We start from the raw sequence: 144179 nt of genomic DNA on the forward strand, positions 1-144179 counted from the left end.
TGAAGGTTCAGTGGTGACTGCCCATGGGTGGGGATCTCAGTCCCACTGTTACCATCTGTGGGCTCATGGGCTTGCAATTTCCAAACATCCATCCCCATCAATTGTGTTCTCCCACCCCATGTGTCATACTCTGCCCCTGTATGTGTCTTGTTTGTCTTGTCTGTTTACCTCCACAACCTACCTCCCCAAATATACCTACGTCCCCAACCTCACTTTCCACTCTCACCTGAAAAAAAAAGGGCAATCTGTACCCACAAAAAATTACGCCCCTTACATAGCTGCCCATCTCGCACACATGTCCACTGGACATGTAAACTGATAATTACAATTGGCAGTACAACACACTTTGTTGTTGCCACCCCACTCCCAGGGGTGGAAGTATCCAAAATTTAGTCAAAATGCATAACATATGCACAGCTGTTGCTGTTAAAGAAATGGGCAGCTATGGACCTTCCCTACACCCATCCTGCACATCCCTAGCTTGTTTTCCTACTGTCTTTCCCTCTTTGTGCCCCCTTTTTCACCACTTTCCTATATCCCCATTTTCTTTTCTTTCAAAGAAATTAGCGCGGGGGTTAGCGGGAGTAAGCACTTTTAAGCAGTAGTAAGTGGGTTTAAGTGAGTGTGCGCATGTGTGCGCAAAGCTTAGCATTGCTAAGCATCACACAAACCCGCACAAACCTGCTTACAACTGCTTAAAAGTGCCTTAGTCACTCTAGGCCAGGGCCCTTGTTCTGCTCAGCAGCAAAATAAAAAACCTTTGTCAGTCTCGAACTCCAGACCTTGGACACATAAGACTGCATGAAGTACCACTAAGCCACAACAAATATGCAATAACTTGGTGCTGTAAAAAAATATATCATGCGTTACAATGAGTGAATGTAAAGGAAAAATAGTAAGGCCATAATACAAAGCCTGTTCTGTGGCTCTGTACCAGCAATTGTTGTGGGATTGCATTACATGAGTGTGATGTGAGAAGCAGCCAATCAAGCAGAAAATATTGTTGCAGAGGCACTTTACAACACCCACACAGTATCAGACCAGGATAGACACTGGCCACAGGAATACAGTGCAATAACCACATTTGTATGGAAGTTAATTGTGTAAGTGAGAAAAATGCACATACTCCCATGTATCCTGTGTTAGCATTTGGAGGTGTGCATACATGTCTATACTGAGCTGTGTGTACTGGAAGCAGCAACATGCAGGTATGAGTATAACATGCACATAACTGGCTACAACTCTAGCAACAGATAAGAGACATATACCAACCTTCAGACTGACACAACGGTGTCCAGAGCAAACAATAATGGGCCCCACCTTTGAAATCTGAAAGTGCTACGCCTACCTAACCTAGCATTATATAGCAGTGTGTTGCAATCACAGTGAGTAATGCAATCACCAAACAGCAGGCTGCATGCAATTACAGAATGGTGGGCAGCAATTGGTGCAGAGGCTGTCACATGCACAAGTGCAGATACCTAGAAAAGCAGGCCGTACCTGCAGTCCACACATGCAATCATATCATTGCAGGTGTCGTGAGACAGAGAGTGAGAGAGAGAGAGAGAGACAGAAACAGAGACAGCAGCTGAAATTGAGGGCATAAACCCAAATAAAACCAGCAAGAAAAAAACAAACCGAAGGTGAAATAGAGGGCAAATACCCAAATCAAACCAGCCAAAAAAGAAAGAAGACCGAAGGTGAAATAGAGGGGAAATAACCAAAACAAACCAGACAAAAAATAATTCAAAACCATAACACACGGAGCAGGTAAATACAAATGTAAGGTATGTAACTCAAATGTATGTGTTGGCATGTCGTAGATGTTCCCGAAGAGTACTCCACACACTGCTAATCATCCATGTGTGGCAGCAGTATGTATCTATCTGTATCCGCACATGTGCATAGGGCAAGGGACATACTGCAACTGTTAGTGAAGGGTAGACAGATATCTGTCAGTGACTGTTGATATGTGCATATATCCATGTAGGTTGTGGTTTGTGGCCTAGAAGACAGCATGCAGTGCGGTGGCCTTAGGCCAACTGGTGCCCTAGGCAAAAGGGCCCCACAATGCCTTTCACCACACTTCCTGGTGCCCCCATCCTTGTGTCCACATAAATAGTGTAAAAGCACCCCTGCTAGAGCTGCGCCCTAGATGGCCGCACAGTCGGCCTATGCCTCAGGCCAGCTATGGTAGTGTTGATATATGCCATGTGGTGGTTAAATGCTGTGGGACAGATTCATCAGATCTGATGTGTTACAGACAGTGAGGCCTGATAATGCTACAAGGGCTGAGGACACCCACTTGCATTATGCGCAACACTGTGCAATGAAATCACATACCTGTACATCCCACAACTGTCGCATAAGTGAGATACCCACCATGAAAGGTGGATTGTACATGTGCCTATATGTACATCCATGTGTACAGCAATGGATGTGTACATGTATGTGTATAGATAGGCATAGATATAATATATATATATATATATATATATATATATATATATATATGTGTGTGTGTGTGTATATAGATATACAGATATATATATATATATATATGTATATATGTATATATATATATATATATATATATATATATATAGAGAGAGAGAGAGAGAGGGACAGAGACACGGGGTCATATGTACCGCAACAGGTGTGGAACAAGCCATCGACTGTAGACAAGTGTTGCTTCTGCAGTGCCATTCCACCTTCCCAAAACAGTGTGCACATCAACTAACACATAGGCAGAGATTTACCAAACAGTGAAGGTGTGATAAGGGAACATGAGACACAGGTGGACAGTAGCCTCCACTGTGATGAAGACAGTGCCACACTACACCTGTAATCTGTCTGTGTGGTATGTGTCATGACAATAGGTGTGTCATCTATGTAAGTATAGGGTACGGTTCCCCTCTACTCATCACAATGCCCTGTGTGGTATGTACCTCATATCACAACTACACCAGGTGAACAGGCCACAGACAGATCTCCCAAAGGGTAATACTGTCCACAAACAGATGCCCTATGCAGACTGACTCACAAAACCACAACTACACTGTATTGCATACTGGCTACACAGAGGTGACCTCTGCTGGACATACAGAGATATGTCACACCCATAGCTGTGTGACAACCACCATTGCAACATATCACAACCCCTTGGGGTTACACGCTTTAGGGCCCTAAACCTTGTCAGCTCACTAAACAGCACATGCTGGAGGGATAGGTTCCCATCCAGACATATGCCATACACCGGAATAGACCACGTAGCAATAGCAAACAAGGCTCCTCCTTAGCAGTTGTTATAAATACCCTGAATATTGTGTGGGAGATTGTTTATACACCCCAGGAAACACATCTGTGGTTCAGGTTGGCAGGGGCAAATGAAATCAAAGTACATGTGTGTCAAAGGCCAGGGTAGCATATGGCTAGGCTGCCGTAGGCCCTAGGGCCAATAGCATATCACCTACCTATGACACTATGCACTCACACATGTACTTAATGCAATAGCTGCTATGTGAGGTTGAATGAGTGTAAAGCTGAATGTGTGCAAGGTGTGTAAATGCGTGATAGCTTAGTGTGATGTTGTATCTGACATGGTAGTACCTAACCTAGCTGTGAGGACAGCAACTGATGTGTAATGTATTGTTAGGCAGACATAGTAGTATGGCATATGATGTGACGTAGTTCTCCGTTGATGAATGTGGTGTCTCATTGTAGGCTAAAGCAATACATGTATGCTTAGTGACTGGTACTGCAGGTGAATCCATCACCAATATGAACTGTAGTACTACCTGAAGCTGTAGAACTGAACAGCACAGTATGGTGTGCGTTCACATTGCTTGGAAACACTGTCATGTGTGTTTCCTGTAGTCTGCACAGAGGACAGACTGCAAGCATAAGGGTGTGTAAGTAGTGGTACACAGCACCGTATGGTACACAGGTAATGCTCATCTGTGTTGGCAAACAGTGATGCATTGTCTGTTTGCTTGATGTGTGTGTGATTATGCCTGTACAATGGCTGCAATCATATGTGTGTTACAGGGTTGATGACTGTATCCAGCACCATCTATAGTCTGTTACAGCAGTATGCCACATACAGTAACAACTGGACACATCTGTTAGGCAGGGCTATGGCATCAATGAATAGGGTATTTGAGTGGTACTACTGTACCTGTACCTCACATCCATTGCAATGGATGACATCTCTGTTCGTGCATTGGTGTGATATATACCCCTGTCTTGAGGTTGTGCAATGTGTCACAAACAGTGTGTCGGGTACTGTTGTATAGTGGTGTGATATATAGAGTCTGCCAGGCAGTGTAAGTTAGTTGTGGCCTGAGAACCAATAAGTGGTAGTAAATGTGTGTAACCACTGACAGACAATAGGATGGTATATATATCAGTAAAGTGATATATGTGGGTAAAGGTGTAAAGTGTGCCACAGGACACTCTCACACAAATTGTTCATATTTTTTTCAGCCAGATGGCCCACCAACGTAATCCAGCTTACACTACAGAAGAGGAAGAGGTGATAGTCAACAGTCTTTTGCAGCAGTACACCATGCTGTTCACCAGAACCAGCCAGCACCAGCAAGAGCGGACTTCACTGTGGCAGGAGCTTGTTAGTTGGGTAAATGACATAGGCATGCATAACCGGACATATGAGCAGGTACGCCATCACTGCAGTGATGTAAGTAGACAAGTCCTGCAGCGTGCGTCTGATATCCAAAGACAGCAGCTTGCCACAGGTGGTGGAGTGGCCATACATCCCCCCCTCACCAGAGCGGAGAAGCTGCTCTTAAGCATGGTGGCTCCTGGACAACAGCTGCGGCAACCTCTGACATGTGTTGTAATGTAGGCCGGAGCCACCCAGCACATCCACCTGGAGCAAGCAGGTAATATGCCCTATCTGTACACTACAGTTAACTGTATTGTTAGAATATGTGTACGTGACATGTGTACTGTGTGTATAGCAGTTCCGCTGCCTACTGTTGTGCAATACGGATAGTTTGTTTAATATCCCTACACCTGTGACTGTTGACTGTTGTTGTTCTGCAATTTAGCATACCTACTGTAGCAATGCCACAGTTGTGGCCACGGATTAAACCTCTCATATCCTCATAGGTCCCTCTGGTGTGATGACAGGGCAGCCAATCCATGCTGGTGAGTGTGTTATACCTGCAATGTTGGTAATGAAATATGCATGTCATAGGTGAGGTGTAGGCCATGTACACGTAACATACCTAACGCATAATGCATGCCATGCATGTTTGCTGTGAGACGTTGCACATCTCAGTAATGTCAGTAGCTTCCTCAATGACATGCAATACACAGACCATGACACACAGTTGTGGCAATCTCGTACTGCACATTGGATAGGCATAGTTGCAACACCTGTACTCAACAGAAGACATTTATCACATGCAGTACACAAAGTCATGCTATATATGGCATCACCACACACCCGCTGTAAGGTCACACATCAGTATCCCACATGTCATCCACACACACATGATGTACCTCAGGGGTAGAGGCCTATCATGGGGCTGTACAACAGTCTCCAACACATAACACAGTCATGTTAGGCAATGCTCCCTACTGGGCACCTCATACACCCATGTACAAAGTGGCTGTGTAATAGTGAATGTATCCATGGCACTGCAGTTCAGGTACAACATGCTAGGCGGTGGTCTGTCACACAGTAGTAGCTGTGAGTGACTGCAAGATGCATGATGATGATGATGGCACATGGTACTACACCCCATCCATTTACAGTGACCACAGTACTACACATAGCAGTCATTGCTGTGCACCTCATTGTTCTGTGTGTGCAAACATATGCACCTATACACACCATGCATAGCATGTTGTGTGTGTGCTTACATATGGCAGTATACACATTTTGCACAACAGACGTCATCTGTACAAAGTCTCACAAATATGTCCTATAATGCCATTGGGTATATAGGTCACATGACACACATTGGGTATGCGTGGTGTTAAATGTTAAAGTTGTGTAACATGCCATGTCATGGCTGGCAACAACATATCTGCAAGATGTCCCACATGCACCATAACCACTGTGCAATGTCCATGTCGGGCATTGGGATTCCTTCACGTCTACATGCACCACTCATCCCATGTCTGTACATTGCATGCATTTGCTACACCTGTGCACACTATTATGTGATGTGGACACAGACACTGTCATTATACATGTCAATATATGTGTCACACAGATGACACATGCAGCCATGGTATGTATACCATTGAGTGATGGTGCACATGGCATTGCAGAGTGTATAATACTTGCACAGCAATGTAGTGTCCATGTACACATTGTGTTCCAGGGTGTAGCCATTCACTGCACAACTACACACATGCATCAAAGCCATGTATAATGTCATTAGAAAGGGCTGTCTACACTTGCACTGCATGGTGTTGAGCAACACATGGTCTGCTTGCTGACACATGTGTGGTGACTGTTTGCCTTGAGATACTGTCACCCACCATCAACCACTATTGTGTATGTGTTGGATTGCTGGTGTGTGTGTGTGTATGTGCTGTGGTGAGCAGTGTATTTCTGTGCATGTGTGCATGTGTTCATGTGTTCATGTGTTCATGTGTGCATGTGTGCTAACATCATGTACAGATTGTAAAGTGCATTTCCTGTCTTTCTTCCACAGGTGCTGTGTTAGGCGTGGCTGAGTGTAGCAGGCAACCAGATGTCACCGCCACTAATAGTGGAGATGATGAGACATGTATTGTGGCACAGGAGGGTCTGACAGAGTCTGTCGTTGGTCCATTAATCGACAGCACACAGCGGTCAACCCCATCTATGCACACACTCATACTGCCAATACATCCCCTGTCACCAATGGCCATAGCTGAGGGACAGCATACAGTTGGTATTGACCAGGAGAGTGTGGTACCTATGGCACGTGCATCCCCTCACAGCAGCCATTGCCGGATTACCAGAATGGTACCACATAGGCAGATGTCCAGGGGTTCTCGGGGGAACACCACTGGTCGTACTGCCCCTGGCAGACATACCCCCAGAGGTATTACAACCTCAAGTATGTTCCGGGCTCTAATGCAGGCACAGGCACATATGGAATGGTACACCCGACAGGGAGTAAGGGCGCAGAGGGCCCATTACACTACTATCAATGACAGCATCCGTGACCTTGCCGGTGCCATCCGGAATTACACCGAGGTCATTGATAGCCGTTGGAGGGAGACATTAGATGTCCTCCACAATGTGTTAGCCATGAGCCAGGACTGTGTGGGAAGGATGACAGGCCAACGCAGATGCATGCCAGCAACAGCATCAGCTGCCATTTGTCGCAGACAGACCCCAGATCACAGACACTCCCGTAGTGGCAATACCAGCACCAGCAATGCTGGGGCTGGCCTGTCCATTGACTGTCCTACTGGACCACATGCACGTGGTGCTGGCCAGTCCCAGCAGGGACATGGGTCCAGACATCATACCTCTGCCTCTGATGATAGCACCCAGTCAGGGTTGGTACCCGATACTGCCCATAGCTCCCCTGCTAGGCACAGTTACGGTGTCCGTGGCCAGAGACAGTGATCTGTACAGCCTAGCAGGTACAGTCTGTGGCTGTCCCACAACCGCCCATATATGGCAGCCACATGGTGGAGTTGTGTGCATGCAGACACACCCACATTTACCAGACAACTAAGGCTCACACATACACACACACATTACATCAACATTGGGCCATGTAGTACTGTTGTCCCTCACACACACACACACACACACACACACACACACACACACACACACACACACACACACACACATGCCGATTGGATGGGTCATTGTTGGGCTCTGGCAAACCTACAACACACCCTGTGCATATGATGACACCTGTGCCACCTCCTGTCATCTGTCACATTGATGCAGGAATAGGCTAACATGGTTCTGATGCACAGGGTGACATAATAGCAGTGTAGCAATAGTAGCAGGTTGCCAACAGGAAGGTGTACTGATATCCTTGTAGGTATGTCTGAGCAGCTGTTATGCATCACAGCTCTGATAGTCATTGTAGCATTGTTTACACCAGTGTTAGGTCTGAGTATGTATTTCCACCCATGTGCCACTTGGATGAAGTGTACAGTATTGACAGCATGTGTTAGTGAGTGGACAGTACATGTGTGATGTGTGCATTACAAATTATCAGGTGTACATCTGTGAACATGGTGTGTGCGCACTGTCTGCATGTACATGCATAGTGGACACGTGGGATGTGCAACATACCCTGTTCTACACATTAACCTCTCATGGTATCTTTCGATGGCCAGTATGCATTCTACTACAGATATGTACTAACATGGGTACACATGTGTGTATAACATGGGTTGGCACTATGCTGTGGGAGATACTGTTGATATCTGTCAATGATCTGCAGTCTGGTAGTATACACCACCTCAACAGCATGACTATGACCAATCATTGCATGATGTTCTGACAAATGACTCACAGTTGTAGGGAACTCAGTAACAGTTGGATCCTTCCAGTGCTATACTATGACAGTAACCAGTGATATTGTCCGCCACACATTCCTAGGGCCACACCTGTGTGGCATAAAGCCCTGTTCAGTACATGCAAACATACTAGGGATATGCCCATCCATATCTGGTAATGCATGCATTGGCCTACACTGCATTCCCCGGATGGGACACATATCCTACACAAGGGTATCATACAGACAGATACCTGTTGTCCAATACATGCTGTATAGCAGTACGCTGTCTATGGCATGGTCATCCACATTTATTATACATACTATCCCGACAGTACCACATAGGTGGTAGCCCTGAACGTGTATGTTGGGTACCAATGTGTACAGGCAGACACATGTTGTGTAATCTGTCCCTTGGTATCCACATATCCATAGGTATTGTGGGGTCCCTCAGTGTTTCACATAACACATTAGGGGCCTGCATGCATATCCACAGGGCTGTGCACACCTATCATGACTGTCCATTATTGCCAGTTGTTGTTGTGTATGAACATGTCTAACATATACCCCAGCAATTACCCTCACTCACAGTACTCTACAGTATGTGTCATGGATGTGTGTGGCAGGGTTGTCCATGGCCACGGGTCACTACATTGGCTGGTCTTGATGCAGACATACATATGTGGCCTATGATTTGTGAAGCAGCGGCACAATCTGTCAAATGTTACAAATGTATTCATGTAGTATGTAGGCTTCACACCTATGTACTGATTGAGGTCACATGTACACAAATCTATTTGACACGCAGATACCCGATGTGTGCAATGCACATATTGTTTGAAACATGTGTCATACCATAGTAAAAGCAAAACCCAAGCTGCATTGACCACCTGTGGCACACACAGCATTGTCAGGATTCAAACCCCTACCTAACTATGTCATGCTATTGGAGAGATACACATTAACATGGCACGCTATATGCATTACTGTGTGGTTTCTGTTCTCCTTGACTATTGGTAGGATGCTGACATCATCAGACTTTCCAAAGAGGGATGTACCTCTTTTAAAATGTGTTTCCAGAGTCTCCAAAAAGGCCACTCCTCTCAAGGGAAATAGCACACATACACCCCCACACTTGGCATTTGCAGGACTCAAACCACTATCTGACTGTGTTATGACACTAGCGAAATACACATTAACACGACACACTATTTGTTTGACTATGAGCTTTCTTTTCCAAAGCTCTATTTGTAGGATGCTGACATAATCACACTTGGCAAAGAGGGATTCACCACTCCTAATGTATTTCCACAGTCTCCAAAAATGCCACTACTCGCAAAGGCAGTCTTTCACACACACACATTCACAGGATTCAAACCCCTACTTACCTATGTTATGCTATTGGAGAGATATGCATTAACATGGCACGCTATATGCATTACTAAGTGGTTTCTGTTCTCCTTGACTATTTGTAGGATGCTGACATCATCAGACTATCCAAAGAGGGATGTACCTCTTTTAAAATGTGTTTCCACAGTCCCCAAAAAAGCCTCTCCTCTCAAAGGAAATTACACGCATCCACTTGGCGTTTGCAGGACTCAAATCCCTACCTAGCTATGTTATGACACTAGTGAAATACACATTAACATGACACACTATTTGCTTTACTGGGTGCATTCATTTCAATAGCTCTATTTGTAGGATGCTGACATTATCACACTTGGCAAAGAGGGATTCACCACTCCTAATGTATTTCCACAGTCTCCATAAAAGCCACTCCTCTCAAAGGAAATAACACACATACACACATCCACCACACACTTGGTATTCGCTGGACTCAAGCCCCTACCTGACTATGTTATGACACTAGTGAGATATGCATTAAGACGACGCGCTGTTTGCTTTACTGTGTGCATTCATTTCAAAAGCTCTGTTTGTAGGATGCTGACATCATCACACTTGGTAAAGAGGGATTCACCACTCCTAATGTATTCCCACAGTCTCCATAAAAGCCACTCTTCTCAAAGGAAATCACACACACACACACTTGGTGTTTGCAGGACTCAAACCCCTATCTGACTATGCTAAAGTACTAGTGAGATACGCATTAACATGACACACTATTTGCTTTCTTGGGTGCATTCATTTCAAAAGCTCTATTTGTAGGATGCTGACATATCACACTTGGCAAAGAGGGATTCACCACTCCTAATGCATTTCCACAGTCTCCATAAAAAACACTCCTCTCAAAGGAAACCACACACATACACACACACTTGGCGTTTGCAGGACTCAAACCCCTATCTGATTATGTCATGACACTAGTGAGATACGCATTAACATGGCACACTATTTGCTTTACTGCATAGTCTTTATTCACATGCTATATTTGTAGGTTGCTGACATCAGACTGGACATGGTTATGTGTGTGCATGTATTGCTATGCAATCCGACAAATGAACCTTGTGGGTCAGCAGGTGTGAACATCTTGAACAGGAATACACAATTCATACCTGTTGTGATCTATCTGTGGACATATTACCATTCCTTCATATAGGTTCATAGGTTCATACTAGGCTATCTGCCCTAGGGCATTTATAAGCCTAGCCAGAGTGTGTTTGGCTTTCGCCACCCATTTTAAATTAATTTTGCTATGCCTTTTTTTGAGGTTAGTATACTGTGCCTCTGTCTAACAGTGACACAGAAGTGATAGCCAGGGTAAACCTATGATCTCCCATCCACTCATCAAGATTCCTCTTGAAGAGAGTCAATGTGGGACTCTGCCTAACCTGGACTGGAATTTTATTCCAGAGTGAAGGGAGCCTCTGGGTTATGAATCTGTCCCTCCAGCATGTCCTATTTATTTCAGTGCTGAGGTTCAAGTCTCTCGAGCCAGAGCTTGATGGGATTTGGATTTTCTGAGGTGCAGCATGTCCATTAATTCCGGGTTGGACATGGATTTATACGTCAGGCACAGATCGCCTCTGAGCAGGCGGTATGCCACTGAGTAGAGCTGGAGTTTCTTTAACCGGGCAGCATATGGCATCTGTTTGAGCCCTTTGATCCTCTTGGTGAGGTACTTTTGGGGTCTTCCCAGTTGCTGCAGGTGTCTGGTAAGGTACACCCCAAAAGGGGCATTGTACTCAATTATGGGCCTGATGAGGGATGAGTAAAGAGGTACGATGACCTCCCCTGATCTAGATGTGAATCCTTTCATGATTAGGTGGGCTATATAAAATGTTTTTCTAACCACTTTGGCCACGTGGTTGTCAAATGAGAGATTGCTATCAACTTGGGTCCCCAGGTCCCTAATGACTTCTTCTGTACTTAATGGATTACCACCTATGTGGTAATTTGTGGGCACTTTGTTTTGCCAAAGGGGATGACTATACACTTTTGGCATTTAGCTTGAGGCCATGGCTCTGGCACCAGTTGTCTGTTTCTATGAGGCCCTTTGGAGGATGCTTGTGTCAGCTGGAGAGTTGATTATGGCAGTTTGCAGTCATCTGCGAACTTGGTCAGCCACAGTCCTGCCGTGTTGGCCTGTACCGCCGAGAAATATACACAACAAGAGCGGTCCCAGGACTGAGCCTTGTGGGACGCCACTTGTAACTGGTTTGGAGTCTGACATGGCTCCAGCAATTCTAACCATGTGGGTTCTGTCCTTGAGCCAGTTTGCAACCCATCTAGTGACATAGGGGTTTATATTTAAGCTGGTGAGCTTATCTATAATGCCCGAGTGGGGTATTGTATCGAAGGCTTTGCGAGGTCCAGGTAGGCTGTGTGGACCACCTTCCCCGTCAATGGCCTTGGTGACTGTTTCAAAGAAATTGACTAGGTTTAAGAGGCAGGATCTGCCCTTAACAAAGCCAAACTGGGTAGGATCCAGTGTCTGTAGGTCCCCAATATCTTTATTTATGAGGTCCATGATGATCCTTTCCATAGCTTTGCAGACCAAGCTAGTCAGGCTTATGGGGCGATAGTTTCCAGGATCCATTGAGGCACCACCTTTGTGGAGAGGGGCCACTGTTGCTGTACGCCACTCTTTGGGTACATATCCTGTAGTAAGGCTAAGATTGAACAGTAGTTTTATGTTTGGGTTTAGCTCTTCTTGGAGTTCATGTAGGATGCAGCCAGACACCGTCTGGTCCCATTGATGCTGTGTTTTTGCTTTGGAGAGGCGGCTCTTACCTGAGCATCTGAGATGTCAGGGGGCAGCACTCTGTTGGGATAGATATTTGCCCTTTGGTGGGAGGGGAGAAGTTTGCACTGAACCTGTCAGCTAGGATGTTGGCAATGTCTTTGGGCTCGGTGTATTTTTGTCATTTTGGACTAATCCTGAGCATATCTGGGAATTCCCACCCAGGTTCCTAACATAACTAAAGAAAGCCTTGTGATTATCCTTAGTGTCCTGTGCAATTTTTCTCTCGAAGCTGGCCTTAGACGATTTTATGAGTACCCGTAGTTTTTTGCTAATACTGATCAGAGATGCCTTCCCTTTTTGGGATTTTGCTCTATCATGTAGTAGCTTCCTCCTTCTATTGTATAGTTTGTTTATGGCTGGGGTCCACCAGACAGGATGTCTGCCTTTGGAGGATTGGGTCTTGGTTTTATTTGGGATTGCATGATCCATGCATTCCTAAAGGTGTTCATAGAATGCGTTTATAAAGGATTCTGCGGTCTGGGCCGTATTTTCCACAGGCCCAGAGGCTTTGAAGGATTTCACCTCGGTTTTGAGGTGTGTGAAATTTGCTTTAGAGAAGTTTTTCACTGTGGTTTTCTGGGCAGGGGGTGGGGTCGGGATGTGAATATCCAGTGAGATTAGTTTATGGTCTGATCTTACCAGTGAGGGATACACTTCTGGTCTGGAGCATAGTGTCCCCATGTTGGTGATGATCAGGTCCAGTATGTTTTCCCCTCTTGTGGGAGTGGTAACAAGTTGTTCCATAGCATTTGAGTTTATAAATTCTAGGAACCTTTGGGCTAGGGTGTTGGAGCTATAGTAATGCTCCCAGTCTATGTTTGGGTAGTTGAAGTCGCCCAATATAATGGTGTTTGGGAGACCTTCATATTTTCCAGTATTCTCAGGAAGGCCAAGTGGGGTTCCTGTGTTTGGGAGGGTGGTCTGTAGCAGGCTATAAACTGGAAGGCAGTTTTACCCACAGTTAGTTGCACATGGATAGTCTCTGATGCTTCGTGCTGTGCCACCAACCTGGAGGTGTGGGTATCTTTGACGAATATTGATACTCCCCCTCCTTTTGTGGTTCGGTCCAAGTTTTGGGGCCGAAAAGCACGGTATGAGGTATAACCTGGTAGTGCTGGGGTGCTCGGGAGCCTTGAACCAGGTTTCTGTTACTGCACAGATATCGATGTTCTCCATGCTAAGGAGAGTTTCGAGTGCATGCATCTTGAGGTTTAGACTTCTGGCATTGAGTAGCATTACTCTTAGTTTCTTATCCCTTGTGATACCTATGGAGGTGGGTTTGTCTTTTGAGCCTTGCCTAAAAAGGCACTATGTGGCTAGGAAGAGCCTTTGCCAGTATCCGAAGCCCAGGGGTGACAGGTGCAAGCCGTCCCTAGCGAAGCATCGTGGCTTGTCGAGCATGTCATCCCATGCTGACAGGCATTGGATCCCCTTTGAATGACACCAACACTTAAGCCAATTGTTGAAATTGATCATCTTGTCTTCATATTGTGGCATCATTCTTGGTGAGGGTAAGATGCTACTCAAGGTCAGGGTCATACCGGCCTGGGCTACATGCTCAGAGAGCTCCACTATGTCTCTTTTCATGTAGTCCAGGGAGGTACGTCTCAGGTCATTCACACCAGCATGGACAATGACTGAGTCATATTTGTACTTGCCTTGGAGTGACCTGAGTGCTTGTGTTATGTGGCGGATCCTAGCACCCGACAGGCAGCTCACTGTGACCTTCTCCTTGTTCAGCCTGGTGAGCAGGACGTCAGTGTGCCTGATGATAGAGTCACCTATTACAAGTGTATCAGGTGTGTTGTTTAGCCTTAAGGGCTGTGACTGTTCGGCACACTGGCTTTGTGAGCTATGTGTTGTACGTGTTTTGTTTTGGGGTAGCGGTTGCTTGGGTGTCTGCTTTGGAGGTCTCTGCTGCTTAGGCAGATTTTTATTTAGAGCCTCCAAGTATGTTTTTGTGTGTTTATGTGTTTGGTTTGTTGTCGTGGTAGGTCTATATGAGACTGGAATTGTAGTGAGTGTGGTTTCCTTCTCCTCCTGACTGGTTATGCCAGTACTGAGTTGAGAGAGAGCTTAGCCTCCAGTTTGGCTATATGGTTGCATCTCTCACATGTGTTGGAATTTGTTGGGAGGAGGAGAGGGTTGTCTGTGTACATGAGGCAGTTGTAACATTGCCTCAAGATTCCCAGATTCACCAGCTGGACCGGAGAGGAGATTGACAACTGACCTTTGGACATGCTAGAATAGTATTGGGAATTCCTTTATAATTGAAAAAAGGGCCAATGGGGAACAAGGTACTCAAGGGGAGTTTGTGAGGGTGTAGTGCTTTTAATTTTTTAGAGCTGACTTATATAATTGCTTTAGGTCGCAAGTGCCAGGTAACTTAAATGCAATGTGTTACAGGTAACTTAAATGCAAAAACGACAATTTTGACAATATGACAATACATATTTATGCATGGATTGTAGGTTTTGTGGATACCACATGTGTCTGTGATGTTGGTACAGGGCTATTCAAGCTCTATGTGGGACCTGTGTTGCTCCTGTCAGTGATATTTGTCCTGGGTGGCTACCTTGCAAGATATCTAGCAGGTTGGGGGAACATGATGTGCTCATGAACATACCACAGACGTTTGTGTTGTGTGTTTGTCGGTTTACAATATCTCTGTTCCTGACTGCAATCATGATGGACTCCATGGACTACCATTTTGGACTTCGTAGGCTTATAGGGATATAGTTCCCATGGTGTGTTGTGCACCAACACCTGTGGGGTGTGCCACATGTTGCTGTAACACATTCAACAGTGTAAGATCCTGTAGAGAGTGTGAGGCTCAACAGACTGTTCAGGTGCAGTGTCTGTTTGTCCTGTCATTCACTTATGACACATATGGGGAAACATTGTTATCCACGTGATGGGATTCATTTGGCATTGTGGGGACCAGTTTACACATTCTACATGTGATATCTCCTGGTATGATGTTAGGACCGTTTGTCACTGGGAGGTGGGTATGTATGTATGGGCCTGTCTGACAGGATGTTGACATTGTCAGTCAGGTACAGTTGAACCTGACTCAGGACATATATGACTGTACATCGATATTTCTCACCTAGCTAAAGGATGTGTAATGTTTCTGTCTGTACTCCTTTGGAGATTATCTTTCCACAGCAACAAAAAACCTGAACACTAAAACCCTGTTATACTCTTTTACACACTTGACACACTACTGATTCTTTGTGATCAGTCGACAGTGTATGTCATCATCATATCCTGGCATGTCCAAAGGTCGGTTTTGTGTGTACGCTCTAGTCCAGCTGGTGCATATTGGTATTCTGACGCATTGTTACAACTGCCTTATGTACACAGGTGACACTGTCCTCCTACCAACTAACCCAGATATCTGTGAGAGGTGCAACTGTATAGACGGACAGGAGGCTGAGCTCTCCCTAGCCATGACTGGCACAGTCTATCGGGTGGTGAAGGTAACCACACACACAACAAATACAGTCACACATGCACCTATGACAACAGCAAACCGTATACATTGACACACAATTACATACTTGGAGCATCTAAATGTACTCTGCCTAAGCAGACGAGACATCCAAGGCAGACACACAAACAACTGCTAACGCACAACCATAGACACATATCATCACATAGTTCACAAAGTCATTGTGCCACACAGTCACTGCCCTTAGGCCTACACAACACACCTCATACAACTGTATTAGGTGAGTGTAATTGTCAGTCACACTGACATCCCACTCACCAGGCTGAACAAAGTGAAGGTCACTTTGTGATGTGTGTCAGGTGCCAGGATATACCACATGACACATGCACTGTTGTCAGTCCACTGCAAGTACAACTATGGCTCCATCATTGTGCATTCTGGTGTGTAGACCCTCAGACATTCCTCCCTGGACTACATGACAAGAGACATAGAGGGGCTCTCTGACCATGTAGGCCAGGACATTTTGACCCTGACCTTGTGTAGCATCTTACCCTCAACAAGTACTATGTCACAGTATACAGGTGACATGATCAGTTTTAACAGTTGCCTAACATATTGTTGTCATTCACAAGGGATCCAGTGTCTGTCAGCCTGGGATTACATGCTCAACATGCCATGTACATTCGCTATGGATGCCATGCAGCTGTCACTCCTAGGCTTTCACAGACTGCCTTAGGCTCTTGACACACACATAGTGGCTGTTTGAAGCAAGGGTGGGATGACATAACCACAGCCATAGACATTACAGGGTACAGGAAATGGAGAGTGATGTTGCTCAACAACTGATGTCTAACCCTCAGAATGCATGCACTCAGGACTCACATCAGTATGGAATCTGTTGATATATGTGCAGTAACAAACACCTGGTTCAGGCTCACAAAAGCACAGCAGCACTAACATGTTTTATGTCATAACATGGTTTTCGGACACAGGACTTGGTCTGGACAACAACAATAGGGGGGATTCCATATACATCATTCATACACACACCTCCAGGTTGGTAGCAGTACACAAAGCATTGGGGAATGTACATGTGCAACTGAGAGTGGTCAAAACTGCATTTCAGTTTGTAGACTGTTACAGACCACACTCCCAAGCATGGGCACAACAGTCATTATTCCTGGGAACAATGGTGAATGTGAAGGTCTCACCAAACACCATTATATTGTGTGACTTCAAATACACACACATTAACTGGGTATACTACTCAGGCAGTGACACCCTCGCACAACAGTTGCTAAGATTGTTACACTCAAATGGTAGGGCAGACCTGGTCACCACACCCACGAGGGTTATACATGTGGTACATGATCATCACACACATGGGGACTCTATGTTCCACAACAGAGGTATACCTGTAATTGTTAAGGTCAGAACATACATTCATCTCACTAGACATACATATCCCATACACACACACACATCCTATGTGATCTCAGTGACATACTTCTCATGGGCAAACATCACACTTGTACAAACTGTGGTGGTATCCCTCAATGACCCTGGGACAGTGTTAATTACGGCTCAGACAACTACATACTTTACAAGCACATTATATGGACAACTACTGGAATTCATGGATCATGCTATCACAGATAACTACAAGACTCACTCCTACAAAGGCAGGGGACCTGTCTACTGGACCACAGCCATTACTGAGCTGTACATGGACAGAAGGAGGCCACTACATTATGGAGCACAATCACAATCTGGAAGGCATCTCTGATCAGTACTATGGTATAGCTACGATCAGTTGTTGATTCATCTAATCCCACTTCTAACAGACACTTGCAACAGACACTGTGGACAATCATAAGGCCTTATTTAGTTATGTCAGGGACCTGTGTGGGTACTCACATATATGCTGTGAGTTACTGCATTATTACAAATGATACAGTGAACCCACTGATATTGCGAACATCCTGGACAACAGGTTGAGTGGGAATGTTTCCCCACCATCCTCCCTGCAGTGCACATGTCCATCACAACAGGGTGTAGCCTCCCTGACATCACAGATGAACATATGTGTGCTGCCCTCTCCATAGCAGATGACACAGCATCAGTGGGACCAGATAGTATCCCAGACTGTGGCATACACGAGATTCATGACATACTTCACACTCACATTATGTCACTGTTGAATATCACAGTTACTACAGGATGTGTACCCATGGAATGGCATACAGCTACAGTGTACCCGCTCAACAGTGCTGGTGCCACAAGGGACCCTGGACATTATCACAATATATGCCTAACTATCCTGGTCTGCTATGCTATGGAGTGTATCATCATGGGACACATACACATACACATTGTGAACCTCCAGACACTGGATGCTACACCATTTGGTGTTGTTGTGGGCATATCTTGCCTCTTGCAGATGTTTGATGTCTTTAAACAGTTCACAGGTCCATAGACATACACAGGGTTGTCCACAGAGCCTACCTGGAGCTCACACACCACTTCTACACAATACCCCACTTGGCCTTTACACATTAGATCACCGGATTCAATATCTACACATATTTCACAATCTGGATTGCTACCTGGATCATGGATAGCTCACACATGGTCAGTATTGCAGGTGCCATGTCTGACTATACACCAGTTACATGTGGCATCCCACAGGCCTCAGTCCTGGGACCTCTCTTGTTCTGTATATATTTCTGATACATACTGGCTAACACAGGGGGAATATGGATGACCATGTTTGCAGATGGCTGCAAACTGTGTGCCATATTCGACTACACAGCTGGCACAGGCATCCTCAGAAAGGGTCTCACAGAGATGGCTGACTGGTGCCAGAGCCATGGCATACAACTACCTTACTTTAGATGCATAGTCATCACCTTTGGTAGTAACATCGTGCACACACATTACCACATAGGTGATGATACATCACGTACAGTGTGTGTGGTTTGTGATTTGTGGACATGAATACTTAGTACTCTTGACTTTGACATTCACGTTGCCAATGTTGTTGGACACACCTTCTATTTAGGCAACCTTATCCCATACAGTTTTACATCCAGATCAGGTGGGGTCATTGTGACCCTGTAGTTATCTGGCACATGCTTGGATACAATGGCCCATTTCGGATGTACCTTACCCAACACCTGCAGCAACTGGAATGTACACTGATTTACATACAAAGTGGATCTGGGGACTCACACAGATGGTATGCACAGTTTGGCTATGGTGACCCCAGCTATCCTCAGTTGCTTACTGCCTACTTGAATGCAGTCTGTGCCTTTTCTTTGATGCCATGTCCAGCACAGAATTGATGGACAGGCTCCACGTGAGGATATCACAGTCCCTTACAGCTACATGCTCCAGGGACAGGTACATGAGCAATGATGTTACTAGGACATGTTGGAGGGGCATATTACCATCGCAGAGGCTCCACTCACTCGGGAATTTGATCACAGTACCACATATGCACAGACCCACGTGGAACACCTACAGGTGACATCTTCACAGGTGGACGGGTGATTGTATGTTTAGGCCTGGGATACATTATGGGTCCTTGCTAGACAGAGGCAGAATGACATGAACATATGTGAGATATCTTGTGTGACCTACTATTGACAGGCACAGTCTACTGATCTAGCGTGATTGCAGACTACGAACACACTGTGGCTAGGCTTCTACATACCCTAGGGCAGATAGCCTAGTGTTAACCTCTGAACCTATGCTAATGTTCATGATGCACATTGTTCAGTGATGATACTGATTGCAGGTTTTGTTTCTTCTTTGCTTTACCACTTCCTATGAACAACCTAAGTTTCTGCATTACATATTTGATTGTGACAGTATTTCACTATTTTATATTGTGTCTGTTGTCATATCACTGTGTGCACATGGTGGATTGGTGAATAGTGCGAGGTTCCTGGGTTAACAGTTGCAACTGGGGGATATGTGTGGCCCACTGCTGTACTCAAACTTTACCTAAGTGTGTGAGCATGCCAGTTCAGACTTTTAGTGTTTTGTTGCCTGACATTTGTCTCATAGTTTCAAGTGTGTGAGCATGCCCAGTGTGACCTTGCAGTATGTTGCTGTCTGTGGTCCACTACGTTTGTTGATGTGTGTGAACATTACCAATATTAACATTTATACTATATGTGTGTTGAATATCAGGTTCTATTATTACTGCAGGCCTCACCTTTGTGTCTTGACTCAACAGGGATTATGCTATGCATGCAAGGGATTATGCTATGCATGCAAGGTTTCCATTAGACACTTAACATTGACTTATCAACTGTTTTTCATGCAAGCTGACCATTGACATAGTTTAGTGGTGCTGTTCTCTGACTATAGTGCACTGTATCCTGGGGTCGAGGACTGTCACTGCTTCATATTTTCATACATGGCAGAACTGACTGCTTCAAGAATAGTGAAGCAAATATGAACTTGTTAACCTACTTTTGATGAACTATACCCACATTTGACTAGATTTGCACAACATTGCTCAATGTTGCCCAACATTGCTGGACAGTGCACAATATTGCTGAACATTGCCTGTAGTTGTGCTACTTAGTGTGTGCAATTTTGTTCACATATACTAAATAGTGGTGAGAGCTGTTTAGCAGTGCTTTATATTGCTTAACACATAGCAATCATGCCTCAGGTGGTGTTGCAAGGCTGCCTATGTTGGATGCACATTTTACACTCCCTATACATGTTTGTTAACAGGTAGTGTCAAGTTAGGCATCGCTTTTACTGTATGTGTGAGTCAGAGAGAGGTATCATTTCCAGGGTTCCTACTGAGCCAGTGTATATGCTATGAGTTGCCTCTTTACCAAGGCCAAAGCATACTGGGCATGCCTCCTTCTGTCTACTGGGGCAGGCTCAGGTTGTTCCTCCTCCAAGTCATGCTCTGCCTGTGATAGCCTTGGCAATGGTGTGGGGCTGTTGTGCCCGGCCCTATGCTACTCCTGCTGCAGTTGTTTTCGCAGGATCATATTGTGTAGTATAGCACATACCATGACTATTTGGGTACATGTAGTTGGTGAGTACTGCAAGGCTCCACCAGATGTGTCCAGGCACCGGAACCGTGACTTGAGCAGCGCAAACACATGCTCGATTACATTTTGTGTTTGTGCGTGTGCCTCATTATGGCGTTCCTGTTTAGGTGTGTGTGCATTTCTGATGGGTGTCATCAGCCATGGCTTGAGTGCATATCCAGCATCCCCCACTAGGTGACCATGAGGGATTGGCAAATGTCTGGTCCAGCTGTGTCAGATGCCAGATATGGGAGTCATGGTAGCTTTCAGGGCAGCCAGCACACACATTCATTATTATGCCCTGGGCATCACACATGACCTGGCAGTTGATGGAGGGTTAACCCTTGCGGTTATAGTAGACTCTACCCCGCTCACCAGCTGGTGCTTTGATGAGAATGTGCGTGCAATCTATTGCATCCACTACCTCAGGGTATTTCGCTATTTGCTGGAAGAGACGCAGATTGCTGGCCAATACCTCATGGGAATTGGGGAAATATACATGATCACCGACATGTGCTGCCATGGCATTCAGGACCTGGTGCAGTACCCTAGATGCTGATGCCTGTGAAATCCCCATCATATCACCAGTTGGTCTCTGGAAGGTACCTGTTGCTAATATTCTTAGGCCAACACATACCTTGGTTTCCACTGGGATGGATTCCCCTCTGTTGGTTCTGTGTGTGAGGCGTGGCCTGCACAGCTCAACAATTTGCTGCAGGAGCTCTCTGTCCACTCTATAGCGCTCCACTATCTCCAGCTCATGTAGCCCCTGGTAGGTTACCCTGGGTCTGTGCACTCTTCTCCGTCTCCTCACTGTGGGTTGCTCAGCAGCATTCGCATTGTCACCACCCTCAGCATGTTGCATATGTCTCCTTATGACAGCAATGGCAGCCCCTAACATTTCTTTGTCTCAGTAAAGCTTTTTCAGTTTTCACTTCTATTAGCTTACTGCAGTGTTGCAGTGTGTCTGAGAAAAACATACTGGAATGTTTTTTGCTGAGTTTTAAGTGATGGCCTAGGCTGAGCTAGTGTAATGCTTGTGTAATTGGCTGATTCTGATTGTTTTCACCTGCTAGCTCTGCTAGTACTCCCTGGTTGACTTCCTACTATTTGTTGTGCTTCCTTTTCTCTTTCTGTTTCCTCAGGGGGCAGCGCCGCGCAAACACGTGCACACCAGCTCACACGCATGCCCACTTGCTTACACGGACTAAAACTTGCTTATTCCTGTTAAAACGCACGCACACCGGAGCAAACACGCTTACAACTGTTTACACAACCTTACATATGGTTACTCAGGCCTACACGCACGAACACATGCTTAGACGCGCGCACACTGTCTTACTCGGGTTTACTGGTGCTCACATGCGTGCATGCACGCTCAGCAGGAAACTTTGGTGTTATCCACAGCATACACCTTCGGTTTCTTGACTTTACCTGGCCTACCTGTTGACACACCTCTTTCACTATTATGTAAATGTAAGCTGCCACATGTCACTCTGCTCCAATGAGATGCACTCCTTTCATACACCCCCCCCCGGTGATGTCACCTATCTTCTACTCTGTTACTCCCCTTATCCTACTCCTACACTCCACTGACTGTGCTCATTTGCTATGTGAACTTGCGATTCACTATCATAACTCTCATTTGCATGGGATTGCCTACTAATGCTTAGTTACATCTCTTAGACTGAGATTCCTCCCTTAGCAAACTCTACTTGGTGGCCATGTTGTCTTCAGCCTGCCATTCACTTGTATTGTAAATTCATTTTAGCTATGAAATCCACATTTGTGGATCTTAAGGATTCATTTTCTGCTTTTTAGGTTGCAGCGCGTTTGCGCGGCGCTGCACTACGGTTAAACCCCGGAGATCGGGATTAAAAAAAAATATATATTTTTTTTTATTTTGCATCACTTCCCATTGGCAATGGACGTATTTTGTCCATTGGCTTGCTTCCTCCTGTGAATGTATGCTTTTTTTACTGCTGACATGGCTCCGTTTTGCTATTTCCAGAACCTTACTCAGTTATCAACTGAGTACATTTCTGCAGATAACACTACTCCTACTCGGACAGGTTCAGGTTTCCTGGATCACAAATTTACCTCATTTGCATGGCTTTCACCTGCAATTGAGGTAATTTGCATATCCCAGCCCTGTCCGTGTAGGACTAGTTTAGGGAGCTCAGTTGCACGCACCAGCCAGCTGTTCCTGGATCGCTTGGCGTACATGTTGGCTTGCTGGAGTCTTAGACTACTCTTAGACTTCGTGCAAGCCTTCGTGAATCCGGCCCTGTATATAAGCTTTTTAAGTATATCTGTTTTGGAAATAATGATATAACCTACAACCCCTTTAAAATAAGAAAAAAAAAAAGAATTTTAATCTGTACAGTGCATTTAAAGCTAATTAATTCAGAGGTCAGCATGTACACACCTAGTGGAACCTCCTGCAAACTCCTATAACAACAACAATCTATTTTTATCGTGCTCTAACAGATACCTGTCTTCTAATACCCATAGCCCCCTAAATAAATATCTGAAATTCGCTAAAAACAGCGTTAAAATTCAATGTACTAACCAGGGCATAAGTTTCAGTCCATACCTACTTTTCTTATATTCATTTCAAGCCAAATTCACTGCAATATTGCCTGCTGCAGTTAATTTAATTGTATCTTAACAATAATCTAGCAGCTTGTGTTACAATTAAATTGCAATGGTGTTAGTGTCTCTGTTAATGCTTCATTGTATTTATTGTGCACAGTATTTTAATTTGTATTTGTTTTGTATATAATTATCTACATCATAATGATGATGCATTTTATTTACATGCAACTCCTAGCTGATGTTTATGTCTTCAGTATTTTACTTGTACTATTTTATTGCATTTCTCTGTATAACTGTGTATTGTTGTTTTATACCATTTCTTTGTGTAACTGTGAATTGTTTTTGTATGGAGCTTTTCTCCCCTGGTCTCCACTGAAAATGGGCTTCCAGCCAAGCCAGACACTCACCCAGTAATCAAACATAAAATAAATAAATAAAATAAAATAAAAATAAATTATTGTTAGCATTAGAGCTTTTCTCTCTGGACCTCCCCTGAAAATGGGCTCCTGGCCCAGTTGGACATTACCTGGTTAACAGATGTAAAAAAATAAATAAACAAACAAACAAACAAACAAACAAACAAACAAATAAATAAATAAATAAAGTTGTCAGGACTTGTCTTACCTCCTGTCTTGCTGCAATTTTGCAAATTGTTTTCCTGGCACTTACTCCACCGTGGGCTAAGCCAGTCCATTCAGCCCTTGTTACACTTGGGCTTCACTCCACTTCTCCTACCCCACCCCCAGTTCTCACCCAAACTCACTACATCTAAACATATACGTCTATTAACTCCAACTCCTGTAATCATCCTCCTATCCTGCGCCTAACTGCACTATCCAAGCACAAACTGTTCTCATTATATCATCGCCACCCAATTCTGTTTTGAATACTTTCCCAAATCTCGCTCTCCTCCCACCCCATCAAAACCTATGCATTCTCCACACTATTATAACTGCTTATTAACTTACCTCACCATACCACAAGATGTTTATAATACCAAACACACAGTTCACTTCTTGTATCACCTTATTCATCCTCCTCCTCTCATTCCTAACATCTCTACCAGTAGTAATAATAAATAAGCACACCTCAACCATTACTTAATCCTCACCTATCGATCATCTTACCTCTAGCTACTCAAAAATCCCATTAAGCTTATTTACCATAACTCCATTCTACTGCTGTAACCCAAAAATACAAAATAAAATGCTAGTCCTCATGTGAAGGTAATATTTCTAACCATCTCTACTAAAAATGCAATAATAAACAATCCATCTTATTCTACCATCTATCAATGCAATGACATCCACCCCAACCCGGGAACAAATCAAACCCCAAACCAAAGAATACACCATGCACATTTACAAATAGTCACTGTATACCTTAGAAGCATATGCAATAAAATCACAGATTTTCACGCATGCATTACTCAACACAACTCAGATATCCTCGTTACAACAGAGATATAGCCAAATCCTGAAATAAAATAATGATGACATACTACCGCCTGGTTATAATATTATTGGACTGAATAGAACACATGAAAATAGGTTGAATAGCTATAATCTTTCCAAATATACACACGGTAACTCCCTAAACATACACAGTCCCAAACACCTTAACTCACCACCAAGAAATCGCTCAACTAGTTGTCATTTCCATTGAAACCTATCTTGCAAAAGCCCTCCTCTTTACCTAAAAAAACTACACTCCTAACAAAGCATCTTTCAAAACCTTTTCAGCAAATGTCACTGAAATTGAATTAGTTCACTATACCAAACTATTAGGGGTCATAATAGATAGTAATCTTAAATTTGACCTCCACATCCAAAGCAATATCAACACTCCCAGCAAAAACTAGATATGTTATACAGCCTCAAAAATTACTCAGACAAAACCCATCTTCTTCCCTTCCTACTCTATGGAGACCCAATTCTAACCAATGTATAATTATTTGTGAAAATAAACTTGAAAGCTGCTACAATAAAATTGTCAAGTTTTTTACCAATTCAACCTCCTTTACTCACTGTAAAGCTCTGCATACCCTTAGCTGGCTGGAACACGCCCCTCCACCTCTTCTACATTCAGTTATAACAATACATAAATTTATACACAAACTGTTAGTTTGTCCATCTCTTACACCGTTAATGAAAATGTGCCTCTTCTCTTAATTAGTTTAACATAAGTAAGCAACAACTCCTAATAAGTTTCAAATTCTACTTTTCCTTAAGTCTCAAATTCTACTTTCCTTTCAAGATACATCATATTGCAATTGTTATTGCCATTTGCTATGCTATACTTTACATATAAAATGTAACCAGAATACTAGAATTTTACTACTTATAACTTAGACCCTTCTCTATGAAACCATCCCCTTTTTGATTTAGACCCACATTTGACTACTCCTATCAACCACTGTTATTGCCTTATTACCACTGTTGTTGATAACTGCTTTTACTATGATCTGTTTAATATGATTGTAAGTGTTAAAGTGTGAACCTCAATTACTTGTAATTCCTTGTACTTTGTTTTGGAGCTTTTCTCCCCAGGACTCAATTGAAAACGGGTACTTCGGGCCCAATGGACTATCCTGGTAAATCAACTACAAATAAAATAAAATAAAATAAAATAAAAATGTATTTCCCCAAAAGGACTCTTAGATCAGAAGACAAACAACTTCTCACCATCTTCTTCTGGGTTGTCCTGGTTATGGGGCGCCACAGCGGATCACCTGTCCGCTCATGATTGGCAGTGGAGTTTTACGGTGTCGAGTTGCCAGCCCAGCACTCAACCTTCTACAGAAGGCACACACATGCACACACTCACACCTAGGGCCAATTTATAGTGTCCAATCCATCTACAGCATGTCTTTGGGATGTGGGAGGAAACCGGAGCACCCGGAAGAAACCCAAATGACCACAGGGAGGACATGCAAACTCTGCACAGAAAGCACCTCTGCTGAGAATCTCTTGCTGTGAGGTGGCAACGCTAACCTCTGCACCACTGCAGCCACCCCACAAACAACTTCTCACCATAAATAAAGCAAATAAATTGCCTATTCTCATACTCAGTAGCACAAAAAAATGGAACTCCCTACCTTTAACCATCAGAACTATTTATAATCTTCTATGCTCCATAAAAGAATGCTTTACACAATTATGGACCTGCTCTTGCACCAATCCTGGCTGAACCTACTCACGATACTTCACTCACCCCTTTCAACCTAAGTCACAGCTCACAACCCTCCCCAACCTCCTACTGCACTCCTTTGTTTTGTTTTTCTCACTACCTTACCATATCCACTTTCTGTATGCAGACTTTCCTCTACTTCATTCTCTTTCCTCCCTTCACCTACCGGAAGACACCCTGCCCTGCACTCTTCTTCTAATTTCCTTTTCTCTCCATCCTTACTTCCTCCTATAACCCTATATGAACCCCCTCTCCAGTATTAAGACATCACTCAATTTCCCCTTACTATCTCTAATCATGTAATCTTTAATGTCTCTATTAAATATCTTATTAAAATTGTCTCAGGTCTCATTTGTTGCACACTAAACTAAGAACAAATAGTATGACTAATGAGATTTTCCTCACATATTTTCTCAGATTCATGTTATTGTTTTTCATCACACTCTAATGTAAAATATATGCCCTGTATTTTTCTCATTGCATTTTTCACTCCTATGCTTTTGAAGTGTTAGAAGTACTTTTTGATTTAAAATATCTGTAAAATATTTCCAACAGGTTGTAAATGCAAAGCTTTTAACCCTAAACATCCTCCGAAAATTGACACTTTTTGACCCAGTCTGACTCTCCAGGTAAACATATGTCAAATAAATAAATAAATAACTAAATAATAAATAACTAAATTTGTGTTAATGTAGTAAAGGCATTCATTCATACTTTTTCCAGTAGCCAACTTAATCCATTTCAGGGTTACAGACATGCTTCATTTTTTGTTGGCTTGAATTATATTATTTTACTTCATTTCATTTTATTTTACTTTGATGATTAAGTAGGTGGACTGATTTGTTTCTTCACGTTATACAGTATAATAAAGAATCACAATAGTCTACAGAGCCAGCATTGATAAACATATAGCAATGAATAGTCACATAACTATTTACATATTTAAAAAAGAAAATTTCCTCCTTGGAGGGGTATCAGTTGAAGGAACTGAATTGACATTTATCAGAGGTGTTAAAACAGACATTCATGTTTAAAAATAGGTTAAACATTAAGAGTATCTTGCAAAAAATCTTAGATGCCATGTACGATTGGCTTTTATAAGTCTTTGAAATGTGGCCACTGAGATCAATGCTCTTTCATTGGCATGCATTTGGGGGGAGGGGATAGCCTGCTGGAGAAGATTCAAAAATGGATGGTTGGTGGCAGATTTAATTGTTTTTTTGGAAAAGGTGGTATATTTGGCTAGCTGCTCTTGTTCTGCATTCTATATTGGAAAGACTAATAAAACACTAAACAAAAGGATTTACCAGCATACCTACAGCATTATTAAAATGGATCATAAAACTGCACTTGCCAGGCATGCTTTGAATTGTGCTAATTTTAGCAAATTTAAATTTAGTGTGCAAGAACAGGTCGATTCATCCCTGTGCACCGGGAACTGGCAGAACCAGCTTTTACTCTATGAACTTATTTGGCAGCTTCGTCTTGATGCTACCAATCATTCCAGTCTTAATGATGCCATTTCAATTTCTAGTGAGCTTAAACTCAGAGCATTTAGGCTATAATCATGTATTTTATTTATGAGTGCATCCACTTTTATTTGAATGTGGTTTTCATGTATTTTTAGAGGTTCCTTATGATTTGCCATTCATTTGTTTCTTTAAGTACGTTGGCAAGTTTTGTACTATTCAGCCTGTGATTAGTCATTTTTTGGGGGGGTGTGTTTATGAATTGTGCTTAGAAAACATTTTGTAGTGGGTGTGTATTTCATTCATTTATGGTCCCGAAGATGTCTACATTAGACGAAAGCACTTAACCATTTTTATTTTATTCACATTAAAGTGTTGTTGAGTCTCAAGTTACTTGGTCATTTTGTTTTTTTATCCTTGTGTTTATACGCACTAGTTGGAGTGTTCTGCTCATTTGTGGTTGTGTTAAAAGAGAGTGCTAGACAAGCAATAAAGTGGGTAGAGATTAGTTCTCATAAAAAAAAACATGAAGAACTGCATGTTGTTTTAGGATGTTCTATTAGTTTTTTTGCTGACAAGGGAATATTTTGTAATCTGTGTCAGTTCTCTCGTAAGGTGGTTCCAGTCAGCAGAGATAATTTTGAGGAAGTCTTTTTCATCCTCAGGATATTATTTCAAAAGTGGATCTGATTAGTGTTAATGCATTATTATTGCAACTTCTGAGAGCATATAAAAAGGATTTAATCCATAGTTTCCTTCTTAGGGATGGACAGATGTTATTATTTCAGATTTTAAACACAATATATATAAAGAAAAAATGATGGATATATTGAATAATGAGGAAAGGTACCAAAGGGCTTCCATAAATGAAATTAATACAGGGAATAAAAAAGTGTATTCAGTGCTTAATGATTTAGTATTAGAAGGGTCAATTGACATTACTACTTTTCAGTATTTATATGTTGACCAACCAAAGGTACCAACGTTGTTTGGGGTACCGAAGGTACATAAGCATATTGAGTGTCCACCTATGCGACCTATAGTGGCTTCAGAAAACTCAGTTACTGCTCCATTAGCTAAATGGTTGGACACAAAATTAAAGGTAGTTTCCAATTTTGGGAATGGTGTTCTAAAAGATTCATGGGAAATGTTAGAATTATTAACTCCGGATGTCTTTGATAAAGACTTGATATTTTATACAATAGATATTGTCGATTTGTTTTCATCAATACCCCATGAAGAAGGTATGAAGTTTTTTGAGGAAGCTTTAGTTGATTATGGGAAGTTCAGTAATAATGAGTTTTATCTAATATTAACTTTGAAGGATGTGGTACTTAATAACAATTTCATCCACTTTGAAGGGGAATTTTATAAGCAAGTTCAAGGGGTAGCGATGGGGGCAAGGTGTGCCCCGACATATGCTAATATTATTCTGTCAGTGTGGGAAAGTAAGTTTATAATTAATTCTAAGTTTAAGCAATGCTGGAAATTATATAAGCGTTTTTTAGATGACATGTGTTTTCTGTGGGTAAGCACGGAGGTTGAATTCCAAGCATTTTTTGAATATATTTCACAATCAACCAATTTTTTGAAATTTACATTCCAATGTGATAGGAATGAGTTGAGGTTTCTGGATATAAATATTGGTAAAAGTGAGAATGGTTTCTTCTCAAAGCTTTATAGAAAGACAACTTTCTCTAATTCATACTTAGCGTTTGCAAGCGCACATCCTTTCCATCAAAAGAAAGGAATTGTGAAGGGACAGTATGTTAGAGCATGTCGGATGACTTCAAAGGAAACAGATTTTGATGAAGAATGTGACATTCTGTATAAAATGTTTTTGGAAAGAGGGTACCCACCAAGTTTGGTTAAAGAAATAGAAAAGGAAGTCAGGGAAGGTAGGTTTGGGAGATTCGAGCCCATTTTGGGTAGAGGCAAATCAGAGGCCCCATTAATTCTAACAATTGATCAAAATGTGAAGGAAAATGCTTTTGTTATTGATTATTGTGGGCAAGCTAATATGATCATTAAAACTTTGGATGAAGAATGGATGAAGTTTAGTGAGTTATCAGAACTAAATTACCTCTTTACAGAACCACTAAAGTGTACTTTCCGGAAAGGTAGAAATTTAAAAACCATTCTTGAAGGGAATAAAGGAATGAATAAGTATAGAAGAACTAAAGTGGGTACTTTCAAATGTGGCAAATGCTCACAATGCCCGCATATTTGTGCAAACGAATCAATTTTTATAAAGAGTAGAGACATGCTGGTAGAGAGTAAATTTTTCTCAAACTGCGATACGTTTGGTATAGTTTATATTGCTCTTTGCAAAGCATGTGATTCATTTTATGTTGGGAAATCCGAACGTAAGTTAAAAAATAGGATTTATGAACATCTCTATGAAATAAGAACAAATAATTCAAAGAATGCTTTGTGTAGACATAAGATGGATTGTCCCTTGGCCACATATAATTTTTTTGTTTTAGAAGTAGTAGAGAAAGACATTAGGGGGGGCTACTGGGGGACACTCATTGAGTATAAGGAGCTACTATGGCAATTGCAGTTGGAGGCCAATAAACCCCCTGGCCTTAATGATTTACTTTCAATAACTCCAGTACTTAAGATGAGGGCAGCTAAACTTTGAAGTACCTACATAAGGCTTAGTTATAATCATTTTAATAAAATTATTTTTAATAGAATTATTTTTAATAGAATTGTTTTTAATTTATTGTTATATTATATATTTATTTATTTATTTATTCATTGTAATGAATGAAAATTGATGAATTATTTATTATATTTAAAGTTAGGGTTGTTCTATAAGATCTGTATTAGTAATTTATCCATATTTATTATTAGGTAGTGGGATGGATAGAATGTATTGTGTATCACCTTATTTCTTTGAATGATATTGTATTTTAATGATGGTTTCTTCCACTAGATGGCACCAAATCATTATCAAATTCATGTGAATTTCAAAAGTTTTTATGCTTAACTGTTTGTATTAGAGAAATTGCTATTTATTTGATAGGTAATGGAGGTAGTGCAATATATAGTTTTATTTTAATGAAGCTTATAAAGCTTTGTTAATTTTAAAAGGAGAAAATGTTTGCCCTTTATGTTGTAAGTACAGACAAATTGAATCCTGCAGTCAGTTTTTGGTGAATGTTTGTTTTAATAGAGCAATTAAGAGGATGCAATATTGGCTTAATTGGTGTTTATCCAATTAAAAAGTTTGTATTTAAGGTGCATGTATTGGGAGTGTAAAATTGTCTGATTAAGTTGTGTCAAACGAAAACGCAGTGTGGAGTGTCTTTAGCGTTTATGCTACTGTTTTACCTCAATAAACTATCAGAATTTTCGCCTGGAGCCTGATTTCCTTCAAGTGCATTTGGATTTGTCTTTGGTTTTGCGAGCACTTGTTCCAATTCGTTTTGTCTATTTTTAGAGGTTCCTTATGATTTGCCATTCATTTGTTTCTTTAAGTACGTTGGCAAGTTTTGTACTATTCAGCCTGGGATTAGTCATTTTTTGGGGGGGTGTGTTTATGAATTGTGCTTAGAAAACATTTTGTAGTGGGTGTGTATTTCATTCATTTATGGTCCCGAAGATGTCTACATTAGACGAAAGCACTTAACCATTTTTATTTTATTCACATTAAAGTGTTGTTGAGTCTCAAGTTACTTGGTCATTTTGTTTTTTTATCCTTGTGTTTATACGCACTAGTTGGAGTGTTCTGCTCATTTGTGGTTGTGTTAAAAGAGAGTGCTAGACAAGCAATAAAGTGGGTAGAGATTAGTTCTCATAAAAAAAAACATGAAGAACTGCATGTTGTTTTAGGATGTTCTATTAGTTTTTTTGCTGACAAGGGAATATTTTGTAATCTGTGTCAGTTCTCTCGTAAGGTGGTTCCAGTCAGCAGAGATAATTTTGAGGAAGTCTTTTTCATCCTCAGGATATTATTTCAAAAGTGGATCTGATTAGTGTTAATGCATTATTATTGCAACTTCTGAGAGCATATAAAAAGGATTTAATCCATAGTTTCCTTCTTAGGGATGGACAGATGTTATTATTTCAGATTTTAAACACAAGGGAAAGACATGCATCTGGAGCATTTCTCCCCGGGCGTCCGCTGAAAATTGGCTTTGTTCCAAGTCGGACTTTCCCAGTAAACAAATGTTAAATAAATAACTAAATAAATAAATTAATAACTGAATAAATAAATAAGGGAAGACAGACAACAAAATAAGTGTGGATTGTGCTGTAACTGGGAGTCAGTTTTACAAAGGAGCGAGGTCTAATTAATTAATTGACATTTGTTTACTAGGGTACAACACTGATCAAACAATGACCAATTACAGGCTCAGGCAGGATTACATCATAATGTAAGAAAACAACATACATTATACAAATAACCGTGTTTTACATTTATGTGTAAGTATAGAAAATCTGACAGACAGTATATACATCGAAGATATAACAAGCCAAATATATTTGCAGATAGCTAAGCAGAATAGAAAAGGGAAAATATAGTTATAGTAGGAGGAGTAAAAGTGGTGGAGATATTGGCAGTAGTGGGTAGGTGAGGAAAGCTAATAGAGATTAGTAAGATGAAAGTGGGGACTAGATTACCCATAGCCATGTTAGAGCAATAGCAGTGATAACAGGTCAATCACAGTTTAAGATGAGTGAGTTACTCAAGCAGATCAGGTATGTGGGAAGTAAATGCACTATGTCTCACCAGGCTAAACAAGGAGAAAGTTACTGTCAGCTGCCTGTTGGGTGCTGGGATCCGCCACATAACACACACACTCAGGTCACTCCACAACAAGTACAAATATGACTCTGTCATTGTCCATGTTGGTGTGAATGACCTGAGACATACCTCCCTGGACTACATGAAAAGAGACATGGAGGAGTTCTCCGATCTTGTAGCCCAAACAGGTATGACCCTAGCCCTGAGTAGCATCCTGCCATCACCCAGAATGATACCACAGTACAAGGACAAAATGATGGACTTCAACAATTGGCTAAGCTTCTGGTGTCATTCTAAGGAGATCCAGTATCTGTCTGCCTGGGAAGACATGATCGACAAACCACGATGCTTTGCCAGAGATGGCCTGCACCTGTCTCCCTTGGGATTCCGGATACTGGCTAAGGCTCTTGCCACCCCTATAGTGCCTTTTTTAATCAAGGTTAAAATGACAAATTCACCAAGGTAACAGGTACTACCAAGCAAAATCTGAGGGTAATGCTACTCAATGCTAGAAGTCTAAACCTCAAAATGCATTCACTCGAGGCACTCCTTAAAATGGAGAACATCGACATCTATGCAGTGACAGAGACCTTGTTCAAGGCTGCAGAGAGCACCCCTGCATTACCAGGCTATAATTCATACCACACCTTTTGGCCACCTAACCTGGTCCGAACCACTAAAGGTGGAGGCGTGTCCATAGTCATTAAGGATATCCACACCTCCAGGCTAGTTGATCAGCATAATGCATCCGAGATTATCCAAGTGCAACTAACTCTGGGCCAGACCGCAATTCAAATTGCAACTTGCTACAGATCCCCCACCATGCCCCAGGATTCCCACTCCTCATTTCTTGATACACTGGAAAATATTAGGGTACAACCCAACACCCTAATAATGGGCAATTTCAACTACCCCATCATTAACTGGGAAAACTACTCATGTGCCAACTCTTTTGCTCAACATTTTTTGGAATTCATAAATTCCAGCACCTTGGATCACCTTATCCACATCCCCACCAGGGGCAGCAATATACTAAACCTGTTCATTACCAACATGGGCAACCGGTGTTCCATACCAGAGGTCAATTCCTGGTTGGTCAGATCCGACCACAAGCTAATCTGCCTAGACATCCACATCACACTCACCCCCATTAAGGAAACCACCTTAAAGATTTCTCCAAAGCCAACTTCACGCTTCTTAAGACAGAAGTGGCAAACTTCACGACACATATGCAGCTGGACAATAGAGGTACAACTGCTGAATCCTACACAAATGCAGTTTATAACCACTTACTCGAGTGCATGGATTGTGCTATCCTTAACAGAACCAAGATGCTATCCTCCAAAAAAAGGAAGCCAATCTGGTGGTCTCCTGCCATAAACAAACTCTACAACAGAAGAAAGAAACTGTTGCAAAAAAGAGTAAAATCCCATGACTGGAAAAACTCTCTGGTCAGCTGCAGTAAGAAGCTGAGATCCCTCATAAAATCCTCCAAAGCTAGTTATGAAAACAAAATCGCCACTGATTCTAAATGCAACCACAAAGCATTCTATAGCTACATCACAAATCTCAATGGCAACACTCAGATCTGCTCTGAGTTACTGCACAATGGCACTAAATATACAAAACCAACTGATTTATTACTTATTATTTATTTATTTTACATTTGTTAACCGGGGGTGTCTGATTGAGCCAAAAATACCCTTTTTTAGCAGAGGTCCGGGGAGAAAAGCTCCACATATAAAAATTACAGATACATTTAGTTATTTAGACATGATCAGTATACACACAAATTGCAAAAGACATGTTTTTACAGTGGTATGCAGCACATCAGCAGCTACAGTGGAGAGAACAAACAACAAAATATAAATTTAAAAATAAAGTTAATTAATAGATTTGTGGTGTACAGCTGAAATTTGGAACAATGGTAGAATACATACATAGTACACAGGTACAATACATACATTGTAGATTATGGCAACTGATATTGCCTACATCCTGGCAGATAGGTTACTTGCTAACTTTACCCCCCCTCACCCCCTAAAGGCCCCATCTCTATACTGGGAGAATGCAAAGTTCCTGTAATCATGGCTGCACAGGTAAAAACCACACTCTCCAAAGCCAAGAACACAGCATCCATGGGACCTGACAACATCCCAGGCTACGTTCTACATGAACTACAGAATGAACTGGCACTCCACCTAAGCACCATGTTCAGTCATAGCCTCACTTCAGGCTTTGTGCCCACTGAATGGCGCACAGTGACGGTTACCCCACTCCACAAAGGGTGAGCCACCACGGACCCCAGAAACTACTGCCCCATTAGCCTAACTAGTCTGGTCTGAAAGGCCATGGAGTGTATCATCAGGAAACTTATAAACAAAGACATTGGTAATCCCCAAACTCTGGACCCCACCCAATTCAGGTTTGTAAAAGGCATATTATGTCTCCTAAACCTGATTGACTTCTTTGAAGCAGTCACCAAAGCTGAAGACGTGTGTAAGGTGATTCACACAGCCTATCTAGATCTCGCCAAGGCTTTTGACACCATCCCCCACTCTAGAATTATTGATAAACTCACTAAACATGTTGAAAGGCCAGATTTATAGAGTCTTAAGATTACACAATGATGATTCAGATGCATAAGATGCACTTAATATTACCAAGCAAGAATTCATGGAGAGGGCTATTGTGAAAAAGACATTGATAATACTATACATGAGGCTTGGACACACAGAAATGATAAATGTCAACCACGCTTTAGAAAAGTAACATCTACTGAATCTCAGAATAAATCTGAGAATATTCATAACAAAAACTTCAGAATAGTGTTGCAATACTCAAGTGACATTAATGATTATTGCAACATTCTAAAAAAGAACTGGAATATTTTGGGAGTTATTCCAGAACTTCAGAATATTATAACTGACACACCCACATTTACATCTAGGAATAACAAATCCTTGAGACAACATCTGTGCAACAAACCCAAGGTGAATAGAATTTATGAATCAGCAAGAGCAGGAACTTTCTCAAGCAGACATTGTTCTGCTTGTCAGTATATCTACTCTAACGCAACATGCACACATCCATTTAAACACTTTAGCATTAGTCTGAACTACTATGCTGATTGTAGAACCATGCATTTAGTTTACTTTGCCTTCTGCACAAAATGCCATGTTTTTTATGTAGGTAAAACAAACAGGCCTTTTAAAGACAGAATTTTAGAACACATCAGGGACATTAAAAATAAAAAGGATACAAGTGCACTAGCAAATCATGTGAAACATAAGGATTCTTCACACAATTTTAAGTTTTTTGTCATTCAAGCACTAAATGTGAATCCTAGAGGGAGAGATATAGATAACATAACTGAGGCAGCAGAGCAAAAATGGATACTGTTACTAAATGCAGATAGATACCCAGGTCTGAATGGTGCCTGTTCTATTAAACCTTTCCTAAAAGCCAGGAGACTTCAACATTAATTTTACCTGTATTTTAATTATGTAGACACACTGTATTGTTTTCTTAGATTCTATAAACTATAGTATGCATTTTAAAGATGTACCAGAATTAATTAGATGACATTATGCTGTTAATTACTAAGCAATTAATTAATTGTGCAAAGGTGTGAATACACCTATATATACTGCAATGCATTGTTACTCTGTTTGATGAAGCGACAGTGTGTGGTCGCGAAAGCACTTACCTTTTAACTTTTTAACTTTTTAAAATTAAATTTGGAGTTATTGATGTGTTGTTGAGTGTTCTTACTATTAGTTCATGTTCCATTTTTTATTACACTCAACTTTATCCTCGAACTGCATTTGTTCTCAAACTAGGTATAAATCCCTATATCACAAAATGGGTTGCCAACTGGCTCACTGACAGAACCCACACTGTGAAAGTAGCAGACTCCAAATCCGACGTCAGACCAGTGACAAGTGGAGTACCACAGGGTTCAGTCCTAGGTCCTCTCCTGTTTGGTATATACTTCTATGAAGTACAGGCTAACACAGAAGGTCTTGTGCTAATGACGTTTGCAGATGACTGCAAACTAGGAGTCATAACTGAAACTTCTAACAATGTGGACATCCTACAAAATGGCGTCACTGAGACATATGCCTGGTGTCAAAGCCATGGCCTCAAGCTCAATGCCAAAAAGTACATTGTCTTCCCCTTTGGTAAAAACTCTGTACCCATGATCTACCACATAGATGGTAGTCTACTTAACACCAAACGTGTGATAAGAGACCTTGGGACACAGGTGGACAGTAGTCTCTCCTTTAATAATCACATTGCCACAGTTGTCAGGAAATCCTTCTATGTGTCACACCTCATAACAAAAGGTTTCTCATCCAGAAAAAAAGAGGTCATTGTTCCCCTCTACTCGTCACTCATTAGACCATTATAGAGTACAATGCTCCTTTTGGTATGTACCTCACAAGACATCTACAACAACTGGAAAGGCCACAGAAATACCTCACAAAGAGGATTACTGGCCTCAAACAGATGCCCTACACAGACTGTCTCAAAAAACTCCAGCTTTACTCCATCACATATCGCCTACTCAGAGGCAATCTCTGCCTAACACACAAAGCTATGTCAAACCCAGACCTGTTGGACATGCTCCACTTAAAGAAATCCCAATCCCTCTGAGCTACACGCTCTAGGGACCTAAACCTTGTCACCACAATAAACAAAACATGCTGGAGGGATAGATTCCTGTCTTAGAGACTTCCCACACTCTGGAACAAACTATCTATCTATATCAAACAAAGCTCCTCATTATCACTCTTCAAGAAAAAATCTTGATGATTGGATGGGAAACAGGAAATTCACCCTGGGGATCACCTCTGTGACTCTGCTCAACAGGGACACAGGAAAATAATTTTCTTGAGTGGCGAAAGCCAGGGTACCTTTTTGGCTAGGCTACTAGCCTAGTACCTACCTATGAACATATGAACCTATGTAGTTGAAGGTATTGGTGTATGTAACATGTCATTTAGATGGACATTTGCATTTAAATTGTATTAGTAAATATTGTTTAAACTGTGGTCTGAACAAGGAGGAGTTTGTGTAATCAGTTAAATCAGGAGGAAGTGACTACTATAGTCTTGGGGGCCAGTACTGAGAAGCAAAGGCTAATAAAGTGCAGTCTGAGATAAGAGGTTTATAGATAAGGGCCAGTTCTGTCTTGGCTTCTTAGGTTACAGCTTTGAGTGGCAGTAAAAAGTTTAGAAGTTGGAGGGTGTCCAGTCTGACTATTTTGAAGAGTAAAAAAACAAGAAAATTTAACCTGGCCTGTATTATAAACCACCTAGACTTCGAAAAATAAGAGAGCTGTATTCATTGCATGGTGACTTAGCTATAACTCAACACATTTTATTGCAGAGGATCTGAAAGGTGGCAATGTTTTTGACATATGTAGATGTAAACAAGGCAAGGCCATACTCAAGTTCAGCAATAAGCAGGGGGATGCCTTTTAGCTATAGCAGGTCTTTCTGTGTGTGAAAAGAACTGAGATATTTTTTTTTAGTCCAGAAGCGTAGACTGTTGATTTTGGCTCTCAGCTTTTCTGTGTGCTAATGGAAATTTAGCAACTGGTCTAGCCAGATCCCTAAAATGTTTAAAGGATGCCCAAATGTTTATGGGATTGTTAAGACAGTCAAGGATATGAAAGGGTTGAGTGGATTTGGATGATTTTTATGGGTGCCAAATAACATGGACTGACATTTTTAGCATTGAACAATAGTTTCTTGGAGTTTAGCCAGTGTTGTAGTTGATGAACATCCTTTTGAAGTTAAGTTTCAGTTGTATGATGCAAGGGATTAGACTCATAGATGATTATGCCTGTCAGCAGAAGAGGTGCTAAAATGGAGTCTTGTGGGACTCCAGATTGAATGAAAACCATTGGAAAAGACAGGTCCTACCTTTGCTTGCAGTGAACATTTGGATAGAAAGTCTTTGACCCATGAGTGGCATCAAGGCTGAACCCAATGTCTTTCAGATGGAAAAGTGCAATTGGGTGGTTGAACATGTTAAAGACACTCATTAAGCCAATGAGCAGAGGTCAAGTAAAATTTCCTTTACCCATATAAGTTAATATAGTATCAGACATAGAGCAGTCATTGTACTCTTATCAGCCCAGAATCCATGCTGTTTGATGAAGAACATGTGGTTCTTTACAAGGTAAGTATTATGTTACTTATTTCTTTTGCATTTGTGTTTGTTTGCTTGTTTGTTTTGATGTATTCACAGGTGTAGCATTGTCTGGCATCAGCATGGTGGACCTCTACATGTATGACAGAGGAACTTCATCTTCTGAAGATGATGGCACTGATGAGCAGGCATAGTCGGGGTTACAGGGGGTATGCTGGGCACATATACGTACATATACCTGTACATACAAATATAATAAATAACAGTTAGAAATAAATCTCCAGATTTATGCCGACTTGAATTTTACTGCTATCATGGGTCAAATGGAAGGAGATGGTGGGGAGTATATCTTCTAACCTGGGCACTGAAACATTTTAACAAGTACCTGTCTGGCTGAGCTGAAGTAGCTTTAAGCTGAGTGGAAACTCCAGCAGCTGCAGCCTCAGTGTGCTTTTTAAATGACAGTGACTGATCTAAAATAAAGTCAAGGATGTCATTCTGCTTTACTACTGAAATGTTCTCCCTGTTTGGAGTTTTTATTTGTAGTTAGGGCACATAGATACTTGGCATGCAGTCCAGGACACCATTAAGGAGTCTATCATAAATTCTCAATTACCCCAAAAGCAGGATCTGGTCAAGTGTCTTGTTCAAGGTTACAAACTGGGCAGCTGTAGGCTTGTTGGAATCAATAAGTCACATGAAGCAACTTATAACTAGTTCATAGCCTTCGTCTTCTGGTCTGTCAGCCAGAATAGAGTGTGTGCCAAGTACCAGAAAAACATGGCAGCTGTCTTTCAAACATTCAGAGTTAATTTATTGCTTACTAGCCAACTGCACAGGGAAGAGAACCGTGCTTGTTGTGAAGTTTAGGTTTATTTGAGGGAGGGTCCCTTTCTATGAAGGTTGATATTATCAGCATACTAGGTTGTGATAGCAGAGTGGAAGGTTTGGGTTATATTAATAAGAAAAAGTGAAAATAATATGGGGCCTAGGTTGGATCCCTGAGTGACTTTGGCTGAGAATACACCTGGGTCTATATTTGAGTTACTTGGTTGAACTAGAAAGATTATACCTTTTTTGATCCAGATGGTATCATCAGATCCAGGCTCTGTGGATGTCTATGAGAAGTGCTCCAGTCTACCAGCTCTTTTCAATGGAAGAGAATATTTTCAGTCACAGTAAAGATAGCTATAAGGGTGTTGGGTTACTTCTAACTCCATGTTGTGAGACTATTAGAAGATCATATTAGGTTAGGTGCTGAAAGTACCGATCATAAATAAGTTTCTGGAATAGCTTTGTGTTTGACCAGAGGATGGATATTGGGAAAGTATCCTGCATGGATGTGGCTGATGAGGTCTTTGGAACAGGAATTATGGAGTGGGTGGATTATTCTTGAGCTTGTACAGAGCTGAAGATATGTTCAAAGGATTAGATAGTAGTTTGGAGGTACGCTGTTTGCATTTGGATTCATACCTCTCAATCTCATAGCACAAGAAATCTAGACAAAGACAACAATAATGGTGGGAGCAATGACTCAAAATGAAAGAGGGGAGGCAACCAGCAGAGACAGAGAAAGGGGTGCTTCCTGTTATTGTTATTGTTGTAACATTCTGCGTTCTTAATTACCCTCCATAATTGTTTGGTCTGCACTAATGTGGAACTAATTGGGTGTGTAAATATGCCAAGCTGATGGTTTTAATTTGTAGTTTGCAGTTATGCCATAGGATTAGAAATGACCGGTAATCTTGATTATTTTATGTGGTTTTCCAAAGTGGCCAAGCTAGGCCCATATCTTTCATGAGTTGTTTTATGGAAGTGCCAATCCAGAGGCAGTTCTGCCCGTTAAAACATCTAAAGTGCATATTGTTCTCATACAGCTTCTTATACAGGTAAGATATAAAGTAATCAAAACTTCAGCTAGATCTCCTGTTAGAGATTAATCTAAATGAAATGAAGAGCTGCATAAATTAAGTTGCAGCTAATACCACAAGAAAATGGCAGCCACCTTCTCTTCAAACTGAGTGGTAACTTCTTACAGAAATTTTATTATGAAACAACTTTTCTTCCTTACATTACGAACATAAGGTCCAAATTCAACAAAAATGTAAACCTAGCAATTCCCTATAAAAAGCAGAATATAGTATTAAAAATGTTTTTCTTGTGGTGGAATACAGTATTAAAAATGTTGTTTTTCTTGTGGTGGTGGTGGTGGATAAATTCCATCATTCCCCTGAGGTGTGGCATGTACTCCTACACAATTGTGTCTATATATTACCAATGTAGTTGCACAAACTCAGAGAAAGCAAACATTTCTTAAAAACAAGAAACTCACCTTTTCACTCTGTGAGCTGCTTGAACTCAAACTCAGGACATCACTTGCAGCAAAACAAAGTCCGAAGTACAAAGATGTCGACAGCATGCAAAACAATATATGTGATGTTCTGACATACAGTTTAAGAGCACACAGTGAACACTAGTGTTCACCAAATACGAGATCTTTCAGCACTTAAAACATTAATAGATTTCTAATAGGTAGCAAGTAGGAGACCAGTGATAAACCACACGAAATAGCAAAACACCAAATTGAAAAAAATTTGTGTGGAAACAAGCCAAAGGAGACCAACCATTCAATATCGGGATAACACAGCTTTAATGTAGGATGTAAGCAATTTTACAATGATAACATTGCTTCTTCAGACAACCATACCCTTTAACAACTCATCTTATATACCATTCAAAATGAATTACTTAATTGAAACAATGGTTACACCCCTCAGTTCCTTAAAGTTAAGATGCTGGTAATATGAAAAACATGTTATGCAACAAATACAATATATATATATATATATATATATATATATATATATACATAAAAACATACAATAACAATAAAAGCATATAAAAAACTGTTGCTTTATTATAAAATACACAGGAAACAACAAACAAATCACTTTTTCCTAAGTTTACATGATTTCAAAATAGGTTTCAGGGACACAGATGCACCCAGCCTGAAGAGTGTCTATGTTATCTGATCAAACATTTAGGTTAGCGAATACCTAAATGTCGATCTTGTAATATTGAAAAATTAAAACAGCGAATGGCTGACTTAATGTAGGGAATGAATTCCCTCAGCCACAAAAAAAAAAAAAAAAATTTAAACCAAAATGATGTGGGGGGGGATTCACCCCCCCATACCCCTCAACCCCCATAACTAAATATACCAACTCTGAGATTGTTCTACAGTGGGGAAAGGGGCAAAATCTGCATAACGGCCAAGGGAATTCTTTCCCTGTGTTAAATCGTCCGTTCGCGTTTTTTTGCTTTCGCTATTACCAGATCGACGTTTAGGTATTCACTAACCTAAATGTTCGATCAAGTAATAGGAACCCCCTCAAGATCCAGTTAAGCTCAACCTTCTCAGTGTCATTAACTATGTTACCCAACCTAATACTATCCTGCACAACCTGAAGAACTTAAAAAAGAAAAACATGTGTGGGTCCTAAGCATTTAGAGTGCTTAGCAAGAGCACTATATTCCGCCCTCTCTGAGTGCAGTAAATATGATCCCTAATATACCTTTCAATTGTTGATTCATTTTCCCACTATAAAATCTAAAACATGCCACACAATGAGCAATATTGACTAAATTCTTGGTATTACAGTCTGCAGTTGTTCTAAGTTGCCAAATACGTCCAGTGTCAGGATGCTTAAAAGATGTGGTCTCATCAACATATTAACAAAAGCTGCAGCTCGCACACTTCTTGGTACCAAACCTTCTCACATCCATAGGGATACTATCTGTGGGATACCATAGTCTCTGCTTAAGTGTTCATTTGTTCTTATAAACAAACCTAGGTCTAGTACCCACTACTTCACCTAATTTCTCATCCACCTGTAAAATGTGCCAATTATGTCGCATAATCTCCCTAATGCCCCCAACATCCTTGATAAATGATAGAACTACAGGTAAACTATCATCCCTCCTCCTCTGAAGATGTTTAGCACAGGGAGATCTAGAGAAATACAGTTTGGCCCTTGTAGACCTATCATTCAATGCTACCGTAAAGGCTTTTGATACCTCAGTTTGAGTGTACACCCCCCCCCCCACAAACACCTACCTTAACATAGCCAGACTATTAATAGGATCTCTCTCTTCACAGGACAGACATGCAATCCACAAAGTCTGGCCTTTAACCACACTAGAGAAAACATACTGTGGATGCATGCTACCCCTATGCCGAAATGAGGGGCGAAAACACTCCTTCCTATGCATCCTTGTAGATGTGACACCCATTGGATCAAGTAGAATTTCAACATCAAGAAAGTCAATTTTGCTAGATGAATATTTGCACGTAAATCTCAAAAACTCACAAGTACTGTTGAGCTTACCCAGAAACTGAATTAAATCATTTTCATCTTTATTCCATAAAATAAATGATCATCGACGAAATGTCGGTAAAAGCTCACTGCATTCATTCCTACAATCACAATATTCCAATACTCCCACTCTGCCATGACTAAGTTCACATAACTATTGGCACAGCTGGTGCCCCATAGCCACACCAGCTGTCTGCCAATAGTATGCTCCCTCAGATACAAAAACGTTGCGTTCAATTTCCAATTCCAACAGAAAACAATATGTTGGGCACTGATCCGACTATTTCTTACTAAATAAGATCTAACCATATCAATTCCTGCTTGATTAGGAATGGACATAAATACAACTTCCACTTCCATCATAACCAGAAGTAATTCACCACAGGTACGACCTCCTACTGCTTTCAACAAATCTCCCAAAAAATGTTCAGTGTCTCTCAAAACAGTTGGACATTTCTCTAGCACTCCTTTAAGTTGTTTGTCCACGTATATCAATACTGGTTCAGTTAAACATCCTGAACCAGACACAATTGGTCTAAAACTAGGATGAGTGGGATTTTTATATATTTTGGGGAGTCCATGTAGCTTTGGTACAAGGGGACATTCAACTGTAAAGTACTCAAATATATCTTTTGTTAAAATACCTAAAAACACACATTCATAAAGGCTAGAAATCACCTCATTTTTCATTGCTTCAATAAAACCTACATCAATACATCTATAAACATTTTCATCCTGAAGCATAATTTTAAATTGCTTTACATAAAAGTTGAAATCCAAAATGACAACAGGTCTCCCCTTATCAGCAGGTTAGATCTTATTTAATAAGACATAGTCAGTTCAGTGCCCAACATATTGACTTGTTATGTTTTCTGTTGGAATTGGTACTTGAACACAACATTTTTGTTTTTGAGAGAGCGGCTTGCATGTCTATCTTGTGAAGAGAGAGATCTTATTAATAGGCTGGATACGTTAAGGCAAGAGTTTTTGGGGAGGGGGTACACTCAAACTGAGGTATCAAAATACTCTCTGGTAACATTGAATGATAGGTCTACAAGGACCAAACCATATTTCTCTAGATCTCCCTGTGCTAAACGTCCTCAGAGGAGGGATGATAGTTTACCTGTGATTCTATCATTTACCAAGTATATTTGGGGCATTAGGGAGATTATGCGATGTAACTGGAACATTTTACAGGTGGATGAGAAATTAGGTGGAGTAGTGGGTACTTGACCTAGGTTTGTTTATAAGAACAAATGAACACTTAAGCAGAGACTATGTTATCCTACAGATAGTATCCCTATGGATGTGAGAGGGTTTGGCATCAAGAAGTGTGCAAGCTGCAACTTTTGTCAATATGTTGATGAGAACACATCTTTTAAGCATCCTGATACTGGACGTATTTGGCAACTTAGAACAACTGCGGACTGTAATACCAAGAATTCAGTCTATATTGCTCATAGTGTGGGATGTTTTAGATTTTATATTGGGAAAACAAATCGACGATTGAGACAGTGTATTAGGGATCATGTGTACTGCACTCAGAGGGGGCTGGAATATAGTGCTCTTGCTAAGCACTCTAAATGCTTAGGACCCACACGCATTTTTCTTTTTCAAGTTCTTCAGGTTGTGCAGGATAGTATTAGGTTGGGTGACATGGTTAATGACCCTGAGAATGTTGAGCTTAACTGGATCTTGAGGCTGGGTGCACATTTAGGCTCTGGCCTCAATAAATCTGTGTCCCTGAAACCTATTTTAAAATCACGTAAACTTATGAAAAAGTGATTTTGTTTGTTGTTTCCTGTGTATTTTATAATAAAGCAACAGTTTTTATATATTTTTTATTGTTATTGTATGTTTTTATGTACATATATTTTTATATATATATTTTGTATTTGTTGCATAACATGTTTTTCATATTGACAGCGTTTTAGCTTTAAGGAAGTGAGGGGTGTAACCATTGTTTCAATTAAGTAATTAATTTTGAATGGTATATAAGATTTCTAATATGTTTAAGAGCTGTGATAATCAGTGATATTGCAGTGTAGTTCCAAAGTGTTTGTTATTAATGTTGAGTTGTGATCTCTCATAGTATAAATTGGGAGGCAGCTATTTTTTTCTCATAATCACTTTGTGCATTTTTCTTTATTCAGTAGTGCAAAAAAAATGTTTTCTGTAATCATTAAAATAGTGCTACTTACTTCTCTGTCACTATAAACTGCAAAGCAAAATTCCATACTAGACAGCAATGCCATCTCCATAATGGGTATCTCAGAACAGGGGTTGTGGGTTTACAACAGTATCATTTTTTTGTAACATTTTCTCTCCCACTGCTTATGAACCATCATTCTCCTTCTGAGCAAGTGCCTTTTCATCTTCTTTTCACTGGGGATGGATGGGGTGAGAGCTAATTGAGAGAGGCTGTCATGTAGGTAGCCGTCAGAGGTTTTATTATTCCTATTTCTAATCCCATGGTGCATGCAAAGAAATTTGCTTCAGATTTTGGTATGTAATGGGTGTCAGCAAGGTCATGTCATTCACTTCTGCAGATGAAATAACACCTCAAGTCTGCCGTACTCCCTCGGGAGCCAGCAATCTTATATGGCCTTCAATCTCCTATGAGGACTATATGTTGGGAGTGTGTGCGCCAGGCATGGAGGCCTACTTTGCCCTTTGAAGAGAAGGGAGTTAGCAATATTGAATCATTCCTCCCTTCTTTTTTATTGGTAAATCAGGTGTCTTGGTTACTAACTGGAATCAAGCCATCTAGGTCATAGTCAGACCTTCATCTCTCCATGCTAATGCAGCTGTCCACAATAACACTATATTATTACCAGTGTGTGTCCCATGTATATAGTATCAAATGTTATTTCTCCACAGGGATTGTAAAATGCTGCATTTTACTTTATGAACATAATAACATACAAAGAGAAACATCACATCCACATGGAAAAGTTATTACTTTTCAGTATGGTTGGTTTTATATGTACAATAAATAAAGCAAAATGGTAGTGATACGTTTAAATTCTAAGACTCTTAAATAGAAACCCTGGAATAACAAGAGTGAATTAGTGAAAATGGGGACATTGATATACTATGTCTGTGATCACTGTGCCTAGGAGAACGGTGATCTTGCTTTTAGTATACACACAGATGGATATTTATATATATATCTATAGCCATATAGATATATGGATATAAATAGCATGGGGTGTGGGAGTTGCAGGAAGGGGTGGCTTGACTCCCTCTAAAGTATCACTTTAAAGTAAAGTAATGATTGCCAAACCTTGCTGTCCTCTTTAGTTTTGCTATACTTATTTAGTAATTCCAGGATTCACAGTCATTTGTCACAAAATTACAATGGAGTATTATTGAATACCAGTATATGCTTCTTGTCATCATTGTTACACAAAGCTGTGGAACTGCCATTGTCTATATCACAAACAGAATGAAGAAGTTAAACGTTGTACCAGTTTTATAATAACACGAGTTTAAGTACAGGCTGTACATAATGCTTCAGATTTTGTCATTACACAAATGGGTTGTGATGCTGGCAAGCAATGTCATTTTTAAATTCAGCAGTCGGTGCAACTGTTACTTCTCTACTGCAATAAAGTGCAATGCAAATGCAAAATATTACAATTCCATTTGGACCTCAGCATCAGTTATGTAAGAATAGGCCACCTTGCAATTGTGTCATGCTGCTAACAATGTGTGCCCCTCTTTAATTCAGCAGTATAGTGTGAAATGTTATTTCTGCATACATTTTTAAACATTCTCTACTTTGCATCTTTATCATAACTTGCAGAGCATGATTTCACAACTCTGCTTAGAAAAGTATGCTTCCCCTGTGATGCGCTTATGCTTCCCCCTGTGATGTGCTTGAATATGCGCTGCATAAAGCAGTGCTGCTTTTACTGCATATTGAGCAAAACAACATCACTGAGCAGTACTATATTCCTTAAAATCCCTGTTTTGCAGAGCAGTGTTGTTAATACTGTCTACTGCATAAGCAGAGTAAGGCTTTATAGTAGCACAGTTAAGTTTAGTATAGCACAGCTAATGCACATCGCTTTAAGGTTATGACTGCACAGGAATGTTATATTGCTGACAATATGGCTAGTATTCATAGATAAAGCATTGCTCTCCACAAAATAGTACAGAAAGTGGCAGTTTGCAATCAGGCTATGATTCATCAATACTAGCAGAGCAGTCATGTTAGGTGCAAATTGTGCAGTGTACAGAGTATGCAGATGTCCTAATAATGATATGAAAATTAGTTTCCTGATGCAAGTGAGATTCAGGGATTATGAAAATGACACTATAAAACATGGAAGAGAGATTCAGAAATGTATAAAGTGGTGCACCATCCCATGGGATACATTTGTTCCGAATGCCAGAAATTGCCAGTGTAAAGGCTGTTAGAATGTTTGTGAAGAGCTTGTATGGTTTCTGGAGACTTTTGTGAAAAGAACCAGCACTATGCAGTCATTTTACCCATTGCTAATTTCTATGATGTCCTGGGAACTATTGGTTATCCACATAATGCCATCAGTCCCTACCTGGTGCATAGGGTTTCAGATACATCAACAAACTGGACATCTTCTTCTTCAACTGCTAGGTGGTTTGCAATGGTCAGGATATCAGCTATATATATATTTTTTTCATGAGTACCACTCTGTTCCCATGATTTTTAAATCTGTTACATGCCTGATCAATGTTTTCATTAAATGTTTCATATGGGATGGCTTCTTCAGGGCCATTCACTTAGAAGGGATACATGTTGGCATGTATACAGGACAGCATATACGGTTGCCACATAATCAAGACACATATAGTGGTGTCATTACTGTGTAATGCAAAGGATGCACACTTCTCAACTGTCCAGATTTTTGCAGAACGAAACATTTTTTACTCATATTTTGGTCTATTTCTTGTGGTTTTCTTGTAAACCCTTAAGGACTGAAATCTCTAAATCTTTCTTTCGGCTTTTTCCCGGTTATGGGTCGCCACAGCGGAACTCCGGTCCACTAATGATTGGCAGTTGATTTTTATGTACTGGCTTGTCAGACCTGATGCACAACCTTCAACGAAGGTATGCCCATTCACGTTTTCTCCATGCAGAAGACACTCTAGCTGAGAATCGAACCAGACAGCGTCTTACTGTGAGGCGACAACACTACCGCAGCACCACCACCACGGGTAAGGACTGAAATCTCTAAATAATGACAGATATTTAAGTTTCAGACTGCATATTCTTCAGAAAATGCATGCTGACAGAAAACCTGCTATTCTAGCAACTTTCTAAGCTTAAAAAAATATTTAAAATTTGAAACTATTTTTAGATAATTGTCTCCCCATTATTTTTGACTTTGCCCAGATTTCTTGTATTAAGAGGTGGAGAACTATAAGAAAATGAAGAATATGCACTGAAACATTGGTTGATGACCCCAACTACAATCTCCAGACCATGGTCCAGATTGCACATACAAAAACAGAATGTGGCAGAATGTGCTTTTTGCAGCTTAAGGGAGGCTTCTTCTGCCTGGATGCGTCAGGTGGGGCACTTCACTGTCTATATGAACCATAAAGCAAGTGATCTGTATGTACCAGGCTCAAAATTTGATTGTTCAGAAACAGCTTCAGCAGTAAAACATCGCAGAATGGCCCGACATTTCTGTTGGAGCAATGGATGAAGAGGAAAGTTATGCAATCTCAGGAGGCACAGGCAGGCAGTCTGAGGAGGAGCAGGCAGGCATACTGAAGTGGAACAGGCATGCAGTCATTCTCAGGGGAAGAAAGCATCAGCAAGGCATCGCACAAGGTAGCAGTGACAAAAATGCAGCATCTTGCCCACAATATTACAGACAATATAGACTAAAATGGTGAATTCATTATCAAACTTATTCTATGCAAGACAGTGTGTGGATGGGGCCTGTTATCTCCTAGCCATTATTTTTCTTGCACAGGTTAAGGGTGGGCAGGGCATATTCATCATCATTTGCACAGATGGGTGGACCCAGAGACAGGTGGCTGCAAGGTTATTAAAGGAGCCAGGGTCATGGAAGGTGAATATAGTAGCCAAGCAGTCTGGTGTCAGACTGTGGGGTGTCAGGCATCACATCTTCCATTGGCAAGGTGGAACTGCCATGTCAAAAACATTTGGTGATATGCAGTGTATGACCTGCAGTCTTCAGGTTAATGCAGTCCATGTCACTGGTCCACAACCTGAATGATGGTTATGTGTACGCATCATGCTCTGTCTGCCCACAGGGGGTATTGATGGTTTAGAACTACAAGACTGAAAGCTTGTAGCCTGGCAAGATGTCACAGCAACTAAGTTGCGCCTGTGACAATGTATGTGAAACTGACCATGGGCAGTTGTGTGGGCATGTGTGGTCAAAGCAAAGAGTGATGCTGTGTCAGGAATGGTCTTTGTCATTTGAACAAGTTGGGCCTGTGAGACGCTACCTCTCATCAGGAACCTTTCATGGCCAAGAACAGCTTGATTTGCAGAGTTAGACCAGAGTACAGTGACCATCTGCCTCTTAGATGAACTGATGGATGCAGTTTTTGCCACCACTGACATAAACAGCACTGTCTGTTCCTTATCCCTGCATACCATACCACTGTACAAGTTCTGGATGTCATCACACAGGCCATGCTGGTATTATACATCATGGCACAGACCACATATTTTGCATGATTGTTTCAGGGGATGCAACAGAAAGAAAAGTAGAGTACTGCTGCTGGAACTGAAATCATCCTCGAGTCTTGGTTAGTACAGTCACATAGTAGACCCTGTTTTCACAAAATCTCACCAGGACAACACTGATATATAGGCTGTGTTATGTATAGCATATTTCATGGACAGAGGTAGGTTACAAAATGGACTGTGGGGTGCACAAGTCCAAGGATAAGAAAGTCCCTGGGTATATCCACTCGTGCCTGAAGTGGAAAAAATGACAGTGTAAAATCCTCAAGGCATGGAAACATTACTCCAGGCTCAGGGGGAGGATGCTTCCCCATTGTAGAAGGAAGTAGTCATCCACAAAAACACAAAAAATGACAGGTCAAAAAGAGCCATAAAGATGATATACCAGACTATTGAGGATACGGAAGAAATTATGTATTGTTATTCTTATGCAAGAAGCCCAGAATTTCCACATAGAAGATAGTCAAAAAGATTGAGAGAAATTAGATGAAACAAAAACACTTGCACAAGGAAAACTGTCAAAATCCTTCAAATGTAAATTTGTGTTCATTAATACAACACATCCATGAAAAGCATTATATAGACCAAGAAACATTAGGCTATATGGAAAAAGAAGAAACAGTACAAGTAGGAAAATACAAAGAACAAAAACCTAGAGATTTTTGAAAAGTTTAAAAAAGAAAGATGGACATTGTAAAGAAAAAGACATCTGATGTAGTGCAAGATTTATTTAAAGGAGAAAGCTAAATTAATCAACACAAAAAAGCAGCTTCAAAAATATTTGAAGAGAAATGCAGGTAAAGGCACCTGGATATGAAAAATTTCACAATACAAAATGTAAGATTACAAAAGGGGACTACAGAACAGAAGATTGGTAAAATAGCAGTTAAACAAATAGAAGCTGAAGTTATAGTGAAGTGAAGGATTCAGTGCAGAAAATCCAGTTCTGGTAAAATCACAGCATGCTGGAACAATGAGCCCCCAAATTAAGGTGGAATAGGTGGGACAGGAAGCATCTGATCACTTGCTAAGTGAAGACACTTAGGAGCCTTCAGTAGGAAACCAGTACAAAAAGTTCAGTTGGAGCTGCACAGCAGGGGAAGGAGCAGGAGGCAACGGCAACTCTGATGCAATCATTTTCACTAAGACTTAGCTCTGAGTAAGAAATACTTATGTGTCCATCCCGAACTGAAACCAATCTCTTCCTTGAGTGAACCTGCAAGCTATCCTAAAAAATTGATGACCAATAACTTGCCTTTCAATGATGTATAAACTATATTTTCAAATTGATGCTGACAGAGTTTATAGTCATTTAAAAGAAAACTTAATCAGGGCAATAGAACAAAAGGGTAACAAAAGAAAGTCATATGGAACAAACAGTATTCCATTGTTAAAAACAGTTATAATGGAGAATTGTAAAAAGTGGAAGAATCTGAATATTCTGTTGTTAAATTAAGTCATAATGGAGAATTGTAAAATGTAGAAGAATCTAAGTATGGCATTGATAGATTACAAAAAAAAAAAACATCAGGCAGCATCCCACATTCATGGATAAAGTAGTACTTACAGATGTGTAAGATACACTCAACACCGATCAAATTACATTACAAAGACTATGAAACAGTGGCAAATCACTTTGCATCTAAGTGATGATAAAGGACAACTTATTATTCCAAGGATAAAAATTCAAAGGGGGATATTGCAGTATGACTCTTTGTCACTGCTTTTCTTTTGTCTTGCCCTTAACCTGTTAAGCTGTCTGCTTAACAGATTAAGTCATGGTATTCTCATGTTCATTTTGTGGATGATAAAAACTGCATAGTCCATCAGATGAGGAACTGAAAGCACAACTGCAAGTGGTTAGCGCTTTCTCTGATGATATAAGAATGCCATTTGGTCTTAATAAATGTGCAAAAGTAACATTTAAAGCAGGAAAGCTGCAGCACAAGAAAATATCCGTTTGCGACAGGAATGTGATTTAAAGGAACTTGAGCAGGAGGGAGTATATAAATATTTGGGAATTGATGAAAAATCAACAATAAAACATGAACAAATGTGAACAAAACTCAGTAAGAAAGATTTTAGAACACTAAAATTAATACTGAAAACAGCCCTGACATCTATGAACAAAGTCTAAACTACAAATCAGTTTGCTCTTCCTGTTCTAACTTGCAGTTTTGAGGTGACTGACAGGCCCGAAAAGGTATTACATTAGATGGACAAGAAAAAAAAATGCTTCATGCTTGTCAAATAATATATAAAAATCAGGGCATACTATGATTATATATTCCTCATTCTGAAGGATGCATGGACCTCCTCGAAAATGAATACATGTATGGATCTGCAATCACAGGACTGCATACGTACCTGCTGAATTCACCAGATCCAAACATAGTGAAAGTTTTAAAACATAAGGAGAATAAGTCTAAGATGACTTCCCTGCTTAGTTTAGCAGAAGCATATCGGTGTCAAGTGGGAATATAAATCAAAGCAGAAGTAGACAAAAATCAGGCAGCAACTGAATATGCCAAAAAACAAAAGAATATGAGAAGTATCAGCTGTGAAGGCAAGGAATGTGGAAAAGGCATAAATGTAGTTGCAAGTAGAGAACTGATCTGATTCAGGAATGGTTAAAGAGAGGTGGATTTAAACCAAAAGGTGAAAGGTTAATATTGGCAGCCCAGGATAGGAGATTATATACACATTGGCTTAAACAGTACATTGAATATGTGGGAGAAGCAGACAAATGCAGGTTTTGTAAAACAGAATTGGAAACAGTCACACATCTTGTTGCTGGTTGTGATATACTAATAGCAGAGGGCCTATATACTGAAAGGCATAATAATGTGGCAAGACTGTTGCATTAGGGATTGTGCAAACCTTACAATGCTGAAGTAGCTGACAAGCACTGGAAACATGAGCCACGAAGCGTTATAGAGAATGATGAAGTTTATATCACATGAGATCATCCATTACCAACAGTTGAAATGCAGATGTAAGAAAACCAGATATCGTAGTCCATGAAAAGGAGACAAACGTAGCATTGATCATTACTAAAAAGCCAAAAGGCTTGGAGGAATGTAAATTTATTCATCATCTTTAGAATGGTGTCACAGCAGCTGTTTGTGCTTAGATCACTGATTTACATATCTACTAATTAGTCTCAAGTGTTATATCTACACGAGGGGCAAATTTGGAGATATGCCAATGTCAAAAATCACCACATCTCTTCCCTGTGGAGTGTGGATGTATATCACAAACAGAGTGGCTCACAGATCCTGTTTTGTCTATAGACTTATGAGTAGCCTGGATGGGCTAAAAGTTACAGAATGTCCACCACACATCAACAAGACTGGTCTTTCAACATGTCCCTGCATAATCTGCTTATGCATGGTGGACATGTGTGAGCCCTGCAATGTTGATGCTACAGTGCCACAATGTCATTAAACTGTGCTAAATGCACACTACCATCCTTGTCAACCGGAAGTGATATTGTGACATCAGACATGTGCCTGTAGTTATCTGTGTACTAGACCTTCTACCAGTAGAATTAGTGAAAACATAAAAACAACATCCTGTGACAGCACTGAAATAAATGTCTAAGTTTCCCTGTAGTGGGCACACTAGCAGATGACAGAATCTCTGAACCATGTGGACATCTCTATATACTGTTGTGCAGGGTGTTGCAGCTGATACCAGAAGCTGGTGCATCCATAGAGATGATAATGCAGTCAGAACTAGCCAGCTCTCACATCCAGTCCACAACTGAATATGACCATCCTCTCCCTATGCCCAATTAGGTACACCAGGAAATCTTCCACCAGAGTGAGGTGCTGCTGCACTAAGTAGTGTTCTTATGTTCTTGTCAATGTCTTATGCCTTGTTTATGGCATGCAATGTCATAATAGTTACCCTTCATCAAACCTGATGCATATTCCCCATATCACCACCCAAAGTGCTGATGTCCTGCACCGCTCTTTGGCACACTTGCTCTTGAAAAGCCTTGTTTGCATTACCTTTGGCTGGAATGTACATGTCATATATGCAGAGGGCCTGGGTAGTCAACTTTTTAAGTCACTATCTTTACTGGGCACATTTTTTTTCTAAAATGCTTCAGATCTTATAACAAGTTAGTCAACAGAAACAGTTAAATACTTTTGAAACAAAAGGGATAAGCCTTTCTTATACTTATGACCTGTGAGCTAGTCTTTTGTTAGATAATGCAATTGTATAAGGAATATTCAATTTTTCATTGCTATACTTATTATTAATTTTAATATATTTAGATTTTTTTCCTTCTTAGGCCAAAAATTAATATTACTAATCAAAGTGGCTGTTCCTTCTATTTTTTAAACTGCAGTCATTGAAACTCGTCTGACACTACACATTGAATTCTAAATCTGCGTGTCATGAACTGTCAAACAGATTTCTTTTCAGAAAATAATTATACTTTTACGTAGTTAACTGTTTTTATGATCGTTATACAAAACGGTTTAATCTTTCAGAATTTTTGCAATGCATTTTTAATTTATCCTGATAGTGCAACTGCAGGTGTTCTTGGTTATGTTTAGTTTTAGATCAGAAAACAAGCTTATATCATAATATGTACTACAAATATGGAACTTAATATCCCTGATGTGGGTTGTCCTACTGTATGGAGGATGAATTAGTAATTAATTTGTCACTACAGTGCAAATGTATGAAAATAATACAATATCAATTAACATATAGGCATGGTAAAATTTGTCAATATGATAGATCAGCGATAAGTTTTATGCCTCAAAGTGTTGTGGTTCAATACTAGTATACTAAAAGTTTAAACTAGTTTTGTTTTGTGATATCAGACAAAGGTGACCAGAGCAATTTAACATTCTTGTATAAAAACGCATTTTACTACTTTTTTTTTTTTTTACTTTAGGCACTATTGTTTATTAACAAGAACATGTTAAATTGTATTAAACATGGTCATGCTATTCTAAGTTCTTTTGCACTGTGCTTGTCTACTTTGCCCATAAGAGCAAGAGTGTTAATTTTAGTATTATGTATGCCTTGTTCTATGCAAATGCTTCAGTGTGAATGTTTGTGGATACATAGTAGCTAATTTATTCAACAGAAGTTGTTCAATCTTATAACACATTAACAATTTGTGTTGGACTTGGTTATCATTTTTTGGGGATGGATGCGTCACAAGCTGTGTTTATGGAAGCTCATATATAGTTTAAGGTAAAATGATTAGTTAAACTTTTAATAAGAGTTTTTTGTCTTTATTTTTGTATTATGCAATAATATTTCAATGTCTTCAGTTTCTACTCTACAAATATTATTTTTATTACTTAGCTTAATTAGTATCAAACACGCGCTAGTCTAGTGAAGGCTGTGCTATCAAATGGTCTGAATGATTTTAGTATGTCTTGCTTTTTCTCATATTATCATGTTTTTTGCAGTTCATATTATGTTGTTGTTAGACTCCTCCACTAAAACTATATTACCTTTTTGTCTTTTTAACTTTATATAATTATTCAAGTACTTGGGTTACAAATGTTTACGTTTTCTTTTTTTAAGAAATTTACAAATATACTTTGTTAAATGTTTATTATACATAAAGTATTATAGTGGATTCAATTTATGCTGAACTTACATTACATAGTGATATAATTGTCTTAATATATGTACTGTTTCTTAGCTTGGGCTTTTGATGCATAGTAAGCATAGGTAGAGGGAATGCTTGGATGGTATTTCTATGGGGTTTTATACCTCACTGTGTCGGGTGTTGAGTTGATTTGATCAGTACTAGATTTTTGTTTTCAAGTTACTATTGTTTGGTGTCTGCCATGATTATTTATATTACTGTATCACATATATATCTATCATTCTCTTTAAACTCATAAATGATTTTCCACAACTATGAATATTTAAGGCTACTCATATTCCATAGCATAATATGAATATGAAGTGTTTATCTATTAACATTAATGGATTAAACAATAATGTTAAAAGGAGAAGTTTATTTAAATATCCTAACTTACATAAACCTCAACTAGTTTTTCTTCAAGAAACTTGATTTTGAAAGAAGATATAAATAGGTTAAACTTTCCTAATTACCCAGTATTAGTAAGTAAAGGGCATGCCTTCATTGAAGGTTGAACGTCGAGCTGGCACCTCGGCGTTCGTCAAAATCTACTGCCAATCATTAGCAGACCGGAGTTCCGCTGTGGCGACCCCTAACCGGGAAAAGCCGAAAGACAACACACCCAGAATTTTTAATACATATTCTGATTCATCTGGTATGTTCTGTTTAGTGTCTCTAGAAATACATTTTTATTTATTTATTTATTTGACGTTTGTTGACCATGATCATCTGACTGAGCAAAAAGCCCCTTTTCAGCTGAGGCCCAGGGAGAAAAGCTCCAAAGTGTAATAATCAAGAATATTTACAAAAGTTAGGATGAGATACAGTAAAAAATATATAATATTCAATAAACAGTGGAAAATATTAGGATAATATTGGTGAAACTCCACTGTACAATAAGTAAAACTAAACAATAATAACAAATCAAGAACAGTGCTATAAGGTGGTAATAATACATCAGACAAGAAAGTTCAAGCAATCAGAGATAAAATTAGAGTAAAGATAATCAGCAGCAGAACCATATTAATTTAAGCATGAGGTTTAGTAATTAGGTAATGACTGAAACAAGTGCCAAAAAATACATAAAGTTGGTTTCAAAGGATGGGAAACTTGTGCATTGTAGTAAGTAAGAAAGTATAAGGCTAGTAGAAAGAGGAAAAGGTGTTGTTAGCAAAGAGGTGAGGGAAGGTTCAGGTGGGGTGATTACAGAGACATGTCCTGGTGCTGTAGAGATAACTTTTAAGAGCTTTTTTGAATTCATGAAAATGAGTGATGCTTCTAAGGGACATGGGATGTGTGTTCTATGTAAGAGCAGGAAGGTAGCTGTAGAGATACTGTCCAGGAGATTTTCTAGGTTTATGGATCTGTAAAAGATCCTGGTCTGCACTTCTAAGGGGTCAAGAGGGCTTATAGAGGGAGACAAGGGAAGAGAGGCTAGGGCAGGAGGAAGGTTTGTTCAAGATAGTGTGGATGATAAGAAGTTGTGTAAATAAGAGTTGATTAGGAAATTTAAGCCAGCCAAGCATTTGGAGAGCAAGATAGTGATGAGATCTAGATGGCTGATTAGCTGCAAATCTAGCAACTTTGTTGTATGTAGTTTCTAGTTTGGTGAAAAGTGAGAATTGTAGGTTAGTTAGTATTTGAGAGCTGTAGAAGAGGTTTGGGAGAAGATATGCTTGGGCTACAGAGATCTTAGAGTTGGGAGTGAGGAACCTTTTATTATGATAGAGTAGACCAAGTCTTTGGTGTTTTTTTTTTTTTTTGATACAATGAAGGACATGAAGGTCAAATTTAAGCTGATCATCTATTATAGCATGAAAGAGCTTAGTCTGGGTCTCGGGTTTCACAATAATTAATCTCTATTGGATACCTGGAATGGGGACTAAATGTGCAACATCAGTTTGAAGACAATATTCACTATTCTAAAGGGAGTTTAATACTATCAGGTGATTTTAATTTTATTTTGAATGATAATAATTCCAACACTAATTCCAAACACAGGAAAACTGCTGCTTCAATGGCCCTTTTGAAATTCATTGATACAACTGTTATCAAATACGTTAATGATTTTGCAGAACCAAATTCACTATTTTTTACAAACTACTCAGATTGTCATGGTACTAATTCCAGAATAGATAAAAGTATATGTTTCAAATGACATAATAACAAAATTAGATAAAGTTAAAGTTATTGCATGCCTATAGTCTGATCACAATGCAATTTTATTTAATTTACAGATTAGTTCAAAACATACTCTGCCTGTTACTAGAATACTTTCATATATCACTAACTTAAAAACATTTAAATAATTTTATATAAGTGAAATAAAGACCTTTTCAGATATAAATATTACTGATGGTATTTCTAAAGTATATGTATGGGACTCAAAGTCTTACATCTAAGGTAAGGTTTTATATTGGTTTATTAAAAAGATGAAACAATGGGACAAAGATATATTAGAATTTCAAATAAAAGGGGATAAACTTAAGAAAGAAATATAAAAAGAAAACACAGATCTAAAAACAAAACTCAAAAAAACAAGTAACAACTATTTAGAAACACTTCATCATAAAGCTATAATTAATCTAGAAAAAATAAAGTTAAATTCTTATTCTATGAAGCCTACTAATTAGAGAAATCTAGCAAACAAAAACAAAGAAAATTATTAAATCTAATCAAATACATTAACTTTACATTCCAGACACACAAAAAAGATACAGATTTATTTAGTATTTTGGAGGCATTTAGGGTTCATTTCAATACACATAATTCATCTAATTCAGAAATGGCAACACCTAATAATACAAAAATATTTCTTAGTAAATATGTTGATAACAAAGTAAGACAGACGCTTCTAGATAAATCAATTCCAATAAAGGAAGTAAAGTCAGAAAGTAATAAATTGAAATCAAATAAAGGTCTAGGGAATGATAACATATTACCTGAAATGTATAAACTATTGCCTTAGCTTTATTGGTAAAAGTTTATACCTTAGTTAAAGAAAACATAATCATACTCAATTCATGGAAATATTTATTTATTTTTTATTTCAATGATTTATTTTTATTTTATTTTACATTTGTTTACTGGGAATGTCCGACTGGACACAGGTCCATTTTCAGTGGAGGCCATGGGAGAAAAGCTTCACATTACAATATATTACATGAGAGTAAAAAATAGTAGAACATACATACATATGGCATATATACAAATCAGGACAACATGCTAGTGATTAACAAACATACATACAGCATATATACACACAACAGGACATCATGCTAGTGATTAACATTTCTTACAGTAGACAATCAGAGGTACATTTTTTTTTCTTTTGCAATTATAAGTTTTGTAAGGTAAATGTACATGGGCTTGGAAGCTTTCAGGGAAGAAACTGTTTATACATAGCTGATAACTGACAAATTCTCTTGGTATGGATTAGCCTGGTGAGTGGCATGAGCATAGCCAGTTACTTAGATAGTGTGTTTTCAGAAGTTTTTTGAATTGACTAAAGGAGGTGGTAGAAGTTATTTGGCTTGGTAGTGTGTTCCAGGTTTTGGCAATGGTGTTGGCAAAGAGGGACTTACCAGCTTCATTTTTATGCTTGATGACAGTTATGAGGTTCTGGTTACTAGATCTTAAGGCTCTAGAGAGAATGTGGGGCTGAATTAGGTGCTGAAGTGCTGGGGTTATCTCAGGAAGGTAGTAGAGTTTGTGTGCTATAGAGTTTGTGTGTCTTTAATATTCCTGATTTTACAGTCTTATAAAGATGAAAAAGTATGTTCTTCATAGGCCTATACCCTTGCTAAATGTAGATTACAAATGTTTATGGCAATATATGCTAAAAGAATAAAACACTTTCTACCTTCTTTAATGCACGAAGATCAAACACATTTCATAAAAGAGAAAAATACATATGACAATATTAAAAGAATGCTTACATTAATTGATCACATTAAGTTTCTACAGAAGGATCTAACCATAGTGAGATTAAACATTAACAGCACTATTGATTCAGTTAATTGGAACTATTTATTTTTGGTTTTAGATGAATATAGACTCAAAAAACTGTTTCTAATTTAATTAAATCATTATATGAAAATTCTCAAGCCTATATTAAGTTAGGGTCCTACAGGTGTAGTTCCATTACAATTACTAAAGGAACTAAGCAAGGTTGCCCCTTGCCTCCTTTGTTGTTTGCTTTATTAATATAACCTTTTGTGAATTATATTACACTGGACACCAATATCAAAGGTATACAGTTTGCAGTCTAGATCTGAAGCTTCATCTGTTTGCAGATGATATTTTGCTGACTTTAACTGATAATCGCTCTCTACAAGCTTTATTCAATGCAATGGCAAAGTTTCAAGATATTTTCAAGATATTTTTGTCTTCACTTTAATGAAAACAAAACTAAAGTATTACCCAAAAATTATACTAAAAAGTCTATAAATCAGAACATCTCCAGATTCGTTGTTTCAGATGACAGGATTAGATATCTTGGTGTTTTGGTGACAGATGACTTGAATGAAGCACTATTAATTAATTATACTAATATCTTAATCAAAATTAAATCATTTATGACCAGTTGGAATAGACTTTTTCACTATGGAAGATAGGTTGTTTCTAATTAAAGCAGTTGTTTTTTCCTAAAATATTGTATCTTATTCAAGCTTTTTCTTTCCCTCTTCCCAAATACATTATACATAAATACAATAAAATGATATTGATTTTTTTTGCCGTTCCTTAATAAACCTAGAATTGCTTTAATTAATCACTTATTGGACTGGGCAAAAGGAGGAATTAATCTTCTTGATATTGAAATATATGTTTTGTCTTCTGTTATTAAAATTGTAACATTATGGATGAATTTAACATACTCGTCTATTTGGAAACAAATACATGGACAAATTTGGTTAGAATCAAATCAGTCACTCGACTAGAAGCATTCAATAATTCTATCAAATCACTTTTACTGGATAACAAGGGAATACATTTTAGAGAATAAAAACAAACAAATATTATCCAAATATATAATTAATACTTTAACTATGTTTAACACTTTTTCAATAAGAACCCAAATATTAAGGCTTGGTCTTTCATGCTTTTTCTTATTGCTTGTACATATAATAATAATACCTTTCATATTTAAAAAATGAATATGTTTAATGAAAGAAAATTAATGTTTTGGCATCAACTAAGAGATTCTGGAAGAGTTCTCACTATTAATCAAATAATGAGCAAATATAATATAGAGAATGATCTGTGGCTAGCTTTGCAAGCCTTACAACAATATGTCATTAGTAAATTGGAGTTAATGCAAATATCACTTCAGATGGCTTAGTGGTAAGTCCCAGGACTATACTGTGCATGGTCCAGGGTTCAGCACCTGCGATGCTTTGCAAATGTTTAACCTATCTGGAATAGACTGCCATACATGTAAAGCAGAGCGCCTCCTTGGCCCTCTTCAAAAGGAACCTTGATGATTGGATGGGAGATAGGAAATTCAGCCCGGGGATCATGTCAGTCACCCTGCTAGACAGGGGTCCAGAGAAGTAAATATTGTGGGAAGAAATATCCAGGGAATTGTTATGGCTAGGCTTGCATAGGCCCTAGGGCTGATAGCCTAGTACCAACCTATGAGCCTGTCAGTTAGGCAGGATATTTCAAATTTTATTGGATTCATTATACTTATAACTAATCAATCAGTACAAGGAAATGGTTATCTGTCTAAAATACATAGAATCACTAAGAATACAAAAATATATCATAAAAAATTATGGGACTATTATACAATAGTTACTAATCGTCCTCCAAGAGATAATGATAAAAAAAAAAACATATACTTGTGTCTTCAAAATTTCTTCTTCTTCTTCTGGCTGCTCCCATTAGGGTCGCCACAGCAGATCAATTGTTTCCATTTCTTCCTGTCCTCTGCATCTTGCTCTGTTACACCAACCACCTGCATGTCCTCTCTCACCACATCCATAAACCTTATCTTAGGCCTCCCTCTTTTCCTGTTACCTGGCAGCTTCATCCTTAGCATCTTTTTCCCAATATACTCTGCATCCCTCCTCAGCACATGTCCAAACCAACGTAATCTTGCCTCTCTGGCTTTGTCTCCAAACCTTCCAACCTGGGCTGACCCTCTAATATACTTATTCCTAATCCTGTCCATCCTCGTCACACCCAGTGCAAATTTTAACATCTTCAACTCTGCCACGTCAAGCTCTGACTCCTGCCTTTTTGTCAATGCCACTGTCTCCAACCAATATAACATAGCTGGTCTCACTACTTTCTTGTAGACCTTCCCTTTCACTCTTACTGGTACTCATCGGTCACAAATCACTCCTGACACTCTTCTCTGCCCACTCCATCCTGCCTGTACTCTCTTCTTCACTTCTCTTCCACACTCACCATTACTCTTATGTCTTCAAAAATACTTATGTCTTCAAAACAAACTACACTATCATTATATCAGCAATTATTTTATTAAAAATGTATTCATAGAAGTTATTTTACACTTCATAAATTAACATTGATTTGGAAATGAAAATGGATGCTGGAGATGTAAATTAAAATTGAAGGCAGACTGGCAACATATGTTCTATGATTGTAAACTTCTTAAAACATATTGGGGGAAATTAATTATTTATTCTATACTGCCTTCAATGATAACTTTCAGTTAACCAAATCATTAGTATCATTTAATTCTGCTATCCACAAATGCGTTCCCAGGAAAAAGTTCACATTTGCTTGGACTTTATTAGCCATAGCTTGAAAGATCATCACCATCAACTGGAAAAATGAATCTTGTCCTTCCTTCAATGAATTCAAGAATATAACATTATCAGTTGCTTGCATGGACATTGCTACATTAAAGCTCAGGACTGAGAACATTACTTCATAGTACAATTCATGGTTGACAATAATAGAATATATTAGAGAAAATAGACCACAATTTACCTTAGTAAGTCATGTGATCAATATAAATTAATGTCTTATTTATTTTGGCTAGACACCTTTATCAATAGTCATGTTCTGTTATGTAATATTTCATTGGTTTATTTTCATACATTTCAATTTATTTCTTATACTATTGTTCATATTTGATTGATTAAGTTATATATCCTGTTATTTTTATTTGCTGTTTCACAAGATATATGTTATTTTAAATTCAGTAAAATATTTGAAAATTAAAAAAAGCTGTCTCCACTTCATATATTATAAATGATACTCCATTTCAAACAGATACAGTCACAAGAGACTTGGTTACTTATATGGACAACTCTCTATCATTTGATCATTATATTTCCATCTTAGTCAGGAAATCCTTCTATCTGTCCCTGTTAATTTCCAGGGAAGTAACTTATAGATCTGTAGAAGTCATTCTACCATTGTAGTTTTCCCTTATCAGACTGATCATTGAATACAGTCACCCCTTTTGTTATGGATATATCCAAGCATATTTCTCAACTGAAAAGACCTTAAAGATACATACTTAACAATAAATAAATAAATAAATAAATAAATAAAGCATGATTCCTCTTATACTAATTAGCCTACAGGCTACTTCCAAGATGACCTGTGTCTTGCTTTTTGAGCCATAAATGACCCAGTTCTATTGAGCTGCTGTTTCTTTCCAAAGCCACTGGCTCTGCAAACAGCTGCAATAGGGACTTAAATCTACATCAAAATATAAACAAGACTTACTGGAGAGCTAGATTCCTAACTCAATGTATTTACAGCATTTAGAATAAGTTATCATTCAGGTTAAGTTACTTCTTTGTAGACCTGTAAGGCTAGACTCAATGAATAGATACAAATTTGCACCAGGGTTATCATGCACAGCCCTGTTCAGTTTGTGAAGTGAGCACAATTAAGTGCTTGAAAAAGTAAGCATGGACTTTTAGATGTGTTTCCTTAAAAGTGTATATGCCTAGATATCCTATCCCCCTCATGCTCACTTGCCTACAGTTAGTCTTATGTTCCTGAACTTTTTCTTCTTCTATGCAGAGGGCTGTGTAGCCCATTAAATTTTCATATTTTGTACCAGTGTTTTCTTTGCCAGTAGATCCCGAGTTTCTGAAGATTATGTCATTGCTGCATATATTTTAATGTAAGCAATAATGCCAGACAGGATGTGTGTTAATGATTAACACCTGCGGCATCAGGTCACTACACTCCTGGAAGGGCGTTAATTACACATTAACACACACACTGGAGGTCATTATTGTGCTTAGAGAATGGGGTCTCTGTAAAATTATTTTTTTAAGTAGTATATTTTATATATATATATATATATATATATATATATATATATATATATATATACATATATATATATATATATGATGCAAAATAGTTCCTCCACAAAATGTTTCAAACTTTATGTGGTATATGTTAATAGTGTTGGAGGAAGCATTTTACATCAAAAATAAATAAAAAAATAATATAGTACTTAAAACAAATAAGTAAGTAAAACACAAGAATTTTACAGAGATCCCTTTCTTTCCCTCATACGCAGTCTCTTCTGCTTTCCCATACACACACACACACACACACACACACACACACACACACACACACACACACACACACACACACACACATATTCTCCTCTGCTTTCTTACATGCATTCACTCATACACACAGACAAAAATAAACACCCTCATCCACATACATACACCCACTTACACATTTTTTCTGTTTATTTTTTTTACACTCGCTAAACAACAAAAGCACTGCTTAGTGAGTATAAAGTAATAGTGTCCATTACTTATTTTATTTTTTTGCAGTCTGAGCTCCACAGTAGCTTGATATGCTGCCGTGAAGTGGCAGACTCATTTTTTTTCTGTGGCCATTACTTGTACATTAATAACCTGCTAGAGAACATTCGTTCTCCATTCAGGGTGCTGATGTACAGTTTTTCCACTCTCCAAAATGCTTTATATTGTTTTTCCATCATGATAACAAGCAAATCAAAATGTGATAGCTTGTGTATCTCACAGCAGCAATTATTGAAGCAGGAAAACACTTTGCTGTTCATAATGTTTTCCTATCTCTTTTTCTCCAATCATGACAAAAAATAAGTATGACAGCTCCACGGGAAAAGCACTACAGTGCCAAATGTTTCTATATTACCTCTCACTTTATTTGTTACACATTTACATCTTCATTCATAATATCTCCAACTCCACTGCAATACACTCTTCGTGGAAAAGAATACTCATTATATATCTCAAAACATTATCTACCATTATTTTCAAATGTTGAATTGCTAATGCTTTACAAGCCAGCATTTTGCCTTGGCAAGTGCTTTTTTGGCAATTTAATGCATGGCAAATAGAAGTGTATTTAATGTTTATGCTACATATTTGTTGAAATGTATTGTGGCAAGTGTTTTTTTGGCAATTTAATGCATGGTAAATAGAAGTGTATTTAAGGTTTATGCTACATATTTGTTAAAATGTATTGTGGCAAATGCTTTTTTGGCAATTTTATGCATGTCAAATAGAAATGTATTTAAGGTTTATGCTACATATTTGTTAAAATGTATTGTGGCAAATGCTTTTTTGGCAATTTTATGCATGTCAAATAGAAATGTATTTAAGGTTTATGCTACATAGTTGTTGAAATGTATTGTGGCAAGTGACTTTTGGCAATTTTATGCATGTCAAATAGAAATGTATTTAAGGTTTATGCTACATATTTGTTGAAATGTATTGTTGTATCTGTGGGTGCCTACCTATGACAGTGTCTAACTGCTGCTCACTCTTAATAGATGGAAAATGCTATAAAGTGGCAGAAGTTCATTCTACTATACTAAATTTCAGAAGTTTTATTTATTTATTTTTAAGCAGTATAACTTTTAAGATTTTCATACAATTTTCCATTTCTTACACATCAAGTGGCTTGTGACAGGAGCATTTGGCTTTGAAGGAAAAAGACATGTCAGATATAAATATTTGAAGTTAATATAAAGATTTTAATCTTGTTCCAGTTAATATTGAGTTTAGGTCTATGCTTTGTATTTTCTAAATTTTCCATAATGTGAGAGAAGGAGAGAGAGAGATAGAGAGAGAGAGAGAGAGAGAGAGAGAGACAGAGACAGAGAGACGGAGAGAAAGAAAATAGCACCTTATTTTTCTTCGTTTACAAGCAGTATTACCTCTTCTTATATTCTTCTTTCTTCCTCTTTTGAATTACTTTTGAAATTGCTTCACAGAGAGTGAATGAGTGATTTTGGCCAATTGGAATTGTTTGCATACTCTGTTATGGGGTAACATTATGTTTCATATATGCCCTTATTGGTAATGTCAGAAGAAATATAACGAACAGATGGTTGAGCTATAGCAAGCTTTGCAGTAAGGCTATCATCGATTTTGTTGATATTAGCTCAAGGATTAAGCAGTCATCAGTGATCTGACCCCACATTTTAACATATAGTATATTTAATACTGCATCTCACAAATACTTCTCCTGTCTATTGACTTTAGAAAAATTCATTGTTATTTGTGATCTGAACTTAGGGCATTTTAGCTTATACATGTATACTATTGCATCCCGTATAACTTTTTTTCTCCCCTTCCATTCTCTGTAGGAAAATCCAAATGTACAGTGTGATCGAGATTATTCTGGTATAGCTCAGTCATTTATGTTATACAGGTGCATTTTTGTGTGTTGTAAGATTATGCAGTAAACCGATTAATCGGATATGTTTTTTTTTTTTTTACTATTATTGTCATCCATTTTGTATAAGTATGCAGTAGGGAAATCCCTAAATAATCATTTATCTTTTCTTGAAGCAAATTCATGTTTAATCCTACAGCCAACATAACAGAACTCATGAAACAGCTCTAGAACAAGGTCACTCAAAAGTGGGGAACATGCTACCTCAAATGAGTTATTAAAGGGTACATGTGTTGAAGGCTGAGTAGTTAGAAGTGCATTGCTTTGAGAAAGTTTGTAGTTAGGATAATAAAAAGAACTGGTTGCTAGTATTTCACAGGTATGATGATCCTTTACTTGTGGAATTTTCTCTTTATCTATGAACAGTGGTGAACAGTGTCCTTGTGGGTGATTATTTGTTCTGATGTTGCCTGAAAATTCAGTTGGAATATTTTTATTTATTTATTTATTTGACATTTGTTGACAGGGATAGTCCAACTGGACTATAGCCCCTTTTCAGTGGAGGCCCAGGGAGAAAAGCTCCACAGTACAAATATAAAAAGAAAGTTATATGATAAAGTAATGTACAATACAATATGTTAAACAAAATATCTATTAACAGTATAAGTAAGACAAGAGGCAATTATACATTGTAATAAGTAAGGAAACAGATAATTGCAAAATGAAGCAAAAACATATTAGGAATATTGACAATGAACAACTATATGATTTCAAGTTGTTTCTAATTCTAGTCTACACGAGGTATAGAAATTAGATATAAGTTCCACGATAAGACAGCAGGCAGCAGGGAAAAAAGGACTGAGAAGTGAAGGAGCCTACAGAGAATCAAGTGACTGTCTTGTTGTAATAGGAGGTTGGATGAAATAAGGTAACTTAGAGTAGAGGGAGGAAACTGGGACTTGGAAGGAAGGGGAGTAAAGGAGAGAGCAGTGGTGGAGTAAGGACTGAGTTCAGGTGGGATGGTTACAGTGACATGTCCAAATGCTGTTTAGGTATTGTTTGAGTGTTTTCTTAAATTCATGGTCATGGGTTATGTTTCTGACAGTCATTGAAGCTTGTTTCATTGAACAGCGGGAGAGTAACTGTAAAGATTCTGTCCGACAGATTTTTTAGGTTTGTGAATTTGTAGAAGACATTGGTCAAAGCTTCTGAGGGATTGAGTGGGGTATAGAGGCAGACTAGTGAGGAGATGCTAGGGCAGGATGAGGGTTTGTTGAGGATAGAGTGGATGACGAGAAGCTGAGTAGATAAGAGTTGGTATGGAAACCCTATCCAGCTGAGTTACCTGAGGGCATGGAAGTGGTGTGACTTAGAAGACAGATTAGCAGCAAATCTAGCAACTTTGTTATAGGTGGTTTTGAGTTTGGAGACTAGAGAAGACTGTAAGTTTGTTAGGATTTGTGAACAGCAGAAGAAGTTGGGGAGAAGGTAAGCATGGGATAGTGAGATTCTGGAGTCAAGGGTGAGGAACCTTTTGTTTTATATAGTAGACCAAGCTTTTGGAGGGTTTTCTTATTACAGTGAAGAATATGGAGGTCAAATTTGAGTTGGTCATCTATGAGTACTCCAAGGAGTTTTCTGTGGGTTTCAGCAGTGATAATAGTGTTGTTAAGCAAAGAGATGGTAACTGAGGATTTGAGGTGGTAGAGGGATTTTGGGAGGAAGAGTAGGAGTTTTGTCTTTTTGGGGTTAAGTATGTGTTGGGAGTTAGTACAAAATTGCCAAGTTTTCTAACAACTCCGCCTTTAGAACCCATCATTGTATACCTCTAAAGCAGCGTCGGTGGCTCGAACTCCCACAGCTATTAACTTAACACCAACTAATCATAGCATAATATTCTAAAACATCCTGACAAAACTCCAGCACTAAGGCAATGACTGACTCACTATATAGCAAATGTCCACTCCACTCTGTCAACAAATCACTCCTCTCTATCTCCTCGACCAACAACACTGCAGGGAAAGCTCTATTTTCACACGCTATAGCTAAAAGTTGGAATAACCTACCCATTTCTGTAACTTCTGCATTAAATACTACGCAATTCAAAAACTTACTTAAGTCTCATTTTATAAGTTCATGGCTTTGTACATGTGTTACATAATCCTACAATGAGCTTTATTCATCTTTTACTTTCTCTCCTACTTTATACCCTCTGTAAACATGGTATTGATAAACGGAATCTCTTATCCTTGGTATAATGTTTTGTAGTGATTTTTGTCCTTTTCACAGCTAACATAATGTATATATGTAAATTTTCTGATGTGATTTTTTTTTTTCTATTTTCAAATGCTGCTATGATGTCTCTGTTTTCTTTTTTGTATAACATTATTGTTATTGTTAATTATATGGAGCTTTTCTCCCTGAGCCTCCACTGTAAATGGACCTCGTCTAGTCGGACCATCCTGGTTAACAAATGTAAAATAAATAAAATAAATAAATAATTAGAATGTCAAGTTTCAGTGAGGTTGAAAGATTTTTGTGTGAGGTTGAGCAGATCAGTTGGGTTGTCAGTGATGGAGATGATCGTGGTGTCATCTGTGTGCTTTATGAGGGATGACTGGGGACAGGATTTATGTAGTTGGGTAACAAAGATGATAAAAAGAATGTGTGCAAGAGTAGAGCCTTGTGGGGCAGCCATTGTGATGGAGAGAAATGGCGGAAAGAGCAGAGAAATGTTTGTCAGATTGCTGCCTGTATGTGAGGTAGCTGTTAAACCAAGAGATAGTTGGTGTGGAAAGGTTGAGATGGGATAGTTTGGAAAGGAGGATGGGGTGGTAGTCAGTGTAAAAAGCTTTAGAGAGATATAAGAAGAGACAGGACCCCAGTTTGTTATTGTCTCTGGCTAGCGTGATGGTGTTAGTAAAGGAAATAAGAGCAGCGCTGGTGCTGTGGTGGGGGCAGACGCCATGCTGGGTGGGGGTCATCAGGTTTTCTTGAGTGGGATGGGCCAAGATTTGTTTGTGAACACAGTGTTTGAGCATTTTAGTGAGAGGAGAAAGTATGGTAATAGGTTGGAAATTAGAGAATTCCGTGGAATTTGCACCTTTGTGGATAGCTTTGGTATAGACTTTTTTTCAGAGAGTAGGGACAGTGGATTCTTTGATCGAGCAATTTATAAGGATGGAGACAGGATATGATTTGATTTAGCAGCAGCCTTTAGGAAAAGAGATGGCAAATTATCAGCTGATGGGGAATATGGTTTAAGTTTGAGAAGATTTTTAATGTAGCTGGTAGGAACTGGTCTTAGTGAAAAGGGGAGGTTTTGTAGTTGGGGAGTTGCGGGATTGGTTGGTTTGGAAGTCTGCATGAGTTTACTGATGGTGTCAATGAAGTATGAATTGAAGATTGCTGCAGCTTCTTAGAGTGTGTTACTGGGGCAGGGGTTGGGAGTTGAGGGAATCCCTGGGTGGAGAATTTGGTTGATAGTGTTTCAAAACCTTTTAGGGCTTGTAGATTCTATAGTTTGGGTGTGTGGTAGAAGGTTTTTTTATCATTGTTAATGTGCTTTTTTGTCAGATTCTAGAGTTCCCTATATTTTTGGTATTTTGTGGCTGATTTTGTCTTCAACCAGAGTTTCCAGGCAGAATCTCTTTTGTGGATAAGAGACCGAGTAGAGTTAGTGAGCCAGGGAGAACATTGAGATTTGACTCTGACAGTTCTGGGAGGGGCAAGAGAGTAGAGTGTGTGAAGGAAGATGGAGTTGAATTGTAAAACAGCTTTGTCAAGGGGTATGAAAGAGAAGAAGGACCAGTCTATAGCTGAGAGAGAATTATTGAATATCTCAGGATCAAAGCCAGTTAGTTTGAGGCATTCTTTAAATTTTGGGGGTCTAGAGAGGTGGGGGGGGGAAATCTTAGGATACATATTGGGCAATGGTCACTGATGGAGTCTGGTAACATTTCAGGGTGGTGATAGAGGTTAGGATTAGAGACAAGAAACCAGTCCATGATAGAACTAGTATTAGTAATTTTTATGATGAAAAGTGGGAGAAGAGGTAAGTTGGATATAGCCATATAGGTTTATGCTGGTGATAGGGGAGTTAGAGCAGAGGGTAAGCCAATTGATGTTAACATCACCTAATATTATGGTCTCACTATGTATACTGCCAGACATCCAGTTAAGAATCTATTCTAATAATGGTATAATCTCTCCAGGGTATGTAGATGGTTACTATAGTCAGGGTTTTATGGTAGTTGGGTTTGTAATTGGCAATAATGAGTTCTGCTGGATGAAAGGAAGGAGGACTGTTGGATTGGGGGGTTAGGGTTAGGAGGTCTGAATACATAATGGCAATGCCTCCATCTTTTTTATGTCTTCTACCAAGGCAAAAGATGTTGTATCCTGGGGGGAGAAGTTCATTATCAGTGTTGTGTGGCCTGAGCCACATTTCAGAGAGAGTAACTATGTTAGGGCAGTATTGGGCTATCCATGAGTGAAACTCAGTTATCTTACTATGTAATATATTTCATACTGAAGCTGAAAGGTTTGTATTTTATTTTTAACTGTTTATGATGTACTGGAGCATCATAGGTATTTAAATTGACTGTTACCTGATCTTTGCTGCTCATATTAACAGTATATTGGTGAAAAGAAAAAAAAAATTAGTAATTAAACAATCACAAATGGATAACTGAGATTGGAATTCTATGTAGAAGGCAATGCTCCAAAGGCTCCACACTCTAATACTGGGAACAGAACCCCTAATTTCCCTGATACTTATTATAATATCTGAAGTCAGTCATACTCAGAAGAAAAGCCAAATACTTAGTTTCTCTACAAGAAAACAGATATTTAATTAATACTTTTTTCTATAGACAAATAGCATCTACAGTTTTCATAAAACAGTGACTGAATTTGTGTGATTCCAGCACTTGGCTTTCATAAAAAAGAATGTGCTCCTATAATCCCACATTACAGTGTGGTGTGACTAACTTTGCTAGAATTGTCTTTCCATGTACTGATACAGACATATAGATATACAGATATGGCACCTCCTCTCCCCTGCAAGAGACTGAGCTACAGATGTATTGGAAACAAGAGAGGGAGAAAGACAGACAGACAGACAAAACAGAAAGACAGAGGTACAAACATAGAGAAATTTAACATTTTCAAGAGAGTAAAGAATGCTTGTATTAGTTTGATTTCACCTCCCTGAACATGACAATACTGCTAAGCTTAATATTTTAATGGCTGATATAAAGACACAGACAGATTCATATTTTTCTCTTCTTACTTTTTGCCTGTTTGTAATATGAATTTAATTGTTCTAGCTCTACTAAACCATATTATTTTATTTTGTTAAACACATTATAAAAATATATGTTGTATTTCATGCAAATATAAGCTAAAACTAAAGATTAAATAACTTGAATTTGTTTATCTGTTGTTTAAAAATGCAAGAAGCATTTGTAGGCCACAAATATCTGATTATGAGAAAATTCAGTATGTACTTTGTTAATCCAGCAATTTTTTATTAATGGGTTTACTTTGTAATGGAATGAGCCTGCACATTAACTTATTTAATGACATTTATTTTTAACATCATAGAATATGTTCACTTATTATGGTCGTGAATTACAATAACATGCAACAGTGACAGATGGTAACCACTTGGGATTTGGTGACATTGCTGTAATTATAGAATCTCTTGTCTTGGAAATAAGGAATGTGAGACATGGGTTTGAATACAGACCAGAATTTGAAGATCAAGGATTTCCATATGAGAAACCACTTGACAGCTATAATTCAAACAACACTTCCTACAGGAAGGATCTACAGCCCCCTTATATGTGCAGATTGCTTTAAACTTTCTTTCTTTTGATGAAAAATTATAAAATTACTTCTTAATTTGTAGTCAGTACTTAACTAAAGCCACTAATGATGCGAAAGCTAATGCATTCATAAACTTTATATGATGTGGTCAAAAACATACATTTGAAGACGGAGAAAAATTCAGGCATCCTTCAAGAATTTTATAATTTTCTTTTCTGGTTTTGACCTAATAAACAAGAAATACCACTACTAAAATAATACTTATGATATTTAGCAAGCTATGTGCATACTGAGTAGTAATGCAAGAAGTCTATAAGCTAGTAAAGTTAATATTTCTGTGTTTCCAGTGGCTGACATTACTTGAATGACAGATGCTTATTTTTTATATTTCTTACCATCGTCCCCATTTATCAGACCTGCACTGCCATTGACCGTTTCATTCCTCCTGAATGACCTGACTTGATCTACTGCCATGAAAGAATTCAAGTATAGAACAAGCAGTTATAAGGCATATTATAAATATGCATCCACTGAATGTGTTTTCACATTATTGGACATTTCTTAGAAAACAATGGTCTGTTAAATACATTTTGTAGTATATCATATAGAAGCATTTATTAAGATGGTTAATGATGGTGGGCAGGGTCCATATTGACCTGCACATCTGCACAAGAGTTTTGGAACTTGGTGATACTGCTTAGTAACGTGGGGCATTATTGTATACCAATCCAATATAAGCAACACTTCTGTGCAACTAAATGTGCTCTGGGGTACATAAATCAGTAACATAGTAGCTTTGCAAGTACACATATCTGTGCAGTGAAACAGATACATGGAAAAACAAGAAACAATCCACAGTCCAGCCAAGCACCTCACTGTACAGATCTTTTAAGAATGAGAAACATGAACTCACAGGCTGATGTATCTTAAAATTAAAGCCTTGCATTTAGTAGCTATGATGCACATGCTAGCATTTCCCTTGGAACGCAACACTGCATATAGCTTTACAGCCCTACAGCATTTACAGCTACAGTGCTATGGATGTCTGCTGTATATATACAAAAGTATGAAAAGGGGAAGGCAGCAAGCAGATAGACACAAAAGGACAACATATAGGGATGTACATGATGGAAGAAGGCAGGGCATCATTTTTTTGGTGGGAATAAGGCCCCCTTTTTACTTTATATAGAGTAAAGGGTAGATGGAAAAGGGTGAAAGAAAAGAATAGGAAAGGGAAGGGAGTCGGTCTGCAGATGATAGCTCAGGCTGGCCAGTTGTATTGTCCCCACCCTCCTGGTGATCAATGGTATGGAATGGCCAGGTGAGCAAATCTGTTATCCACTCCGGCTAGTTCACAGTCTAGACCTTACACCTGTCTACTGCTCTTTCCACAGCAGACTGCATCCATGGCTGGGCATCCTGTCAGACAATGTTGGCCAACTACCTTTCAAGTGAGAGACTGACTCATGGTGAGTCACACCCAGCAACAGTCTCAGCTTCATCCTTCATCAGAGCCAACAGTAAGGAGATGCCATGAAAAGTATACCATAAATGAGTCTACCCCAACAAAGGGCTGACTACATATGAGGCACAGGTCAGTATTTGTGAGAAGTAACAAAGCTAGCCTTTATGTCCACCTAACTCATGCAGTAGAAGAAATGCTTATTATCGCAGCCCAATCATAATAAAAGAGAAACAGTACTTCAGAAAGTTGTGACAGGTGTAAGGTAAAATGCCAGAACAACAGATACAGATTATAGTCCCATATATACATCCTATTAGCTGCATGACACACAGCACGCATTGGTGTGCATATGTTAATATACATATGCAAAATAATGGCACCATTAAACATGGAAACATACCAGGCAGTGTGAAGGAACCATGCAGTCATGCAGCATAAATGTATCCCTGTAGAAACCCACACAAGTAATTATTTATGCATACTCTATCTCCAGCATACTGCGGTGGTGGTGCTACGGTAGCATTGTTGCCTCACAGTAAGACGTTGTCCTGTTCGATTCTCAGCTAGGGCGTCTTCTGTGGGGAGACATGCATGAATGGGCGTATCTTAATTGAAGGTTGTGCATCAGGGCTGGCAACTAGGCACATAAAAATCTACTGCCAATCATTAGAGGACCGGAGTTCCGCTGTGGTGACTCCTAACTGGGAAAAGCTGAAAGACACAACAACAACTCTGTCTCCAGCATCTCCAGCTCACATTAAAGTTACATACAGTAGCATACTTATATTTCCTAAGCTGACATTCACAAATACTGACAGTAGTAAGAATAGTCCCAAACATAAAACAAGAAAAATACAAATATCATTCAAGGTAATGTTGCCTAGCACCCCTCTTCACATGCACAGAGGACATTATGGTTATGATGTCACTGGTCATGTCAACTTAATGATGCCTGTACTGTTTCAGTATACTGGTAATGAGGTCAACATCGGCCACACTAAGCAGCATCTTTATTGAAGGCAATAGCATAGGGACCAATAAAGCTCTCACTGTGGTGGCATTGAAAGAGATAGAGCATAATCTTGCTCTTCTTGACACACCATGCAGGCACTAGCAAAAACTGCAACCCTGTCCCAAATCTTTTCAAACACATAGGAATAAGGTGGTAGCCTGAGAATCATGCTTGCAATATGATTTCCTTATAACTTGTAGTACATCACATAACTGTCACGTATAGCAAGGAGCATACTTATGCAGGTTTCCAACAGAGCTAGCTGCTATGAAGTGTATGAGCATGTACCTTAAGCTACAGGTGCATCCTAGCAAAATAAAGTGACTCACAGACATTCATGCAACCGAGTCTAATTTCTAGTACATCATGCAAACAGGCATAAAATTGCAATGCATTGCAAAAGGACGTGCTGCTATTACTTCTGCCATACAGATATTTGAAGTTATTTTAGATATTTTGGCAATGGTATTAGAGGGTGTAACAAAACTTTTCAATGATAAGCAGCAGGAAGTAAACAATACTCTCCAAGTGTGTGATAACCTGTTTTCCCTACCCTCCTAAGGATGTGCACCCTTGGGCTGGCATTCACATAACCTAACATAAGGCTAGATACAAGAGCATGTCTGTCTGCAGCAAGGAAGCTCACAATATTAGGCCAGGCTTTCCCTGTGCATATATGTCACTACTTATTGTGAAAGCATGCCTTGTTTAATTTTTATGGTGGCCTGTAGTGTTAGGTAAAACATTCTTATGTCTTTACATATGTATTACTCTCAAAGTGGTAGGATAGCTCAGTCACTCATAATTCCCTAAATGTACCATAATCTTGCAAGCAAGTATGAGGTCCTCACCATATACATATCTATAGGTCTTAATACATTGGATATGCCCTGTACGGGATGCATATATTCCATCATGTAGTATATACATTTGCAGTATGTACACCCATATCTGCCTCTACAGCTCCAGGATGGCATATCCTCATAGCTATCCCTTATTTACTTATTAATCCATTTATTCATTTATTCATTCATTCATTCATTCATACATGCATTTATTTATTCATCTATTTATTAATTTATTATTTATTTATTTATTTTATTTACATTTGAGAACTGCATAGGGTCCGACTGGGCCAGAAGCCTGTTTGCAGTGGAGACCCAGGGAGAAAAGCTCCAAGGAAGATTACATAATTATACATTTGTACATGTAACAATTACAATAGAAGTTCAAACGGAAGTTTCTTGACATTGTATCTAAAAGCATATAACTATGGTAGTACAATAAGCTTATACTATTCGTACAGACAAAACAAAAAAAAAAAAATATATATATATATATATATATATATATTTTTTTTTTTTTTTTATTTTCAGGATAAAAATATCACAAACTGAAGCTAAGAAGGCTCAATTGCCAAGAAATATTGACAATGGGTGGTGGAGAGAAGGATGTTAGACAGTAAGAGGTTAAATTATTTAGCCTGGTGGAGAACATGAGCAAAACTTATGTTTGGTGAAAAATTCCTTTAGGGATTGTTTAAACGAATGTGTATCACTGATGGACAAAATATGCTGAAGTAGAGAATTCCAGTATCTGGCAATGATATGTTTGTATAAGGAGATGCCGTGAGAGTTTTGGGTTTTGTTAACCTTCAACAGTACTTTATCAGCAGACCTAAGAGATTTTAGGTTAGTGTAGGGTTGGACAAGGTCAGATAGTGCTAAGCAGTTACCAGGTTTGTATAAGACTGTATGGGCAGTTAATAGCTGAGTCAGAGAAAGCAAGCAAGGGAGCTCTAACCATTTCAGCTGGAGAAGGGCAGGGCAATGGTGAGATCTTTGAGACTGATTAATGGCAAATTTGGCTTTTTTGTTACAGCAAGATTCAAGGCTATTCAGTTCAGATTTGCAAAGACTGGTGAATATTTGTGAACAGTAAAGCAGGAAAGATAAGAGATGGGTACTGGATGTTGCAAGTCTGGCATGGTCAGAAAGATACAATTTAGTCATATTGAGAGAATCCAGTTTGACATGAACCTTTTTAATTGTTAGTGCAAGGTGTTTGTCAAACTTAAGTCCACTATCAATTGTAACACCAAGAAGTTTTGTATGTTCAAAGGGTTCTACTTTTGTGCCATTGGAGGAGGAAATACAGACAGGTGGTTGTTTGTTTGATGTTAAGGTATTATAGAAGACCATAAGTTTGTTTTTATTGGGGTTAAGTATAAGTTGATGGACTGTTAGGTAGTTTTCAATATTGTGGAAGGCTGTCTGAGTTTTTTCTTGGAGTTCCTTGATAGAGAGGGCAGAGCAGATTAGGGAAGCATCATCAGCATATTATATGATTGAGACTGGATTTACTTAGGAGTTTAGGCTATTGGTAAAAATTGTGAATAAAAGTGGGCCAAGGATAGATCTTTGTGCGACTCCTACATATATAGGGAGCTCGGGGGAGAGTTTATTGTCCCATAAAATGGCTTGTTTTCTATCTGACAGGTAGCTATGAAACCAGCTTAGGGCTTCAGAGTTGCAGTGATAGAAAGACAGTTTATTGAGAAGTATTTAATGAGATACAGTGTCAAATGCTTTTGACATATCTAGGAAGGTAGCAGAGACTATTTTTTGTTTTTGAGTTGATTTACGGTATTAATAAAGCTAATTAGAGCAGTACTGGTGCTATGCCTAGGTCGAAAGCCATGGTGTGTATTAGATAATAGATTAGTTGACAGACAATAGTCTACGATCTGTTTGTGTGTACATTTTTCTAAGATTTTGGCAAGTGGTGACAAAATGGCTATGGGTCTGTAATTGGATACATTAGTAGAGGGACTGCTTTTAATTAAGGATTGACGTGAGATATTTTCCAGAGGGATGGTACATACTGTTCAAAGATAGAACGGTTAATGAGAATAAATATAGGGTAAGCGATGGAAGTAACAGCTAGTTGTAGAAAGTCACCAGGTAGCTGGTCTGCAACTAGTACAAGGTTTTAGTTTAGAAAGGAGATTTTTAACATAACTTGTTTCGATAGGTTTGAGATAGAGGACAGTAGAATTATTGTTGGAGGTTTGAGGTATCGATAGAGGCGTATTTGGGTTCTGTTTAGTAGAGAAGTTATTGAGTTAATAAAATGGGAGTTAAATTGAGTGGCTATGCAATCATATGGGTTGGTCAGAGTTGGGGCTGAGATAGTGGGCTTTTCTGGGTTAAGAAGGAGGTTGATTGTTTGCCAGAATCTTTTGGGATTTTTGTGGTATTTTAGCTGACTTGCTTGGAGGTAGGTTTTTTTGCCTTGTTTAGTTAGTTTTTTGGTTTGATTTCGAAGTTGTTGGTAGGTAATGAGATTTTGTTTACTTCTATTATTCTGAATGAGATACCAGTCTCTGTCCCTTTGTTTTAGTAGAAGAACTGCGTCAACCAGGAAAACTGTTTGGATTTGGTACAAATTTTTCTATTTGGGACTCGATCATTAAGTATTTGTAGGAAAGCACTATTGAAGTACTGTACTGCATGATCCAACTGAAGCGTTTTTACAGGTGCCCAGTCATATTGTTGAAGAAGAGTATTAAATAAGGTAGGAGGAAAGTGTTTTTTATTGTGAATGTTGTGAAATGAAATGTTACAAGAATTATGTGTATGTTTTCTAATCAAGTAGGTAGGGAAGTGATTGTTTAGTGTGTGTATGCACTTTATGTATGCATGTATGTCTATTGGTATTTCTTTATTTAACTATGTTATCAGGATAACTGATTGGGTCCAAATACTATTTTAAGCTACATTCCAGAGCAAGAGACAATAACATTTGCAAAATTGATTGTCTTCAGAATTACATTTCAAACCATCATTTACATTAAGGTTACACTGTAACCAGCATGTATAGTTCAATAATTACTATAGCTTAAATGAACATTAAATAAATGACTGCATCGTGAACAATGACATGAAAGCTAATACAGTTTAATGACTGCCATAGTTATTCTTTTTACATGAATGTTATTTACACAAATCACTGCATTATATACAAGAATATAAGCGCTATTTATTTACATATTTATAGTAGCTGAGTGGTTGTCTTTATGTATTGTTATCGCTGTACATTTCTGGTTATAGTGTGATTTTTGAAGTCTAGCTTTGTCAGCTATTTGTTAGGTCTAATCTGAAATTATGTTACAATTGCACTTACATTTGTTACTGAGTTGTACTTTGCAGATTTGCAGGGATACCAAAAACACATTGGGCCCTTTGACTATAGCATGATATAACTATGTTAGTATTAATATTTAGCTGTCAACTAACCAGTGCAAGCAAAATACAGGCTATATTTCTGTGTCATGTATTCCTGGGTTTCTGCATATCTTGGGAATAAATTGGATGGAAAAGATTGGACAGTTTCAATCCCACTGAGAATGATGTTCTGCTGCAGAAAATTAGTAGCTATCTGTGGCATTTGTTGTGTCCCCCTTTGTGCAGACCCATTATTGTTGCTGTCCTCCATTCTAACAGAACATAACCAGTTTACAGGCTGTGGTTAAAAAGGCATCCAAGTGGATCAGCTAGGTTATGTTTTAAGTTGTTTAAAAGGCAACCTTGGATGTTGTCTGGTGCCATTGATACCATGTGTTGGAGAGTGCTGAGATGACCTACTCTTTGAGATAAATGCTGAGGAATGGTGACAGGTATACTTTGGGGAATAGCTGGAGGGGATATGCTAGATAACCTGCTGTTAGCTAGCAGGTTAACTATTACCTCTCGTTGGGTATGGGTGGTGCCACCCGCAACCAGTTCAGCACATAGTTGGGTATTCACCTTAGATTTTGGATGTAGTTAAAGAATGCCTTGTAATTAATCTTAGCAGGATCTCTAATTTGTTTGTTTAAGCTAGAGAGGAATTTCTTCATCTGTTGAGCCAGTTCCCTCTTCTTCTTGGGCATTACTTTCTTTCTCTTGCTGTATAGCCTGTTTATACTAGGGGGTCCACCAGGTGGCTTGTTTCTTCAGCAAGACCTGGTCAGATACAGCTGATTTTATACAACAGCTTAAATGGCTATACAGGGCATTGGTGTATACCTCTGCATAGGAGTCCATGTTATCTGCATTTGTGGGGGCTTTGAAACTTCTTATACCATTGCATAGTAGGAAGCAATTTGCCTTTGAAAAATTCTTAAGCATTTTTGAGCTTGATGGTATCTGGTAATATAATTACATCAAACAAGACTGACATATGGTCCGATCTTACCAGGGAGGACATCACATGGGGGGGGGGTGCAATGCCCTCCCATGTTAGTGAGCATTATGTTCAGGACATTTGATCCTCTTGTGGGGGTGCTGACTAGCTGTTCCAGAGCATTTGCATTGACAAAGTCCAAGAATTTCTGATCCAACATGTTTGTGGTTGTGTATGTTTCCAAGTTAATGGTATGGTAATTAAAATCACCCCTGAGTAAGGTGTTGGGCTGTATGGGAAGTGACTTTAGTAAGTCCAGGTATGCGGCATGCTTTTCCTGTTTCATGATGGGGGACCTATAGCTAGCTATGATGTGGTAGGGGGCTTTGCCTATAGTTATTTGGACATAAAGTAGCTCAAAAGAGTCATACTGTTTGACCAGTCTAGAGGTGCACTTATCCTTAATGAAGATGGATACACCTAATGCTTTGGTTCTTTCATGCTGAATTTGTGGTGTGAATGTATGAAAGACATTGTAGCCCTGCATGTCCAGGGTGCTTCCCTCACCTTTGAACCATGTCTCAGTGACTGCACATTTGTCAGCATCTTCCAAAGTAAGGAGTGCTTCCAGGGAGTGTAGTTTCTTTTTTAGACCCCTAGAATTAAGCAGCAGTACCATGAGTTTGTCTACAAGGGATTTTGTTATGTTGGGAGCTTGGTTATTTTGACACTGCCTAAAAAAGGCAAAATAGGGCTGGCTAATGCCTTTGCCAGCATTTAAAAGCCTAGAGGAAACAGGTGCAGACCATCTCTGCCAAAGCAGCATGGCCTGTCGACCACGTCTTCCCAGGGTAACAGATAGAGGAACCACTTGGACTAACACCAGAAGCCAATTGCTAAAGTCAATCATTTTTATTTGTATTGTGGCATCATCCTTGGAGAAGGTAGAATGCTGCTTAAGGCTAGGCTTATAGCTGTCTGTGACACATAATCTGAGAGTTCAGTCATGTCTCTTTTCATATAGCCCAGTGAGGTATGTCTCAGGTCACTCACCCCCACATGGACTATGATGGAGACATACTGGTACTTGTGGTTGAATCACTTGAGTGCTTCAGTGACATGATAGATCCTGGCACCTAACAGAGAGCTAACTGTAACCCGCTCCTTATCCAGCCTGGTGAGGGGAACATCCATGTGTCTCGCAATGGGGTCACCTACGATTAACACATTATGTTTTGTGTTGTTATGCCTTATGGGCTTATTTGTTGAGACACTGGTGTGTGTGCATATGTGTGTGTGTTTGTGTGTGTGTGTGTGTGTGTGTGTGTATGTGTGTGTGTGTGTGTGTGTGTGTGTGTGTGTGTGTGTGTGTGTGTGTTATCATGTATTATGGTTGTTTTTTGCATTGTTATATGTGCAAGTGGTTTCTGTCTGGGAGGCCTCTGATCTTTCAGTAAGTTGCTAGTGAGTACCTCTACATATGTTGGTTTATGTGTCATGTCCTTATTTAGTGTGGGAAGTGTGTGTGTGTGCTCACAACCTGTTTGCCATTCCATTTGTCCTTATTTGAGAGTCTTACTTCCAGCTGCATAGTGTAACAACATCTCTCACATTAAGTATTTGTTTGTTTCAGGAGTAAGTGGTTGTTGTCTGCATACATGAGACAATTGCTATATTGCCTCAGGATGCTCATGTTTATTAGGCTCACCAGAGAGATGATGGGAAATTGTCTGTCTGTGATAACAGGCTGTTACTGCATGTTTTATTAGAGAAGGGAATGGGTTAATTAGACAAGATTTGCTTGCAGTGCCAAGACTAAAAGAGGAACCTAGACTTTGTGTAGGCTAAGGATGATCAATAAGATAGTGCTTCTCAGTGTGCAACTGAGCAGCAAAAAAGCTTGGAAGGGTTTCATTGATAGCTGTTCAGTGTAAAACTGAGCTTATAGGGTTTTGCGTCTATACAGGGCCCTGCTTACCAATGCTTCATGAAGAGCAGCACTGCACAAATGCGAGGCTTAAATACTAGCAAGGAGAAACAACTTTTAAGCTAACAACCAATCAGGAAAGCACACAATAAGCCTTACACCAGCAATCCCCAACTCAGACAGGTTAGAACAGCACATGGCTGCCACAAGGGTGCAGGAAAATACCTTCTTAATGTAGAATAACTGGTTTGGAGTCCAAGTGTAACAAGACCACACAAACTACCTGCGACAGTCCTACAACTAACATTTAAAGCAGAAGCAAATAGTGCATTTTTTTTAAACTGCTAAAGTACAGTCAAAATATAAGAGAAGTGAAAAAAAATATTTAGCGCCCTTTTGTGTGCTTCCCAGCTCAGATAGACCAAGTAAATACCTACTAATAATAATCACAGTCCTCCTAATGTAAAAGCACAATAAAGGAGTATCCAGAGTGAAATCCTACCACAAACAAACTTAAAAGATATGAAATGGTACCATAAACAAATGTAAAGATATCACTACAGCAGTGTAATTTAAACAGCTTATAAAAGTGTGATTGTTCAATAAAAGTACTTTGCTTTGTATAAAAGAGCCAAGAGCCACTCAGTTGTAAAAGATACTAAAAACAAGGTAAGTTGATTAATAAGCAATCCAGACAGTAAAACTACATGCAGAAATCTCAAGTCTTTCCCCAACCTAAACAGACCAGGCTACCTCCCAGTGCATTAGACGGAAAATCCACTGATCTCTTGATGTAAAAACAAGTGCTTGCTAGAGTGTAAAAATACACTCTTTTATCTAACAGCTAGCTAGATAATGAATTAAGATCAAATAAATAAGTAGAACAGACAATGATGAAGCAAAATACATTTTTTCAATATAAGCACAACGAAAAGGCAAATAAATAATTCAAGATATCAACAGCAGTGTAGAAAGGGAGGAGCTTATTAAACTCTATTTACAGTATGGGTGGGCAGCTTAACATCATCAGGTTTAAAAAGCAGATCAACAAAGAGGAGGGTGTCTGGGAAAAAAAACTAGCAGGGTATCACCAGCAATACTTTAGTTTATGTAGGCTTGAAATCTTTTTAGAAAAGACAAAGGTCCAGAAATTCACTGTGCATTTAAGTATCACTCAATATACAATTTAACCAATAAAAAACATGTTAAATGTTCAGCCTAGGTAATTTAAATGTCTACCTCTCATATATAACAAAAACACCAGGCCAAGCAAATTTCTTAAAACAGAAAACAAAATGGAGCAGGTAAAGCACAAAGCACAAAGCACAAAGCAACTCTATTAGCAAGTCACAGACAAAAATATATAAGTTTACTTTCCTCAACCAGCAGGGAATCACCAGAAGTGCTTTAGTTTATGCAAGCTTGAAACATTTTTAGATGGAAATCCACATTGTGTTAGTTCTAGTCCATGATGTGCTAGGAAACAACATATGCTTGTATTCATGTAGAAGTACTATGTTGAGGATGTTGACTATTCCAGGGTGGATGTGTTTGTATACAAGATGATCATTTATTTCCAACATCATCATTTTGTGTTTACGTTATTTTATTTGCTATGAATTGAAAATCATATGCTTGTTTGATTATGTTATTCTTTTTGACATGAGCTTTAATTCATATCTTATAGCTTCATGGGTAAATACTAGCTACTCATTCTGAAGATCATGCAAGGCTAGCCAATAACCCATATTCAAAAGTTCCCTTCATCCTCAAGGTGGATAAGAGAATACAGACTTGTGCAGAATTTGAGTCTGTCTTCCAATTATCTAGATTTATGCTGAATTTGGAAATGGTGATACTCTGCTTGATAATATCTGTAGTTTAGTTCAGATGTGTGGGATACTGGGATATGAATATATCATCCTGAGAAGTCTTTATCATGGTATTTGAAGAATCATTTGTTCCGGATGAATTTTTAAAACTTGAAAGGCTAGGTACAGATCCCCAAGGAGAAGGTCTAATACAGAGTGAGTATAGAGAGAGGGCTACCTCTGTGCTGATAACTAAGATTTTTTTAAAGCCACTGATCTTTTAGTTAGGAGCATATATGAACCCAAGCTGAATTATGTATTTAGACAAGTACATGCCGAAAATGACATTATATTCAATAATGGGTCTGATGAGAAACAAATAAAGTCAAATTATGACTCCTTTAGATTGAGAGATGTCTTTAGAAATTAGTTAAGGCAGATAGACAGCGTTCCTAACTGCATGCTCATCAAAAGATAAGGAATTGTTATGTTTACTAGGAAAGTCTAACTGGGTACAAGACCCATTTTCAGCAAAGGCACATGGAGAAAGGGCTCCAATGTACAAAGAACCATAATAGACTGATTGACAGGCAATATTATACTATAGTTTCTACAACATTTTTCAAAAGAGGGAGAACTGCATTTCAAATGTGGTAAAATATACAGTCTTTCTTGTTATTTTCAACAGAAAGCAAAACATCTTACACTTGGTATAGTGGTGAAAGAGCTAGATTTGGAAAATAGAAGACAGTTAGTTGAGGGTGAAGGAGTGTGACACCCCTACACTGTACCAGTAATCACAGAGCTTCAATCCTCACCACTGGCAACTTTGGGGGATGTACACACTGGGAGGATGACAAGCACACACACAGTAAAGTGCAATTTCCCTTAGGAGCACACAGAGATCACAGGCAGTCTGGGCTAGTTTCTCCCTCTTTCTCCAGATTTCCAATAAAACTCCCCCACTGGCACTGCTATAGGGTTGAGATCTCAGCTGAGTGGCCTAGCCAAAACCTCCTGCACCTTCTCTGTCCAACCAGTGCTTTGTGTCCCTTCCCAAGTAGCTGACATGCACACACTCTTTGAGGTTTGATTTATATACAAACACACACACACACTCCTGGCAAAGGCTGGCACAGCTTTACTAGCTATACCTCCTTATGCCAGACTATAAGTTATTTTCCACTTCCACCAACCACTCTTACCAACTACTAAGATCCTTAACAAAGGGTGTCCAATTCTACTGTGTAATGTTACTATTACTCCAAATAGTAGTCTGACCAAGACTTGCAAGGCTATTTAGGTGTGGCCTGTACAGTGTCACCAAATACATATGCAAGTACTCTAAGAGCTTAAATATGTATCACAAATATCAACCACAAAGATAGGTCTAAATATATATTAATAATAAATAATAAAAGAACAAGACATTAAACAATACATCAACCCGGTAACTACAGAGTTCAAAATCACAAGAAAATATTTTAAAACAACAGTGCATGACAGCCTCATATAATACAGAAAACATATAAACTAACCTTTATTATAGTCCTGTCTCTATCTACAAAAGATACTGTGCCCTAAATCTCACTTACAGCTAGGCAAGTGCAGATTAGTAGATGTTTCCAGGTCGAAGACAAAATACAAAATGCCCAGTCTCTCACTGGGAGAGTTCTTAAATTAATATCAAGTTATTACTGCTGGGTTAGCTTGGATGATATCACTGTTTTCACCTGACTTTAGTTCCCAGGCTAAAACAGAAACTAACAGAATTTAACATCTCTGTGTGAAAAATACATATCTCTCAGATGTTTGCTCAGAACTGTGCAGCTGCTAGGAAGTCAAAAAGCAATAAAACACTGTTACATTTTAAACCTAGTAATTACTTCTCTTTCAAGACAATACAAAAACATCTAGCTATAGACATTGTATTTGCTACACTGAAACCGAGAAAGAACCTTTATAGCACAATCGTAAAGCACTTTAATTTCAACTTATTTTCTTGAGGTTTTGCAAGTTAACCCTTTTATGTTTTAGTTTCTACTGTTTAAACATACATTTGCACGAGTATATAGTTTATATGCATTGCTGTTCTAAGTCAGCAGGGCATGCTGTGGTTACATTTTAGTTCAGTACATAACATACAGTTCTGTATAAATCATATCAATATTGACAAATGACATAGAATTATTTACAAACTTCCAGATAGCTGGGCTGGCAATATTTCCCTATATCACAAGGTGTATAACAAAATGGGAGAACGACTGAGTTACAGTATGGGTAGCAGGAGGATATTGAGGGAGTCAAGCAGGGATGAGGTTGGAGAGGACAATGTGTTAATTTAGTGCAGCACATTTGCAGCAGCTGCAGTTAAATAACTGAGAGGTTAGCTGTGGCTGAATGACTTTAGCAAGCATACATGTTACTGATAGGGGGAGGAGTTTCAGGTTTTAACACTTGGGAGTAGAGGGAACAGCTTGTAGAGTTATTAGGTTTAATACAGGTCGAAGGTCTTTTGTCAGAAGAGCGTAAGCTTCTAGGTGGGTAGTATGGTTGTACAAGGTTGGCTAAAGAAGGACAGTCATTTGGTTTGTTTATTAGATTGTGGTTAATAGGGAGCTAGGAGTGTGTGAGTAGGTGAGGTAGTTCAAGCCATCAGATATTTCTGAGAGCTTAACACTGGTTTGCTTCATGGAGAAGGTTGCAAATTTTGTGGCCTTGTTGCTATACTGCTTAAGTTTGTTTAGATAAGATTGTTGGATGTTTAACGGTATTGGAGCTGAGTGGAGGAGAGCAGGTAGTAGGAGGGTAGTAACAATATGACATCTTGCAGTGTTAGACCTATAGGGCTTTGCCCTATAGAGACTGGTTAGTTTTTGCTGTGTTTTTTACTGTGTGTTGAATGAAGAAGTCAAACTTTAGGTCTTCATCTATGTAAACATTTAGTAGTTTGGTTTGTGTGACACATTCTATTTTGGTGTTGTTGAAACAGCTAATAGTGAAGGATGCTTTATTTCTTTATTTAAAGGTGTTTGTAAGTGAAGAGAAATAGTTTTGTTTTGTTAGAGTTTAAGAATGGCTGGGAGGTAGTCAGACAGTTTTCTATAGAAGAGAAGGATTCCTGGGTCAGTTTTTATTATTTATTTATTTAGTTGTGTATTTATTTATTTATTTATTTATTTATTGACATTTATGGACCGGGAAAGTCCACTGGGTCAGAAACCCATTTTCAGTGGAGACCCAGGGAGAAAAGCTCCAGCAACAGATCAAAATTTTTACAAGATAATATGTACAATAATAAAACAGTGTGCAAACATTTTTATACAATTTCCTATTGATTAATAATACACAGAATAGAAAGTTTCATACAATCTGGTTAGGTGTTAGTAGTACACATACAGTATTTTTAATGGCATTCATTGTATGGAAGGAAAAAGACAGCAGAATCATTCATAATAAACAGTTCATTTATTTACATCATTACTTGGGAAGTTTAGGAGTTAGCCTAATAATGATTATAGTGATAAGACAGTGATTGACATACCTTAACTGATGTAGAGAAGCTAATGAAGTTCAAAGGATTAACAAACTATTACTTGAAATCGAAGAGTCCTACTAGCAGTAAAATCGTAAACTTTATTTACGGTGGTCTATAGTTCTGGGCACAAGGACAGATTTGATTGTTAAGAAAGTGGCCTTTTAGGGTGAATATGAAGGTTTTTATGGAATCAAGTTTTGTAATAGAGGAGGGTAGGGCATTCCATAATTTTGCTATGGAGTGGGAGTACAAGCTTTGTCCAGCTCTCTTGTTGGGTTTTGATGTTTTTAGAAGCTGTTTATGTGTAGGCTGAAAATTGTGCATGGGGATGTAGAATTGTAAGATAGAATGAAGTGAAGGGCAGTTTTCTGGGTTGTATAGGTTCACAGGTTCATAGGTAAGTACTAGGCTATCTGCCCAAGGGCATTTATAAGCCTAGCCAGAGTGTGTTGGCTTTTGCAACCCCCTTAGATTAGTTCCCTGTGCCTCTGACCAGCAAAGCTATTAGTTCCTTGCGCCTCTGTCTAGCAGAGCCACTACAGTGATCTCCGGGGTAAATTTTCTGTTTCCCATCCACCCATCAAGGTTTCTCTTGAAGAGTGCTAGTGAGGGGCTCTGCCTGATGTATATTGGAATCTTGTTCCAAAGCATGGGAAGTCTCTGGGTCAGGAATCTATCCCTCCAGCACGTCCTATTTATCATTGTGGTAAGGTTTATATCCCTAGAATGTGTGGCTCTCAGGGATTTGTTTTTTTTTAGGTGGAGCATATCCATCAATTCTGGGTTGGATATGGCCTTGTATGTCAAGCAGAGATCTCCTCTGAGTAAGTGGTATGCAACTGAGTACAGCTGGAGTTTCTTTAGTCGGGCTGCATAAGTTATCTGTTTGAGGCCAATAATCCTCTTGGTGAGGTACTTTTGTGGTCTTTTCAGCTGTTGCATGTGTCTTGTAAGGTACATCCCAAATGGGGCATTGTATTCTATAATGGGTCTAATAAGTGATGAGTAGAGAGGCACAATAACCTTCTTTGCTCTGGATGAGAACCCTTTTGAGATTAGGTGGGTCACATAGAAGGATTTTCTAACCACCTTGGCAATATGATTATCAAAGGAGAGATTGCTATCTACTTGGGTCCCCAGATTCCTTATTACTTTTTTTTGTATTTAGGGGACTATCACCTATGTAGTAGTTCATGGGTACTTTGTTTTTCCAAAGGGGATGACTATGCACTTTTTGGCATTCAGCTTGAGGCCATGATTTTGACACCAGGTATCCGTCTCAGTGAGATCCTTCTGGAGGGTGTATGTATCAGCCAGAGAATCAATTATGGCCACTAGTTTGCAGTCATCTGTGAACTTGGTCAGCCAATGTCCACCTGTGCTTGTCTGTACCTCTGAGAAGTATATACCGAACAGGAGGGGTCCTAGGACTGAGCCCTGGGAGACGTCACTTGTAACAGGTTTAGAGTTGGGCCTAGAGTTTGCAACTCTCACCATGTGGGTTCTGTCCATGAGCCAGTTTGCAACCCATCTCATGACATAGGGGTTAATGTTCAGGTTGGTGAGTTTGTCTATAATACCAGAATGGGGAATGGTGTTGAAAGACTTTATGAGGTCCAGGTAGGCTGTGTGGACCTACTTACCCTCATCTAATGCCTTGGTAACTGTCTCAAAGAAGTCCACCAGGTTTAGGAGGCATGATCTGCCCTTAACAAAGCCAAACTGGGTGGGGTCCAAAGTTTGGAGGTTCCCAATGTCTTTGTTAATGAGTTCCATGATGACGCATTCCATAGCCTTGCAGACCAGGTTAGTCAGGCTTATAGGATGATAGTTCCCGGGGTCCATTGTGGTGCCACCTTTGCGGAGTGGGATAACTGTTGCTGTGCACCACTCTGTGGGTACGTAGCATATAGAGAGGTATAATAGTTTATGAGCAAGAGTTATTTGGATGTAATGAATGTAGTGGGGGAATTCAAACCATTTCACTTCCTTAATGGCCTGGAAGTGGTGTGTGCAGTTTGATAGGACAGAGACAAATTTTGCAATTTTATAATAGCATTATTGTATTTTGTTATTTAGAGATGTGTGAAGGTTGTTAAATATGGGAGAACCATAGAGAAGGGAAGAGAGTAGGAGGGTATTTGCTAGTTTTATTTTTGTGGGTTTATCCATGTAGAGTTTGTCTGTCGAGTTTGCCTAGTTTAAAAAAGCTGTTTATTGTATTAAGAATTTGCTGTATGGAGGATAGTTTGTCATCTATAGTAATGTCTAGCAACTTTGGTGTCTTCAGTACTTCAATTTCAGTCTTGTTTTGGGAGTAAATTTTAAAGTCCTGTGGAGGTGGTTTAGATGAAAATAGTAGTTTAAATGTTTTGGGATTTAGTAGTAGTTGAGCTTTGTTTAGCGACGTTTCTATGGTTGAGAAGGAATTTTGTGTTATATTTAGGAGATCTGGGAAGTTGCTAGAGGAGGATATGATAGTACAATCATTAGCATATTGGATGAGTGAACTTTGTAGGGAGACTGTGTGGAGATTATTTATAAATACATTGAAAAGCAAAGGTCCAAAAATGGACCCCTGGGGACTTCTATCTTATTAACCAGATAACCAGACTGATTGTTTTTGCCATCTGACAGATTTGTGTCTGCTGTTCAGGTAAATGGCGAACCAGGTATGGGAGCATCCCAATGTTGCTAGTTGTTTGATAGTTTAGTATGTGTACTGTGTCAAAAGCTTTGGATAGGTCTAACAAGACTACTGTTGTCAATAGACCAGAGTCAAGAGCTTTGCTCACAGTATCAGTGAAAGAAACTAAGGCTATAGTAGTGTGTGCAGGACAAAAGCCATGTTGGGTAGGGGCAAGGAGATTATTGTTAGAGAGGTGTTTTAGTAGTTGAGTGTATGTGCACTTTCCAATATTTTAGATAATGGTGAGAGAATGGAAATGGGTCAATAGTTAGTTAAATTATTAGTGTTTCCACCTTTATGCAATGGAGTTATGGTGGATTTCTTCCAAATGTGAGGAACTGTGAATTCTGAGATGGACTGGATAATCGGAATACTGATGGGGTAGGCTATTGTGTCGGCACCAAGTTTCAACTATTTGGAGGAGAGGGTATCGGTGGATAGGGAGCATGGTCTTAGTTTAGTTACCAATTTAAACACTAGAGAGGTGGGCACTGGTTTTAGGGATAACACTGGAGTTACTGGGGTATTGTTAGTGGTTTCTTACGGAGTGAGAGATGTAAGCTGGAATTCTTATGAACTGGGTATAAGGTGCTTATCTTATTGTTGGAGGGTTTGTTATTGGTGGGTTTTTTTTGACAAGTTTAAGAATACTGTTGATAAAGTGGAAGTTGAAAATGTGGGCTGTTTGTTGTGGGTTTTTATCAGAGGTGGAGATGGGTTTGTAGTGAATCAAGGTTGTTTGCTGAGCAGATGATGGTTGAATCATCTCCTTACTGTACTAAAGTAGTATTGATACTGATCAGATCGAGATCTTTAACAAAGATGTTGTACAGGATAGATCTCGGTATGGAACCTTGTGGAACCCTAACTGCAACAGGGAGACAGGATGAAATGTCAATGAGCCATTTTACTGCCAGGACTCTGTTAGAGAGATAGGTGGAAAACCAGGGGAGAGATAAAGGGATTGTCAATGCCTAGACTGGAGAGTTTTTGTAAGATTATAGGGTGAGAGACAATGCCAAAAACCTTGGACAGATAAAGAAAGAGAGCGGATACAAGTTTATAATCATTTCACTTTGTGGTAACAGTATTAGTTAAGTTCAAGATGACAGTGGTAGTACTGTGGTGGGGGTAAAAGCCATGCTGTGATGGAGAGAGGATTGCATTTTGTATGACATTATGTAGGAGATGGGTCTGAATGCATTTCAAGTAAATAGAGAGGAAAAGATGGAGATGGGTTTATCATTGGTGGGTTCAGCAGAATGACCTCCTTTGTGGATGGGAAAGATATACCATGGGATTCAGCAAGCAGCCATATAGGAATAAGTTATTCCTGCACGACAGGGACCGTTCCTGTTCAGCACGGCAGCGTGCCATGGATATGTATGAAGGCGTCGTATCATGCTGCAAAACAGACATGGTTCCATGTAGGAGCGCAGGGGATGTGTCTGAGAACAGAGCTTTCACAATATACACATGCCCTGCACTCCAGAATTGCCTTTCAGTAATTTAAAATGAGCTTGTAACACCCCCAACACATCAGGATAACAAATCTGGTCAAAGGGATAAGGGACAATCATCCCTACCAAGACAAATGTTGTTAGAATAACACATGTAGTATAAGCACATAGTGCACACCTCCCAACCCATCAGAGTAAGGAAGTACTCAAAATGAAGTGCTGTACAACAATGGCCAATGAAGTACGATTCTCTTGAGAAATAAGTAGTGTAATTAAATGATATAAGACTTATAAAAGTGCAGCATATATAAAGACTTGCATGAATTTCCATTGCTTCAATTAAATGCACTTACAAGATATCCATGCTGTTAATGCAGTTACACTGTAGCAAAATGATGGTTTCAAGGTGTCCAGTCTTTCAAGTCTGATATACAAAGTATCCACACTGAAGATGTAGTAGTTGCTTAAAACTGTAGCAAACTGTAATTACAACTTGACCAGTCAAACAGTTCAAACAGTTCAAATAAGAGCTTCTGGCTTTAGTGGCAGTTAAAATCCTTTTATTGTAGAAAAAAATTATTAAAATCTTCATGTTGAGTTAAAATCTTAGTATAGAATAAAACAGTCCCTCTGTATTCCAAACGATAAGTGCTTTCGGTATCTTCTTCAGATCGTCAGAGTAAGGAATGTGGACAAAGCCAAAAGGGACAATCGTCCCACAAAGCAGAAAGTTGATAGAATAACAGGTTCAGCAATAACATGGATATTCTGAAGGGTACAAATAAAATAACACAACAAATAATTTTTTTTTAAACATGTAATAAAGTTTAAGTGTAGCTGCGTGGATGTGCCCGTTGCTTAGGTATGCTTAGTCCAGCTTAAACAGCACAAGAAGTTAAATATCAAGAGACATCCAGCATAAGCAGTATTGCAATAGTGTATTGGTGAGTGCGTATGCTTTGCAAGTAGTCATTCCTGGTTCAATCCTCCCTTGTATCCAACTTACATTTTACACGTGAAAGCAGTACATAAACATTTTTTTTATAATTAGCTACTAAATAACATATATTTGTTAACCAGAGTACTGTATAGGTCCAGATGTGAGGTGTCAGTTTAATAAAGTTGTGAAACCCCCATATAAACACAAGTGCCCTATACAGTATAGTCACATATGAATATATGTAATGAAAGCACACTGGGGGATGTCAGGGACAGTAAACAAATGTATAATATGTAATGAATGATGAAACAATCCCATACAGCAGATAGTCTATAAAATAAAAAATAAGCAATGCTAAGCATTGCACAGCTCTGCTTACCAGGTGTACGCATTGTTTAAATATGACTGCTAAGCAATGAGTAGCCCAGCTAAGTGGATTTGCCCATTGGTAAGCAGTGCTGAACCTGCCCCTTTAAGCACTGCCAACCTTAGCTAAGTAGGTTTGTCCATAGTTTAGCTTATCTCAGCATATACAAAACTGTCCAATCACAGAAAAGGGTGTGAAATTGACCATCTTTAAACCCCACAGGTTGGGAATACAGCTCATAACTGGTTGCAGTTTCCCACTGTAGGCAGTATGGCAGGAGTTGGTGAAGGCATGTGCTTCCGTGCACAGCACTGTGGCATAAAGGAGTCCAAGATCATGGTAGGACTCCTGGTACAAAACCATGATGAGAGACTGCTGCAGGGCCAGTACCAAGGCTCCCAATATAAAGCAGAAGCCTGGGACCATCTCAGCCATGATCTCACCAGTGCCACTGGTATTCATTGGACTGGTGAGCAGGTCCGGCATCCCTATGCTGACTTGAAGTAGAGAAAGATGGAGCTCTTGGATGAGTGGGTCCAAAAAGCAAGGCAAAAGGGTGATGTCCCAGCAGTGTGTAAGTAGTCATACCAATAACTGTTTACCAATGTCCAGCCTGTGTATATGATGGATAGGTATGGCTAAATATTTCTCTATTTCCCTTACAGCTGCATCTGAGCGGCTGTGAATCAGGAAGCCCATGCTATTAGGTTGCAAGGCTGCGTCACGAGGCTGGTGAGTAACAATCCTGCTTGTAGTAGTCATACCAAATAAATATAAAGTAGAAGAACGTCATCTGGCAGTATAAAAACTGTGTATGGGTTGTACTGAATAAACCAGACAATATGACAGTAATAGTCCCATATAGGTCATATTTAAATAAAACTGTAACTGCCTGGCAATAAAGTTCTAAATCCTGGAATGGTTGTGTTTACTCTGGTATTGTATAGCATTTATTGTTGCATTCTCTGAATAGTAATGTTGTGTTAAACACACTGTGCTACATAAAAACAGTCTAGGAATGTCTGTATAAGACTGTTGTAAGTACAAGATCAGATGTACAACCAAGAGAGACTTAGATAGAAAAAACTGACAAACTCAACAGCAATATTCAACTAGCACACTCTGAAAAAACTTCAATTGTTGTATTTTTAGCAGACATCCATGGTTCAAATCCTGGGAGTGGTAATAAGCTGTATGCTTAATCACACCTCTCAGCTGTATAGCTTTTTGCAGAATGTCTAGATAATTGGCTTATATTTTGTGCCTGATCTTCTGTCCCCCTGGCAAATCAGTGGGATGATCTCAGAATTGTAGTCACTAAATAATGAAATACATTTGATTTTCAGACCACAAAACCTTCAGAAAATGTATATTAAAATAAATCCTGTCACTCTATCAACTCTCCAAGTTTAAGAGAGCAATATTCAAAATATGTCCCTATTTGTACCCCCATGTTGTCAAGCTTTGTCCAGAGTGTGTGCATTAAGAGATTGAGAGGTATGTGCATAATTGTTAACTAGAAATCTGGGAATATGTGTACAAACAGTCAGGTAGTGTTAAGAAACATTCCCACCACAGGTCTGTCAGGTAAGAAAAATGTAACTGCCTGGCAATAAAGATTTAAATCCTGGACTGGTAGTGATTACAGTGGTATTGTATGGCCTGACTAGTAGCATTCACTAACATCTGATATCAGAATAGTACTGTTGCGTCAACCACTGTTTTTCACACTGTGCTACATAAAAATACGTCTAGGAATGTCTGTATAAGACTGGTGTAATTACAAAGTCATATTGTACAACCAAGAGAGACTTAGAAAACACCGAAGGAATAAACAGCAATATCCAAATAGCACACTGATGAAACTTAAATTGTTGCATTTTTAGCAGACACAGCCATGGTTCGAATCCTGGGTGTGGTGGTAAGCTGTATGCATAATCATACCACTCAACTGTACACATGTTTGCAGAATGTCCAGATAATTGGCTCATATTTTCCACCTGTCCTACTGGCAAATCAGTGGGATGATCTCAGAATTTTAGTCACTACAAAATGACATACATTTGATTTTCATACCTCAGAACCTTCAGAAAATGTATATTAAAACTGTAACTGCCTGGCAATAAAGTTCTAAATCATGGACTGGTTGTGTTTACTCTGGTATTGCATGGCATTTATTGTTGCATTCTCTGAATAGTAATGTTGTGTTAACCACTGTTATCCACACTGTGTTACATAAAAAAAATGTCTAGGGATGTCTATATAAGACTGTTGCAAGTACAAGATCAGATTGTACAACCAAGAGAGACTTAAGACAGAACACACTGACAAAATAGACCTCAATATCCAAATAGCACACTCTGATGAAACTTAAATTGTTGTATTTTTAGCAGACACAGCCATGGTTCAAATCCTGGGAGTGGTAGTAAGATGTATGCATAATCACACCTCTCAACTGTATAGATTTTTGCAGAATGTCCAGATAATTGGCTCATATTTTCTGCCTGACCCTCTGTCCCCCTGGCAAATCAGTGGGATGATCTCAGAATTGTAGTCACTAAATAATGACATACATTTGATTTTCAGACCACAAAACCTTCAGAAAATGTATATTAAAACAAATCTTGTCACTCTAGCAACTCTACAAGTTTATGTGAGCAATATTCAAAATATGTCCCAATTTGTGCCCCCATGTTGTCAAGCTTTGTCCAGAGTGTGTGCATTAAGCGATTGAGAGGTATGTGCATAATTGTTAACTTGGAATCTGTGAATATGTGTTGAAACAGTCAGGTAGTGTTAACAAACATTCCCCCACAGGTCTGTCAGGTAAGAAAGCTGTAACTGCCTGGCAATAAAGATTTAAATCCTGGAATGGTAGTGTTTACTCTGGTATTGTATGGCCTGACATGTAGCATTCACTAACATCTGATATCAGAATAGTACTGTTGTGTCAACCACTGTTTCTCACACTGTGCTACATAAAAATATGTCTAGGAATGTCTGCATAAGACTGTTGTAATTACAAGGTCAGATTGTACAACCAAGAGAGACTTAGACAGAAAACACCAAAGAAATAGACAGCAATATTCAAATAGCACACTCTGATGAAATTTAAATTGTTGTATTTTTAGCAGACACAGCCATGGTTAGAATCCTGGTAGCAATAGTAAGCTGTATGCATAATCATATCTCTCAACTGTACAGATGTTTGCAGAATGTCCAGATAATAGGGTCATATTTTCCGCCTGTTCCCCTGTCCTCCTGGCAAGTTAGTGGGATGATCTCAGAAATGTAGTCACTAAAAAATGACATACATTTGATTTTCATACCTCAAAACCTTCAGAAAATGTATATTAAAACAAATCCTGTTACTCTAGTAACTCTTCAAGTTTATAAGGGCAATGTTCAAAATATGTCCCAATTTTAACCCCCATGTTGTCAAGCTTTGTCCAGAGTGTGTGCATTAAGAGATTGAGAGGTATGTGCATAATATTAACTTGGAATCTAGGAATATGTGCAGAATCAGTTAAGTAGTGTTAAAAAACATTCCCTCCACAGATCTACCAGGGAAGAGATGTAGAATTTAGCTATAAGACTGCTGAAGTATACACTGTGTACAAACATACCACTGCCCAAACCAAGGCCATAGGGTATTATAATAATACCTGTAGAGTAATGATTAGAGCAATGATCGTTAAAAGTTGTGAGTACTGCAAGGACATGCAAGCTGTTAATTGACATCTCTCTCCCCCCACCATATCTGCAACAATAATCTAAACACACAAATCAATGGGTATGTTTACACCAAACCTACTGTTGGGACATATGACCTGTTGTTCAACAAATATTGAAATGTGTTTCTATTAATGTTCCATGTTAAAATACTATCATTGGTGGCCTGTTGCTATCAATGTAACCTGCATGCCTTTCTAATGGCCACCATGGTTCCATATATGCATGTGTTCTGTTTGCTATGCAACTGTTAGAAATCTGCTGTTTTGGGTTAATGGGAATATCTATGCATGCTGTTATAACTAATCCTGAATTGTGTTGACTATTACTAACCCACATATGTTTTCAAACTGAAATACCATAGCACGTATGGGAAGGCTGGTCCCAGTGGACCCATCTCTCCCACCTCATCTGGCCATGGCACTGGGCCACAGCACATCTGGGACCCACCCTGGGACCCCCTCGTCTGCTGGTCCTGCACCACCTATGGGTGGAACCACCTCAGGGGATGAGGCTTATCCCCCCTGGGAGTGGGCATGGACAGAATCCTGTCACCCAAAGTCAGGTCCGGGGATTGGTGCATAGCGAGGTCTGAAGGGGGTTTGGAGATCTGCTACACCAGCTCGAAGGCTGTGTGGTGCATTTAGAGGGTCAGCCTTCCCCTGCTGCTCAGCCCCCAGCACAGCCACTTTCATGGCCGTGAAGGTGCAGTTCTATTGTTTCCATTTGGGGGCTCATGGGCTTCCGATTTCCAAACACCCCTCCCCATCCAAGGTGTTTACCTTCCACATGTGTCATATACTACCCCTGCATGCTGTCTTGTCTGTCTTCCTACACAACCTACATCCCAAAATTATCTTTCCCTAACATCCCACTCTCACTTAAAAAAGGGCAATCTGTTCCCAAAAAAAAAATTTGCCCCATACATAGCTGTCCATTTTGCACACATATCCACTGGACACATGTAATCTGGTCTAATTGGCTTCACAACACATTATTGTTGTCCTCACCCCTCTCTCAGAGTTTTGAGTGTCTAAATCTACCTCCAAATTCAGTATATATGCACAGCTGTTGCTGTAGACGAAATGGACAGCTATGGACCTTCCCTATACCCATCTTGCACATCCCTAGCTACTTTCCATATTGTCTTTCTCTCTTTGTGCCCCCCTTTTCACCACTTTCCTATCACCCCTTTTTCTTTTCTTTTAAAGAAATTAGCACAGGGGTAAGTCAGATTAAGCACTTTTAAGCAGTAGTAAGTGGGGTTAATCATGTTTGCATGGCACTAAGCAGTGCCTACACAGATTAAGCACTTTCAGGCTGTCTGTAAGCATATTTAACCAGAAGTTAGCATTGCTTACCACTGCACAAACCTGCACAAACCCACTTACAGCTGCTTAAAAGTGCCTTAATCACTCTGTATCCAACAGCCCTTATTCTGCTCAGCAACAAAATAATCAACCCTTGCAAGTCTTGAGCCCAGGACCGTGCACACTATAGGTGCATCAAGTTACCACTAAGCCACTTAAACTGTTGATAAGTGTGATGTTTTCTCAAACATATCATGCAGCACAGTCATTCAACAGAAGGGAAAATGTATTTATATATGTAGATGTATGTATGTATGCATATATATATATATATATATATATATATATATATATATATATATATATATATATATATATATATATATCTATATATCTATATATATATATATATATATATATATATATATATATATATATATATAAATATATGTATATATATATATATATATATATATGTGTGTGTGTATGTGTGTGTGTCTGTGTATGTGTGTGTGTGTGTGTGTGTGTGTGTGTGTGTGTGTGTGTGTGTGTGTGTGTGCGTGCGTGTGTATTGCATTTGGACATCAGATCCACACTCTGAACCTATCACTGCAAAACATCTGAACAAAGGCATTGTTAATGGAGATGAAGGGGCCCAAATAGGGATCTCTTGTAATTATTGCCATTATCCCTTCCTCCACAGCTGAACTGATCTGCCTTGCAAGAAAATAACTAGCACTTACAAGTCTTGAACCCAGGACCCTACACAAGTTACCAGTAAGCCATTTCAGCTGTACGATGCTGGGATGATTTGTCTAACATATCATGCAGAACATTCCGTCTACCGTATGGAATGTACAATCTGGAAGCACTAAGCATTCTAATGATACACACACACACACACACACACACACACACACACACACACACACACACACACACACATACATACATACACATATAAATATATAAATACTTATAGATATATATAAAAAAGTATATATAGTGGGTACACAGCATATCAAACAGCCATTATTCCTAGAGTTGCCACCATTTCAAATGGCCAGTGTCTGATTCTTTCCTACAAATGAGAATTATTGCATGAAGGACACCACACACAGTTTGCATACATAGAAATGTTTATTTGTGTACTATTTCAGTTGTTTATTCCATTTCTTACAGCATTTAGGTGTTTGAAATACATAATTAATTAATGTAACTCTCATACAAAAAATATGATACAGTAATCTGCAAAACATAACATACATTGCTGTCTAGGCTAAAGCCTTCAAGAAGTACAACAGTAAAAAACACACTTGCCGTGAAGATAAGAATCAATCAACAAAAATATGATACAGTAATCTGCAAAACATAACATACATTGATGTTGGTCTGCATAACCGCAGTTATGAGCAGGTGCTTTATCGATGCACTGATCTGATCTGCCACACCCATCAGTGTGCTGCTGCAGTTAGGAGGGAAGATCTAGCCACAGGAGGGGTCATGCCATCCAGCCCCCACTGATACATGCTGAGGAGCTCCTCATCAGCCTTGGGACACCCGCCCACTAGCCAAGCCAGGTACACGAAGATCGCATTGTGGAGGTGGCTGCCACCCACACAATGGATGAGGACCATGCAGGTAAGGCCTCAGGGCACATAAGTAGACCACTGTTGCTTAGCCATCTTCATCTGTCAAGTATTGTCATACATATGTCAGATAACATAGACTGTTGCTGCAGTGTAGTAATGAACAGATATGCATAATCTCTAATATTGTGGGTTTGTACTGTTGATGTACTGAAATGCTGCTCCCACTCTGTACCAATGCCACAGGTGTGTCTACTGACATTACATCTCTCACACAACTATGTAGGTCCCTCTGGTATACAACTGGGGCAGCAGCCTGTAGCTGGTTAGTATGGAGTTGTTTTGTTCAGGTTTGCCAATACGCCGGCCATGTTATGGCCATGGTATTTGTCATGCACACATTTAACACACCTACCAATAATGCATGCTGTACATGTTCCCTTATTTTTGCTTTTAACTGTACTGCATCACAGTGGTCACCATGGTGGTATAATTGAAGGGCATGTAAGAGTCCTGCAGTATACCTAACAACCTGTCAGTGCAAGATGTGTGGACAGATATGAACATAATGGTGGAACAAATGGCCTATGGTAGGGACATGTCTGAAATATTACCCTTATACAGTGGCTATAACAATGTATACACCACTATTACAATGGCAACTGTTCCTGATCTAAACAATGGCAAATCACAATACCACATTCCACACCTTTTACAACCTGTAATGTGCTCCTAACATGAGCAACAAATGTGTAATATGGAATCCTATATTAGGACAACAAATATGGGGAATACATACCTTAACAAACACTGGAAGCATATGTGTGCCACACACTCCAAATAACATATTGTGGAAGCAGCTTGTGGTGTACTGACAACATTCACTCTTCTTGAGTACTCACCTGCTATCAAGTACAGGGCCTCATTGTCACACCAAGTAATAGTCTGCTGTCCAAGAAGTATGTCCATGATATTTTCCCACTCACCTGCAACAGAGGCAGCCAAGGCTTGCACACATCTTACAAACCATGGAATGGATCCCATATCCAAAAGTTAGCACTCAGGAGTGGGAGAAGTAGCTTTACCTCACCACTGCATATACCATGGCAAACAGTGCAGACAGTCATGTATGTGTGCATGAAGTATGGGACAACATTAATGTAGAAAATAAACAGATGACCATCCAAGACAAATGACAACACATGTTGCAAACTTGTCATGGAGGCTGCCCAGAAACATGCAGCAATTCTGAGCAACTAGCAGGAATGTCTAGCAAGTACTACCTGTGCAGTACCTGTGTTGACATTCACCTGGAATCTGCATAAGTGTGGCCTATGGGTTAGGGTAATTAAATGGAAGAGTTGTTCCACAGGAAACATCATCCAGGTCTCTCTACAGGTAGCATATGCATAACATCAAGTCTCCCAAAGGCATGTGTTGCAATGTGCAATGGTGTACTGAGACCAAGGCAGAAACCTACAGACAGTATTAATAAAGATACACGTGGTGCACAAGCAAAACTTAACTCCACCTCATGCCCACCATCCACATTTTTACCTTGCTGGTGCCAGTGTACACCTTTAGGTTTGCTGTTCATTAGCAGGAACTAGGTCGGTAGACAATGGTATTTTGAATTTGGACCACTGTCAGATGCCACTTATGTGTGGCCCATAGTTGACAAGGCTGCAATAAGGCTAAGGGTGTGGATGGGTGTCATCCTTAAACACAACAGTGAACTAAAGCATACATCCAAAGTTCGCTAAGAATGGCTGTATCTGAACACACTCAAGGTCATGAATTGTGACAGACATAACCCTGACTCCACAGCAATAGTGAAGGCACTGTGTGACCTCCAAGGGCTGTGCACATAAACTGACTTTGCAATCCAGCAGAGTTGGGGGACATTTGTAGGGCAGAGTGACCAAATAATGGCAAGTGAAGATTGGCCATGCTAGTATGGAATAGTGACTGCTGTAGTTCACTTAACAGGTGCTGCAACAAACCATTGTGTTAAGGGTGTGCACACTTATGCAACCCAAATATTGTATACATCTCAATCAGCATCTGCACTACTAGCACATTTGTTTGATACTGCATTTGATTGCATAGGTCATATGTCACATATCAGGTGTGTGCGATGTTAACATATGCAGTATTAAGGCCCCATTGCATATCATGGAAGAGGCTGGCATGTCAACAAGGGTGTGTACACTCCTCATATCCACAGTAAGCTTTGAAGGTTGTCAGTGTAATTGGATTTTATTGCTCATACATGCACTGCTGATGATGAGATCTGCAAATCAGAGGTCAGGCATTAACTATTGACATCCATCCTCATATCATCCCTGGTATGTGTCAAACACATAGGGTCTGTGAGCAACAGAACAAACATAATTGCCACACATATACACACTCAGCAATGATGTGTACACTCGTGAGGTATGGTGCACAGTACATGCCAGGGTGCTGTACTGGTGCACAGCAATACTGTGTACATGGATGCAGTGTATTCCAGGGAAGTAACATCACCTACTAACACAACTCATGCATCACAGAGCTGTATAATGTTGGTAACAAGGATGGAGTATAGCTGCATCGCATGCTGTTGAGTGCCATATGTCATTCATGTTTACTGTTGGGTAATGAGAGGTCTATGTAATATATTTATGCCACTTTACCTGTAAGTGTGTGTGTGTGTGTGTGTGTGTGTGTGTGTGTGTGTGTGTGTGTGTGTGTGTGTATGTGTGTGTGTGTGTGTGTGTGTGTGTGTGAGTGTGTGTAGAGGTAAGCAATAACATACAGGTCTTAAATTACATTTTTTGTTTTCCCCTCAAAGGTGGCGAGGTGGGTCAGGGTCCCACCTGCAGGCAAACTGATGTTAGTGTCCATACAGACTCTGACAATGATGATAGGTATGGTGAGGCACAGGCAGAGTTGTCAGGGGCTGAAGCTGTGCCATCAGTTGACATCCCACTTTTATCCAACCCATCCTCACACTCAGTCACAATGCTTATACATACCCCATCACCAGTGGCCATAGATGAGGGACAGTTAGCGAGTGGTGGCATGGGACAGGACAGTGTGGGGACTATGACAAGTGTGTCTGTACACAACAGTAATAGCCGGATAACCGGTGAGGTACTCTACAGGCAGATGTTTAGGGGTGCTTGTAGGAGGGATGCTGGCCATCATGCCCCTGGCAGAAGTGCCACAGCAGTTGTCACCAAATGCATGTTTTGGCCCATCATGGAGGCACAGGCACATATGGAACATTACACCAGACAGAGTCTAAGGCTCCAGAGGGCTACTCATTCTGCTGTACTTGACAACATCCGTGATCTTGCAGGTGCCCACTGTTATTTTGCAGAAGTCCTGGATAGATGGTTGGGTGAGATGGTGGGAATCCTTAACCGTGTGGTGTTTGTGTTAGAGCATATGGTGGGAGTAGGGTGTCAGCCACTTAGACATAGGTCAGCAACACCAACAGGTGGAGGTCTACGTGGATGTGCAAGAAGTCACAGCCACTCCCATAGTGGCAGTACCAGCACTAGTACTACAGGGGGTGATGTCCACACCAACACCACAACTTAGCAGGCCACATGCACATGGTCCTGGCCTGTCCCAACAGGGAGGCAGATCCAGTGGACATTTCTCATCATCAGGGGAGAGTAACATATCTGGGCTTCTACCTGGTAGTGCCCATGGAACCCCTGGCAGGCACAGTTGCCATGTCTGTGGCCAGACACAGTGAGCTGTACACCCTGCCATGTATTGTCTGCAGCTGTTCAACAAACCCCTGTATAGGGCAGTCACATGACAGAACTGTGTGCATACATACACACACACACACACACACACACACACACACACACACACACACACACACACACACACACACATCACCATCACAGCGAGGGCACCTCCATACCTACACACATTGTATCTGCACAGCCCAGTTGATAAAGAAGCCCCTAAGACACATATGATGTTAACCAAACAGCTCAGTCTAGGACTCTAGCAAACCCACAACACAACCTTTGCATATGATGATACCTGTGCCACATCCCTGTCATCCATACCATCAATGCAGGGACATGCTAATATGGTTCTGATGCGCCGGGTGAATGTACTAAGGTTTAGCAATGTAATGCTGTTTAACATGTTTTCAGCTGGAATGTTTAATGCTTACATGTATCTGTCCAGCCATGATGCATTATAGCTGTTATTAACACTGACTGATTGTGGTCTCCATAATGTATTCTGTTTGTGTTCTAGGTGTCTATGTGTCAGCAGGATGTTAGTCTGCTGTCCTTTTGTACAAGGGGTATGGCACTGTGGTGACACATTGACTTTGTCATATCCTGGGTACAACTGAACACAAGTAACAGTATAGCAGTTACTGCATGTGCCACATGGCTGATAGGTCTGAGGAGTGTATACAGGTGAGTGCATGGTGGCTGATGTAAGCAGCTCTTCTACAGTTGACAATGGTAAGTGTACTGGGTGGCACACACCAAATGTTTGTGAATAACACACACAGAGGCTTTGGTGTTGATGCATTACACAGAGAATACTGTACACATGGATGTACTTAATTTTGCAGTGAACTCATTTTGGCCTATGTAATTCCACCAAGACAAAATAGGCAAAACATCACAGCAGTAAATAATCAGTCTCCAGTTTAATGTCATTGACAATGGTACTAGCAGGGTATATGTCCTCTTTCCCAATGTAGTGCAATCCTGGAGTTGGTAAACATAGGTGTGCTGGTGTAGGTTGCACAGCCTCCCACTTTGGAGGGTGTGGGGTGGCATAGAACCACACATAGTTTGATTAACAACTACTTAACCTGTTAACATAAACTGTACAGTATAACAGAAGACTAAGAGGGGGGATCCGCACAATAATAACCTCAATGAGAGTGGCTGTGCCCACAACAACCCACCCAACTATATTTACCAACTCCAGTATCACTACAGCTGTACAGTGAGGAAGAGGGCATTTACACATCTACTTCTAGTTTTGATGGAATGAATTTCCACAAGATGATTCCTTTGAAATGTTAGCTTTTGCCAGTTAGTTGTCGGACAAATGATCTCCTGGGACATGTATTTTCTGAAAACCGAAGTAGATCCTTTCACAAACACACACACTTACTTGGCAACACTGAGAGTAGAACCCCTACCTAGGTACGTATTGCTACTAATGTGTTTGGCCTTAATTGCACACACCACAGAGCTTTTAGGATGAGGTGTGTCCCAAGTTTCTTGTTAAGTGAAGAACATCACCAGGCCTTGTACAGTATGGTAATGGGGGATTTACTGGGTGTTAATGAACAATGCATAATATGACATACTGTCATATACACATTGACAAACACATAACAGTCATAGACACATCTGACAATTTATCTATTTTATTTATTTTTATTTTACATTTGTTGACCGGGATAGACCGACTGGATACATGTACATTTTCAGCAGAGGCCCAGGGAAAAAAGCTCCAAGGTCAGCAAATTAGATTAAAAAATACAGTATTTACAATAGTTAACATATCTAAGCAAGCAGTTAAGTTAAAGATACAATATTTACAGAGGTTACATACCTAGGCAAATTATAGAAGTTCCAGGGTTAAAGAAAATCCAGAGAGTAGGTCATCATTAAGTAATACAAGTCAGCAAAGAATACTGTTATTAACTCATACAGTTAGTTACAGATGCAATATTTACAGTGGTTACATACCTAAAACACGTTAGAGTTAAACAAAGTAAAGGTCAGGATAGTACCACAGGTAAGCTAAAATAACTATTTTAGTCAAAATTTCAAGGACAAGACCTGGGTTTAGCAGTGCTAACTACCTTGTCAGTGAGTCCATTCTGTTACAGAGAATTTGCACACAGTGCATGCATCATTGGGCTGGATAGTGTAATCAGTTACCTGTATGGTTGATGGTGACAGCAATCCTCATACAGTGGACCTTGGGACATGTACTGGTGGTACCATGGTGTAAAGACAGTATACCCAGCACCCACACCCCACATTGGATATTGTACTCACTGAAACCCATGATAATGCTCTGACATACCCACAATCACATATTGACCAGGACTGCAGTACAACCCTTGTCTATCTAATCAGTGCTACTGCAGGGATATGCATTTATAGCACATGCCACAGGGATAGTAGGGTGAGGGTTTTTCATGGCTTTCCTAATGGCAACAACATCACTATCCCTTATAATGTATGGCAAGGTTTATTGTATTTGGAGAATGGTGCCTCAGAATGCTGTCTCCTACAATACACACTCGCACACATACACACACTTGCCAGGACTCAGAGGGTAACCCATGCCTATCTACCCATTTGAAGAACAGTGTTATGCTGGTACTGCAAGCTCCAGGTAGCCCATAGGGTAAAGAGTGTAACAAGGTACATTTAATGTCAATTACTGAGGCAGCCATTTCTATGTATGGCAATGGGGGGTGTAGTGGGTGAGAAGGCCCTCAGGGTATTGTCAGCTACAAGTTTATAAACACACAGACACTATTATTCTCAGTAATGCACACTGACACATTTGTCAGTGCTGGGATCCATAGGTGTAGGTGTTCCTAGGTGTGTACCAGGCTAATGTGCACGGAGAGATGAGAAGAGTAGGGGATGTGGGTACACTTGTATCATGCTGCCTGACATTTGTCAGGAGGCCATCTATCAAGTGATGCCACTTGAGTGATCTCCATGGTGACAGTTAAATTCAACATCCAATCATCTGGTTTTCTCTAGCAGAGGGCCAGTGAGGTGCATAACATATGCCCATAACATGCAGTGGAGTCATGCCTCAGCACCAATAGACACAACCTCTTAGTGCAAGGGAATGTAATGTAAGTATTGCAGGTATAAATGTTGAATGTTGCTACAGTAACAGGGGTTGTGTCAACAGACATGTGTAGGAAGTCACTTTTGATACTGACATGTACATCATCAGTTGCTAACAGACATCATAAGGTCATCATAGTGAAGTACCACACAAATCACAGTAATGATCCTGTGGAATACAGCAGAGATATGACCAATAAACATGGACAATTTGGCACAATCTGGTCAGTCCAGAGATATACACAGAACTCCTTAGTGCAAGACGTGTGGACCAAGTCTGAGAAAGTGCATGTTTACAGCCATGAAAAAGGGGCTATCACACAAATACTGGAATAGATAAGCTCATACAGTTGATGCATTCACACCCTCCTGTCTGTCCTAACACATATTAACCGGAGGTGCAGATGTCCCAAGCCCACATACTTCCCACTAGTTAGTGACATACATCTTCACAGCATCCCACTGCTTTTTCAGAAATACACAACATTTATGGTGGCCAGGCAACAGTACATCTGACAAATATGTGGACATAACATCACACGAGGTAAATACACTGAGCTGCTAGGCATGTCACAAAACACTGCGTAAACTACAGGCAGACTGCCACAACATTGACCCAAGTTTCCTATGGGGGAATACACATATACTTGCAAATATAGCAGGCACTACAGGCATGTAACAGCATGGAGTAACAGACACCAGTGTGAAAATGCATACCCACAACCAATTTCAACACAGTCACAGTAGCATTATGATAAACCTAATTAAAGGTACAGTATATGGGCTGTGTGAACAAAACCATCCTCATATTTGCCACTCACACACTAACCCTACATATACTGGCCCAATACACAATGTAGTCTGATGCCTGACTGTGGTATTGGACATGTCTCAGTCTGGCCCTACAAACATATACACTGATAGGGTACCGTAAACTGGAGCAGCATGCAATGTCAGACCGAACAGGACCAAGAACACTGACATCTACCAAAGCCTTTACACAGGCCAAGTAACATATTCATAATACATACTCTGTCAACAATCCCCGTAAGTACACAGACCTCACTACTGTACAGACTACAACAGGATGTTCAGGTTTTGTCCTCAAATATAAGGCCTACTATACATAACATGTCTAGCAGTCTGATATATCACTGGCTTGTTATCAGGTATGATGTCAGTAAATAATGATATAGTTTACATATGCACCTCTTACTGCATAACATATGGACAAAGGGTGACAGACTTAGGGGACAGAGGCACAAACACAGGGCAAGTATTGACATATTGCTGTGATAAACTGAAAAAATTACTGGTGTAACAGGGTTTGTTGTGACATATCTCTTGCGAGGGATATGAAGTCAGTAACTCACATGGATGTCACCATGTATTGCTTGCAATCATCAGAGTATGCTACTGTATTTCTAAAGATAGGAAATGTGTGAGTAACACACCACATGTAAGACTCCAAACTCTGGCCAGTCTGCAGATAGCTCTACAGGTGAGAGTTTCCTCAACCACATAACACTGTCATGCCAGACTTTGAATCATGTAGAACAGCCATATCCTCACAAACCCTGTTAAACCAACATTACTCCAAATGTAGAACAGCAATACTTACATTCTGTCCCCATGTCTGGAACATCCCCCTCCTGTTTGTTGCCCTGTCTCAACAGTGTATGTTGTAAGAGTATGTTGTAAGAGGTATTTCCAGCTACTCTCTGTGATGCTGTTTGTCAGACATCCACATGAAGTCATACTCACAGTGAAGGAAAAGAACACCCTCATGAAGTGTTTAGTTATAGGAGTGTGTTCCATGCAATTGGCTATAGGAATGATACCACAGCTGTTCCACATGCAATTAGCAAGTGGGTGACTTCAATTTGTGCACAGGTCATCAGCTGATCATGACCATTACTTACAAAACTCAAGCTGCTGCCTATACAAAACAGATGTGCTTTTCCACATCCACCAGAGAGGGTGCAAGAGAGAGAGAGAAAGAGAGATACAAAGACAAAGTAAGAAAGGAAGGGAGTAAGAGAGTAACAGCCAAATGTGTTTGTTTATGATCCGTGGGTGGAGAGTGGTATCTGGGTATTATAACACTTCCCTATATTGTTTACTAATCCATACTGTCACATAGTAATTGCACATGGCTGTACACATTTATGGCTGAAGATTGTCTACAACAACCTCTACAGCCTTTGAAAACTGTTGGCCTTGTAATGTGGACATTGGGACATATAGGTCCTCAATATAATGATGTAGCAAAACCCACACTGCAATGGATCTTGTCATTACACAATCACCATATGGGATATTGATGACACACACTTATCAGTATTGAGCTTCAAACCCCTATCTGACTATGTATTGCTATTACAGTGTTACAGAGTTATTGCACGTGCCATGGAGCTTACATGCTGGAGAGCTATCCAAAGGCATTTTTGAAGGTGAGTGACATCAGCAACAGTGCTAAGAAAAGGGTAAGGAAAGTGTATTAAGTGTGAATGTCCACAAAATCAGGTGTCAATGAAGACACACACACTATCACAGTTGGCAGGATCAAGATTAGAACTCCGACATCATGGAGTTATCGTAAGTGCCACAAAGCTTATAGGGCTGAAACATTGGCAAAGGGTTATTTCAAGGTGAATGACATCAGCGGGCATGATAAAGTAGGGCAATGGGAGGTGTAGTGAGTGTGAATGGCTTCATAATCATTCATCTCCACACACACATGCACACACATGCATACACATGCACACACACGCACACTAGTGCGCACACACACACACACACACACACACACACACACACACACACACACACACACACACACACACACACACACACACATTTGCCAGTACTGAGGTGCATAGGTTCATTGCTTCACAGGTGTGTAGTAGGTGAATGGGCCTGAAGGCTGTACAAGGCTAGGCAAAGGGAATACCTTGGCATTAGGGCACATGACAATAGTCTCCAGCGTGGCTCAGGGGTGTAGTCCCTGGCGTGGTCCCCAGGGATGGGTATTGTATTCACCATCCACTCATCTGGGTTACTATTGTGGGTGGCCAGTGATGTGCATGCTTCCCATGTATGTGATCTATATTCCATAACATGGACAGTGTCTGGGTTATGGACATATAACCAAAAATGCCAGAAGTCTAAACCTCAAAATGCATGCACTCGAAGCATTTCTCAGTATGGAGAACATTGATATCTGTGCAGTAACAGAAACCTGGTTTAAGGCTCCAGAGAACACCCCAGCACTACCAAGCTATAACTCATACCATACTTTTCGACCACAGAACCCGGACTGAAACACAAAAGGCGGGGTGTATCCATATTCATCAAGGATACTCACATCTCCAGGTTAGTGGCACAGCATGATGCATCAGAGATCATCCAAGTGCAACTAACAATGGGAAAAACTGCAATCCAAATTGTAGCTTGCTACAGATCACCCACCATGACTCAGGACCCCCATTCCACATTCCTGGAGACACTGGGAAATATGAAGGTCCTACCAAACACCCTAATACTGGGTGATTTCAGCGACCCAAACATTAACTGGGAGAACTACTCAAGTACAAATTCCCTTGCCCAATGCTTCCTAGAATTTATAAACTCGAATGTCCTGGATCAACTGGTCAACACCCCCACCAGAGGGAACAACATATTGGTCAACCTGGTCATCACCAACATGGGCGACCGGTGTTCCACACCTGACGTCAATCCCTCGCTGGTTAGATCAGACCATAGACTAATCACTCTGGATATTCACATTCCGCCTCCAACCCCAATCAATGAAACCACCGTGAAAAATGTTTCAAAAGCAAACTTCACATTGCTTAAGACTGAGTTGGAAAGATTCATAGCGCCCACACCAATGAACAATGCTGTCCAAACTGCTGAAACCTATATAAACTCACTCTATGATCATCTGCAGGAATGCATGGATTGTGCTATCCCAAGTAAAACCAAGACTCATTCCTCCAAGAAAAGGAAATAGGTACTGGTAGACCCCTGCCAAAAACAGGCTCTACAATAGAAGGAGGAAACTAGTACAGCTAAGAGCAAAATCCCTAGAAGGAAAGACATTCCTGAGCAGTATCAACAAGAAACTATGATCCCTCATTAAATCATCCAAGGCTAGCTTCGAAAGAAAAATTGTCAAGGACTCCAAAGATAACCACAAAGAGTTCTTTAGCTGTGTTAAGAACCTAAGTGGAAACTCTCAGATCTGCTCTGAGTTGGTGCAGAATGGCACAAAATACACTGAACTGACTGATATTGCCAACATTTTGGCAGACAGGTTCAGTGCAAACTTCACACCCCTCTCACCCCCTAAAGGGCCCATAACCATGCCAGAAGAAAGTAAGGCCCCAGCAATCACTGACACACAGGTTAAAAAAGCCCTATCCAAAGCCAAAATCACAGCCTCAATGGGACTGGATGATGTCCCAGGCTGTGTCTTACAAGAGCTCCAAAATGAACTAACCCCTCACCTAAGCACACTGTTCAAACTCAGCCTCTCTACAGGCTACATACCCACAGAGTGGCATACAGCAATAGTTATCCCACTCCACAAATGTTGTGCCATAACGGACCCCAGGAACTATTGCCCTATAACCTGACTAGCCTGGTCTGTAAGGCTATGGAGCGCATCATCATGGAACTCATTAACAGAGACATTGGGACCCTCCAAACTTTGAACCCCACCCAATTTGCCTTTGTTAAGGGCAGATCATGCCTCCTAAACCTGGTGGACTTCTTTGAGACAGTTACCAAGGCATTATATGAGGGTAAGGAGGTCCACACAGCCTACCTAGACCTCACAAAGGCTTTCAACACCATTCCCCATTCTGGTATTATAGACAAACTTACCAACCTGAACATTAGTCCCTACATCATGAGATGGGTTGCAAATTGGCTCATGGACAGAACCCACACAGTGAAAGTTGCAAACTCTAGGTCTGACTTTAAACCGGTTACAAGTGGCATCCCCCAGGGCTCAGTCCTAGGACCCCTCCTGTTTGGGATATACTTCTCAGAGGTACAGGCAAGCATAGGAGGGCTTTTGTTGACCAAGTTCACAGACGACTGCAAACTAGAGGCCATAATTGATTATCCGGCTGATACAGACACCCTCCAGAAGGGTCTCACTGAGACGGATACCTAGTGTCAAAATCATGGTTTCAAGCTGAATGCCAAAAAGTGCATAGTCATCCTCTTTGGAAAAAACAAAGTACCCACAAACTACTACATAGGTGGTAGTCCCCTAATTACAGAAAAGGTAATAAGGGATCTGGGGACCCAAGTAGATAACAATCTCTCCTTTTATAATCATATTGCCAAGGTGGTTAAAAATCCTTCTACATGGCCCACCTAATCTCAAAAGGGTTCTCATCCAGAACAAAGGAGGTTATTGTGCCTCTCTACTCATCACATGGTAAAGCACAGGTAGTGTCATGTTTGACATCCCTTTTACTGTATGTACGAGTCAGAGAGAGGTGTCATTCCCTGGGACACTACTGTGTCTGTGTATGTGCTTTGTGTTGCCTCTTTGCCAAAGCGTGGGCACACTGGGCACATTTCCTTCTGCCTACATGGGCAGGCTCAGGTAGTTCCTCCTCTGAGTCCCTCTGTGCCTGTGATGGCCTCAACAATGGTGGGAGGCTGTGTGGCCTTGCCCCGTGTTGTTCCTGCTGCAGCTATTTCCGCAGGATCATATTGCGTAGCATGGCACATACAATGAATATTTGTGTACACATAGCTGGAGAGTACTGCAAGGCTCCACCGGATATGTCCAGGCAGTGGAACCGTGACTTGAGGATCCCAAACAAACATTCTATTATGATTCTGGTTTGTGCATGTGCCTCATTATGGAGTTCTTGTACATTTCTGGTGGGTGTCATCAGCCACAGCTCCAGTGCATAACCAGCATCCCCCAGTAGGTGGCCATATGGGATGTCCCCACTGGCAAATTTCTGGTACGGCTGTGTCATATGCCAGATATGGGAGTCGTGATAGATTCCAGGGCTACCAGCACACACATTCAAGATAATGCCCTGGGCATCGCACATGACCTGGCAGTTGATGGAGGGGAAGGCTGCCTAGGGAAAAAATTTGCTGTTCCAAAACACATACACACAACACAAGCACACCAAACAAACAGCAATCCACACACATACACCTAAACTCTAACACCTAACCCTACACTAAACTATGCAAACAGCACTAACTATCCACTTACTTTAACCCAAACCCTAACCCTAAGGTCCGTCACTATCGCACAGTCACCTCACCCGCGCCCTAACACTAATTCACCTAACCCGAATTAACCCACACGTCCACACAATCGCACACTTACCTGACCCACGCCCTGACCCTAACTCACCTAACCCGCCCTATCCCACACGTCCACACAATCGCACACTTACCTGAACCTGACCCGTAACTTTCCACCAGAGTGCTGAAAATACCAAAGCAACAGAAACGGACAACTGAATTCTTTCCCTAGGAAAGAATTTGGTTTCCTGTTACTTTGATATTTTCAGCATTCGCTGAAAACAGGTTGATATTAGAACACCTGACATTTCAAATGTTTGGTGTTCTAATATAGACCCCACTTTTCAATAGTAAAGGTACATAATATTCATTGATAGAGTGGTTTATTAAAATTGAAACAGGGTAAGCTATGGCCTCTGCTGCCATTTTTAGATATTCACCAGGTAGATTGCCTGGTGCTAAGAATGTGGATTTTACTTTAAGCAGTAGTTTGTTAATATTAGCAGTGGGGACTGCCTGGCAAGACAGAGTATGGGGAGTTATTAGTGTTTGCAATGTATTCATAGCATTGTTTTGTGGAGATCTGTTGGGTAAGGAAGGGACTAACTTAATAAAGCTAAAATGAAATTAATTAGCAATGTCAGCTGAGTTATTCGATTTGAGTGGAGGTGAAGGCTGTGTTGAATGGTAAGGATCTGAAAGCTGATTTATAGAAAACCAGAATTATATGATGTTTTGGAGGCTAGTATAATATTATAGTTTGTCCAGTTTAGTATGGTATTTGGTTCTGTTTCCAAGCGATCTGAATTTTTAATAGTTTGTCTGAGTTTTGGTTGTGGCCCAGGTATTCCAGACGGGATCTTAAAGTTTCATGGGATGTTTTGTGCTTCTGGATACTCAGGGGCCAGGATTTGACTTAAAATATTTTTTTTCTACTTCTGGCCAGTTCATTTAGGATTTTTATAAATATATTATTGAAGTGAGATATAGCATCCATCAAGAGGTAGGTGTTTTATGTTAACACAGTTATACTGTTTTAGTAATAAGATCAATGTGTCTTTGTTGAAATTTGAGAGGTTACAAGGCACATTCAAGTACTGTTGCTAACATATTTTTATTGGATTTCTTATGGTGAATATAGTCAGATGGTCACATAAAAAGCCTGAGCAGATCTATTATGGTACCCTTGTTATTTTTGTTGTTGAAGCAAGTGGAAATGGTGATCAGTTGTGTTATTTCATCTGGATTTGTGGTGTGGGTGGGGTTGCTAATGGAGAGAGAGAGAGAAAGAGTCATTACAGATATCACCTAATAATAGTTTTTCATGGGAGATGTTGAATGATACCCAACACAAGAGACCATATGCTGTATTGTGATTGCTCCAAGTGTGATATACACTCCTGTTATGTACAAGGATTTGTGCTGATTTAGTCTGGAAGTAGATATGAGCATTTCAGTTTTATCAAATTGGGGTGGAGGTGTTACAGGTGATGGGGCCATTGGGGTGGAGGTGTTACGGGTGATAGGGCAAGCTGCAGATTAATGAGTATCACAACTCTGCCAGCTCGCTTATGCTTTCTCTCTACCCTAAGTGTGCATGTTATAATTCGGTGGGAGTATCTCGTTATCTTTTGTTTCATTTTGAGCCATGTCTCTGTAAATACTACAATGCGAGGTGAATACAAGGCAAGCCATGCACGGAATTCTCGTAGCTTGCTATAGATGCTTCTAATGTAAATATGGAGGATAAGCAGAGGAGAGGAGTTTGTGGAGTATTGTGTGGGTGAGAGATGGGAGGTAGTAGAGTGTGATGAGTGATGGGTAGAGATTGGTCCAGGGTTAGGGTACATGTTACTACTACATTTTAGATTTTGAGAGACACCGTGATACCCTAGATCTCTTACAATAGTGTCTGATTGGAGGGGGTGTGTCACCTACATGTCACTGGTAAAGGTTTTACTTGCGAACATTAACTATAGCATATTTTTTTCAGATTTAATTTAAGACCAGTGTACTTAGATAATCATAGTTCAGGAGTGGAGGTTTGAAGGTCAGAGAAGTAGATGCTATTTAGGAGAAGGCCCAAATGTGAGAATTGTGGTACACCACTGGTAACTTTTATGCTTTCAGAAGTGACACCTGTAGCTCTAACCACATGGATTCTGTCAGGCAACCAGTTAGCTATCAACTATACAACATAAGTACTTATATTCAGATTTTCAAGTTTGTCAATAACGTCCTCATGAAGAATAATGTCAAAGCTCTTGGCTAGGTCCAGATATGCTATAAGAACTGCATAACCACAATCCACTGTTTCAGTGATGTCTCCAAAGTCATTAATGATGTTAAAGAGGCAGGACCTTTTTTGACAAAGCTGGATGATGAAGGTCTACTGTTTACAGATTTTCAATGTCCAGATTAATGAGGTCTGAGCTAGTACATTCCATGGCTTTATACATGAGATTTAGTGAGACTAATGGGTCTGTAGTTACAAGGGTCTATTGCTTGGGCCACATTTGTGCACCTTCATTATAGTGGGTGTTTTCTAGTTTCCGGGAAGGTAACCAGCAGAGAGGCTTAGATTAAAGAGGTTAAGTAGGGAGTTCAGATCCTTAACAAAGTATTGCCCAGATAATCAGGCTACCTGGATGATGTGTTCTTAGCTTTTGAGAGGGCTAACAGGATTTGTTTCATAGTAACTAACAGCTTTTGAGAGGGCTAACAGGATTTGTTTAATAGTAACTAATATCTTTTGAGAGGGCTAACAGGATTTGTTTCATAGTAACTAACAGCTTTTGAGAGGGCTAACAGGATTTATTTCATAGTAACTAAAGAGGAAGGCAATCACTGGGGAATCTGTGGACCAGTGATAATTGTGGATAGAGTAAAAGTTTTTCCAGCTACGATATTAGCTACTTCTTTTGGATCAGAGTGAGCATTACTGGTATGCACTAACTCTGGACATTGTTGGGTGTTATTAACATCATTACATAATTAAAGAAATATTTGAAGTTATTTTTGTGTTTACTAGTCTGCTTACGTGTATTTCTAGGATGAGTAAAATGAGACTTATTGTTTGCATTAAGTAATTTCTTTCATGTTATATGACTTATTTATATAGGTATTCCACCATAGGGATTTCTTTTTAAATTGTGGGGGATACAACGGCATCTAAATATATCATGCTGACAAGATTTTTATTTCTTTATGAATTTATTTATTTATTTATTTATTTATTATGGACAGGACTACCTTATCAATACAGCTATTTAAATGGGAATAAAATCAGAGGCGCCAGCAGTGGGATCCAAATGGAGGATCTTTTATAATTGCAAATAATTTGTGCTATTCTATTATCTTTTGCATTATAGGTTCATAGATGTTTACTAGGCTAATGACCACAAGGGCCTTTTTAAGCCTAGCCATGCATCCCAAATCTCTGACAAGTTCTGATATCTTTGATAAGTGTATTGTTCAGTTCCTATTGCTCAGGTCATGTGAACTTGTCAATATACACAGTTATTAAACAAACAAGTTAGAAAACAAATAAATTACTTTTTAATAAAAATACTGAGCTTTAATAGTTTTCTGTTGTACTATTAACAGTGTCATGGATTAATCTCTACATGAGTCTTTTTTGCCAGGCTTACTGTTCTGCATTTTCATAATAAACATCTCAGAAAAGTGAATGGCATTTCTTAATAGACTGAAATGCAAATGGATTCTGTATTTTAGTCATCGTGTTTGGTCAGTATGAGCCCTTCAATGCAATGTGATAGCTGATTATCAGGTATGTTGGTCTTCTTGTAGCATTAAACATACAAGAAAGTCAGATCACTCAGTGGCATGCCTGAGTGAAAATCAGGTTTGATTTAATTTGCAAAATTAACAATCTATCCATATTAGTTCTAGAATGTGACAGCATGGAAATCAGAAGACAGCAGAGGTCAGTGAAAGCAAAGCCACTTACATCACTAATGGAGCCAATTAAAGCATGAAATGCTGCCTTGATTTAGGTTACCACAAAAATGGTCTCAGGTATAAAAAAATAACTGTATTATTCTTAACTTCTAACAGAACTTCAGTGTTTTTAATTGTAAGACTGAAAGATAAATTGCATGCTGCCAGCTTCCAGCCCATTAAATTAGCCACTATATTCTCTCTAATATTTGATTTTGGAAATACTCTATATTATATTTTTCCTTATTCTTAAAAAGTGCAAGAGGTAATGCCTTCAGTGATTAATCATTATTATCTGCTTTTATGATAATTTGAAATATAATTTACGTTTTAAAGGCAATAGTTTATAAAACTTTTCATTTTAAAGTGGTACTTCATATTCATTTCTTGCAATATACTACACTAACAGTTATAATATATATATATATATATATATATATATATATATATATATATATATATATATATATATATATATATATATATATATATAATTGTGTATATTTATATCTGCATTTATAGATAGATATAAATAGATAGATATTGTTTTATTCATTTTGTTAATTAATTAATTCATTCTCTGATTACTAGGGCCAAATTCCATAAAGTCCATGGAGTCCAGCTATCAGCGGAAAAATTGCAGATAACTATGTAATATGTAAATATGCCACAGTGAACTCAGAATATCTTGGCACACAGTGGAGTATCCCAGTAGTAATGGTACACTATATCACTCGTAGGAAATCCTTAAGCAATGAAAAAATCGCTGTCAAAGCATGATGCATATTAACAATACAGAAAGAATTTCACAGTCTAAGTTGCCTGACATTCAAGAATGGATATCTATAACAGAATCTCTTCTGTAAGCTTACAGACAACCATGGAATGTCTCCATAAGTCTGTTAGTGTTAAATATACTAGCTATCAATTACAGATTCTGATGTAATCCATACATTTTCTGATAGAAAATTAATAAAAAGGAAGAGTAATAATGGCCACATTGCCAGAGCAAACATTAGCAAACAATGGGTGCCGGACATGTGTGGGGAACACAGGTAATGCACACACACCCAAAGAAATCGGGAGATATAAATCTGATGTGGGGTATGGGTGAAGAGGAGGGGCACCCAAGAGGTATAATGGAATTGGAAAATCTGAGGGAAAGTCAGAGGGGAATGGGCAATTTTTGTTTTGTGGGGTAGGCCTTTTTTGTATTTTTTTAAGAATAGAAGGAAAGGTAAACATAGGGAAAGAGGAGGATAAGGCCATCATACTAGGTATACATATAGAACAAATATTACAACACATGACAGGCAATATGTTGTCTGAGGGTTTCTGTCACTAGCACAACATGTTTATAATGTAAATGTTGCAGCAGTCAACTGTCACAATGCATGGACAGCTGAATGTGGAAGGAAAGTATAATGTGTTAATGTGTGTCATGCACATATTGAAACATAAATAAATGACACACAATGATATCTGAATTGTGTGTTCGGACATGAGATGCATAAGCATGGCAGAAAAATAGTATGCATGCAGAAGAGTTTGCATAAAGTCCATTGGCTCTCTGATATGGAAACAACATGTTGGCAGCATTACACAATTGGGATCACACAGACTTAAGGGACCACTCTGATGAGGGTAAACATCATGAATAATATCTTGGGCTATCTCCCTGAATAAGTCATGCATAGCCTGTGCCATATCCTGAAAAAAATCCCCATTATATCCCTCATCTGTGAATGAAATACTTTGGTCACCACCTTCTGGATCTGGTCCTGATAATCATCTCACTGTTAATCCTGGTATCGTGTCCTCCAGAGTGCAGAAGCTTTGATAGCACATGCAGTTCCTGCTTCCTCATTGTCATCGTCCTCATTACCATCATAGTTATCATAATCAGAGAATTCTAGCAGTGGCCTGGCATTGCACTCGCCATCTATGTCTGATTGGAGATTATCCACAAGTCTCATGCTCTGTCCAGAAGAATCACAAAACAGGAGAGAAATTATATATGCATACCTGATGCTATCTGTCTGAATAACATACCCACTGTAACACAATGAACAGGCAGAAAGCAGTCCTCATGAAATGTTGCAATACGTTATGACCATAGTCCACTGTACCACCATATGGGATGTATGTCAGTAACCATAAACATAGCAATAAAAAGGAAATGACTATCAGGATCCACAGTCCTAAAAAATTCATAGCTGACATTAAATTGAAGCCAATGTGCACATCTGCAATCTACAATGCATTAATTAACATCCTGTCCACATGTGAGTTGTGCATATTAGAATATGAGAATGAAGGAGTATTAGCATATATTGAAGGTCTCATTAAAAACATAATTTTGGATGAAATGGTGCAAATATTACCAAGTAGCACAATTATAATCAACAGATTTTCTGCTAGCAGATGGCTCCTCATACACTCAACACCTTCCCTATGTCAAATTATCTATACTTATGAACATATCCATTAACATAACATAACATGCTAAATGCATTGTATCCACCATGCAATGTTAGCATATTAATCAAGGTTGTAGCTTACCAGTGATTTAACAGTTATTCCCCCTCTGCCCAGACTATAAGATAGGTACTTTCACCAGAACACTCTAAAGCCAGCTACTCTAAAACTCTTGCAAAGGTACACAGTTATACTGAGTAAAATTAATACTCATACAAATGGTAGTGTTTTGACCAATGCAGCAAGGCTTTCAGAAGCGGCCACATTGTCATCAAATAAATATAAGTACTCTCAAAGGAAAAATAGTCTGTAAAAGACCAGCCATAATGAAAAGTTTAAATATATTTAATAATAATAAATAATAAAAAAAAACATGAAAATACTAAATATCTATTTATAATAAACACCAGAGTTTCAGTCCCTGGAAATATTAAAAATAACACAGATGGATAGATTCACACAGATACAGAAAAGCAGTACTTAACTAATGTCACTATGTTTTCCTTACCGATTTAAAGAATTACTATTCCCTGGTTACTTACTAAAGCAAGGCAAGATTAAGTGGGTGAGTTGTCTTCCTTCTTTGCCAGGTTTCAAAAACAGACTGCCCTGAGACGTCTATCTAATCTAGTATTAAAACATCATTTCAGTGCTGGATTACAAAAAGACATCACATACATCTGGTCATCTGACTCTGGTTCCCACACTGCACCCTTTACTAGAAACTGATCAAGAATCTAGCACCTATGTGCCATAATACACGCACATGGAGCTTTGTTAAGATGTGCTATAGCATCTGGTAACTATAAAACCATTTCAAAACTTCCACTATTCCAGGATAGCAATTAGTTCACCCCTAAGGACAATACAGTAGAATTCCTAGCCCTGGTTTTCATTAACATTTAGTATCTGGCTCAAATCAGACCTGCAAGATACAATCTTTATGGCCTAGACCAGGTAATTTAATTTCAGACTATTTTTTCAAAGTTAGCTAGACTGAGATTAATCTCCTCTCTTCCAGTACCCTCTGTTACAATATATTCATTTCAACTGTTACAATACAGTCTGACATACAGGTGTATTTATTTTCTGTTCAGCAGGACCCACTGTTGGTACATTTTTAACACAAGCAACTTTACAAATAAATTTTCAACACAAGCACCTGTACAAATCAATCTGATATATAATTGACATGTAATTCTTTACAAAACTCCAGCTAGCTATGCTAGCATATGTTACACATCCGCTGCCTTACTTCTCCTTGCATAGCTGGCAATGCCTCACATCATCACAGCCACCATTAAGCATGGCAAGTATATGCTAAGCAAGCAAACATAACATATCCTGACATTTAAAAGGAAACCTGCCCTGACACTACCTCATGCAACATTCACATAACTGTTACCTGTCAAAAGAAAAATTAGAAAATGACAACACATTAGTATTGGGCCTGCATGGATTAATAATGATATCTGCCTCAGTTAACTATCCAGATGTGTGTCTGACAGGATATCGATGTCCATTATTTTCCCTTGCTTGTGTTCCTGGAGCAGTTATGTCTGTGTGTGAATGTAAAATGTAATACATATGTCTGTGCATGTACTGAGTCATATGAACAACCACAAATTAGCATTGTTATAATATAAAGACAAAGTGAGATGACAATAACATGGAAAATATGCAAGCCATATGACAAACAGCTGAGCCAGGTATCATGGTCATTGTCTGACCCCATATTAGTTTAAGGAATACAACACTACCAGATAGTAATAATGTTCAATCATAAACACAATTTCATCCTGTGACACATGAGAATCTAGTATATGTGGCACAAACATTATCTGTCTACAACTGTATGCACGACATGCCTACATTTATTAGCATTCACTGCTCTGCAAAATGCAAACATCTTGATGATGCTTGCCTATTATAAAATGGTGCAAAGAAGAGCCTATGTGCACAAGTATCACCAAACACAGGATACAAGTATGCTGTAACAAAACCATCAAAGGTGTTGTAGACAGATACAATAACAAAGCTGAACTTGAAGGGAATGCCACACAGTCTACCAACAACAGTGTGAGCACTGACACAGCAAACAGCCATTCAGTATGTGAGGAGGCAGACTATGTACAACAGGCCTGTCATTGGGAACCACATCTACACATACACGTGTGCCAACATATGCATTATAAAGAGCAGGCAAAGCTCTATAGACTTGTATGTGAATCATTCACCTCAGGATCTGTGTGACAGTTACACATGCTGACTGTCACTTAGGTTGTGGACTACATTTAAAAAAATATCTTTAGAAAACATGGATTACTGCTAAATGATATTTAACGATATTTATATTGCACTTATCTTACTAATGCATAATAGATATTCCTGCATTGTAATCGATATATATGGTAATGTCTAAAATGCAAGCTTGTAACAAGGATCAGATACATTTTTTTTAACAAAACAGACAAAGTAAGCAACATATCTCTCCCTTTGCTGCACCTCCAGCCTGTGAATCTGCTTGATACACAGGGCATGATTATGGGTCCTGTTCTTGTCACCTGCAAAAAAGAGCAATTATGAATGATATAGTCCTCAAATAATAGTGATATACATTGGTCAGATCAGGTTCTAAAACATTTTCTGTTGAAGAACAAAACAGAATTAAATCACCACACACATCTTTTGTTATTTCATCTCAACTCCAAATGCATATCCAACTGACTTACACCTAGCTTCCTCTCACTACCATATATACTACTCAGTCAGTCTCTTCTCTTACTCCTCTATCATCCCCTTACATCCCATTAGCCATTCTAGCTTGTTCCACCTTTATGTTGAGCTTCTGCTTTATATCTGCTTGAGTTTAGTGCAATATTTGTACATAAGATTTAGATATATGAGTTTAAAACAGTATCTGTTTGAGTTTAGTACTATCTGTATATACATCCTACCTTTATTCCTAGCCTTTAGCTAGATATTGTATATCTGTTCATTACTATGTTTCATATTGTACATATGGCTAATGTTTGCTGCAGTATGTATTATTTGCTGTTGTATGTATTGTTCTTCATGTACACTGCTGCTCATTTATTGCTCTGTGGAGCTTTTCTCCCCAGGCCTCCACTGAAAAAGGAACTGTGTCCAGTTGGAATTTCCTGGTACACAAATGATTTTTTCAATAAGCAGGTATGTAGAACAGGTATGTAGAACAGAACTTTTGACAATGTGTGAAAGACATAATGAGATGTTTCCCCTGTGTGGATTTGAAGCCACAGCGCACCGACATATATGCAGTCTAGCCTGTTTTGTTATAGGTCAAGCTACCAGCCAGCATATGTTTAGTTTTAACAAATAGTTACTGCTTGTATGTATCCATATTCCTGCAGATAGATGAATATTGAAACATTTGACACATAACTGCTATAGGCTTTCATAATCCACACAAATAACAGCTATCAACACATTTTAAAAATGAAAAGATATGCATAGGTAGCTGGAGAGGCAAAAGCAAAGAACAGGGCAGCAGAGGCACTCTACCAGCTGCTGGAAAGTGACTCAGTAGGTGGCGCAAAGAAAGTATATCAGGTTTCAAGGCAAGGACAGAAAGGTAAAGAAGATAGTCAGACACCCTTCATAAGCGATGCCAGCAACAACCTGCTCACCAGTCCACGTGACATCAAATGCAGGTTGAAGGAGCACTTCCTACAGCTCTTGAATGAAGAAAACCTCACAGAATCTGTATTGGTTCAGACACAACCTACAATGAGAGAAGAAGAGGAACCCACCAGAGAAGAAGTAAGAACATCACTAAGGAAAATGTAATCAGGGAAAGCAGCAGGCTCAAATGAGGTTACGGCAGATAGGATAAAGATGCTGGGTGAGATATGGGAGAAATAGCTCCTGAGGGTACTTATAGCTATGTGGACAGAAAGATATATCCCAGATGACTGTAGAATAAGCATACTTGTCCCAGTATACAAGAAAAAAGCGGACATCCACAAGTATAGGCAATACAGAGATATCAAACTCTTGTCACATTGCAGAAAAGTTTTGCAGAGGGTAATTGATAAATGGATATGCACAGTAGTAGAAGGTAAGATGGGAGATGAGCAGTTTGGATTCAGATCAGGATGCATCACAACTGACTCAATGTTTGCAGTGAAACAGATAGTTGAGAAGACACAAGAGATGAGGAAAGAATCCAAATGGCATTCCTAGACCTGGACAAAACATATGACAAGGTCAAGTGAAACCTGATTTGGGCAGCCCTGTGGTGGTTTCAAGTCCATAAAACACATGTAGAATTGGTGCAAGGACCAAGTGACTCAAGTACAAGCAGTTTTTTGTTTCACAAAGGAGATCCCAGTGGGAGTGGGTGTGCATCAGAGTTCAGCTGTTAGCCTGCTGCTGTTCATATTGTTGATGGAGTACATAACAATCAGGTCAGAGGGGGCAGTTCAACATTGTTGCAGTATGCAGATGATGTGGCATTACAGGCAGACTCTGAGCAAGAACTTCAGCAAAGGATGTGGGAATGGAATGCAAAACTGAAGGCACATGGGACAAAACTAAGTACAGATAGGACAGTGGTAATGGCAGCAAGTTGGAGAAATCAGAAGAAGCTGAGAATCAAGATAGAAGGGAAGATAGTGGAACAGGTTAACAGCTTCAAGTATCTGTGAGGGGTGGTTAGCAAAAAGCAAAGTCTGAGTGAAGAGGTCAAAGCTAAAATCAGAGGGGCTGCAGCCAACTGGCATAGAATATCAGGTGTAATGTATGACAAAATAATACTAAAGAAGCTGAAAAGTAAAGTGTACATAGCAGTGGTGAAACCAGTAATACGGTATGGTATAGAAACCTAGACAGTAATGGCAGAGGAGATGAGGAAGGTAGAGGTGATGGAAATGAAATGCCTTAGATGGGTGGTAGGATGCACACTGGGGGACAGACAAAGAAATGAGAATTTAAGAGCAGAAGCCAAAGTAGCTCCAGAAAAGATCAAAGAGGACAGATTATGGTGGTTCAGGTATATGTGCAAAAAGCAGAAGACAATCTGGTGAAGAAGATTTGGGACAGACAGGAAGAAGGCAAGAGCAAATTAGGACATCTGGCCAAGAGGTAGATGGATTGTGTGAAGATCTGCAACAGTCAGGCATGAGTATCAAAGAAGGCAGAAGTGTGAGATTGAATTGAAAGAGATGGCAACAGTTAACACAACACCCCAACCCCATATAGAAAGGGGGTTGATGATGATGAGTTGGACAGACATTCCTCTTATGTCAAGCAAATGGGACTACAATAAGACTGTTCACTTTATTAAGACTGGAGTAAAGAAGTTATTTATGAGTTACTATTCACACATAGACATGTACACTGGGAGATACTGTCATAGTATTATGAATAACTATGAAATGTGTAGTCATCAGCAGCCTATGCGCTTTACATGTCAGTGATAGATGACTATATCTGATGTGTGAAATGATGTTGTTATATGATGGAAAACAGACGTATATGTATAATATTCAATATTATGTACATTATTATCATAATAATATATTATATATTATTAACATTAGTAAATAAATAAACCCCAGGGGACTAGGAACCATACTTATATGGAGAACAGTCATCATGCCTTCTAAATTATCCAGATGAGCTAATTTTCAGAACAGCTATTTAATAGTTCTAAAAGGCATGTATCTGATATATTTGGGACACAGCTATATCTATAAATTCCTTAGGAATGCTCAAGTATAGCTAGTATTATGGCACTTACCGTAGGCACCAACCTGCTGTCGTTGCACCTCAGTGACCCTCCTATGAAGCTCCTCTGTATCCCTCTCATGCAGGTCCTCATGGCAGTGACAAACCTGCACTCCAGTCTAGATCTCCATATTTCATTGATGCTCTCTTGCAATCTGATTCCAAATGTTGATTATCCTGAAGTTCCTTGGCCTAGTTCTTATGGAATTTGCCACTGCAATATAGTGGTCATCATCTGGGTGATCTCCTCCTTGGTCCAACTGGGTGTCCAAAGATGTCAATGCTTCCTGGAAGTAGTCATCTCAATAATGTCAATAGTCCAGTGAAGAAATACACAGATCTGAAAACTGCTCACTGATGTCCCAGTCGCAGGTAGCAAAGGTCTGATCTGTTAACATATCAAAATCAATATTTTAAAGTAGAGCTTATGTCATGGTATCAGATCACTGGAAGATAACAGGCATGTGTTACACATGGTCCCATTTAATGATACCTATTCAGAGTCTATGCAGAGCACCTTCCCATTATGCCAAGCTATTGGTTAATGCACCAAATTTCGAGAACTTACATGGACACGTGCAAATGGAATTCCAAAAACTTGAATTTTAATGAACCTCATCAATTATGTATGGTGCAAATGGTACTTAAAAGATGTATGCACATAGCTGCTGTTACTTTCAGTTTTACCTGAGTCATAGGTAGCACCAAATGTAATTTGGCACCCACTAGCCTTCCTGTTTTGGGGAATAATAGCTCATTATAGACATATGTTAACATTATACACTATAAAGTGTATCCCTTTAAACTGATGCATTTATGGAAAATGTGTGTATAATGAATAATGTTTGTAACTTACTGGAGTGGTGTGAGATTTACCTGTATGCATACAGGTGTTGACATATGCATCAAGGACATGCAGTAATTTCCCATATGCAGTTGTACAGACAGATGTAAAGAGCAAAACTGAACAGTATATATATCTTGTGGGAGACTCGATCCACTCTGTGGTATATGTATCAAAAACTACTGATTCCATGTTCTCCATGTGTTGCTGTGTAGTAGATATTTCTTTTCCGTTTGCTTTTAAGGATATTGATTCATTGACAATTCTTAAAACAAGTATTAGAACTGCTGGGGTCAATACAAAAGGGGCTGCACTGTCTGTGGCCTTCTGATGCTTTCCATTAGTTGTTCAATTGATAATTTACAGACACTGTCTGCTGATGCGGATGGCATTCACTGCTCAGAAATGATTGTGTTAATATAAGGTCAACATGTATAACATCACATGACAGATTATTTTTGAATACTTGTTTGTTTAGGCTGCAATTGCATTACAACTACAGCAAATATACATTTCTGTTGTACACATATGTCTCTGTAGTATGTTAATGTGAAAGGCATGCATATTGTGGCTGATGTGGCATGATGCTGTGCTGCTGTGTTTGGACCTCCATTTCCTGGATATCTACTGAAAGATGTTTGAATCCCACAGACAGCCTCTACAGATATCACATGTTATGTTGCTCTTACACGTGTTATGTATACAGGCATTGCTGTTTATTTTTATATGCCACAGTGAGTATTTCATAGAATTTTGCATGGCATGGTTGAATAAGTTCCAACCAGAAAATGTTTTTGGATAGAAAATATCCAAAAAGAATGGTCTTAAATGTGGCTAAATATGTTCAAGACAATTGGGGTAAGAAATACAAACCACTGTTGGGACAGGTATTAGGAGAAAAGACAAAGAAAAACACTCAAATTTGCAGGACAGTTTGTATTATTATGTTTAGCCCATACACAAATTTGGTAAAAGAAATAGTTAAACGACACTGGGAACTATTGAATATCCCTGATAATAATCTGGCAAACTTGGAAAAGAACCCAGTTTGTGTGTACAAAACTGCATTTAATTTAAAAAAACTTTTGGAAGTTAGTACACAGGTCAGGACAAAAAAGAAAAGACAGGCAACAAAAAAGTGTGGCTCTTGTAAGCAGTGTCAAAATATCAATGAAGAGGGTTTGGTAACACTAGATAATTTGATGAAAACAAAATGTAGGAGTATTGCTGGGAATTGTCATAGTCAGAGGGTGGTATATCTTGCCTTGTGTTCTTCCTGTACCGCCTATTACATAGGGAAGACAGAGAGAAAATTAAAGACAAGAATATATGAGCATCTTTATAAAATAAAGAAAAAAGATATAAAAAACGCTCTTAGTAAACATGTCTTGGACAAAGGCGAAGACCATACCTTCAAATTTTTAATTATAGACCAGGTAGAACAAACATCATATGGTGGTAACTGGAAAACATGGTTAGCTTATAAAGAAAGTGAGTGGCAAATTTATTGTGACGCCACAACCCTACCCGGTTTGAATGACTTTAATAGTATAAAGCCTTTTTTAAGTCTGGACCGGGTATAATTTTAGGCAGATGTTCCATTATCAACACGTCCCATTCTAGATTTATTTTATTTTATTTTCTTTAAATTTCCACAAGTATTTTTTATATTTCCTAAGATCTCCAAGGATTTTAAATTGTATTATTATATTTATAGCATAAAATGAATTTATTGAAAGGACAGTATTTACTTATTTGTAATATTTATTATGTTAAATAAGTATTACCTATATATGTCTGTTATGAAGTAATACTTTAATAGTTTACTTTTTGTATTTTGCACTTGAAACCCTTCTGCACTGTTTTTGCACTTTAAACTACTTGCACTTTTATTATTTAAGTATATTTAGTTATTGCTTTAGAACAATACATGATTTTAAGCATTTTGTCTAGATACATTCTCTGCATAATGTTCTTTCTTAGAAAAAGTCTTAGATCTGTACCTTTAAGAAAGTATAACATTGATTTATTCATTATTATTTTTGGCGCCAATTTGTACATAAAATGATGCTTTTAGAGTCTCTATTGGTTCTGATGAAATCTGAGTCCTTCAGATGAAAGCGCTTAACCAGAAGATCGTTTTATTTTTTGTGTGGATTTAATCTGTGGAATAAACCTGTGTTGTATCAGTAAGAAGTGATTTTTTACACTATTGGTGTCCTGCTTGAGCGGAGAATTGGTTTCTGCCATCACTTTTTCTGGTTGGACCTTTTGGTTTTTTGTGTGTTTCTTATAGTTGAATAAGTTGTCAACATAATCATGTCCATAAGAGGGCCTCCACATGAATCTGAACATATGTATATCACTGTCTTTCAGATGGCAAACATACCTGGTGTGACAATTTATCCCCACAGGAGAATACGATTATAGTAGATGCTCTGTGACAACATGTATGCAGACTTCTCAGATGGACAGGGCATACAATATGGAGGAATGAAGTCTGGGCCAGTCTTCCCAACATGATTAATGTGGTTTGAGGTCACAATAGATCCTGTGAAAACTGTCACTGATGCTCCTCTGACATGATCATTCATGCAACAAACAGGGTATGACAGTATAAGAGATCAAGGGAAACTGATGGAGGTTGCCCAGCATTGACCTCCCCCTCCTTGATGAGATCACACTATTTCCTGCATCCTTGCATATGGCAAGTAGGGAGCACCACATAACTGAGAGTGGGATAGAGGCAGGTGTTTCAGGCCCTACACATATGTGTTACTTTGCATAGCACTGATAACTATAGAATAAATCATGATATATTGTTGTTGCATACATATTCATGTATTGTCATTTTTGTTTTTCAGCAGCAAAATTGCATTGTGTGCAAGGATTCACAAGGTGATGACAATCAGCGTAGGTGTAATAACGTGTAACCATACAACTCCAGTACAGACAGAACAGTACAACCAACATGTGTAAAGTTGTTTGCATTAATGTTCACAGGTCCATCTACTTCTGCACAAGAGCAAAAAATGTTGGATATGTAGCATAATGGGCAACTCCCTGTTATAAACATTTTGAGACCCATACACAGAACAGACCTCATGGTAAGTCATTATCATCTGAAATATTGCAATGAGGTATATGTGTCATATGTCTTTAATGATATCCAGCATGTGATGTAAGCACATTGTCCTGATCTATGTCATCCGTCTCTTCCTTTAGCTCATCAACTGCCTTTATCATATATTAGCCCATCCACTGATCCTGATGTGGGATCTGATATGTCTCAGTATAGTAGCATGAACCCTAGCACATAGGACACTAACATGGTGATACAGTCTGGCCCAGATGGTGACAGTCATGTGGATGTGGTTGTAGCCTCAGATGTGAAGGAAAATGGGTCCAGCCATTCTGAAAATGAGGGGACATTGGATGATAGACAGGATGAGGCCTGTGGATAACAGACCCATGTTGAGACTGCTACTCATGTTAATTCCCCACAACACATTTATACTGCCCATCACAGTAGATGTAGAAGTGCAGCTGGTGTGCATGGGCATGTATCAGAGGGTGTCCTCCCTTCTCCTACCGGCAAATGAACATTCCTAACAATGTCACAGATCTGACATCTTTGCACTAATCCATGCTACAGATCATGTTGCCCACCAGCTGGGTGAGCTGCATGAAGGACATGAGCAAAGACACAGGTTAGGTAATGGAGTCATTGGCTGCATGGAATGAAAGTATGCTATCTGTGGCATGGCCCATACAATCCCTGGCCATGACAGTCCTACAGCAGTGCGATAGTACAAGCAGAGTTCTGCATGCCCTGATTGTGCTTAGCTGATTGCCACATGGGAGAGGCAAGCCCCCTTTCAGTAGAATAAACCTTGCCCATCAAGCAACGATGTCTGTGCTCTAATGTGCTTACTCTTCCACAGCTGGGTCATCTTATGTTGGCCTGGCAGTCAAAACCAGACAGTCAAGTTGCAGTCATACTCCTTCTCACAGTGTATCTCCACATGCTGGCATCACTCCATCAGAAACCTGGTTCAAGTGTTTCCATATGTTGTAGGGACAGACTGGACCATGGTGTAAGCCATCAGTGTGGGTGCCCTATACTGCATTAGAGTAATACTGACAGTTGATCCATTTTGTCCAGTAGTGTCATTCTCACACTGTGATGATGATGATTGCTGTGCAGAACACTGACAATGTCATCTGTCAGAGTTTGTAGATAAGTCTGATGCCAAGGAAGTCCATTTTTGCTAACTATAGGCAACTTCATTTATTACATTAATTTATCTATACTTTACATTGCTATATTTTCTTTGTGATATTGACAGCAGTTCTACATTATGTCTTGAGTTGTTTACCTGTTTGTGTCCTTTTATAGTGAATAGATAGGACTGTGTTTCACAGATGTCTCTCCCTTATTGTTTACCATACACAGATACACCAGTATGAGTTTGCATGCATACCTGTGTCAGCTGTGGCCTGAGATGATGATCCTTGTTGTGGTAGATCTGTGTATGTGCATACTGTTATATGTTATGATTACACTGTTATGTCTGATGCTCAGTGTGTATATCTACTGGTAATTGTCATTAGATGCAATCTGTGCTGCTGTAGTGGGGCAACATCTGAACATCAATGTTTAATGTGTGTTCTTCTGTATGTGTGACTTGTCATGAGTCAAAGTTGTGTGTCAGCTGCTGCCATGTTGCCTGGGCCTGCATTTGTGGTTACACCTTCTCTGGCTCACTCCTGTGACTTCTGCACCTTATGTCCTATAGGATATCATGTCCAGACATCAAGGGTTCTTGGGTTAATTCACCTATGCCTGTAGTTGAAAAACTACCATGTTTTGTTGTTAGCATGTTGTAAAGCATGGCACACACAGTAATCATCTGTGCTGCTTTCTCAGGTATGTATTGAAGAGCACGTCCAAACATCTGAATCTAGCATTCAGTACACCAAACACACACTTAATTGTATTTCATGTTTGTGTGTGTGCTGTATTGTAGGCCTTCTCTACAGGGTTTGATGGTTCTTTGTATGGGGTCATTAGCCATAGCATAAGTGGATAATCATAGTCAGCTGTTGTGAGAAGTAAACACATATGTTGTCAGCATGGAAACTGTTGGCATGGCTGTCCTTAGCTTACATCCTAGCTGTGTTCCTGTACTTACCCAGTAATAGTTCCTCAAGTATTTCATCTTGCTGGACTGTAGCCCTCAGACCACTTTCCCTCCATATGTCAGCATCATGGACACTTTCAAGGTGCTTTGTGATGATGTTTGTTATGCTGCCATCTGGTGCACACACAAACTGGTATTTCAGGTATGGCCACCCCTTTCTGTTACTGTTACTGTCTGCTTCTGGATGAACTGGGGGTCTTAATAGGGATGTTAGAGCAGTCTATTGCACTAAGTATATGTGAGAAGCTTGCAAGATTGAAGTACTGATGCTTAATAGTTTTGCAGTCCATGGGGGTAGATGGAGAGTGTATGTAGTCATCCACCTTGTTGCACTTTGCTGTTAGGAATTTTAACAGGATAAGACTGGCAGCTGTCTGTGACACTCCTGCAGTGTCCCCAGTGTGTCTTTGGAATGTCCCAAATGTGAGTACACCCAGGCTGAGACACACTTTTGTTTGAAGAGGGAAGGGGTTGTCTTGCAATGTCTGCACAGGCATATGTGGGACACACATGTTGCACACAGCCTGCACCAGTTGTCTGCCTAGATGGTACCTGTCAATTATTTGTTGATCTGACAGTTGGCTTAGTTGTAGAATTGCTGTCACTCTAGCTGGCTGCCTTTTAGCATGTACAGTCACGTCCTCCTCCATGTCTTGCAATATTACAGCTTCATTCACTGCAAGTTGCATTTTTGTTTTATTTTTTTGGTAGCAATATTATGGATTCTATCATATTCCATAGTAATAGCTTCTGTTTGTTGTGATGCAGTATGGCATACGCTGAGAATTTTGGAAACATACTTGGCATTGCAGTTTGTTCCATTTAAGTTGCTTTGGGTGTGCAGAAGGTGTTTTGGAATCTGACAGGCATGCCTAGAATCTGTAATTATTCTAAGCTGGATAGTTAAGTACTTGGACTGCTTGCAAAGTGTCTTCTGAAATCACATCCACAGTTGGTGTGCTGAAGTCTTCCTTCAGCGTGCTGCTCTGTCCATGAATAGCTTTTGGAATCTCGCCCCTATTTTATCTACTTTGAGGTCACATGACATTTGGAGCTTATCCCAGCAGTCAGTGGGCACTAGACAAATCATAGACCCTTAAGTCAGCAAATATATTTGTGAATAACTCCATAAATAGCATCTATAAGCAAGTAGGTAGTTTGACAATGGTATTCATCAGAGAAAAAGAGAGATGAGTCAAGTTCAGTGGAATGTGATTGAATTATAAACAGGAAGGAACTTGGGTGCTAAAGACAGATAGCAGATACTTCTGGTGAAGGATAGATGCATATAACATATTCATTAACTATATCTGGGAGCTTACCAGCAGACTTGAAATCTAAATTAATGAGGAGAAAGATGAGCCCCTGTTCCTTACTTTTATAGATTTTGCTTCTGTCTGGCAAATGCTCTTGCCACTGTGTCTTTAGCTATATTGCTACTGTATATGCATTTTATGCAATAGTTACTTTATTAATTCAAAGTGTATTTTTTGCTACACGTAATACCAGAGCAGCTTTCATTCTAAAGTTCCCCAGTGTTTCAAATGTAAGCATTCCAGCAACAACTGGAGTTGTCACATGCATTGTCGAACACGAAATTATGGAGACAACGTTCCAATAAATTTTACTCTTTTCAGTGGGAAGACTAGATGCTGAATGGAGAGATACAGTAAGGACATAAGGCTTCTCACACTTTAAAAAAAATGCTACCTTCTGCATATTATCACCATAGCTAAAATCTGCATATATACTTCATTAATTATATATGGATCAGATAATTTCTTTTAATTTCCTCACTTCTTTAGAAGGTGGAATTATATCAAAGGCCAGAAGGTATCTGTTCACTAATTGAATCTTCTCATTGTGGTACTATTTCACTTAATATGCACAGCTACGCTGCAAAAAAAAAAACAATCAGGGTTATAACTCGCAGCAAGCAGCATGCTAATGCGCTGAATAAAGCATTATTAATGTATTAAAAGGGTATACTGTACTAACGCTCATTATTTCCTAATGAATGTTCCAGCATGAATTGCTTTGCACTGCTATAATGATGTTAGATATGTAATGTGCAGCTAAATGCTGTACAAAACAGATGGCGAGATTGGAAGAGAATGTGTCACAGAACTCACCTTTAGTAACAGACATCTATCTGATACACAATCTGCAAAATGGAAACTTATCTTCATTTCATTTATTTATTTGTTACTTGAGTTAGACCTTTTTCACAGAGGCATCTCTGTCAAACTGTATGCACATAAAGAATACAAGCATCAGATCAAATCAGATGAAGTCTGTCAGCTATTCATAGTCACAGCACTCTGCCATATAGTTTAGTCTATATAATAAGGTCATTGTTTCTTATTGTTGTTTATCTACTTTGCTTAAAGCTTTACCTTGTGTTGACTGCTTTCACTATTATATTATCTTATGCTTTTTGTTTGTTTACATGCTCAATGACACCCCAGCAAAAGATTTCATTGTAAATATTGTTATAGGTCAGTGGAATGTACCTGGTCAGCATAGTGAGACAAAGTAAATATGTAGTCATGAAAGTATAATGTCCAAGATTATTAATACAGTATAGCAGATTTTGTTTTATGGCATTAATATGAATGTCTAAATGGACAATTTCTATACTAACCAGCTAACTCAGACAATAAATTGCAAGAGCTACAAATTAAAGCATCATTGCAGAGATGCATATAATGAAATGTATGGCAAACACCACTGCTCTTACTCAGCACAGTAACTGTATGATGACAGCTGTAAGATGAAGCTTTTATAAATACAGTAAGATCACTGTTACTGTAACCAAAGTTCAGAAATACAAGTCAACACTGGAACAGCATTATTATAAGACCCTTAAACAAGCTGCCAGTAGGATTTAATTAGTTGTGCTACACTATATATATATATATATATATATATATATATATATATATATATATATGTATATATATATATATATATATATATATATATATATATATATATATATATATTTATATATATATATATATATATATGAATGGACATCCATTATTCAAGTAACTTGTAGCATTTAGACATGTGAGTCATAGACCTACTAATGTAAGTGTTAGCACTCAAAATGTTGAGTGCTGACAAGCAGAAAAAAAAAAGTCCAAAAACACAGTTGAAGAGAGACTCTCAGAAATCACTCTTCTTCTTTACATTTCTTCTGGGCAAGCCCACCACAACCTCCTGAACTTATATATATATATATATATATATATATATATATATATATATATATATATATATATATATATATATATATATGACTCGGAGATCACCATACCTCAGGGAAAAGGGAATATTCCAAGAAATGGCATCTCAGACTTAATATATATGTCTATTCTTTCTGCCATTCGGTCTCCATATTATAAGGACTCACTGTAGTGGGTCCTGACATTTCAAATGATTATCATATAAACTCTTTGTAAATACTGCACAAAGAAAGATATTAGTGTGGCTAATGTTGAACATTAATAAAGGACTTTAAAACTGAGAGATTATGAATACAGTTTAATAAAGTAATGAAATTACCATGGTATTAAAGACAGATGCAATGTTAAAGACTTGTGTTCTTTAAACAATCTGAATGGAGCAGGTGAAAGAGAGACTCCCAGTGAATTACATTTCTACACTTTTTAGAAACAACTTGTCTTTACCAATGTGCCTCAAAGTTTGTAGTATAAGTGACACGTTTGTCGGTGATGTCAGTTACAATTGCCATCTTTTATTACTTTTTCTTGAGACAATCATTTATAAAGAGATCATTCCTTTGTAAAGCATATGATACAAGTATATGGCCATTCTGGCATACACACCAATATACATATACAGAGCTGAAGGACTGTTAGGATGGTAGAGAAATCTATTCATTTTACCAGCTGCCTCCCAAGCTAGTATGTGTTGAATAGATTCTGCTTTTTAAATGTAATTAGTTCTCCATGTCATCTTCTCTCTGGATGTTCTTTGCAACTCGCATGATAATATATTCTAGGTATCAAATGCTTTTCTTCATTTTCTTTCCACATTTGAAGCTAAGGTTTGTGCTCACAGCAGAGTAAGCAAGGCTGACCAAGTCTACAGCAACAGGTTCCAGCATTACTCTGATGCATCCCTAAATGTTTCCAGACCAGTCATGGGATATGGTTCTTCCACTCTGCCCTGACAGTGTCCAGGACCTATTCCCAGCACATTCTATTAAAATAATTCCAATTGGAAAGAGAAAGTGTTCTCATAAAAATGTCTAAAATGTGCCATTCTTTCATCTCTGAAAAAAGCTGTCCATAGGTCAATAATGCCATTGCTCAGATGTTGCAAAAGCCAGCCATCCACATGATAATTGTGCTACTTTTTGACAAAACATAACATACAACAACACACACACATTGGTAAAGCCACTCCTGTCTGTCAGACATTACCAGATTCAAACCCATGCCAATAAGTCACACACTCTACAGAGCTGTACAGTAACTGCATCTGCCACAGGAGATAGCAATGGAGGCTGTCACAAAGAGGATACTTCAATGTGTCAAGTAAAAAGAGCATTTGATGTTAATTTATCTGATACAAATTATTCTGAGGTATCAAATGGATCTAATAACATTACTGTACACACGTGTGAACAGTCCAGTATCATTGTTGGTTGGCCAAGCCATTCTCACCCATTCACATTGTTTTATACATACACACACACACACACACACACACACACACACACACACACACACACACACACACACACACACACACACACACACACACACACACAGTCCCAGATTTGAACCACTGTCTATCTGCATAGATATGTTATACAAGATAGTATTAACTGCATTTCTCACATGAGCACTCATCACTAGAATTACAGAACACCTATTTGACTGCCATGAAATCCCCTATGTGTATCTTTGTTTGAAATAAATTTGATGCAATGTTGTATATGTGTCACATTAGATCACTCACATTATGTTGTCTTTCACTGGAACTGAATAGCCACCTATATAAGTCCACAATTGACAGACGTGTATTAACCACATGTGCCACAGCTAAAAATCTTGCCACTTCTGAGACAGAATATATTTGAAGCCATGACATCATCACTGTGGTGTAAAGCAGTTGTTTGAGCTAAAAGTTATGGAGACTCCTTATCCTACTGCAGTTATACAGATTACAATTCTGGTGGATGTAATTCATGCATAGCAATATATTGACATGCAAGGATACTGTTCAGTCAATGCAGGTTTTGAAAGCCTGCCTATATGACCACAGAAGCTACATGATATTGTCTAGATTACACACACGTCAGTAAGTCTTGCTACGTATGTGAGATATTGTGCATTTGAAGCATTACATCATTTTATTGCTGCAAGGCATATGTGTGCGCTTAATTTGATTCAAAGAGTGATGTAAGCTATCTTTTTCTCAGACATGTTGCATAACGCAGTTATCCCGGTAACTGTAGAAGCACAATGCATAGGTAATTCCAGATGCAAACTCATGGCTTACTAAGGACAGTATATTATTTCCTCACACCACAGGAGAAAGCTTACTATTGTTGAAATAAAGTGCATTTCAACACATGGCCTCATCAGTGTTTAACAAAGCAGTTGTCTGTGTTAAAATTGACAGAAAGTAGTGAAATAGACTTCTCCATCTATACATGTACACATCAGATATGTGAGTGACACCATTCTTACTTATATGTACATTCACATACATACTGACACAAATGAGTCTATGGAGTTATGTACGGGTTTGAACCACTAGCTCAGCAAAATCACAAGCTAGAAGTATTGCATGAACTGCAAGCACCACACAAAATGCTTGCATACAATGGTGACAGTGCACATTTGAATAGATGACATGACTGTTGTTTTTATAGGGTGATATGTGTCCTAAAATGGAATGAAAGTGGTGGCAAAGCCTTTTTTGAATGAGCTATATAATGTTTGACTGAGAATGACTGGATAGATTATAAGTGTTGTATAATCTTTGCAACTAAAATTATGTCAATATGGTTTGCTTTCACTTATATAAATTTATGGTTGCCTATGCTATATATGATAATTTAATAAAGATGTTTCTTGTTTAGGGAAAAAAAAAGAAAGTGATGCGAGAGCCAGCTACCACCATAAACCTACACATTATATCTGTAGTTGAAGCCATTTCTACCTAGCACAAGAGATAGACATGCAGTGTTACAATGGTCAGTCACTGCTTGATTCAACCCAACTACATATGTGCTTATGCAATCTAAAAAACACAGTATTAACAGCAGGTGCCACAGGTGAAGTGTGGACTTCAGAAGCTGCTACTTAACCTCTGTTCCTGTTTTATTGATATTGTGTTCAAACATTGTTCACAGTTATATACAAGAAAAAGAAAAATAATCTGGTTCCACACAGCAGTGAGAATCAATATATCCTTTAAATAGCAACACTGATGTAGTGCACTTTTGAATGCAGTACTATATCGGTGTGTTGCACAAAATGTGCTTTGTCTATAAATGCAAGAATGCCCTTCCTTTGTGTAAATCTGCTTCCCAAGTGGAAGTGTACACACTGGATCTTTTCATGATGCCAATTTTACATGACTCTACAGACACGCCCTCATAGTATTAAAGCGCCATTGGATTAGGACCACTTATCTAGTTATGGAATCTAGATTGTGCAGTATCAACTGCAAGCAACACAGGAGAAGTCTTAATGTATGTATGAGATACAACACATTTGAAAGCATGATCTCATCACTGTGTAGCAGAACAAATATTTGTGTTAAAAGTATAAAAAACAGATAATGGGATCATGGTACCTGTGTAAATGTTTTCCTGAGTGGAAGTATATACATAAAATCTGATACTGAAACCATAATTACTTGGCACTAAACATGCATCTAGTTCAACACTGTTGGCTTTGAACTACTTACCTATCTAGTTACAGAATCTAAAAGGTACAGTATCAACAGCAAACACCACAAGAGCAGACTGATTGCAATGTTGAGATGGTACATATTTGAGAGGCTGAAATCACCAGTGTGTTGCACACAATATGTTTTGGCTAAAATAGAACAGATTGATGGTGGAGTCCTCTGCCAGAGTATATATATCATGTAAGTGGAAGTGTACACAACAGATCAGTTGATAAAGCCAATTCTACCTAACAGTACAAAGACATATGCAAACTCATGGTATTTCATCAGTGCTGGATTTGAACCACCTACCTATCTAATTACAAAATCTAGAGAACACAGTATCAACCACAACTTCAGTAGGAGAAGTTTGACAACATAACTGAAATAGCCCACTTTGGAAAGGATGACCTCATCAGTGTGTTGCATAGAAGATGCGTGTGTGTGTGTGTGTGTGTGTGTGTGTGTGTGTGTGTGTGTGTGTGTGTGTGTGTGTGTGTGATAACAAAAGGAAGAAGCTGATGGTGGACGCTCTGTATAAAACATGGGGTTGGGGTGTTGTGTCATCTACTGCCATCTCTCTTGATTCAGTGCCACTGTGCTACATTCTTCGACAGTCAACCTTGACTGTCACAGGACTTATCAACATAATCCATCCGCTTCTTTCCTGGATACCCTCTTTTTCTCTATTCTTCCTATCTGTCCCAAATCTTTTTCATCGGATTGTTTTATGCTTTTCTGCACATTTATTTATTTATTTGTTTGTTTGTTTGTTTTTGTTGACCGGAGAGAGTCCAACCATTGGAGGCCTGGATAGAAAAGCTTCACATACACACATACAAAGACTGCAAATTTACAAAGATAGCAGAAAAATTAAAAATTATGAAAATAACAAAAATTGCAACTGTGGTGCAGCAGTTAGCATTGCCACCTCACAGCAAGATGTTCTCCGGTTCGATTCTCGGCTAGGGTGCCTTCTGTGCGGAGTCTGCATGTCCTCCCTGTGGTCGTGTGGGTTTCCTCCGGGTGCTCCGGTTTCCTCCCACATCCCAAAGACATGCAGTAGGTGGATTGGACACTCTAAATTAGCCCTAGGTGTGAGTGTGTGCATGTGTGTGCCTTCTGTGGAAGGTTGGGCGCCGGGCTGGTAACTTGACACTGTAAAAACTCCACTGCCAATCATGAGCGGACAGATGATCCGCTGTGGCAACCCCTAACCGGGAAAAGCCGAAAGAAGACAAAGAAAATAAAGGTTAAAAAAATATTTAGAGTTTACATATTTTTTAACACAGCAGACAAGATTAATACATGAAACCACAGAATATGTTTCCATGTGTCAAATTAGGGAGGTTCAGCTAGGTACAAGGAGATTCAAAAATGTAGAATGCAGAAGAAATTGAAGACTGCTTATGAACTACATCAGATCAAGTTTTAGTAAATTCAAAAAGGTAAAACAAGAAGGAAGTAGATATAACAAAAGCTAATTTAAGGAGTCAATAGTCTCCAGAGAGACAGAAGGACATGAGAGTTTGGTGAGAGACAGACAGTAATAAGCTAAGCGGGAGGTGGCCAAAAGAGTATATAGGGGAGGATGGTAAAGATGGATAGATGGATGGTCAGTTGTGAGGAAAATGGGGGATAACAATAAGAGCAACTAAATGTAGAGAGAGATAGAGAGATGGGGGATATAGGAAGTTCTTTAAATGAAGTTACAGTACATGATGTAGGTTATGAAGTTCTTTAAATGAAGGTACATGATGTAGGTTATGTAGTGAGATCCTATAGGATGTTCGGAAAGAATACTGTTAAAGCAGGTTAGTATATTGGTCAATATTGGGACTTAACCAGGTTTGGAGCAAGAATATAGCCAGTTGTTGTTTAGATGTTGTCTAGGTCGAGTTTTGAATATAGAAAGCTTATGTATTTTTTTCATTTGGTTGCATATAGAGCTCCAGATTTTGGAGATATAGTTAGAGTAGAGACAGTCACTGGCACTATTGTAGGATTTGGTAACAAGCAAGAGGGATATGTGCCCAAAACACAGTAATCTGTTCTCTTTGACATTCTTTGCAATTGGAGCTACTCTGGGTTTTTCTCTGATATCCTCATTTCTACATCTGCCCCACAGCATGCATCTTATCACCTGTCTCAGGCACTTCATCTCCATCACCTCTAGCTTTGTCAACTACTCTGCTTTACTGTCCAGGTTTCTGTACCATACATTAGTACTGGTTGCAGCATTGTTTTGAACACCATACTTTTCAGCCTCTTCAGCATTCTTCAGTCATGCACTACCCCTGACACTGTATGCCAGTTGACTGCATCCAGTCTGATTCTAGCTTTGACCTCCTCATTCAAACTTCCCTTTTCCTCAACCAACTGTCTCAGACACTTGAAGATATTAACATGTTCTTCTACATTCCCTTCTATCTCAATTCTCAGCTTCTGATCTCAACCCTGATGCACACCCACTCCCACTTAGAACCCTTCTGTGAGACTGAGCACTGATTCTCCTCAACATTGGTCAAAACACAGTTGAGGTCAAACCTTTTCATTTGCATAGAGTTAGAAAACTCTGACCATGACTAAGGTAACCCTAGTTTTATTAACATCTTGATTGCCAGTACAGTTGGGAAAGGAAAGATAAAAGTAAGAAGTCAGTCCTAGTTCACTCATTTTGGGGGGGGGGCACTCACCCCCTAAAAAAGTGTTAGAGATTTCAGGTAGCTGATGCATGAAAGACAAATAGGCATTGTTGATGCATGCTGGGTTATGTGATGGAACCTCTCACAACAGTGGATTTGTGGATGCACCAGCTGTTGGGGGAAGAGATCAGGTTTTGGAAGGGGGACCTGCATGTTTAGAGGGTGGCTTGTTTCACATCAAATGACTCTCACTTTCTGGGGGATCAAATGGAACAATCAGTCTGTTTTCGTAGTCATGGAAAGAAGAGACATAGAGGTCACTTCCTGAGCAGGGAACAAATGGCCTCATCCACCATGGGGATGAACAAATTAACTGACTGGGAGCTGGCAGGACTGCTTGATGGTGGTGATTTTGGGGTAAAAAAAAGCCATAATCTTCTTGAAGGAAGGAGTGAATTCTTTCTCTAACAAAAAGCCCCCCATTACACATTCATAAGAGGAGTGGGTTGTTCATTTGGGGTTTGGATGTCATTTAAAGGAAATAATATAAAGACAAAAAAGTGAGTTGAATTACTGTGCGTAAATTATCAAGAAATAGTATATGGTTAATTAACTCCTATGGCCCAACCAATAGCATAAAAATGCATAGCTGGCTTTAAACATTAAAATGCATCAGATAATTCAGCTGAGGGAGAGTGTCACACTGGGACATGACTTTATGACCCATGGTTAGACTGACAACCAGCAGGAATAGTTACAATGCCTAACAAAACTTCTGTGCTTAAGGAAGTCTTGAAACAATGGGATTTTCTTGATGGCTGGTGAAATTTAAACCCACAAGTAACTGAAAATGCATTTATCAGCTACAAAGTGGGAATTCTCAGCAGATTAGAAGTTTTTGATGTCTGAACACCTAATATTAAATCCTTCCACAACTAATACTATAACACCTCACTTATCAGATTCTAGAACCATAACCTGAAGACGCGTTGTCATTTTCTTTGATGTTGCTACTTCCTTCTCACACTTCATAGGTTCATAGGTTCATTGGTAGGTACTAGGCTATTGGCCCTAGGGCCTATACAAACCTAGCCAAAAAGGTACACTGGCTTTCGCCATCAAAGAAAATTATTTTCCTGTGCCCCTGTCATGTAGAAGTACAGAAGTGATCCCTGGGGTGAATTTCCTATTATAGGTTCATAGACAGTGATTCAGTTCAGATGTAATTAACACCCTCAGATCATTTCCCTGCTCTGCTGCCACCTATTCAACTCCTCCTCCCCTCCCCGGCTGATACATCACACCAGAGTTGTTGAGGCCTAAGTCCAGTGCTTTGCATTTGTCTGCATTGAACTTCATTTGCCTCCCTTCTGCCTAACTTGTTTAGCCTTTCAAAGTCCTTTCCTAGTCTATTCCAAAATTGTCCACTGCTGCATGTGTCCTTTCAGCAGCAGAAAAATGCTTAATCCCATTCTGTACTTCCTTAGATGTTCCTGAGACTATAGCACATGGAAGAGTATCAGTTTCAGGAAAATGTTTGTGTGATTCTACCTGTCATTATAATTTCTGTCTCTACATCCCTCTGTAACCCTTTCTTCAAACATGCCACTATCCAGTCCTTTAGTCTTGGGTCTCCATCTGGCACTTTCAGGTTTTCTATTAGACTCCTGTGTTGGATTGATTGCAAGGCCTTACAGAAGCTCAATTAAATGACATTTAATGTCACTTTCATGTCAAGTTTTCTTACAACCCACGCATAAAGCTGCATAAGTCCAATCGGTTAGCTCCTTCTGGCTGTGGACTCATGTTGGTTGCTGTTCTGGTAATTGCTGCCTAATAGAAATGTTGGCTTTTCTCTCTCTCTCTCTGGACTCTCTCCAAGACTTTCCCTGCTACTGTTGTTAAACTAAAGGACCTGTATTTCCTTGGATTTTCTTTCTCTCCCTTTCCTTGTTCTGGGATACTGCTTTTACTGTTTTCTAGTCCCCTGGCCCTGCTGCCCTAACCAGCAATCTACTGATGATCTCCACAGTGTGTCTGTGAAATCCTAGTCATCAAATTTCTGAGGTTGATAGGAGGCAAGGAATCTGATCCTTGTTCTCATTAAAGGCAGCCAATTCCCTTACCATCTCCTCCCTTTTTATTCTGATATATGTCCAGTCTTTTCCCTATTTTACATTAAATCCTTCCCAACATAACACCCTCCCTAAGTATTCATTCTATGCCTTTTTCCCAGTGTTCTGCAGTTGTTCTCCTCTCTTTTCTCAGCTGGTCAGATCAGAATTTTCCTTTCTATTTTCTAATATAGACATGAAAGGTCATTGCTTCTCGTCTTCATTCCTTCTGCTAACTCCTTTTCATTCTTTGCCTTTGTTCCTACCAACAGCTTTGTTGCCTTTCTGCTATCCTCCTTGAACTCTGTCACCTCCATCTATCCGCCGCTTTCTTTCCATCTTTTACAGACTCAGTTTTGTTTGTCCTGATTCTTAGCTTCACATTCCTGTATAACTGCATCACTCTTCTTCCATATTTTTACTTTCTGTCTCTTCCTCTTACCCTCATGCACAACCTTAAGGACTTTATCCTTGACCCATTCTCATGGCTTGTTTAATTTTACAATTTTGTCAGTCTCTGAACTAATCCTTGACCATTTCTCCCAGCATACTATAATGCAGACTTCTAAAATCCCACAGAAATAAATCCTTCATCCCAGAAACACAAAGTCTGAATTAACATAAAGAAGAATTCCAATATCCCTATTGATAGAGTGTATAATGAATGGAGAAACAACTAAAATCTCAGTTAATGTGTTTGTAATTCACAACTGTCTTAGAGAATACTAGTTGCATGCTAGTTTGTTTTTTATCCACAGATTTAGACTTGCCCTAGCAAGATTTGCTAGTGCTCCTCGTAAAGTCAGTCCCATGCATTATTAAATAACTTAAACTAAGTCTTAAACAAAAGGATTCGGTAGTATTAATTATATGAGCTCTAGTACCTGAAAACCTTCTGTTATGAAAAAATACTACTGTTTCTGATTATTTGCTATGATTTTTAAAGGCCAGTACTAAGATTTTAATGTTCAAAGGTTGAGCAGCATGGTCAGCAGAGCTAACATGCCTTGAACAGACACCTGCTCTAACTCATATGATGGCAGTCACTAGTATTAGAAGCACATTTAGATCTGTCTGTCTATATACATATTTAACTTACTGGATTTGCCCCATTTGCTGGATATTAGGTGGGTGCCTCATTTAGATTTTCAGAGGGACTGGTGCATTTCAGGAAGATACAGCTGAACTTGGAGTTGGTTAAACAGTGTAGATGCATGGAGACAGTATTTGGTTCAAAGATATTTAGCTGCTGTTGATTTTGGAGCTAACTGGTACTTCTCCTAGAGGCTTATGCATATTTTACCAAAAGAAGAATGCCCATTTAGTAGGTTAGAATTGTGCAGTTTAATTACATTATATGGTTTATATTTTAGTAATTATTTTCATGTAGTGCCATTTAACACATTCAGCTTTCAGGTTTGTTTAACTATCATTCCATCATAGTATTTATAAAGTTTTTGCTTTTTGGGTTATACATTTCCTA

This window comes from Protopterus annectens, chromosome 2.part2 (assembly GCF_019279795.1).
Source record: "Protopterus annectens isolate FY-2018-M chromosome 2.part2, PAN1.0, whole genome shotgun sequence".
Lineage (NCBI taxonomy): Eukaryota > Metazoa > Chordata > Ceratodontiformes > Protopteridae > Protopterus > Protopterus annectens.